The 144,179-nt window shown below is 40.9% G+C and overlaps 1 protein-coding gene across 1 annotated transcript; it reads left to right on the forward strand.

Annotated features, from left to right (window-relative positions):
* Positions 1-6,590: 6,590 nt before the first annotated feature.
* On the forward strand, positions 6,591-101,546 carry LOC124712213 (rhomboid-related protein 2-like). Its single transcript, XM_047242508.1, has 7 exons — positions 6,591-6,656; positions 6,746-6,934; positions 41,540-41,719; positions 53,399-53,535; positions 89,821-90,034; positions 90,159-90,272; positions 101,346-101,546. Exons 1-7 carry the CDS (start codon positions 6,591-6,593, stop codon positions 101,544-101,546), a joined length of 1,101 nt encoding a protein of 366 aa, XP_047098464.1.
* The last annotated feature ends 42,633 nt before the right edge of the window (positions 101,547-144,179 follow it).

Here is a 144,179-nt window from a genome sequence, read left to right on the forward strand (position 1 = left end):
GAGACTCGACTGCTCTCAGTCTCTGTCTCCCTTCCCTTAGCTGGCTGTGTTAGTGGCCTTCTCGGCTCCCCTCCACATCCCCTCTTCCACGAAGGCCGGAGCGCTGCAGTCTCTGCCCGCTGCCGCTTCTATGCTGGCTTTAAACAAGGAAGTGAGCAGTCGCGCGGTTTGTGTTCATAGTCATTTTTGTATGACTTTAGTGCATATTTTCGTTGTGTCGCCAACATGAGTGAGCCAGCAACTGAACACCTTACAGAATTTTTATTAAAAACGCCTTTTTCTACATTAACGTACGTAAAAAGTGCGAATTGGAGGACAAACGACCTACTCCTATACTCAGTGTAGTTTTAAGTGAAGCCAAACAAAAACGCACTTTTCAGACTGCCTGGTACGAAAAGTATACTTGGCTGACTGCGAATGCAGTTAATAATAGATTATATTGTTATATATGCCTTTGGTTTGGTGGTGAAAATGAATGGTGCAATGAGGGCATTTGTACAATAAAGAACTTTGACAGGAAAGCACAAAAGCAACAGATATCAAAACGTCAGTTTCAGAACATTCATTTCAGTTATTGGGCAACAGTGCAATTGAGCACGCCCTTTCTGAAGAAGCTCGTCTGACAGCAATAAAATACAACGAACAAGTTGCATCCAACAGGCGAGTATTGTCTCGTTTTATTCAGGCAATTGTATTTCTTTGTAAACAAAAACGGCCTGCAGCAACAAAGGTAACTATCTGGAATTGTTGGATTTACTAGCTCTAGGAGAGCAGTTAATTCGAGACCATCTGTCATCATCTTCAACCATTAAAGGAACTTCTCCAGATATACAGAATGGTGTAACAGAAATGATAACTCTGGCAGTTAATGAGAAAATAAAATCTGAAATTCAGAACCGCAATTTCATTTCGATTCAGGCTGATGAAACATTAGACGTGTCATGCAAGAGTGAAATGACTATAATATTCAGGTACTGTATTACAGACAAAATTAAGGAAAGATTCGTTGGATTTTACGATGTTTCTGGAGATAAAACTGCTGAAGGTTTGTCAAACATTATTCATGCAGTATTGAAAGAATGGAATGTGGAAAGAAAAGTAGTTAGTCAAACATATGGTGGCACTTCAGTAATGTCGGGCAGAGAAAGAGGACTACAACAATTGGGAAATAGTTCTGTCCCTATGCGCTGTTTATTTATTGTTACGCACACCAACTGAATTTGGTACTGTTACATGCCTCCAAAATCATACGACAAGTACGCATGTTTGTAAGTGATCTTACTGTATTTCATTCGTTTTTCAGCAAGTCATCAAAACGAACTGTGTTGTTAACTGAGAAAGGATTTAAACTGCCACATGGAAGCAACACTCGCTGGAACTTTCGTTCCAGAGCAGTTTCAACAATACCTAGTCTTTTCTCAGTGTTTTTAATTATATAATTCGACTTTCAGTGGGACCCAGAATCTTAGCGCTGTAGTGTGGAAATGAAACGACAAATGGATGATCCTACGTTTGTCTACTTGCTTTGCTTCTACCGAGGATGCTTTGTTTATGTTGATCATCTCTTTAATGTTCTTCAGTCAAAATCTGTCAGTATAGCTGCTTGCCACGACGAAATAACAACTGTTTTGAGAAACTTACGACAATTAAGAACGGAAACATTCGTCGATGAATGCATTAAATGCAGCTTGTGTTTGAATGGCAACTTATCGTTCTGTGACAGTCAAAAGACATCTCTCAGGGCACTGACTTACGAGATACTGGATTTGCAAATTGTTAAGATGGAAAGAAAATTTCAAGACTTTCCCCAAATTCAGTTTGTTGAACTTTTGAACGAAAAGTGTTTCCTGAACTATCAAAAAGAATACCCAAAGTTGAAACTGCTTCAGTTATTAGAACAGTATCCTTTTTTCAAACAAGAAAACTTGAAAATGAACTGTGTAACATATACGCTGATGACAAAAAACACTTATCTCCAAGAATCTCTTAAAGTACATTGTCAACAATGATTTAGACTCTGTTTACGAAGAAACAACGAAGTTCCTGCGTTTGGCTTTGACCCTGCCCGCAACTACAGCAGGCAGTGAACAAAGCGTGAGTACTCTTAAACAAGTGAAGAATTATTTAAGGAATTCAATGTCCAACACCCGGCTGTCGTGTTTGAGCACGTTAGCAATAGAAAAGACATTACTTGGAGAGCTATCCAGTGATCAGATCTTTGTAGACCGAGTTATAGACATATTCGTGGAAAGAAAAGACAGGCGCATTGCACTTGTGTACAAGAAAATATAAGTACTTCTTCTCTTGCTGTTGGAGGCCTACAAATTTGCCATCGTTTCTTGAACAAGTTAATTATTATTATTATTATTATTGGCGGTGGTAGGGCTAATGGTGGTGCTAGTAGTCGCAGTAGTAGTAGTTATTGTTTTATTTGATGCATTTTGTTTCATTTGTTTAAATTATTGTTTATTGTACTATTTTGTCTCCCTATAATAACTGTAGAGTCTCCCCAAACTTTACAACCACGCTACGTCACTGCTGATGTTATCCCTACCTCCGACTGACACTCGATTTCGAGGACCACGTGCTGGATTCTATTACTTAAGAAGTCTTCGAGCCAGTCACATATCTGGGATCCCATTCCGTGTGTTCGTACCTTCGTTAAGAGTCTGCAGTGGGGTACCGTGTCGAATGATTTCGGAAATCTAGAAATATGGAATCTGTCTGTTGCCCTTTATCCATAGTGCTCAGTATATCATATGAGAAAGGAGCAAGATGGGTTTCGCACGAACGATACGTTCTAAAACCGTGCTGATTCATAGACATGATCTTTCCGGTCTCTAGGAAGTTTATTCGAAGAACAGTGGTCTGTAATCAGTATATCATATGAGAAAGGAGCAAGATGGGTTTTGCACGAACGATACGTTCTAAAACCGTGCTGATTCATAGACATGATCTTTCCGGTCTCTAGGAAGTTTATTCGAAGAACAGTGGTCTGTAATTTTGCGGGTCCGTTCTTTTACCCTTCTTATACACTGGTGTCACCTGCGCTTTTTCCCTATCGCTTGACACTTTGCACAGGTGGAGAGATTCGCGATAAATGCAGACTAAGTAAGGGAATAATGAACTTGGCAAAAAAACGAATTGGAAATTGGAATTCCATCCGGACCTGGCGACTTACTTATTTTCAACTCTTTCAGTTGTTTCTCTACGCCAGGGATGCTTATTACTATGTCATCCATACTTCCGTATGTGCGATAGTCAAATGACGGTACGGTAGTACGATTCCCCTGCGTGAACGATGTTTTCAACGTGGAATTTAAACCTTCGGTCTTCCTTTTGCTATCTGCTACTGCCGAACCAGACTGATCAACGAGTGACTGGATGGAATTCTTAGACCCAGATTTTTTTCGGGTTCTCCGACAGGTCTTTAGCCATGGTATGACAATGGTAGTTGTTGTATGCTCCGCGCATAGAAAAAAGAATCTTCTTAAAAGATTTCTGTCTGGTATTTCCACTTCTTCGATATTGTCTCTTTCTAGATCTTTCCTTATTTCTGTAATCCGCTGCTACTGTCGATTCCTTCTTCCAGAAACAAGGAATATTTTTTTCATGAGCTTGCTCTCATTCATTCAGTAGAGGTGTCCAAAAAAGATTGGTCTGCTTTTAACCATTACTTTTGAATTTTCTCTGTATTTTTGTAGTCCTCCCCGTTACTTCTCATTTTCCAGTCATCTGTAGTTTGTATTGCTTCCGTTATTTTTCTATCAGTGTTTCAAGAACCTCTCTTCTGACTAGCTTATAGTTCATTTTTAGGCATTCACATCCATATAAACATTCTGATCGTACCACTGTGGTATAGTGTTTTAGTTTTTTTCTTGATATGCATTTCTTGTTGCAAATATTTTTTGTCAAACCATACGCTCTCTCCATTTTGATTACTCTTTCATCTACTGCAAATTTTTCTAGTCCATTATGTTGTAGGGTTTCGCCTAGATATTTGAATTTATTTAGTAGCTCTGTTTCACCTATTTCTATTTCTATGGGTATTGGTGCATTTTTTTTATGTTTGTCATGAATTTATTTTCGGTTGAAATTTTGAGAACAGTTCTATTTGCTATTTCTTTCAGAAGATTTGTTTAAATAACTGCATAATATTTTCTTAAAGTCTTGCAAAATTGCCTGCAAAAGCCAGTCCGTTTATCTTAATTCCATTTGTTTTCGTTTCTATAATTATTCGTTCAATTTTGTGATTCTTTAGCTTCAAATTCCAGATCCTTACAACTTTTTCTAGAACGCAGTTAAACAGTAAAGGCGATAAACCGTCTCCTTGTCTAACTGACCCGGGTTCGATTCCCGGCGGGGTCAGGGATTTTCTCTGCCTCGTGATGACTGGGTGTTGTGTGATGCCCTTAGGTTAGTTAGGTTTAAGTAGTTCTAAGTTCTAGGGGACTGATGACCATAGATGTTAAGTCCCATAGTGCTCAGAGCCATTTGAACCATTTTGTCTAACTGATAAACCATCCCCTTGCCGAGTACCAGTTTTTATTACAAATAGCTGAGATACTTCTCCCACAAACTTAACTTCAGACGTCGTGTTTGTAAAAGTTTCTCGAATTAGGTTTGCTTATTTTGCTTTAACAACAAATTCTGTAATGTTTTATCTATTGTTTCTCTGACTATCGAATTGCTTATTTGAAGTTGATAAATGATACTGTTATAGGTTTGCTAGTTAACGTTCTGCGGCGAATCATTGATTTTAAGTTGAAAATCTGTTCTATGCAGGATCTTCCCTGATATTCTCCCAATTGTTTGTCTACAGTTTCTACAACTCTGTCCAGGAAAACTTTTGATAATATTTTTAATGCCACTGGGAGAAGTGACAGTCCTCGGAAACTGTTGACTTTTGACGTAACGGGTGGATTAATGCTAGTTTCCACCCTTCTGGAAACTTTTCAGTTTTCAAGATGTAGCTTATATTTTTAAAAAAATTGTACCAATGGGATAATATTACAAACTGCAGTCGTTGGCGGTACTCATTCGCAATTATCTCGCAAACGGTTCGTTTGCAGATTCATGTTTTTATGGAACGCTTTCGCTTGTGTTATCACGTAATTTCTCTTGTGTCCTTTTATCGTTACCCGCTGTGATACACTTGTAGCTGATATAACTAAAAGCATATGATTTAGATGTAACGACAACTATTTTGTAGGAGATCGTTGATACGCCGCACGGTGACGATGATGCCTCTATCTACCAGCTGGAGGGTGATGTTTCCAGGCTAGTCGGCAAACACCAAGTAGCTAGGTTTGTGGAACAGAATCAAAAGTAAGGAAAGTGAGATACAGAGATGGGAATTTGTAATGTTTAATTCCAAAGGTTGAGGTAGAGAGGAGGATTTGTTACACCAAGCGCAATCAGGTAAGGGTGTCTAGACGGGAGAAAGTGAAATGAGCGTAGTTCCGTATGTTTCCCAGACGTTAGAAACCGTATTTAAATCATTAAAAAAAATTAGCGATGATGTCAGAACAAAGATTACACATTTAACAGGTCCAAAAGTGTTGGATATTTGTGTTAGATGAACGACTTTCTGGCAGACCAAGAAAATTTCTATGGTTTAGAACACGATGCGCGCGCTTCGGTCAGAGGCAGTATACTCTTGTAATAAATTAACTGCGACAGCGCTGCCTGTGAGCGCGCGACAAGTTGCTTTATTCATTTGTCAACGGCGTGGAAAGTTTGAATGGTCAGACGAAAGTGACTCACCCCGGCGTACCGATATACGCTTCACAAATCTGATAACACTTACTTCTGGTGTAAAAATATGGTTATCTCACAGGTCTGAAACGTTACTAAGAGTGCCGCTGTTCGTCGCAAAGGTGAGGCATGTTCTTCGTAGAAACCCTAAACGTACAGATAAGATAAGTTAGTGTGTGAAGACACACAGGCGCAGCTAAGTTACTAAAGACTCCCATCGTGCGAGTACGTTTTAGTGTCAGCGTGAGTAACGTCTTTCCCACGTGTTCTAGGAGCTTTATTGAAACAAAGTGATCTGTTCAACAGTGCTTACCAGTTTTACTGATTTGCATTGTAAGAGACTTCTTACACTGGTTTTAAGTAAGTTAATACATCGTGAACGGAATTTAACTTTGTCAGCTTAAAGTTATGTTATTCGTTTCTCGCCCCACTGCCAGAGGAAGATTGTGTAACAAAACGGCAATATCGTCCAGTCTGCTCGATAATTTACCGTAGTGTAAACACAAATTACGCCAAAAGTCCCTTCTGTGGTGCTATTAAATCTGGCTGTTAAACGTTAGAATAGAATTTAAATGAATGTAAGACTGTTGTCTATCTTTCTATTTCTTAGATTGAAGGTTGGGGAACAGATGCCAGTGTATGTATAATTTAGCTCATTTCACACCCCTTAAGGATCTCCTTCATTATAGGTTTCATGGGGTGTGGTATGTATGTTCGAATAAAAGAATGAATGTACGAATCTCACTATCCCATAAATCAAAGTAGGATAATATAAAGTATACAGCTCGACCTTCTGGGTCAAACAGAATCGTTTTATTTTTCAGGAAACGAATATGTCGGCTGGTGAAGGCATTGAACTGAGGCAGCATCCAGAGGAGACCGAAGTTCCACTTCATCCAGTAATACTTTTTCTATATCTGTTGCTCTACTTTCACCTTACCATTGCACAATTATATAGACATTTTTATGCAAATCATTTCACTTGCAGCACTGGCGGAGAATCTTCAACAAGTATGATTTGAATAATGATGGGCGAATATCGCTCGTAGAGCTGAAGAATATCATCAGAAGTGCATCATATGAAAGAGATATTCCTGATGTTGCTGTTAGAGAAATTCTGAGAAAAGCCGATCAGGACCAGAATGGCTACTTGGAGTGGGATGAGTTTGTGCAATTGGTATGTTTTATACTGATTAGTTTATCTAATGTGTTTAAATAACAATTCACTGCAGCCTAATCTAGAGCAGTCTGCTTAAAAAATAGAGTCATTTGACTAACTAAATACATACTGAACAAATGTACAAGTCAAAAACATATTTATCTGTTTTAAAAGAAACAAAATACATGCTTTATAGCAGAAAAATCTTAAGATAAATACACTGAACACTAGGGGCAAAGGAAGTGCATTATTAAAATTATGCACCTCAGAGGAATATAAACTTTGACACTAAGAAAAGCTGTGAGAATTAACTAACCACTAATACAGAGTAGAATGTGATACATGTGGACTCTCCCCCACCTCTCCCTCTAACCCTAACACACTCCCCCCTACTGCTCTCTTGAAATCTTGATTTTGGTGACAGACTAATCTTTACCATAACAGGTCTATGTTATGCAGGAACTTGCCAATTTGGTTGGGAACTGACAAAGCCAAAATTGTGAACAGATTGAGCTGCTAGTGAAGCACAACATCTACATTCTTTTCACAGTTCATACACTTTTTGATGTAAAAACTGAAACTATAAAGTAAATTCAGAACAATTGTGTTACACAGTTTATATAGACCTCCTGTATTATTTTGGTGCAGCCTATATTATGTATAAATATCATACGTAAAGTATGAAAAAAATGCAACATGAGGGGGAGGCACTTTGTAACTCTCATCCTACTATGTACAGGTGGTGTTGTGTTGTGCAGTATTCTACATCTACATGTATATCGTGCAAACCATTGTGAGGTTCATGGCAGTGTGTACATCCCATTGTACCAGTTGTTAGGATTTCTTTTCGTTCCATTCACATATGGAGTGCAGGAAGAATGATTGTTTGAATGCCTCTGTGTGTGCAGTTATTATTGTAGTGTTATCCTCATAATCCCTACGTGAGTATTGTATAGGGGGTCATAGTAAATTATTAGACTTGTCATTTGAACCAGGTTCTTGAAACTTTGTTAGTAAACTTTCTTGGGATAGTTATTTTGGTGCAGCCTATATTATGTATAAACATCGTACTTAAAGTATGAAAAAATGCAACATGAGGGGGAGGCACTTTGTAACTCTCATCCTACTATGTACAGGTGGTGTTGTGTTGTGCAGTATTCTACATCTACATGTATATTGTGCAAACCATTGTGAGGTTCATGGCAGTGTGTACATCCCATTGTGCCAGTTGTTAGGGTTTCTTTTCGTTCCATTCACATATGGAGTGCAGGAAGAATGATTGTTTGAATGCCTCTGTGTGCAGTTATTATTGTAGTGTTATCCTCATAATCCCTACGTGAGTATTGTGTAGGGGATCATAGTAAATTACTAGACTTGTCATTTAAACCTGGTTCTTGAAACTTTGTTAGTAAACTTTCTTGGGATAGTTTACATCTGTCTTTAAGAATCTTTCAGTTCAGTTCCTTCACTACCTCTGGGCCACTCTCACACAAATCAAACAAACCCATGACCATTCCTGCTGCCCTATACATTCAATATTCCTTTTAGTCCTATTTGGTATGGTTCTCACACACTTGAGCAATATTCTACAACAAGTTGCACGAGTGATTTGTAAGCAGTCTTCTTTGTACATAGATTGCACTTCCCCAGTATTCTACCAATAAACTGAAGTCTACCACCTGCTTTACTCATGACTGAGCCTCTGTGATCATTTCATTTCATATCCCTACAAAGTGTTACATCCAGTTATTTATACATGTTCTCCTATTCCAAACAATGACTTACTGATATTATAATCATAGGATATTAGGTTTTTTTGATTTTGTGAAGTGCGTAATTTTACATTTCTGAACATTTAAAACAAGTTGCCAAGCTTTGCACCACTTTGAAATCTTATCAAGACCTGACTAAATAATCACGCAGCTTCTTTCAGACAACACTTTATTGTAGATAACTGCATCATCTGCAAAAAGTCTGATATTACCATTAATATTGTCCACAAAGTCATTAATATACAAAATGAACAGCAAGGGTTCCAACACACTTCCCTCGGGCATATCTGAAGTTACCTCTACATCTGACAATGACTCTCCATCCAAGATAACATGCTGTGTCCTTCCCGCCAACAAGTCCTCAAACCAGTCATAAATTTCACTTGAAAACCCATGTGAATGTACTTTCAACAATAAGCGTAGGTGTGGTACTGACTCAAGAAACACTGCATCTACCTGACTGCCTTGATCCAAAGCTTTCACTATGCCATGTGGGAAAAGTAAGAATTGGGTTTCACATGATCGATGTGTTCAGAATCCACACTGGTTGGCACTGAGGACATCATTCTGTTCAAGACACGTCACAGATCAATGTCAAAGATATTTGTAGTTTTGTGGATCACTTCTACTACTCTTCTTGTAGACAAGTGTGACTTGTGCTTTTTTCCAATATTATAGTTTATAAATTATAGATAAAGGAGGGGCTAACTCAGCCACAAATTCAGTATATAATCTGATAGGCATTTCATTGGACCCTGGATTTTTGTTCAGTTTTAATGATTTCAGCTGTTTCTCAACAACACTAATACTAATACTTATTTCATTCATCTTTTCAGTGGTATGAAGATTAAGTTGCGGCAATTCTCAAGGGTTTTCCTTTATAAAGGAACATTTGAAAGTGGAGTTGAGCATTTCAGCTTTTGCTTTGTTACCCTCAATTTCTGTTCCTGTCTTACTCATGAGCGACTGGTCACTAACTTTGGTGCCACTAACACACTTTATGCGTGACCAAAATTTCTTTGGGTTCTGTGAAATGTCATTTGACAGTATTCTGCTGTGGTAACCTACCCACCAGGGTAGCCGAGAGCGCTAACACGCTGTTTCCTGGACTCGGGTAGGCACGCCAGCCCTGGATCATATCCGCTTGGCAGATTACCGACGAGGGCCGGTGTGCCGGCCAGCCTGGATGTGGTTTTTAGGCAGTTTTCCACATCCCACTAGGTGAATACCAGGCTGGTCCCCACGTCCCGCTTCTGTTACATGACTTGCAGACATTTGAAACACATTCACACTCTTTCATGATTTACACTAGATGGAGACAGCTGGGGTACACTAATTCCATCCTGGGGAGTATGGGGTGGTGGTAGGAAGGGCATCCGGCTACTCCTTAAAATTAACGATGCCAGGTCCATACTTAGCCCTGCCGACCCTATGAATGATGTGGGGCTAAGGCAGTAGCAAAAGAAGAAGAATTCTGCTATGGTAGTCACTGAAGGCTTCATGCATTGCTCTATTGACAGCCAGACACATTTCATTCAGTATCTCTCTATTTATATCCCTTTGCTTTGTTTTACACCTATTAGCAGTAATCTCTGTTTCTTTAGACGTTTCCTTACATGCTCCCATTATGACTGTTCTACTAGGTACATATTTACACAGTGTATAGTCAACTATTCTTTTAAACTTGAGTCATTGTTCTTCTACAAGCTCATGCACTGTGCTGAAAGTTTCAAGTTTCTCATTAAGATATCACATAACTGATTTTCTATCTGTTTTATTGACCATATATATCTGCTTGTTTTAGTTGTTCTTTGTACTTTGGTAATCATTGTTGCCACAACTATGTCATGGTCACTGATACCAATTTCGACATTGACAGCTTCAAAGAGGTCAGCCTATTTGTTACCGTTAGATCCAATGTATTTCCATCATGTGTGGGGTCTGTAACTATCTGTTGTAGGTAGTTTTCAGAGACTATATTTAGTAATTTTTCACAGGATGTCTTATCATACCCAGCACTAACAGAATTGTAATTAAAGTCTTCACTCATGATTACAGTATGATTGTGGAACTTATATACAAGTGAACTGAGGTTTTTCAAAAGTTTTCAGTTACATCAAGAGATGAGTCTGGAGGGTGATAGAAGGATCCAGTTATCATTTTATACTCACTCCTGATACTGAGTCTTGCCCACACAGTCTCACATGCAGCTTCAATTTCTATCTCAGAAAATTTGAGTTTCTTGTCTACTGCAACAAATACACCACCTCCATTTCCCATTTGTTTATTTTTTCGATATACACTCAGATTTTCCCCCAAAATCTCACTCCTGTCAACTTCAGGTTTTAACCAGCTTTCTGTACCTAGTTTATGTGAGCTTCACTGTTTTTCATGAGCACTTCAAACTATGGCACTTTTTTTGCTAATGCTGCAGCAGTTTACCATTATGATTTTAACACTCTCACATGTGGGAGGTATTTCTTTGAATCTTACACTGATACTTCTGGGTTTCCTATAGCTATAATTATCTGGATTGGATAGAGAGTTGCCTAATCCAAAAACCCCTTGTGTGCACACCATACAGAGTCAGCTACCTGAGTAGCAGCCTCTGATGTGTAGTGCATGCCTGACCTGTTTAGTGTACGTCATCTTATTTTTATGTCAGAACATGCATAACATGTTCACATTTAATTGATCACTACTAGTTACTTAATCCCAAGTGCATAGTTGTCTAATGAACACAGAAAGTTTGTAAAATTGTCTCTTTCCATGTCATGTGGTCTGTTTACATTATGGATCTGTGGAACAAGAAATAAATAAATCTGTCAGTAAGAAAGAGGCTATAGAGTAGGAGACGATCAAGGGTTACACAATAAGTAAAAAGGCACATTAATAGGGAAAAGAGCTGTTATAAACCTCATATGTGATTTTCCAGGGATTTCTGGTATCACATTCTGTCTGTACCTGCCTCTGTAGTTGTTGTTGTTACAGTGCACTTGTGCAATTCGAATCTTGGTGATGGACAATTTTTTCTGTTAGTATTTGGCTGGCAAGGGGAGGGGAGGTGCTTGTGCAAAGTTCCTGATTATCAGTCTTTGTGCCAGTGTCCTGGATTAAATCAGATACCATCATTGCCTGATGTATTGTTGTTTTTGAGGTTTTTAATTGCTTCTGCTACTTCTGCCCTGGTGGGTGCATTGTCTAGATTATCCTGACTTTTCTCCCTGGTGCATTAGTGTGTCCACTTTATTGTTGGTGCTTCTGCATTCAGCAAATCCCTAAAATTCCTAGCCATTTCCTTACACAACTCTTTCTTGCCAATTTTTATTGTGCCATCTTGTTCTGTTATGAATGGTTCTTTTGCCTCAAAGCTTTTAATTCTGCTCTTCATTTCTCTGAAAAAGACTCGCGATTTATGTTTATTTTATTAACTTTAATAACCTCATAAATGTTTCCCTCCCAGTTTTCACATCTCAGCTGATATCCTGTCTTCACCTGTTGCTCTGTTATTATTTTTCAGCGCCCATCATGTTCAATTTGATGCAGCGACTGTGGTTCTGAAGGTGGTTTATCCTTTTGAGATTTTCTGAAAATTAGTTGTCATGTTGGTTACTCATGGTTTAAAAGATTCTTGAAGTACTTTGCTAGTGACTGGCAGTTCTCTTCATCCTTGGTAATCAGTTAGCCTGTAGAATCTTTGAAGACAAGGCTCACCTGTGTGTACCCAATTATTTCTTCTTTGGAAACTTTGTAGAATTCCCTAACTTTGTTCTGTCTGAAGTTTATATCTGTTTCCTATTTTTATGTCTGTTGTATGATCTCAGTCAATGTGTTCCAGCCTCTCTCCTTTTTGCAGGAGTCCCATTTTTTCCAAGCTGTTAGTCTGCACACTATCACTTCTTCCCATGTCTTGTTCCACTTTCAATATTTCCTTTTTCTTGATGTTTGTTCTAACTCTTTGAGAAATCTTAGTCAGATTAATTTTCACCAAACAATCTCTTATGAAATAAGGAAAATTATGAAATCTTTGAAAAATAAATGTTCTGGTGGAGTGGATGACATCTCTAACAAGAGACTGAAACAACGTGGAGCAGTTACAGCTGACGTTCTGAGTCACATATGTAATGTGTCACTAATTCAAGGTATTTTCACAGACAGGTTAAAATATGCCATTGTTAAGCCACTCTACAAAAAAGGGGACACCACAGGTGTCACTAATTACTGGCCAGTATCCTTGCTTACAGCATTTTCAAAAATCGTTGAGAAAGTAATGTACTCGAGAGTGGTTAACCATCTCAGCATAATGAGATACTTAACAAGTTACAATTCGGATTTCAAAAATACAGTTCTGCTAAGACAGCAATATACAATTTCACTGCTCACATAATAGAGTCTTTAAATAATAAAATGTTACAAATAGGATTTTTTTGCGACATATCCAAAGCATGACATTATGTTACAGAAATTACAATTCTGCAGTATAAATGGAATAGCACATGAGTGGTTTAAGTTAAATCTACAGAACAGGAAGCAAAAAGTTTCTTTATATGGTTTAAGTGATTTAAAGAAGTTTACCACTTCATCTAACTGATGTGAAATCACATTAGATATTCCACAGAGTCAGATCATGGGTCCCCTTCTGTTCTTGATATGTGTGAATGACCTCCCTTCTTATCTGGAACAAGAAGCTAAACTGACACTTTTTTCTGATGATACAAGCATTATTATTAAACCAGTAAAAGAAACTCCAATAGAAAATGATACAAATAATGTCTTTGGAAAAGTTATTAATTGATTTTCTGCAAATAGGCTTGCTCTGAACTTTGAAAAAAACACAGTACATCCAATTTTCTGCTGGAAGGAGTACAGTTCCTTCAATAAATATAACACATCAACAGAAGTTAGTAGCCAGAGTAGAACATACTACATTTTTGGGTGTACATATAAATGAGAATCTTAATTGGAAAATTCTTATTTTGCATCTCCTACAGTGACCAGGTTCAGCAACTTTTGCAATCTGAATAATTGCCAATTTTGAGGATATAGAAATTAGCAAGCTAACATACTTCTCATACTTTTACTTTCTGATGTCATACAGAATAATATTTTGGAGTAACTCGACACTAAGGCAAAAAGTATTCACTGCTCAAAAGAAAGTGATTAGAATAATGTGTGGGGCTCATGGTCACACATATTGTAAGCCTCTGTCTAAAAGGTTGGAAATTCTTACAACAGCCTCACAGTACATTTACTCAGTAATGAACTTTATTTTTAACAACATGGACCAGTTTAAAAACACCAGTGATATTCATGATTATAGTACCAGAAGAAAGACTTACACTATCCTCTACTTAACCTATCCTTGGTACAGAAAAGGGTAAAATATGCTGCTCTAAAACGTTTTGATAAATTACCAGATGAAATAAAATGTCTGACAGACTGCAGTAATAGTTTCAAAAATAAACTGAAATCATATCTCCTTGACAACTCCTTCTATATTGCAGATGAATTCTTCAATAGGAATAAATAAATCTATAGGTCTAATATATGCATTTTGTGCCATTTAAGGAACTGGGGTAGGTAATAAAAATTTTAAGCTTAAAAAAAAGAAAAAAAACTTGATTCGTATGTGCATTTCTTATGCACTTGACACGTTCCACATCATAATGGTTGCCATGAGATTGATCAACAGAACACATAACTAATTAACTAACTTTTACCACTTCTGTACTTGCTCCTTTGATCTCATCCCAGTTTCCCCATCTTCTTTGTGTGAAGCTTTTTAAATAATTTGTTCCTGTTGTCAGGCAAATTTTGTGTCAATTGTATGGACATTTTTATTTTGGGGTTTGGACTTTTAGGTTGAAATTTGGCTCTGGCATCTGTTAAACTTTGGTCCAAGTCTATGTCTGGTCCTCTTCTGACTAAATATTCATGATTTATCTACGCTTTTGTTTGGGTGTTGCCACAAGATCCAACTGAAGCCTACCTGAATGTTTATGAGGAGAAGACCAGGTCTTCTTTCTCCTTGTTATTTTTTTGAAAAAGGTTGAAATTATTTTTAAGTCAAATTGTCTGCAGAAGTTGATGACCCTTCCTCCTCTTTTATTTGTGCATTTGTGGGCAGCAAAACTTCCTGCTGTTTCAATTGATTGAATTTTTTGAGTTTTTTTCTGTTATCATTGTTGGTAGGTGCAGTGCACTTTTATGATGGTACAGCCATTGTTTGCTGATCTAAAAGGGAGAAGTGATATTCATTGAGATGGAGATGTAAAATATGTCATTAATGTTGAATGTGTGTTTGACCATGAAAGTTGTTCCAAGTATATTTATTCTTTATGACTGATTTCCATTTACAAGTTTGGTAGCTATCTGACACGAATATATTCTTATCTCCATTCTGGTTTCGTGAAGTGCTAGTATTAGTATGTTGTATCTGTTTAACATGTCTGTCAGTTGTTTAAGTTTCCTAATCTTTAGTAGGGTGTTGATGTTCATATGCCTACCAGATGTTTTTTCTTGGGCCTTATGTGAGAAATTGTAGGAATCTCAGATTCTTCTTACCTCCTAGAGTCTTTTCCGTTCATTGTTTATCTTCATGTCTTACTTGAAAGTAGATTAGAAGGGATCTCAGTTGCTTCTTGGGATGTTACATCTGTGATTTCATTGCCAGATGGGTTTTAACTGGCAGCCCTTTATGGGAACAGACACTTTTTGTAGCCACTCTCTTTGGTAACATATACTACTGACTTCTGCAGCCACCATACTGATCATATAGCCAGTTGTTGCAGGTCAGACACAATGTGGATATTTGGGTTGCTTCTTCTACTAGATCTGCCATACTGAGGTGCAGCCTCTCCATCTTTACAATGAGGAGAAATTGACTCATCCCCTTTCTTTGCCATTGACATGGATACCTTCATCTGCCACAGAAGCTTTTGATCTTCTTCACTTCCTCTCCCATGTTGCTGACTAATTAACGTCCTGTCACCCATTACCAAGCAACAGGTTATTAGGAATAGACTGTCCCACATCTGACATCTGGATCGTTGATGAGTACTGAGCCACCTGCCACATCGAGGCTTAGTTCACGTAGGGCGGAGGGGGGGGGGGGGGGAGGGGGGGGGATGCAGAAATAACTTGCAAAACATAATTTTTATGGTGAAATTGTGTATTTCATTCTACTTTAGGCATTGTTCACTTGCACACATCATATGTGAACATATTTCAGTCATCATTATTTTACATCCATTGCACATATTAATTCCTTTTCCCTGAATTGCTATTTGAAGCCGACCGCGGTGGCCACGCGGTTCTAGGCGCTGCAGTCCGGAACCGCGGGACCGCTACGGTCGCAGGTTCGAATCCTGCCTCGGGCATGGATGTGTGTGATGTCCTTAGGTTAGTTAGGTTTAAGTAGTTCTAAGTTCTAGGGGACTGATGACCTCAGATGTTAAGTCCCATAGTGCTCAGAGCCATTTGAACCATTTTTTTGCTATTTGAAAATTGTTTGTGTAAATATGTGCATGTTTTCTGCCCTGAAGGCAGCTTTTGCCAAAGCTCAAATGTGTTAATGTGTCAGTGTGACATTATTTATATTTATATAGATGTATGACAGATAAATAAACTTAATAAAAATAAATCTAAAGTAAAATAAAAAGCTTTCTAGAGAATGAAGCAAGTAAATGTGAAATAATATATATAATAGAGGGAAACATTCCACGTGGGAAAAATATATCTAAAAAGAAAGATGATGAAACTTACCAAACAAAAGCACTGGCAGGTCGATAGACACACAAACAAACACAAACATACACACAAAATTCTAGCTTTCGCAACCAATGGTTGCCTCGTCAGGAAAGAGGGAAGGAGAAGGAAAGACAAAAGGATATGGGTTTTAAGGGAGAGGGTAAGGAGTCATTCCAATCCCGGGAGCGGAAAGACTTACCTTAGGGGGAAAAAAGGACAGGTATACACTCGCACACACACACATATCCATCCACACATACACAGACACAAGCAGACATTTGTAAAGGCAAAGAGTTTGGGCAGAGATGTCAGTCGGGGCAGATGTACAGAGGCAAAGATGAAGTTGAAAGACAGGTGAGGTATGAGCGGCGGCAAATTGAAATTAGAAATTAGCGGAGATTGAGGCCTGGCGGATAGCGAGAAGAAAGGATATGCTGAAGGGCAAGTTCCCATCTCCGGAGTTCTGACAGGTTGGTGTTAGTGGGAAGTATCCAGATAACCCGGACGGTGTAACACTGTGCCAAGATGTGCTGGCCGTGCACCAAGGCATGTTTAGCCACAGGGTGATCCTCATTACCAACAAACACTGTCTGCCTGTGTCCATTCATGCGAATGGACAGTTTGTTGCTGGTCATTCCCACATAGAACGCTTCACAGTGTAGGCAGGTCAGTTGGTAAATCACGTGGGTGCTTTCACACGTGGCTCTGCCTTTGATCGTGTACACCTTCCGGGTTACAGGACTGGAATAGGTGGTGGTGGGAGGGTGCATGGGACAGGTTTTACACCGGGGGCGGTTACAGGGGTAGGAGCCAGAGGGTAGGGAAGGTGGTTTGGGGATTTCATAGGGATGAACTAAGAGGTTGCGAAGGTTAGGTGGACGGCGGAAAGACACTCTTGGTGGAGTGGGGAGGATTTCATGAAGGATGGATCTCATTTCAGGGCAGGATTTGAGGAAGTCGTATCCCTGCTGGAGAGCCACATTCAGAATCTGATCCAGTCCCGGAAAGTATCCCGTCACAAGTGGGGCACTTTTGGGGTTCTTCTGTGGAAGGTTCCGGGTTTGAGGAGATGAGGATGTGGCTCTGGTTATTTGCTTCTGTACCAGGTCGGGAGGGTAGTTACGGGATGCAAAAGCTGTTTTCAGGTTGTTGGTGTAATGGTTCAAGGATTCCGGACTGGAGCAGATTCGTTTGCCACGAAGACCAAGGCTGTAGGGAAGGGACCGTTTGATGTGGAATGGGTGGCAGCTGTCATAATGGAGGTACTGTTGCTTGTTGGTGGGTTTAATGTGGACGGACGTGTGAAGCTGGCCATTGGACAGGTGGAGGTCAACGTCAAGGAAAGTGGCATGGGATTTGGAGTAGGACCAGGTGAATCTGATGGAACCAAAGGAGTTAAGGTTGGAGAGGAAATTCTGGAGTTCTTCTTCACTGTGAGTCCAGATCACGAAAATGTCATCAATAAATCTGTACCAAACTTCGGGTTGGCAGGCCTGGGTAACCAGGAAGGCTTCCTCTAAGCGACCCATGAATAGGTTGGCATACGAGGGGGCCATCCTGGTACCCATGGCTGTTCCCTTTAATTGTTGGTATGTCTGGCCTTCAAAAGTGAAGAAGTTGTGGGTCAGGATGAAGCTGGCTAAGGTAATGAGGAAAGAGGTTTTAGGTAGGGCGGCAGGTGATCGGCGTGAAAGGAAGTGCTCCATCGCAGCGAGGCCCTGGACATGCGGAATATTTGTGTATAAGGAAGTGGCATCAATGGTTACAAGGATGGTTTCCGGGGGTAACAGACTGGGTAGGGATTCCAGGCGTTTGAGAAAGTGGTTGGTGTCTTTGATGAAGGATGGGAGACTGCATGTAATGGGTTGAAGGTGTTGATCTACGTAGGCAGAGATGCGTTCGGTGGGGGCTTGGTAACCAGCTACAATGGGACGGCCGGGATGATTGGGTTTGTGAATTTTGGGAAGAAGGTAGAAGGTAGGGGTGCGGGGTGTTGGTGGGGTCAGGAGGTTGATGGAATCGGGTGAAAGGTTTTGTAGGGGGCCTAAGGTTCTGAGGATTCCTTGAAGCTCCGCCTGGACATCAGGAATGGGATTGCCTTGGCAAACTTTGTAAGTAGTGTTGTCTGAAAGCTGACGCAGTCCCTCAGCCACATACTCCCGACGATCAAGTACCACAGTTGTGGAACCCTTGTCCGCCGGAAGAATGACGATGGATCGGTCAGCCTTCAGATCACGGATAGCCTGGGCTTCAGCAGTGGTGATGTTGGGAGTAGGATTAAGGTTTTTTAAGAAGGATTGAGAGGCAAGGCTGGAAGTCAGAAATTCCTGGAAGGTTAGGAGAGGGTGATTTTGAGGAAGAGGAGGTGGGTCCCGCTGTGATGGAGGACGGAACTGTTCCAGGCATGGTTCAATTTGGATAGTGTCTTGGGGAATTGGATCATTAGGAGTAGGATTAGGATCATTTTTCTTCGTGGCAAAGTGATATTTCCAGCAGAGAGTACGGGTGTAGGACAGTAAATCTTTGACGAGGGCTGTTTGGTTAAATCTGGGAGTGGGGCTGAAGGTGAGGCCTTTGGATAGGACAGAGGTTTCGGATTGGGAGAGAGGTTTGGAGGAAAGGTTAACTACTGAATTGGGGTGTTGTGGTTCCAGATTGCGTTGATTGGAATTTTGAGGTTTTGGAGGGAGTGGAGCTGGAAGTGGGAGATTGAGTAGATGGGAGAGACTGGGTTTGTGTGCAATGAGAGGAGGTTGAGGTTTGCTGGAAAGGTTGTGAAGGGTGAGTGAGTTGCCTTTCCGGAGGTGGGAAACCAGGAGATTGGATAGTTTTTTAAGGTGGAGGGTGGCATGCTGTTCTAATTTGCGGTTGGCCTGTAGGAGGATGCTCTGAACAACAGGTGTGGATGTGGGAGAGGAAAGATTGAGGATTTTTATAAAGGATAGGAGTTGATGGGCGTGTTGATTGGCTGAGTGGATGTGTAGGTGAAGGATTAGGTGGGTGAGGGCAATGGATTGTTTGGTTTGGAACTGGTGTAGGGACTGATGGAAAGAAGGGTTGCAGCCAGAGATGGGAACTTTAAGTGTGGGGCCTTTGGGGGTGATGCCAAATGTCAGACAAGCCTGAGAAAATAAAATATGGGAGTGTAATCTGGCTAGGGCGAAGGCATGTTTGCGGAGGGAATGTAAATAAAACTTGATGGGGTCGTTGTGAAGGTGTTGTGAGGGTGACATGGTACTAGAAGGTGGAAAGTGGAACACGAGGCTGAAATGAAAATGAAAATAAATATGAAAAAATATATGGGGAGAGATAAAGGTAAAATTAGAAAGCAAATGGAGATCTGGTGTGAAAAAAGGCGAAAAAGGGTTGGTTAGGGCTGGGCTATGTTGATCCTGTGGTGAACTTGTGTAGGTAGATAATGATGTGCATAAAGGTTAGGTGGTTGTGTTGCCGCCAAAACACGTTAAAGGGTGGAGAAATTCGGGAAAATTTCGAAAAAACTACGTGAGGATGTATTAAAAGGAGTGGTTTGGTGGTGGCAGATTATGGAAATGAAGCTAACAATTGTTTGATGAAGAAATAATGACGTTAAAACCTGTGGGAAGCGGCTAAAAATGATCGGTGATGTGAGAAAAACGGAAATGGAAATAAAGCAAAAGTTATTAAAACTGCCGAAAGGGTTGCTAAAAGGAACTGTTTGTGGACTGGAAACGGTGGATTTTATAGCAGCAAAGCGGGAAAAATTTTTTTTTTTTTTTTTTTTTTTTTTTTTTTTGTTATGGTTTCGAAGTGATTTACGTATTATTACGTATTATTGAGTGTATATCGACGGGATAAAATTGTATACTGGATTACGGTAAAAAAGGGAGAAGGTGAATAGAAAGTGAAACTGCTGGCAAAAACAGAAGGAGGAAATAAGACGACAGAAAAGACTTCGAAATGTAACAGTGACAATAACAATAACGATAACAATAACAAACGTGATTGTTGGCTTCAAATTAATGATATGAATATAATAGAGGGAAACATTCCACGTGGGAAAAATATATCTAAAAAGAAAGATGATGAAACTTACCAAACAAAAGCGCTGGCAGGTCGATAGACACACAAACAAACACAAACATACACACAAAATTCTAGCTTTCGCAACCAATGGTTGCCTCGTCAGGAAAGAGGGAAGGAGAAGGAAAGACAAAAGGATATGGGTTTTAAGGGAGAGGGTAAGGAGTCATTCCAATCCCGGGAGCGGAAAGACTTACCTTAGGGGGAAAAAAGGACAGGTATACACTCGCACACACACACATATCTACCCCCACATACACAGACACAAGCAGACATTTGTAAAGGCAAAGAGTTTGGGCAGAGATGTCAGTCGGGGCAGATGTACAGAGGCAAAGATGAAGTTGAAAGACAGGTGAGGTATGAGCGGCGGCAAATTGAAATTAGAAATTAGCGGAGATTGAGGCCTGGCGGATAGCGAGAAGAAAGGATATGCTGAAGGGCAAGTTCCCATCTCCGGAGTTCTGACAGGTTGGTGTTAGTGGGAAGTATCCAGATAACCCGGACGGTGTAACACTGTGCCAAGATGTGCTGGCCGTGCACCAAGGCATGTTTAGCCACAGGGTGATCCTCATTACCAACAAACACTGTCTGCCTGTGTCCATTCATGCGAATGGACAGTTTGTTGCTGGTCATTCCCACATAGAACGCTTCACAGTGTAGGCAGGTCAGTTGGTAAATCACGTGGGTGCTTTCACACGTGGCTCTGCCTTTGATCGTGTACACCTTCCGGGTTACAGGACTGGAATAGGTGGTGGTGGGAGGGTGCATGGGACAGGTTTTACACCGGGGGCGGTTACAGGGGTAGGAGCCAGAGGGTAGGGAAGGTGGTTTGGGGATTTCATAGGGATGAACTAAGAGGTTGCGAAGGTTAGGTGGACGGCGGAAAGACACTCTTGGTGGAGTGGGGAGGATTTCATGAAGGATGGATCTCATTTCAGGGCAGGATTTGAGGAAGTCGTATCCCTGCTGGAGAGCCACATTCAGAATCTGATCCAGTCCCGGAAAGTATCCCGTCACAAGTGGGGCACTTTTGGGGTTCTTCTGTGGAAGGTTCCGGGTTTGAGGAGATGAGGATGTGGCTCTGGTTATTTGCTTCTGTACCAGGTCGGGAGGGTAGTCACGGGATGCAAAAGCTGTTTTCAGGTTGTTGGTGTAATGGTTCAAGGATTCCGGACTGGAGCAGATTCGTTTGCCACGAAGACCAAGGCTGTAGGGAAGGGACCGTTTGATGTGGAATGGGTGGCAGCTGTCATAATGGAGGTACTGTTGCTTGTTGGTGGGTTTAATGTGGACGGACGTGTGAAGCTGGCCATTGGACAGGTGGAGGTCAACGTCAAGGAAAGTGGCATGGGATTTGGAGTAGGACCAGGTGAATCTGATGGAACCAAAGGAGTTAAGGTTGGAGAGGAAATTCTGGAGTTCTTCTTCACTGTGAGTCCAGATCACGAAAATGTCATCAATAAATCTGTACCAAACTTCGGGTTGGCAGGCCTGGGTAACCAGGAAGGCTTCCTCTAAGCGACCCATGAATAGGTTGGCATACGAGGGGGCCATCCTGGTACCCATGGCTGTTCCCTTTAATTGTTGGTATGTCTGGCCTTCAAAAGTGAAGAAGTTGTGGGTCAGGATGAAGCTGGCTAAGGTAATGAGGAAAGAGGTTTTAGGTAGGGCGGCAGGTGATCGGCGTGAAAGGAAGTGCTCCATCGCAGCGAGGCCCTGGACATGCGGAATATTTGTGTATAAGGAAGTGGCATCAATGGTTACAAGGATGGTTTCCGGGGGTAACAGACTGGGTAGGGATTCCAGGCGTTTGAGAAAGTGGTTGGTGTCTTTGATGAAGGATGGGAGACTGCATGTAATGGGTTGAAGGTGTTGATCTACGTAGGCAGAGATGCGTTCGGTGGGGGCTTGGTAACCAGCTACAATGGGACGGCCGGGATGATTGGGTTTGTGAATTTTGGGAAGAAGGTAGAAGGTAGGGGTGCGGGGTGTTGGTGGGGTCAGGAGGTTGATGGAATCGGGTGAAAGGTTTTGTAGGGGGCCTAAGGTTCTGAGGATTCCTTGAAGCTCCGCCTGGACATCAGGAATGGGATTGCCTTGGCAAACTTTGTAAGTAGTGTTGTCTGAAAGCTGACGCAGTCCCTCAGCCACATACTCCCGACGATCAAGTACCACAGTTGTGGAACCCTTGTCCGCCGGAAGAATGACGATGGATCGGTCAGCCTTCAGATCACGGATAGCCTGGGCTTCAGCAGTGGTGATGTTGGGAGTAGGATTAAGGTTTTTTAAGAAGGATTGAGAGGCAAGGCTGGAAGTCAGAAATTCCTGGAAGGTTAGGAGAGGGTGATTTTGAGGAAGAGGAGGTGGGTCCCGCTGTGATGGAGGACGGAACTGTTCCAGGCATGGTTCAATTTGGATAGTGTCTTGGGGAATTGGATCATTAGGAGTAGGATTAGGATCATTTTTCTTCGTGGCAAAGTGATATTTCCAGCAGAGAGTACGGGTGTAGGACAGTAAATCTTTGACGAGGGCTGTTTGGTTAAATCTGGGAGTGGGGCTGAAGGTGAGGCCTTTGGATAGGACAGAGGTTTCGGATTGGGAGAGAGGTTTGGAGGAAAGGTTAACTACTGAATTGGGGTGTTGTGGTTCCAGATTGCGTTGATTGGAATTTTGAGGTTTTGGAGGGAGTGGAGCTGGAAGTGGGAGATTGAGTAGATGGGAGAGACTGGGTTTGTGTGCAATGAGAGGAGGTTGAGGTTTGCTGGAAAGGTTGTGAAGGGTGAGTGAGTTGCCTTTCCGGAGGTGGGAAACCAGGAGATTGGATAGTTTTTTAAGGTGGAGGGTGGCATGCTGTTCTAATTTGCGGTTGGCCTGTAGGAGGATGCTCTGAACAACAGGTGTGGATGTGGGAGAGGAAAGATTGAGGATTTTTATAAAGGATAGGAGTTGATGGGCGTGTTGATTGGCTGAGTGGATGTGTAGGTGAAGGATTAGGTGGGTGAGGGCAATGGATTGTTTGGTTTGGAACTGGTGTAGGGACTGATGGAAAGAAGGGTTGCAGCCAGAGATGGGAACTTTAAGTGTGAGGCCTTTGGGGGTGATGCCAAATGTCAGACAAGCCTGAGAAAATAAAATATGGGAGTGTAATCTGGCTAGGGCGAAGGCATGTTTGCGGAGGGAATGTAAATAAAACTTGATGGGGTCGTTGTGAAGGTGTTGTGAGGGTGACATGGTACTAGAAGGTGGAAAGTGGAACACGAGGCTGAAATGAAAATGAAAATAAATATGAAAAAATATATGGGGAGAGATAAAGGTAAAATTAGAAAGCAAATGGAGATCTGGTGTGAAAAAAGGCGAAAAAGGGTTGGTTAGGGCTGGGCTATGTTGATCCTGTGGTGAACTTGTGTAGGTAGATAATGATGTGCATAAAGGTTAGGTGGTTGTGTTGCCGCCAAAACACGTTAAAGGGTGGAGAAATTCGGGAAAATTTCGAAAAAACTACGTGAGGATGTATTAAAAGGAGTGGTTTGGTGGTGGCAGATTATGGAAATGAAGCTAACAATTGTTTGATGAAGAAATAATGACGTTAAAACCTGTGGGAAGCGGCTAAAAATGATCGGTGATGTGAGAAAAACGGAAATGGAAATAAAGCAAAAGTTATTAAAACTGCCGAAAGGGTTGCTAAAAGGAACTGTTTGTGGACTGGAAACGGTGGATTTTATAGCAGCAAAGCGGGAAAAATTTTTTTTTTTTTTTTTTTTTTTTTTTTTTTTTTTTTTTTTTGTTATGGTTTCGAAGTGATTTACGTATTATTACGTATTATTGAGTGTATATCGACGGGATAAAATTGTATACTGGATTACGGTAAAAAAGGGAGAAGGTGAATAGAAAGTGAAACTGCTGGCAAAAACAGAAGGAGGAAATAAGACGACAGAAAAGACTTCGAAATGTAACAGTGACAATAACAATAACGATAACAATAACAAACGTGATTGTTGGCTTCAAATTAATGATATGAATATAATAGAGGGAAACATTCCACGTGGGAAAAATATATCTAAAAAGAAAGATGATGAAACTTACCAAACAAAAGCGCTGGCAGGTCGATAGACACACAAACAAACACAAACATACACACAAAATTCTAGCTTTCGCAACCAATGGTTGCCTCGTCAGGAAAGAGGGAAGGAGAAGGAAAGACAAAAGGATATGGGTTTTAAGGGAGAGGGTAAGGAGTCATTCCAATCCCGGGAGCGGAAAGACTTACCTTAGGGGGAAAAAAGGACAGGTATACACTCGCACACACACACATATCTACCCACACATACACAGACACAAGCAGACATTTGTAAAGGCAAAGAGTTTGGGCAGAGATGTCAGTCGGGGCAGATGTACAGAGGCAAAGATGAAGTTGAAAGACAGGTGAGGTATGAGCGGCGGCAAATTGAAATTAGAAATTAGCGGAGATTGAGGCCTGGCGGATAGCGAGAAGAAAGGATATGCTGAAGGGCAAGTTCCCATCTCCGGAGTTCTGACAGGTTGGTGTTAGTGGGAAGTATCCAGATAACCCGGACGGTGTAACACTGTGCCAAGATGTGCTGGCCGTGCACCAAGGCATGTTTAGCCACAGGGTGATCCTCATTACCAACAAACACTGTCTGCCTGTGTCCATTCATGCGAATGGACAGTTTGTTGCTGGTCATTCCCACATAGAACGCTTCACAGTGTAGGCAGGTCAGTTGGTAAATCACGTGGGTGCTTTCACACGTGGCTCTGCCTTTGATCGTGTACACCTTCCGGGTTACAGGACTGGAATAGGTGGTGGTGGGAGGGTGCATGGGACAGGTTTTACACCGGGGGTGGTTACAGGGGTAGGAGCCAGAGGGTAGGGAAGGTGGTTTGGGGATTTCATAGGGATGAACTAAGAGGTTGCGAAGGTTAGGTGGACGGCGGAAAGACACTCTTGGTGGAGTGGGGAGGATTTCATGAAGGATGGATCTCATTTCAGGGCAGGATTTGAGGAAGTCGTATCCCTGCTGGAGAGCCACATTCAGAATCTGATCCAGTCCCGGAAAGTATCCCGTCACAAGTGGGGCACTTTTGGGGTTCTTCTGTGGAAGGTTCCGGGTTTGAGGAGATGAGGATGTGGCTCTGGTTATTTGCTTCTGTACCAGGTCGGGAGGGTAGTCACGGGATGCAAAAGCTGTTTTCAGGTTGTTGGTGTAATGGTTCAAGGATTCCGGACTGGAGCAGATTCGTTTGCCACGAAGACCAAGGCTGTAGGGAAGGGACCGTTTGATGTGGAATGGGTGGCAGCTGTCATAATGGAGGTACTGTTGCTTGTTGGTGGGTTTAATGTGGACGGACGTGTGAAGCTGGCCATTGGACAGGTGGAGGTCAACGTCAAGGAAAGTGGCATGGGATTTGGAGTAGGACCAGGTGAATCTGATGGAACCAAAGGAGTTAAGGTTGGAGAGGAAATTCTGGAGTTCTTCTTCACTGTGAGTCCAGATCACGAAAATGTCATCAATAAATCTGTACCAAACTTCGGGTTGGCAGGCCTGGGTAACCAGGAAGGCTTCCTCTAAGCGACCCATGAATAGGTTGGCATACGAGGGGGCCATCCTGGTACCCATGGCTGTTCCCTTTAATTGTTGGTATGTCTGGCCTTCAAAAGTGAAGAAGTTGTGGGTCAGGATGAAGCTGGCTAAGGTAATGAGGAAAGAGGTTTTAGGTAGGGCGGCAGGTGATCGGCGTGAAAGGAAGTGCTCCATCGCAGCGAGGCCCTGGACATGCGGAATATTTGTGTATAAGGAAGTGGCATCAATGGTTACAAGGATGGTTTCCGGGGGTAACAGACTGGGTAGGGATTCCAGGCGTTTGAGAAAGTGGTTGGTGTCTTTGATGAAGGATGGGAGACTGCATGTAATGGGTTGAAGGTGTTGATCTACGTAGGCAGAGATGCGTTCGGTGGGGGCTTGGTAACCAGCTACAATGGGACGGCCGGGATGATTGGGTTTGTGAATTTTGGGAAGAAGGTAGAAGGTAGGGGTGCGGGGTGTTGGTGGGGTCAGGAGGTTGATGGAATCGGGTGAAAGGTTTTGTAGGGGGCCTAAGGTTCTGAGGATTCCTTGAAGCTCCGCCTGGACATCAGGAATGGGATTGCCTTGGCAAACTTTGTAAGTAGTGTTGTCTGAAAGCTGACGCAGTCCCTCAGCCACATACTCCCGACGATCAAGTACCACAGTTGTGGAACCCTTGTCCGCCGGAAGAATGACGATGGATCGGTCAGCCTTCAGATCACGGATAGCCTGGGCTTCAGCAGTGGTGATGTTGGGAGTAGGATTAAGGTTTTTTAAGAAGGATTGAGAGGCAAGGCTGGAAGTCAGAAATTCCTGGAAGGTTAGGAGAGGGTGATTTTGAGGAAGAGGAGGTGGGTCCCGCTGTGATGGAGGACGGAACTGTTCCAGGCATGGTTCAATTTGGATAGTGTCTTGGGGAATTGGATCATTAGGAGTAGGATTAGGATCATTTTTCTTCGTGGCAAAGTGATATTTCCAGCAGAGAGTACGGGTGTAGGACAGTAAATCTTTGACGAGGGCTGTTTGGTTAAATCTGGGAGTGGGGCTGAAGGTGAGGCCTTTGGATAGGACAGAGGTTTCGGATTGGGAGAGAGGTTTGGAGGAAAGGTTAACTACTGAATTGGGGTGTTGTGGTTCCAGATTGCGTTGATTGGAATTTTGAGGTTTTGGAGGGAGTGGAGCTGGAAGTGGGAGATTGAGTAGATGGGAGAGACTGGGTTTGTGTGCAATGAGAGGAGGTTGAGGTTTGCTGGAAAGGTTGTGAAGGGTGAGTGAGTTGCCTTTCCGGAGGTGGGAAACCAGGAGATTGGATAGTTTTTTAAGGTGGAGGGTGGCATGCTGTTCTAATTTGCGGTTGGCCTGTAGGAGGATGCTCTGAACAACAGGTGTGGATGTGGGAGAGGAAAGATTGAGGATTTTTATAAAGGATAGGAGTTGATGGGCGTGTTGATTGGCTGAGTGGATGTGTAGGTGAAGGATTAGGTGGGTGAGGGCAATGGATTGTTTGGTTTGGAACTGGTGTAGGGACTGATGGAAAGAAGGGTTGCAGCCAGAGATGGGAACTTTAAGTGTGAGGCCTTTGGGGGTGATGCCAAATGTCAGACAAGCCTGAGAAAATAAAATATGGGAGTGTAATCTGGCTAGGGCGAAGGCATGTTTGCGGAGGGAATGTAAATAAAACTTGATGGGGTCGTTGTGAAGGTGTTGTGAGGGTGACATGGTACTAGAAGGTGGAAAGTGGAACACGAGGCTGAAATGAAAATGAAAATAAATATGAAAAAATATATGGGGAGAGATAAAGGTAAAATTAGAAAGCAAATGGAGATCTGGTGTGAAAAAAGGCGAAAAAGGGTTGGTTAGGGCTGGGCTATGTTGATCCTGTGGTGAACTTGTGTAGGTAGATAATGATGTGCATAAAGGTTAGGTGGTTGTGTTGCCGCCAAAACACGTTAAAGGGTGGAGAAATTCGGGAAAATTTCGAAAAAACTACGTGAGGATGTATTAAAAGGAGTGGTTTGGTGGTGGCAGATTATGGAAATGAAGCTAACAATTGTTTGATGAAGAAATAATGACGTTAAAACCTGTGGGAAGCGGCTAAAAATGATCGGTGATGTGAGAAAAACGGAAATGGAAATAAAGCAAAAGTTATTAAAACTGCCGAAAGGGTTGCTAAAAGGAACTGTTTGTGGACTGGAAACGGTGGATTTTATAGCAGCAAAGCGGGAAAAAAATTTTTTTTTTTTTTTTTTTTTTTTTTTTTTTTTGTTATGGTTTCGAAGTGATTTACGTATTATTACGTATTATTGAGTGTATATCGACGGGATAAAATTGTATACTGGATTACGGTAAAAAAGGGAGAAGGTGAATAGAAAGTGAAACTGCTGGCAAAAACAGAAGGAGGAAATAAGACGACAGAAAAGACTTCGAAATGTAACAGTGACAATAACAATAACGATAACAATAACAAACGTGATTGTTGGCTTCAAATTAATGATATGAATATAATAGAGGGAAACATTCCACGTGGGAAAAATATATCTAAAAAGAAAGATGATGAAACTTACCAAACAAAAGCGCTGGCAGGTCGATAGACACACAAACAAACACAAACATACACACAAAATTCTAGCTTTCGCAACCAATGGTTGCCTCGTCAGGAAAGAGGGAAGGAGAAGGAAAGACAAAAGGATATGGGTTTTAAGGGAGAGGGTAAGGAGTCATTCCAATCCCGGGAGCGGAAAGACTTACCTTAGGGGGAAAAAAGGACAGGTATACACTCGCACACACACACATATCTACCCACACATACACAGACACAAGCAGACATTTGTAAAGGCAAAGAGTTTGGGCAGAGATGTCAGTCGGGGCAGATGTACAGAGGCAAAGATGAAGTTGAAAGACAGGTGAGGTATGAGCGGCGGCAAATTGAAATTAGAAATTAGCGGAGATTGAGGCCTGGCGGATAGCGAGAAGAAAGGATATGCTGAAGGGCAAGTTCCCATCTCCGGAGTTCTGACAGGTTGGTGTTAGTGGGAAGTATCCAGATAACCCGGACGGTGTAACACTGTGCCAAGATGTGCTGGCCGTGCACCAAGGCATGTTTAGCCACAGGGTGATCCTCATTACCAACAAACACTGTCTGCCTGTGTCCATTCATGCGAATGGACAGTTTGTTGCTGGTCATTCCCACATAGAACGCTTCACAGTGTAGGCAGGTCAGTTGGTAAATCACGTGGGTGCTTTCACACGTGGCTCTGCCTTTGATCGTGTACACCTTCCGGGTTACAGGACTGGAATAGGTGGTGGTGGGAGGGTGCATGGGACAGGTTTTACACCGGGGGCGGTTACAGGGGTAGGAGCCAGAGGGTAGGGAAGGTGGTTTGGGGATTTCATAGGGATGAACTAAGAGGTTGCGAAGGTTAGGTGGACGGCGGAAAGACACTCTTGGTGGAGTGGGGAGGATTTCATGAAGGATGGATCTCATTTCAGGGCAGGATTTGAGGAAGTCGTATCCCTGCTGGAGAGCCACATTCAGAATCTGATCCAGTCCCGGAAAGTATCCCGTCACAAGTGGGGCACTTTTGGGGTTCTTCTGTGGAAGGTTCCGGGTTTGAGGAGATGAGGATGTGGCTCTGGTTATTTGCTTCTGTACCAGGTCGGGAGGGTAGTCACGGGATGCAAAAGCTGTTTTCAGGTTGTTGGTGTAATGGTTCAAGGATTCCGGACTGGAGCAGATTCGTTTGCCACGAAGACCAAGGCTGTAGGGAAGGGACCGTTTGATGTGGAATGGGTGGCAGCTGTCATAATGGAGGTACTGTTGCTTGTTGGTGGGTTTAATGTGGACGGACGTGTGAAGCTGGCCATTGGACAGGTGGAGGTCAACGTCAAGGAAAGTGGCATGGGATTTGGAGTAGGACCAGGTGAATCTGATGGAACCAAAGGAGTTAAGGTTGGAGAGGAAATTCTGGAGTTCTTCTTCACTGTGAGTCCAGATCACGAAAATGTCATCAATAAATCTGTACCAAACTTCGGGTTGGCAGGCCTGGGTAACCAGGAAGGCTTCCTCTAAGCGACCCATGAATAGGTTGGCATACGAGGGGGCCATCCTGGTACCCATGGCTGTTCCCTTTAATTGTTGGTATGTCTGGCCTTCAAAAGTGAAGAAGTTGTGGGTCAGGATGAAGCTGGCTAAGGTAATGAGGAAAGAGGTTTTAGGTAGGGCGGCAGGTGATCGGCGTGAAAGGAAGTGCTCCATCGCAGCGAGGCCCTGGACATGCGGAATATTTGTGTATAAGGAAGTGGCATCAATGGTTACAAGGATGGTTTCCGGGGGTAACAGACTGGGTAGGGATTCCAGGCGTTTGAGAAAGTGGTTGGTGTCTTTGATGAAGGATGGGAGACTGCATGTAATGGGTTGAAGGTGTTGATCTACGTAGGCAGAGATGCGTTCGGTGGGGGCTTGGTAACCAGCTACAATGGGACGGCCGGGATGATTGGGTTTGTGAATTTTGGGAAGAAGGTAGAAGGTAGGGGTGCGGGGTGTTGGTGGGGTCAGGAGGTTGATGGAATCGGGTGAAAGGTTTTGTAGGGGGCCTAAGGTTCTGAGGATTCCTTGAAGCTCCGCCTGGACATCAGGAATGGGATTGCCTTGGCAAACTTTGTAAGTAGTGTTGTCTGAAAGCTGACGCAGTCCCTCAGCCACATACTCCCGACGATCAAGTACCACAGTTGTGGAACCCTTGTCCGCCGGAAGAATGACGATGGATCGGTCAGCCTTCAGATCACGGATAGCCTGGGCTTCAGCAGTGGTGATGTTGGGAGTAGGATTAAGGTTTTTTAAGAAGGATTGAGAGGCAAGGCTGGAAGTCAGAAATTCCTGGAAGGTTAGGAGAGGGTGATTTTGAGGAAGAGGAGGTGGGTCCCGTTGTGATGGAGGACGGAACTGTTCCAGGCATGGTTCAATTTGGATAGTGTCTTGGGGAATTGGATCATTAGGAGTAGGATTAGGATCATTTTTCTTCGTGGCAAAGTGATATTTCCAGCAGAGAGTACGGGTGTAGGACAGTAAATCTTTGACGAGGGCTGTTTGGTTAAATCTGGGAGTGGGGCTGAAGGTGAGGCCTTTGGATAGGACAGAGGTTTCGGATTGGGAGAGAGGTTTGGAGGAAAGGTTAACTACTGAATTGGGGTGTTGTGGTTCCAGATTGCGTTGATTGGAATTTTGAGGTTTTGGAGGGAGTGGAGCTGGAAGTGGGAGATTGAGTAGATGGGAGAGACTGGGTTTGTGTGCAATGAGAGGAGGTTGAGGTTTGCTGGAAAGGTTGTGAAGGGTGAGTGAGTTGCCTTTCCGGAGGTGGGAAACCAGGAGATTGGATAGTTTTTTAAGGTGGAGGGTGGCATGCTGTTCTAATTTGCGGTTGGCCTGTAGGAGGATGCTCTGAACAACAGGTGTGGATGTGGGAGAGGAAAGATTGAGGATTTTTATAAAGGATAGGAGTTGATGGGCGTGTTGATTGGCTGAGTGGATGTGTAGGTGAAGGATTAGGTGGGTGAGGGCAATGGATTGTTTGGTTTGGAACTGGTGTAGGGACTGATGGAAAGAAGGGTTGCAGCCAGAGATGGGAACTTTAAGTGTGAGGCCTTTGGGGGTGATGCCAAATGTCAGACAAGCCTGAGAAAATAAAATATGGGAGTGTAATCTGGCTAGGGCGAAGGCATGTTTGCGGAGGGAATGTAAATAAAACTTGATGGGGTCGTTGTGAAGGTGTTGTGAGGGTGACATGGTACTAGAAGGTGGAAAGTGGAACACGAGGCTGAAATGAAAATGAAAATAAATATGAAAAAATATATGGGGAGAGATAAAGGTAAAATTAGAAAGCAAATGGAGATCTGGTGTGAAAAAAGGCGAAAAAGGGTTGGTTAGGGCTGGGCTATGTTGATCCTGTGGTGAACTTGTGTAGGTAGATAATGATGTGCATAAAGGTTAGGTGGTTGTGTTGCCGCCAAAACACGTTAAAGGGTGGAGAAATTCGGGAAAATTTCGAAAAAACTACGTGAGGATGTATTAAAAGGAGTGGTTTGGTGGTGGCAGATTATGGAAATGAAGCTAACAATTGTTTGATGAAGAAATAATGACGTTAAAACCTGTGGGAAGCGGCTAAAAATGATCGGTGATGTGAGAAAAACGGAAATGGAAATAAAGCAAAAGTTATTAAAACTGCCGAAAGGGTTGCTAAAAGGAACTGTTTGTGGACTGGAAACGGTGGATTTTATAGCAGCAAAGCGGGAAAATTTTTTTTTTTTTTTTTTTTTTTTTTTTTTTTTTTTTTTGTTATGGTTTCGAAGTGATTTACGTATTATTACGTATTATTGAGTGTATATCGACGGGATAAAATTGTATACTGGATTACGGTAAAAAAGGGAGAAGGTGAATAGAAAGTGAAACTGCTGGCAAAAACAGAAGGAGGAAATAAGACGACAGAAAAGACTTCGAAATGTAACAGTGACAATAACAATAACGATAACAATAACAAACGTGATTGTTGGCTTCAAATTAATGATATGAATATAATAGAGGGAAACATTCCACGTGGGAAAAATATATCTAAAAAGAAAGATGATGAAACTTACCAAACAAAAGCGCTGGCAGGTCGATAGACACACAAACAAACACAAACATACACACAAAATTCTAGCTTTCGCAACCAATGGTTGCCTCGTCAGGAAAGAGGGAAGGAGAAGGAAAGACAAAAGGATATGGGTTTTAAGGGAGAGGGTAAGGAGTCATTCCAATCCCGGGAGCGGAAAGACTTACCTTAGGGGGAAAAAAGGACAGGTATACACTCGCACACACACACATATCTACCCACACATACACAGACACAAGCAGACATTTGTAAAGGCAAAGAGTTTGGGCAGAGATGTCAGTCGGGGCAGATGTACAGAGGCAAAGATGAAGTTGAAAGACAGGTGAGGTATGAGCGGCGGCAAATTGAAATTAGAAATTAGCGGAGATTGAGGCCTGGCGGATAGCGAGAAGAAAGGATATGCTGAAGGGCAAGTTCCCATCTCCGGAGTTCTGACAGGTTGGTGTTAGTGGGAAGTATCCAGATAACCCGGACGGTGTAACACTGTGCCAAGATGTGCTGGCCGTGCACCAAGGCATGTTTAGCCACAGGGTGATCCTCATTACCAACAAACACTGTCTGCCTGTGTCCATTCATGCGAATGGACAGTTTGTTGCTGGTCATTCCCACATAGAACGCTTCACAGTGTAGGCAGGTCAGTTGGTAAATCACGTGGGTGCTTTCACACGTGGCTCTGCCTTTGATCGTGTACACCTTCCGGGTTACAGGACTGGAATAGGTGGTGGTGGGAGGGTGCATGGGACAGGTTTTACACCGGGGGCGGTTACAGGGGTAGGAGCCAGAGGGTAGGGAAGGTGGTTTGGGGATTTCATAGGGATGAACTAAGAGGTTGCGAAGGTTAGGTGGACGGCGGAAAGACACTCTTGGTGGAGTGGGGAGGATTTCATGAAGGATGGATCTCATTTCAGGGCAGGATTTGAGGAAGTCGTATCCCTGCTGGAGAGCCACATTCAGAATCTGATCCAGTCCCGGAAAGTATCCCGTCACAAGTGGGGCACTTTTGGGGTTCTTCTGTGGAAGGTTCCGGGTTTGAGGAGATGAGGATGTGGCTCTGGTTATTTGCTTCTGTACCAGGTCGGGAGGGTAGTCACGGGATGCAAAAGCTGTTTTCAGGTTGTTGGTGTAATGGTTCAAGGATTCCGGACTGGAGCAGATTCGTTTGCCACGAAGACCAAGGCTGTAGGGAAGGGACCGTTTGATGTGGAATGGGTGGCAGCTGTCATAATGGAGGTACTGTTGCTTGTTGGTGGGTTTAATGTGGACGGACGTGTGAAGCTGGCCATTGGACAGGTGGAGGTCAACGTCAAGGAAAGTGGCATGGGATTTGGAGTAGGACCAGGTGAATCTGATGGAACCAAAGGAGTTAAGGTTGGAGAGGAAATTCTGGAGTTCTTCTTCACTGTGAGTCCAGATCACGAAAATGTCATCAATAAATCTGTACCAAACTTCGGGTTGGCAGGCCTGGGTAACCAGGAAGGCTTCCTCTAAGCGACCCATGAATAGGTTGGCATACGAGGGGGCCATCCTGGTACCCATGGCTGTTCCCTTTAATTGTTGGTATGTCTGGCCTTCAAAAGTGAAGAAGTTGTGGGTCAGGATGAAGCTGGCTAAGGTAATGAGGAAAGAGGTTTTAGGTAGGGCGGCAGGTGATCGGCGTGAAAGGAAGTGCTCCATCGCAGCGAGGCCCTGGACATGCGGAATATTTGTGTATAAGGAAGTGGCATCAATGGTTACAAGGATGGTTTCCGGGGGTAACAGACTGGGTAGGGATTCCAGGCGTTTGAGAAAGTGGTTGGTGTCTTTGATGAAGGATGGGAGACTGCATGTAATGGGTTGAAGGTGTTGATCTACGTAGGCAGAGATGCGTTCGGTGGGGGCTTGGTAACCAGCTACAATGGGACGGCCGGGATGATTGGGTTTGTGAATTTTGGGAAGAAGGTAGAAGGTAGGGGTGCGGGGTGTTGGTGGGGTCAGGAGGTTGATGGAATCGGGTGAAAGGTTTTGTAGGGGGCCTAAGGTTCTGAGGATTCCTTGAAGCTCCGCCTGGACATCAGGAATGGGATTGCCTTGGCAAACTTTGTAAGTAGTGTTGTCTGAAAGCTGACGCAGTCCCTCAGCCACATACTCCCGACGATCAAGTACCACAGTTGTGGAACCCTTGTCCGCCGGAAGAATGACGATGGATCGGTCAGCCTTCAGATCACGGATAGCCTGGGCTTCAGCAGTGGTGATGTTGGGAGTAGGATTAAGGTTTTTTAAGAAGGATTGAGAGGCAAGGCTGGAAGTCAGAAATTCCTGGAAGGTTAGGAGAGGGTGATTTTGAGGAAGAGGAGGTGGGTCCCGTTGTGATGGAGGACGGAACTGTTCCAGGCATGGTTCAATTTGGATAGTGTCTTGGGGAATTGGATCATTAGGAGTAGGATTAGGATCATTTTTCTTCGTGGCAAAGTGATATTTCCAGCAGAGAGTACGGGTGTAGGACAGTAAATCTTTGACGAGGGCTGTTTGGTTAAATCTGGGAGTGGGGCTGAAGGTGAGGCCTTTGGATAGGACAGAGGTTTCGGATTGGGAGAGAGGTTTGGAGGAAAGGTTAACTACTGAATTGGGGTGTTGTGGTTCCAGATTGCGTTGATTGGAATTTTGAGGTTTTGGAGGGAGTGGAGCTGGAAGTGGGAGATTGAGTAGATGGGAGAGACTGGGTTTGTGTGCAATGAGAGGAGGTTGAGGTTTGCTGGAAAGGTTGTGAAGGGTGAGTGAGTTGCCTTTCCGGAGGTGGGAAACCAGGAGATTGGATAGTTTTTTAAGGTGGAGGGTGGCATGCTGTTCTAATTTGCGGTTGGCCTGTAGGAGGATGCTCTGAACAACAGGTGTGGATGTGGGAGAGGAAAGATTGAGGATTTTTATAAAGGATAGGAGTTGATGGGCGTGTTGATTGGCTGAGTGGATGTGTAGGTGAAGGATTAGGTGGGTGAGGGCAATGGATTGTTTGGTTTGGAACTGGTGTAGGGACTGATGGAAAGAAGGGTTGCAGCCAGAGATGGGAACTTTAAGTGTGAGGCCTTTGGGGGTGATGCCAAATGTCAGACAAGCCTGAGAAAATAAAATATGGGAGTGTAATCTGGCTAGGGCGAAGGCATGTTTGCGGAGGGAATGTAAATAAAACTTGATGGGGTCGTTGTGAAGGTGTTGTGAGGGTGACATGGTACTAGAAGGTGGAAAGTGGAACACGAGGCTGAAATGAAAATGAAAATAAATATGAAAAAATATATGGGGAGAGATAAAGGTAAAATTAGAAAGCAAATGGAGATCTGGTGTGAAAAAAGGCGAAAAAGGGTTGGTTAGGGCTGGGCTATGTTGATCCTGTGGTGAACTTGTGTAGGTAGATAATGATGTGCATAAAGGTTAGGTGGTTGTGTTGCCGCCAAAACACGTTAAAGGGTGGAGAAATTCGGGAAAATTTCGAAAAAACTACGTGAGGATGTATTAAAAGGAGTGGTTTGGTGGTGGCAGATTATGGAAATGAAGCTAACAATTGTTTGATGAAGAAATAATGACGTTAAAACCTGTGGGAAGCGGCTAAAAATGATCGGTGATGTGAGAAAAACGGAAATGGAAATAAAGCAAAAGTTATTAAAACTGCCGAAAGGGTTGCTAAAAGGAACTGTTTGTGGACTGGAAACGGTGGATTTTATAGCAGCAAAGCGGGAAAATTTTTTTTTTTTTTTTTTTTTTTTTTTTTTTTTTTTTTTTTTTTTGTTATGGTTTCGAAGTGATTTACGTATTATTACGTATTATTGAGTGTATATCGACGGGATAAAATTGTATACTGGATTACGGTAAAAAAGGGAGAAGGTGAATAGAAAGTGAAACTGCTGGCAAAAACAGAAGGAGGAAATAAGACGACAGAAAAGACTTCGAAATGTAACAGTGACAATAACAATAACGATAACAATAACAAACGTGATTGTTGGCTTCAAATTAATGATATGAATATAATAGAGGGAAACATTCCACGTGGGAAAAATATATCTAAAAAGAAAGATGATGAAACTTACCAAACAAAAGCGCTGGCAGGTCGATAGACACACAAACAAACACAAACATACACACAAAATTCTAGCTTTCGCAACCAATGGTTGCCTCGTCAGGAAAGAGGGAAGGAGAAGGAAAGACAAAAGGATATGGGTTTTAAGGGAGAGGGTAAGGAGTCATTCCAATCCCGGGAGCGGAAAGACTTACCTTAGGGGGAAAAAAGGACAGGTATACACTCGCACACACACACATATCTACCCACACATACACAGACACAAGCAGACATTTGTAAAGGCAAAGAGTTTGGGCAGAGATGTCAGTCGGGGCAGATGTACAGAGGCAAAGATGAAGTTGAAAGACAGGTGAGGTATGAGCGGCGGCAAATTGAAATTAGAAATTAGCGGAGATTGAGGCCTGGCGGATAGCGAGAAGAAAGGATATGCTGAAGGGCAAGTTCCCATCTCCGGAGTTCTGACAGGTTGGTGTTAGTGGGAAGTATCCAGATAACCCGGACGGTGTAACACTGTGCCAAGATGTGCTGGCCGTGCACCAAGGCATGTTTAGCCACAGGGTGATCCTCATTACCAACAAACACTGTCTGCCTGTGTCCATTCATGCGAATGGACAGTTTGTTGCTGGTCATTCCCACATAGAACGCTTCACAGTGTAGGCAGGTCAGTTGGTAAATCACGTGGGTGCTTTCACACGTGGCTCTGCCTTTGATCGTGTACACCTTCCGGGTTACAGGACTGGAATAGGTGGTGGTGGGAGGGTGCATGGGACAGGTTTTACACCGGGGGCGGTTACAGGGGTAGGAGCCAGAGGGTAGGGAAGGTGGTTTGGGGATTTCATAGGGATGAACTAAGAGGTTGCGAAGGTTAGGTGGACGGCGGAAAGACACTCTTGGTGGAGTGGGGAGGATTTCATGAAGGATGGATCTCATTTCAGGGCAGGATTTGAGGAAGTCGTATCCCTGCTGGAGAGCCACATTCAGAATCTGATCCAGTCCCGGAAAGTATCCCGTCACAAGTGGGGCACTTTTGGGGTTCTTCTGTGGAAGGTTCCGGGTTTGAGGAGATGAGGATGTGGCTCTGGTTATTTGCTTCTGTACCAGGTCGGGAGGGTAGTCACGGGATGCAAAAGCTGTTTTCAGGTTGTTGGTGTAATGGTTCAAGGATTCCGGACTGGAGCAGATTCGTTTGCCACGAAGACCAAGGCTGTAGGGAAGGGACCGTTTGATGTGGAATGGGTGGCAGCTGTCATAATGGAGGTACTGTTGCTTGTTGGTGGGTTTAATGTGGACGGACGTGTGAAGCTGGCCATTGGACAGGTGGAGGTCAACGTCAAGGAAAGTGGCATGGGATTTGGAGTAGGACCAGGTGAATCTGATGGAACCAAAGGAGTTAAGGTTGGAGAGGAAATTCTGGAGTTCTTCTTCACTGTGAGTCCAGATCACGAAAATGTCATCAATAAATCTGTACCAAACTTCGGGTTGGCAGGCCTGGGTAACCAGGAAGGCTTCCTCTAAGCGACCCATGAATAGGTTGGCATACGAGGGGGCCATCCTGGTACCCATGGCTGTTCCCTTTAATTGTTGGTATGTCTGGCCTTCAAAAGTGAAGAAGTTGTGGGTCAGGATGAAGCTGGCTAAGGTAATGAGGAAAGAGGTTTTAGGTAGGGCGGCAGGTGATCGGCGTGAAAGGAAGTGCTCCATCGCAGCGAGGCCCTGGACATGCGGAATATTTGTGTATAAGGAAGTGGCATCAATGGTTACAAGGATGGTTTCCGGGGGTAACAGACTGGGTAGGGATTCCAGGCGTTTGAGAAAGTGGTTGGTGTCTTTGATGAAGGATGGGAGACTGCATGTAATGGGTTGAAGGTGTTGATCTACGTAGGCAGAGATGCGTTCGGTGGGGGCTTGGTAACCAGCTACAATGGGACGGCCGGGATGATTGGGTTTGTGAATTTTGGGAAGAAGGTAGAAGGTAGGGGTGCGGGGTGTTGGTGGGGTCAGGAGGTTGATGGAATCGGGTGAAAGGTTTTGTAGGGGGCCTAAGGTTCTGAGGATTCCTTGAAGCTCCGCCTGGACATCAGGAATGGGATTGCCTTGGCAAACTTTGTAAGTAGTGTTGTCTGAAAGCTGACGCAGTCCCTCAGCCACATACTCCCGACGATCAAGTACCACAGTTGTGGAACCCTTGTCCGCCGGAAGAATGACGATGGATCGGTCAGCCTTCAGATCACGGATAGCCTGGGCTTCAGCAGTGGTGATGTTGGGAGTAGGATTAAGGTTTTTTAAGAAGGATTGAGAGGCAAGGCTGGAAGTCAGAAATTCCTGGAAGGTTAGGAGAGGGTGATTTTGAGGAAGAGGAGGTGGGTCCCGCTGTGACGGAGGACGGAACTGTTCCAGGCATGGTTCAATTTGGATAGTGTCTTGGGGAATTGGATCATTAGGAGTAGGATTAGGATCATTTTTCTTCGTGGCAGAGTGATATTTCCAGCAGAGAGTACGGGTGTAGGACAGTAAATCTTTGACGAGGGCTGTTTGGTTAAATCTGGGAGTGGGGCTGAAGGTGAGGCCTTTGGATAGGACAGAGGTTTCGGATTGGGAGAGAGGTTTGGAGGAAAGGTTAACTACTGAATTGGGGTGTTGTGGTTCCAGATTGCGTTGGTCTTCGTGGCAAACGAATCTGCTCCAGTCCGGAATCCTTGAACCATTACACCAACAACCTGAAAACAGCTTTTGCATCCCGTAACTACCCTCCCGACCTGGTACAGAAGCAAATAACCAGAGCCACATCCTCATCTCCTCAAACCCGGAACCTTCCACAGAAGAACCCCAAAAGTGCCCCACTTGTGACGGGATACTTTCCGGGACTGGATCAGATTCTGAATGTGGCTCTCCAGCAGGGATACGACTTCCTCAAATCCTGCCCTGAAATGAGATCCATCCTTCATGAAATCCTCCCCACTCCACCAAGAGTGTCTTTCCGCCGTCCACCTAACCTTCGCAACCTCTTAGTTCATCCCTATGAAATCCCCAAACCACCTTCCCTACCCTCTGGCTCCTACCCCTGTAACCGCCCCCGGTGTAAAACCTGTCCCATGCACCCTCCCACCAGTCCTGTAACCCGGAAGGTGTACACGATCAAAGGCAGAGCCACGTGTGAAAGCACCCACGTGATTTACCAACTGACCTGCCTACACTGTGAAGCGTTCTATGTGGGAATGACCAGCAACAAACTGTCCATTCGCATGAATGGACACAGGCAGACAGTGTTTGTTGGTAATGAGGATCACCCTGTGGCTAAACATGCCTTGGTGCACGGCCAGCACATCTTGGCACAGTGTTACACCATCCGGGTTATCTGGATACTTCCCACTAACACCAACCTGTCAGAACTCCGGAGATGGGAACTTGCCCTTCAGCATATCCTTTCTTCTCGCTATCCGCCAGGCCTCAATCTCTGCTAATTTCTAATTTCAATTTGCCGCCGCTCATACCTCACCTGTCTTTCAACTTCATCTTTGCCTCTGTACATCTGCCCCGACTGACATCTCTGCCCAAACTCTTTGCCTTTACAAATGTCTGCTTGTGTCTGTGTATGTGTGGATGGATATGTGTGTGTGTGCGAGTGTTAGGGGGAAAAAAGGTTTTTCCCCCTAAGGTAAGTCTTTCCGCTCCCGGGATTGGAATGACTCCTTACCCTCTCCCTTAAAACCCATATCCTTTTGTCTTTCCTTCTCCTTCCCTCTTTCCTGACGAGGCAACCATTGGTTGCGAAAGCTAGAATTTTGTGTGTATGTTTGTGTTTGTTTGTGTGTCTATCGACCTGCCAGCGCTTTTGAAATAATATATATGTCTGCTTGTGTCTGTATGTGTGGATGGATATGTGTGTGTGTGCGAGTGTATACCTGTCCTTTTTCCCCCCTAAGGTAAGTCTTTCCGCTCCCGGGATTGGAATGACTCCTTACCCTCTCCCTTAAAACCCACTTCCTTTCGTCTTCCCCTCTCCTTCCCTCTTTCCTGATGAGGCAACAGTTTGTTGCGAAAGCTTGAATTTTGTGTGTGTGTTTGTGTTTGTTTGTGTGTCTATCGACCTGCCAGCGCTTTTGTTCGGTAAGTCACCTCATCTTTGTTTTTTTATATATAATTTTTCCCACGTGGAATGTTTCCTTCCATTATATATATATATATATATATATGCAGACTGAAGTGATGGATGAAAATCTGTACCAAAACCAGGATTTGAACCTGGACCTCCTGCTCACTACACCACCATGGTGCAATGGCTCTGCAAAACTACACGGACTACCCTAGTGAACATCCCTCCTCAATCCAAACACCCATACACACCTCAGCTCACTTGGTATTCCCCCTAAACTTGAACAACATTGCAGAGGCTCTCCAAGTGTACTGGAATAGCACCTCAGCATCAAATGAACCTGGGCTGCTATTCCAATATAAAATATCTGCCTGATAAGCAGGAGACCTGAATTCGATTCTCAGCCTTGGTACAAATTTTCATTCATCACTTCAGACCACATAAATACATCATAGATGTTTGAGAACAAAAAGGCCTCTGAAACCGTATAGTTTCATTTGATTAAATGAGAAATAGTTACAGGACAAAGACATTTCATCTGTAAATATTGCCATGACTCATCCTGTGTGGTTAAGTTTTACCTTTGTCTGATATTTACTGAATGCAAGACATATTACAAAGTTGCTTATCTATTATTATGGTTTTTCTTACTTTTTCTTATACCTTGGTACAGGTGCACATGAAAGAATACAGAAGCTTGTTTGCAGCTGTACTTGGCAAATATATCCGTGCAACTGTAGTTCCACGCCACAGATTATACGAAGTTGATGTAGTAGATGGTACTGGGGAATATGAGGAGCAGTACAGTTGTTGGCCACCAGCTGTTGCCATGATTTTTATCAGTATTGTAGAGGTATGTGAATTTATTATGAATGTATTTGTAGTAAAACTGCTTCTGTCATATTAACAATAACTTCAGCCGACTGCACTAAAATGAAAGAAGAATTTTAATAAAAGACTGTTTAAAAGTAAACTAGATGTCACTGCATAGCTTTTACTATCTTGATGATAGTGAGCAGAAGGGTAGGACAAGTGAGCTGACTGCATGCATTGTATCTTACAATAATTCACAACTGATTAATCAGAGTAAACAGATCACAGAAAATAACTAAAACAGTTATGCCAGCCAGCCCTTATTTCTGATAACTAGAAATTAAACTTTTAAACAAACAAAAAAATGTAAATCTAATTAATTATGTTTAAGAAGGAAAGTTGCTAATCACCATATAGCAGAGACGCTGAGTCGTACTAGGCACAACAAAAAGATTCACACAATTATAGCTTTCGGCCATTAAGGCCTTTGTCAGCAATAGAAACACATACACATAAGCATACACACACTCGTGCAAACGCAACTTGCAAGTTGTAAAATTGTTTACGTTGTGTACATAAAGACAGTTATTTTGTACATGCATACAAAGTACACTGTGCCTGCTCATATTATGACACAGCATGCATGCTTGAGGGGTACCAATAAGATCTAGGAGTAATAACTGGGAAATGATTGTACGTGGAGATTTCAATATAGATTTTGTTTCAGATTTATTTATTTATTTATTTTTTATTTTTTTTAATTGAAGGAAACTGCAGTTCCCAATGTCTAGCTTTGTTTTGACTTGCAGAGTAACATTCCAAGCAAGAATTCTGATTAAATAGATGTGAGCTTCATAATAAATGGTTTATCTGACCAAAATGGTCAAATGCCAGCAATAAAGTATCCCCATCAATCTGGTTTAACTAAAATAGGAGTTTAGAAAAAAATTCACAGAAATACTGACTCAGTTGCACTATTCAAGGAGAAATTACAGGATGAAAAATGGGATGAGTTTACCAGGGACACACAGGGAATGAAGAATTTAGTTACTTTCCTAAAATATTCTTACAACACTATGAGTCCAGTTTTTCTTTACATCAGAACAGGGAAAATGAAAATGGGAAAGCCAAGAAGAATGGTAACTACCTCTAGGTTGCAGACTGGGCTGTTTGCAGTGAAACAGTTGTAAGCCTCTTCCATTATTCTCCTCACTGCTTTTCAGCCTTGTAATATTATAGCTTTTCACTGGCGAACATCATGACTTTTTAAGAGTCTTCCAGGTCTTTGGTAAATCATTTCCATATGGTAACAACAGAAATGTCCCCGGTACCAAACCTTGTGAATCACACATTTAATGTACATTCACTTGCATAGAACTGTTTCCTATAGCTTTTGATGATATATTTTAGTGAACATTCCAGAGATGTGGAATATTTACAATATAATAGGTAATCTAACAATTTTGCAATAATTAGTAATCTGAATTAATAAAACAGTTACTATTGCCAAAAGTGAGTCACATGACTTCCTAAAAATGAAAATAAAACAGTAAAACTACTTGAACTGTTCAAATATCAAAAACTTTCTTGAGAAGAACATGCAAATTATCTGTGCAGCAGAATATATTGTGTACTTTTTTATTATATAAATGAAGGAACAGTGTGAGCAAACAGTTATTGTCCTGCTCATATTTTACTTTCTTCCATTCTCATTTGCATTATGGCATATTGTTCTGTGGCAATTCCTCAGGATCTAAATGTATTTTCAGATGGCAGAAGAAGGCAGGCAGATGTTTAGTTGGATTATCATCCAGAGAGTCCTGCAAAAACCCACTTTGAATTTCTCAGCATAATGACAGCATGGCAGAGAAAATTTTTCAATAAGCTACCATACTGAGCTCTTACAGTAACACGAAATAAATATAAGAGCATATTACAAACACAGCTAAAATGCAGTGAATTCTACTCAATTGAAGAATTCCTAGAAAGTAATAATCATAAGATATGTTTTTCCTAAGTGATAATTAAAATTGTTTACTTCTTAAATAAGCTAGTTATTTTATGTGTTATTTTTTATATGTAAATGATTATTGTATGAAACTTGACACCAATGTAAACTTTTATCAAGCCAATCGTATGAAAAATACTGAAAGGCAAATATTCTGTTCTAGTCGAATTACATTTTGTCAATCCTAATTTCTTTTTATTGTTGCAAGAATAAGGTTCAGTCAGTGCTTTCACAAGTAGTTGTGGCTAGTGATTATGGCCATTGTGGTTTCTTGATGGTGGAATTGGTTGCTGTCTGCAAACTACTGGAAGCTCCTTTGTCCACTTTCAATCACCTTCATATTGTTGTTGCAGATTTTTCTGATGATGAAGTGACAGGGTGGTCTTCAATTTATGCAAATGTGCTGTGTAAATTTATCTAATGTGATCCCCAGACTGGTATCAGGTGATCATCTAATGGAGTTGTCAGTTTGTTCACAGATCTGGAGCTGTTTTATGAGGAAAACAACTGAAAGACTAGCCACATATTTCTAACAGACAGGTGTGAGACACTGTCTTTTGATGATACTGAGATGGAGTCTGTAGGCCTTGCTCTCTTTCTTGCGTGGTGGTCAAGTTCTGCGTAGCTTTAGAGAGGACTACTATTAATATTAGGCAGTTTGAATATTAGGAACATAACAGGTGTTCTTACCAAAGTAGGTTAGGTTCAGGAAATATCATCTTTCAGATGGAAGTAGACATCCCAAGAGAAAGTGAGGCTACTTGTCTATGAGCTGCAATTTGTTACTGATGCTAGCACCAGTGACTTCTGTCACCTGGGATCTGAAATAATTGTTAGTCTTATGCGAAGGCTGGCTGAAGTGGTGAAATGTATACATTGGCAGTAGTGTCTCAGAATAGCTGTCAATTTGCAGCATCATTCTGAGTACTGACATGGTCCTCTAGTCTGAATTTGAATGGAGAATCTAAACCAGAGAAACTTCTGATTTTATGATGAGGTTTGCTGTAGATTCTTCAACCTGGTCTGTAGGATGGAGATTTGTCAGTCTGGATAAGTCAAGTGTCCACTATTCACCAGAAATGGCTGTTCAGGTGAAATATAGATTAATGTAGGTTAAATAAAACCCCTAATTTCCCCAAAGAAAACCAGTCATCAGATAAACCATTTAATGTAGCTGTCTGGATAGCACATGCAGACGATGATATTCATAAAATATTAGTTGTTAACTGCCAGTGCATTGGCAGTAGAACGCTTGATCTTACATTTCTCCAGAAAGCAGTTGTCTCTGCATTATATTACAAACTGAGGGTAGATTGAACACTAAAGGAGAAAGTAAAGAAATTCTTAAGACCCTATTCAGAAGGTTTGAGTTTTTGCACAAAAGTTTTCCTTATGGAAGTCATATATTCAAAAGATTTCCCAGTGCACTGAAAATATTGAGATAGATAAGATGCAGTGGATGTCAAGTGGGTTGTTATCTGAAAGAGTCAATCTGAAAATGTATGCTTTCCACTAGAAACTAAATACTTTTAATTATTGCTAATGAACTGTAAACAGCAGTGACACTTCATTGACACATTTCTTTTTTTGTAGCAAAGTGTCCACTTGTATATGACCCCCACCCCCCAAGTTGCTTTACAGTTGTGTACCTTTCTTCTGAATTATCTCCTCAAAGTAAAAGACACAATGTCTCCAATCACTTTGAATAACCTTTCATGTCATTTAAGCTAAGTACACTTTTTAACTTACTTGTCTGAAATTCTCATCATCTCTACCAGTGATCTTCAGCACCATTAAATGGCCTGTTTTAGCACTTGTAAGCCTAAAAGCTCATCTACCATCTTCTTGTCATCCATCTCCTCTACTAACTCATATTCATTCACAAAAATGGAGGAAAGATATTTGGATATTCGGAAATACTACTATCTTTCTAGCAATTTATTTTCATTGAAAAATTTACTTTTTACACATCAGTTGTTAATCCAACAGAGGTAGTAGAATAGGTACCATAATATTTCCAGCAGAAATGTTTTGACACTTGGTGCATTATGAAGAAGCAAAATAAGTTCATAATACACGACTCTATTGCCACATTACCATTAACTGCAAATTAAATTAATAACAAAAAAGTGATGAAACATTAACCAAAACTGTGAGTAAATTGCTCACAAAAAATTTAATACATCCCTATTTATTATTTAGATAAATTATTTTGGAAATTACAAAAATTTCTTATGGGGCAGACCACTTCAGTAATGCAGTTCTTACAATGATCACTGCACTGTCTGCAATGCTTCTGTTTCATGACCACTCCATAACCAGGAACAGGTTCAGCTTCATTATTCCAGAGACAATAGTGAGTGTAGCTTATGTGACTTGTGGTGCTCTTATGTTTAATTTATATTCTTTTGCCTGCATCCAACATGCCACATGATCTAAGTGAGAATTGTTCACATTGATAAAAATTTAGTAGTGACAGTGTGAATACTATGATCCACAGTAGAAGAAAGGCAGTGTAAGTGCTATATACTTTTTTACCCCAATAGACACAAAAACCAAGGAGACAGAAAACTGAGGAGAAAACCAAAGAAATAACTCAAACAAAGTTAAATGTAACTGAAGGTGTTGCCACATCATCCGTCACATAAGCACAAAGAAAGCCCACCCTTTCGATAACATGTTTGACTGCTTGAATGCCATGCAGTGCTCCTCTGGTAAGTGGAGATCCTGGAATGAAAGGAAATTTGTACTGAACTGTCCTGCCCACTCTCATGCATACCAGCACCGGAGTGGGTGAGTGAGAGTGCCCTTTGAGAGGAGAAGAGCATCATGACATGCAAGTGTCTGTGGCAGTTGACACCATTGGTGATGATACCAGGGTGGCTGGAGGGATATCAGGGTGAAGGCCTGGTCAGTGGGGTAGGGTCTGAAAGCAGGCATCAGCTGATGGAGAGGCTGCCCCATGTGCAGTGTCATCTGACAGGAGCAGATTGGCTAGTTTTATCTGTTTGATGGAAACCCTGTTTGATTGGTATTAATTAATAGTGCCATTGCATGAATGTCTCTTTCTAAGACTGGAAAGTAGTCAGCACAAGGTGGCTGCAAGGGTGCTTTTGTGACATCTGTCTGGAGCATTACATGCTTACATTGACTGAGGTCTTCATGAATGAAAATGGAAGGGTTTTTACAGCAAGATGCCTCTGGAGGTCAGAAATTAGGAATGCAGTTACTCATTTTGTAGCATCAATGAGCAAGGACCTTCACAAGGCAGCCCTCTTATTGTACGGAGAGAAGCTCCAATCGAAGCATATGTTATTCATCAAGTTTGTGAGGCATTCTCTCTTATGAGAACAAACTTGTATCTCATATTAAGGAAATCTTGAAAGAAGCACCTTCCAGAATAAAAATTTACCACCTTTCCTACTAATCACTAGATAGGGTTCTTGGCTGAAATCTGCTATGTTTATCTTTCATAAATTTTTGGCTGTGTGCAGATATTAAGATGCTTTGCTAGATGACTTATCTGTTGCTAGGAAGTCTATAGAAACATTGGGTAAACAAGAAATGCAAGATGAACTGTATGTCATAAGGGACACTCATTCCTGACAATTAGCATGGGGAAACTGAAGAAAGAGTGTTTCTAGAAAGTAGTCCTGTAGATCATTTTAACAGACATGAAGGATGTGCTTAAATATATAAGAAAACAGAACTTGAACAAAGCTTAACTGAAGACTCTGATGCAGAGTATGTGGCAATGAAATATATTAATTATTGTTTAAAAATGGAATATGTACCTCTTGCATCTGTTGATATCAGTGTTTCCTTTTCTATTTACTAACATTGGGTGAGTTATCACAGATGCAATCTCACTTAAAAAAAAAAAAAAATTGAAATTTTATTTCTTTTCAACATTTTTATTGGATGTTGATTCCAACCAATCCTACTGAGATTATATAGTTGATTTAACAATTAATGAAATCCACATACACTATATTGCAGGGAACACAGATTATAAAAAATATTTATTCTGCAGTTATTACTTAACAGAAAAAAATCGAATACAACAAAACACATAGTTGTTTCCAACACCCCCCACAAGTTCTTGAGAAATTAATTCATGAACACTGAAAGCCCCATGCTTAGCAGCACCACTGATGCTTAATCTTTGGCCATGTCATCATAAAAAAATCAGCTTGCTGTTTGTTTGGTACTGACTAGCTTGCTACTGAACTTTCCCTGCAATAATTAACTCATTATGAAGTGTTGCCTCATGTCAGTGTGGTTTGGTCAAGCGTGATGTGCACCATTGTGACTCAGTGCAGAAGCATCTGTATTTCCAAAGCATACACTGGCTTTTCGCTGTGTGTAATACAGAGTTCTCAGCGTAACCCCCGAAAGTATACTGCTTCTTGCACTGCTGTTGACAGGGCCTTTGTAGTTGACAGGGTAACCATTTGTTGCTATTTTGAATTCCATGAAACTGCTGCCTCAGCTAACTTTGAAAACACGACCAGTCGATGATCATCATTGATTGAGATCTGATGCATTATCGACATGATAGATGCCTTCAGTTTCAATTGTTCCTTTTTTTGGGAAGTTAGTCCTACATAGACTGTGCCTTTCATGTGTTTCATAATTCACTTTACTGCTTCCCACTGGATTTTTTGATAATCATAGTTGTATCTACCTACAACCCCAATATGCACTGTCCAGTCTTGTGCTTTGAACCAAATATAGGAGTGACCTAGTGAATTGCTAATAAGGAATGATATGTAATACAAGTTCTTTCTCAAATGAATGGCTTGCTGACAAGAAATGCAATGTAAGACAAGTTTTTCCTCAATTGCCAATTTTTTTTCACATTTTTTGCAGCTTCAAATGAGGTTTGAGTGGATGTGAAACCAGATTGCAACCTTCCATACCAAATTTCTTGAGTAAGTTTGCTGCATATTTTTTTTTTTTTTGATCAGTGCTAATCATTTCTTCTTTTTCGTTTTGTTTCATTCTCATGCCAAGACACCAACAGAGTGAGCTGCGATGTGTCATTTACACACATCAAAAAAAGTTTTGCATCACCCCAGTTCCCTGACCTCCTGAAGATAGACGTTAACTGTATCACAGACACAGTCCTTTTGACTGTTCAGAAATGTCACTAAACCCACACAAAGATGTAAGCAACCATGCATGAGCAGCACCTATTAGACGAAGGGGGTCCAAAGGCCAATCAGTTCAAGTCATTCCAGCAGGAAAGGAGGTACATGGCTTGTGTTGTCTGTAGTTCAACCATGCTTAGACAGCAATACCGTTGTTCAATTGCATTCACATTGTTACTTTGTGCCAGGAAGGGCTCTCAAGAGGGGGTGTCCAAGTGTCTCGGAGTGAACCACAGTGATGTTGTTCAGACATGGGAGAGATACAGAGAGACAGGAACTGTTGATGACATGCCTCACTCAGGCCACCCAAGGGCTACTACTGCAGTGGATGACCGCTACCTATGGATTGTGGCTCAGAGGAACACTGACAGCAATGCCACCTTGTTGAATAATGCTTTTCATGCAGCCACAGGACACGTGTTACGACTCAAACTGTGTGATGCGCAACTTCACTCCCGACTTCCTTGGCGAGGTCCATCTTCGCAACCATGACACCATGCAGAACAGTACAGATGGGCCCAACAACATGCCAAATGAACTGCTTAGGATTGGCACCATTTTCTCTTCACCAATGAGAGTCACATTTGCCTTCGACCAGACAATTGCCAGAGACGTGTTTGGAGGCAACTCGGTCAGGCTGAATGCCTTTGACAGACTGTCCAGTGAATGCAGCAAAGTGGAGGTTCCCTGTTGTTTTGGGGTGCCATTATGTGGGGCCAGCACATGCTGCTGGTGGTCATGGAAGGCGCCGTAACGGCTGTAAGATATGTGAATGCCATCCTCCAACCGATAGCGCAACCATATAGGCAGCATATTGGCAAGATATTCGTCTTCATGGATGACAGTTCACGCCCCCATCATATACATCTTGTGAATGTCTTCCTTCAGGATAATGATGTCGCTCGACTAGAGTAGCCAGCATGTTCTCCAGACATGAAAGCTATCGAAAATGTCTGGGATAGATTGGAAAGGGCTGTTTATGGATGACATGACCCACCAACCAATCTGAGGGATCTACACCAAATCGCCATTGAGGAGTGAGATAATCTGGACCAACAGAGCCTTGATGAACTTGTGGATAGTATGCCACGATGAATACAGGTATGCATCGATGCAGGAGGACGTGCTACTGGGTATTAGGGGTACTGGAGTGTACAGCAATCTGGACCACCACCTCGGAAGGTCTTGCTTTATGGTGGTACAACATGCAATGTGTTGTTTTCAAGAGCAATAAAAAGGGTGGAAATGATGTTTATATTGATCTTTATTCCAATTTTCTGTACAAGTTCCGCAACTCTCAGAACTGAGGTAATGCAAAACTTTTTTTGATGTGTGTGAATTGATTCATTAATTTTTTCTTCAGTTCTTTATTCCATCTATTATTTCCATTTGAAAAGGTCATCATGTTGCCTATATAAACAACCAGAATGAGTATAATGTTGCCTCTCAATTCTGTGGTAAATGCAGGGACCATATTCTGATTTTTTAAGTTCATTTTACATAATGTTACATCCAACTTCTGACATGGTACCAAACATTTGATGAATATTTTAGACACTAAATTGTCGTCATTAGTTGGTAAGCCTTTGTCTGCCAAGGAGCTGCTGCATGATCACCAAGAATTGGGGCATGAAGGTTGGAATTTGGTGGATGGTGTCACCTGGGCCCAAACAGACTGGACACACTCGAAATCCCTGGAAAAGCAGATCACTAAGTCTGGGAACCAATACTAAGCTCTATCAAGGAGCAACGGTGCAAGCAGACACAAGATCATTCTGTGATGGCCACCGAAGAGACACTGAAACCCCCCACCACTGAACATGCCATGTGCCATCAGCACATGGAATCAAACCTGGACCCTCAAGAGAAATACTAGTGGCAGAGAGCAGACAGATCATTGCATCAGCACCAACTGATGATGGTGGAATGATTATTCACTGAAATATCATGGGCATTCAACAGTATTATCTGGTTGGACACATGACAGCCCTCCAAAGGCATTCTAAAATAGCTTAAGCGTCTGGTTTATGTCTTCCTCTCAACTAGAAGCCTGAGGATCATGATCTGTTCTGGGTGAGATGCTGCAAATTGTGATTACTGCTTCTGTAGTGAAGGAAGGGCTAGCTGTCTGCACTAGCTCAGTTAGCTGTCTGAAGACAGGTGCCATTTATGCTGACACAATGCACGATTTGTGGCTAGTTGCATTAAGTGCATTCAATGGCTGCCAGCAGAGTCTACTCCCCATCTCAGATGAGACCTACAGCAAACATACTAAGTGTACACAGGTTTTCTTTTTTGATTTGCCAGTGATTTTCCTGATGGGCTCACATTACTTGCCTGGTGTTGGACTCCTGGTGATCAACATACGCACCCTCTGTGCATGTTCAGACTTCGCAATATCATCTACAGGGCCAACAGTCGAGATATCCCACCCTGGCTCTGATCTATCAGTAGTGGCAGTAATCCATGTCTGTTGCTAAGGCATAAAGAGACAGCTGTGTGACTGACATCCACATTCACTTTGTACTCAGTATTTGTGAATTCACCTCATCTGCCATTTACATTCACACTTGGGAGTTGATGAACTGTCCATGTTATATATATGAGAAGCATCATCCTAGTTTCGAGAGGACACCAGAGATTTCTCGTCTTAAGTACCCCAACAACACTGCAGGCCTCGGAAGCAGCCTGAATCATATCAACAGTGGTCAGCACAGCTCCTAGCTGCTTCCAGGTAGTGGTCAATTTCCATTGTACCTGCTGAGCTGGCATCTCCTTTTGTCTTCTCATTTCTACTACCAACAACATTACATTTCAGAAATTCCTGATAGCAAAGTGTCAAAGTGGCATTTATTGCAAAGGCTTGAAACAGTCTAACTGGCACTTGAAAGATGAAGAAAGAATATGAAAAAGAACTTCAGGGAATTTATTAAATGGAATAAAACAGAATGAGTGAAGCTAATTATCAAAATTTTTAACCAACACAAAGTCATAAATCTGTGTAGTAGGTCAAATTTTGTTTCTGGAAGTAACAGACACTGAATATCAATTACTTTCACAACAAAATGGAAAAGGAATAACTCAGTGCCAGAACTTTGACTCTTTCACTCACCTTAGAATGACTATTGTTGAGGCAGTAATCCACAACAGCACATTTTTCAGGCTGTAAAAGCAACATGTGTGATCAACATTACTGAATCTCTGACAAATTGTTCCCATGAACTGTCTGATGAGTAAAAGGCCGGATCCGTTGGGACTCTTGTAAATCCAAGCATCATGGATCATCAAATGACCATTTAAGAAATCTAGAAGTGCTGCAGTCTTCAGTAGAGAGCAATAGTTTACTGTAACTTAGTGCCTATTGATGATCCAGCCTACCCGTGAGAAAATACTTCCTTTGAAGAAACTTCTGATCTCAGTTGTGTTAGAAGCAGTGTACACTTGCCTAATGAAGGATTTAATTAAATGTGGTGTTGGTTACAGCCTTGAGAAATGAAAGAATATAATCTTTGCTTTGATTCCCTCTCAAAGATATAACTACAGTACTATGTCCATCATCAGACCAATAACTTCGGATATTTAGAGTGTTTGACCTTACATGCTATTCATTGACTGGTTACAAGAAGTTCATATAAACTTCTTTGCCACCCATCAAATAAATGTATCCAGGGCATGAACATTGATGACTGCATGTGTCACGGCACGGCCTTCATGCTTAATTGGCTGGATGTGCATGGTGCACCTTTGGTCTGTAGTTTCAATTAAAAGATGGGTGGAACATGTAGAGCTGAAACATTAATGAAGTAACTGGATTTTCTACAGCTGCATACCTGAAATATAATTAGAGTCTCATATATAAGTTTTTATGTAACTCATGCTCTCTCTCTCTCTCATCCTCTCCTCCCCCCCCCCCCCCCACACACACACACACAAAATACCAGAACACCAGAGAAACAGAAATACATCACTAATTACAGCAAACATTTTCTAAGTAATCAATACGAAAATCTATAGTTTGAAATATTTGTCTCTATTATGAAAAGGATAGAGTGCTACAGCAGAGATGTTGAGTTTTAGATAGGGACAACAAAAAGACTGCCAAACAAGTAAGCTTTCAGTCAAAAATGCCTTCATCGGAACGTACACACACACACACACACACACACACACACACACACACACACACACACACATATATGACCACACTTTCTGCCAGCCAGAGACTGTGGTCATACGTGTGTGAGGTGCGTTTGCATGTGTGTGTGTGTGTGTGTGTGTGTGTGTGTGTGTGTGTGTGTGTGTGTGCGTGTGTGTGTGTGTTTCCACCTGCATGTGTGTATGTGTGTGTACATTGTCTAATTCCAATGAAGGCCTTTTTGGCTGAAAGCTTCCTTGTTTGGCAGTCCCTTTGCTGTGCCTATCTGTGACCCAACATCTCCACTATATGGTGAGCAGCAGTCTATCCGTCTATCCTTTCCATAATATTGCCATTGTACCATCCTGAATTTTTCTAATATTTGTCTGTGGTGGATAAGATGCTCTGTTTTTCTTTGTGTAGGTTATAACATTTCTCTGGGATGTTATTGCTGTGGGAACTATGGCAGCAAATGGCCCTGCTGCTACTGCTCTTATGTATAATCCTCATAAGAGATATGAAGCATGGCGTTACCTTACATACATGTTTGTTCACGTTGGGTGAGTTTCTCCTCTAATAATATATACAGAAAAATTATTATGTGTGACTTCTTAAACTTTTTCATTAGTTACTATTTTGTACCAGTGCACCATTTTTTATTCTGTTTTCTCCAACAAATAGTACTGCTTAGATCCACTTGAACCTCTATAGACATACAATATTTATGTTTTTTACTGCACATGTATCTACATTTAATGTAGTCCTTAGAATAAGCCTGTTATTGATTCTGTGCACTGCACTGCAGCTTTAAATTACTTTGACAAACCATACATGGTCATGACTATGTGTCTGCAAATGAACAATCTTGAAATCTCAAGGCCTGTTGTATTTTCACATGCCATTATATTTCTCAGAATTTGACAAAATCACTGAAAATGCTACTTGGCAACAGAGCAATAGACACATGTCCGTCATTCAGGAACATGACTATCAGAACCTTTGTCTCTCTGCGAAGCAGAATATTGCATGGAACTGAGAGTGGAGTACGATTCTGTGGAAGTGTCAATAGTTCAGAGGATACTGTTCATTGCATTCCATTACAAGTGGGACTTCACAAAAGATGACCTAGCTATCCATTCTTGTTACCCTCGTGAAATCAGCAGTTTATATAAAAACTGCCACAGTTAAACCATCATTGGAGTACAGAACAAGAATTTAAATTGTTAGATCAGATGAGTCATGCTTCCAATTACATAATGTTAATTTCATTTTTGTACATTCTACCTTCCAGAAGAACACTTGTGCAGTAAGATGTACATAGACTGGCAGTTATAGTGTTATATTATGGTGACATTCATCTGGTCCACCTTGGGGCCTGTGGTTGTTCAGATGCTGCCATGAAAACTGGACTTTACAAATATTAGAGCTAACCATTTATATACTTTCTTGATGTATGTCTTCTCTATCACATGTGTAATTAAAAAAAATAAAAAAAAACAGTTATTAATCAACATTTCAAAGCCAAAATGATTCTATAGTGGTTTTGGAAGTATGGTAATGACTTCCATTTGACGTTATGGGCACTTAATTTACCAGGCAAAGCTCACTCATCTATGGTAAACTTTAAGCTCAGAGTTCAAAGCTAAGAAATGTGACTCATCATAACTTACAATAATTATATGATGGTGCTTAGGCACTTAATGCCTTCCTCATTTCACTATATACTGTTATGTTTTGGAATACTTACTATGACAAATTGCAACTGTCTTGCTTGAAAAAGATGAGGTAACACTGTATTAGATGGTAGACTTAGCTTGACAGGAACAAGAGCATTATAAAATAAGGGAAACACAACCACTCACCTATATTGCATCAATGTGTGGAGCACAGAAATGTACAACAGAAAGCAGCATTCACACCAGCTTTCAAGCACTATCTCTTTTTATAGGAAAAGGACACATCCACCCACCCTCCCACCCACCCACCCACCCACCCACACACACACACACACACACACACACACACACATGTGTGTACTTTTGCTAGAAAAAGAGCTAGTGCTCAAAAGCTAGTGTGAATGCTGTTTTTTTGCACTTTTGTGCTCTACACATCAATCTGCTTTAGGTGAGTGGTTGCTTTTCTGTTTATTTCAGGTGTTGCTCCATCCAGGAATTTCCATTATTGTTTAAGAGCTTTATAATGAGGATGAATTGCTTATTTAGCTTGTAGAGTATGTACTGTAGTTAACTTGAATGAACTGCAAGTATTCATGGTGTGATCTTTACATAACATAGCCAATACCAATGAGAGATTACAGTTCTACTTGAGCTGCCAACGTGTTATGCTGTTCAAACCTGGAACTCAAACCCAGATATCTGCCTGTTATGGGCAGTGTTCTATCATTTGAGCTAAAATGGTATTATCTGAAAGAAACAGGTACCTACATATGAGTCAAAATTCAACACACAGGCTTAGCTTGTCAAGTATGATCTACACAGTTTGTACACTGCAAGTTGTCAGTATCTCAGATACATGTTGCCACCCAGGAATTTTCATATGGACAAGCAACCAGTTTCATTAATTTTATTCTCCCTGTTGTGGACTGACTGCCTTGTTTATTTACTGCAACATGTTCTATCATACTGCAACAAGAACCAGTCAAACAGATTTTAGTTGATAAAGTACTGTTGAAGGCCAATCCTTATGGCTGTTCAACAAAGATGACATCCAGTTTCCCATTCTGTTCCAGCACACCTTCTGTGCCATTTGCTTCACACATAATAGATCTTTTATGTTACTTCTTTTCCATTTACTAACTTATGCCATGTGTTTAGCTGCAGCAACTAGTTCTAGCTGTAATCTACTAATTGTTTTATCAAAAGGTACACATATTTATGTTTTGTGCATTGTACATTTGTTTTATAATCCGTTCTCTGTCTACAGACTTACCAATGTCATGTTTTCTATTAAATAAAGAAAAAAGTAAAGGTAACCTCTCACCATATATTACTTGCTCACTTTATGAAGATTTACAGCTCAGTGGCTGATAGGACTAGCTTTTTCAGCTGAAGGTGTATGACTTCAGACCAATATTCAGTTGTTTCCACTCACTATCAACCTTAAGCACTCCGTCTTCAGGCCACAAGTGGCCCATCATGACCATCTGACCACCGTGTCATCCTCAATTGAGGATGCAGACAGGAGGGGCGTTTGGTCAGCACACCGCTCTCCCGGTCGTTATGATGGTTTTCTTTGACCGGAGCTGCTACTATTCACTTGAGTAGCTCCTCAGTTTGCATCATGAGGCTGAGTGCACCCCACTACCAACCTTTGCGTTCAATAATGTCTGCAACGTGTATCTTCATAGAACCCGTCAACAAATTTATTCAATTTCATATTCATTTACATATAATATTTCTTTGATCTCTAATTCAATGTATATGTCAGTGTTTGTTTATGACTATGCAGAGTAGCTGAACACATTATTGTCAGACAATTATGGGTTTTGTGTCACAAAGCTACACCCATGGTTTGAATCAGCTACTACCATGTCACCATGCCATAACTTTTCATAAGTGAACAAGTAATAGCTTTGGTTTTGAGGGGTTAACAGACATACAAACAAGACTGAAGTCATTTTTAAGCTTTCAGACAAAGCTCTGAGCTTACTAACAAAAAGTACATGTGTACAAACATTGTCTCCTCCTGCTGGGTTCAGAGGGTGGTTTGGAAGAGAAGAGCAAGGTAGAGGGGATCAGAAGGGAAGGGTTGATGCCCATCACTTCCATCAGCAGCTAGCTCTTGTAATTTATTTAACTTGTGAATATTACTTCTTGAACCACAATGGCTGCATGGTTACCAAAGTCATTAATTACTAATTGAGTGATTATGCAAATAACACAAATTCATTTACTGCATTCTTAAACACCGCCAACATAAATACAATGTAGCATTATGATCTGTGTGTTTCTATTAATCTGCTTTCCCTAAGTTAAGAAATTTCTGTGCCACAGAACAAACATCAGCCTACACTTGAGTGTAGTTGATGTAAGAGTTTTCATTCATTATGATAAGTTGGCCATTCTCTAAAAACTTCTACACTGAAGCATACACTGTTTTTAATTTCTTCTAACTTATTGATGATTATGTGAATTACTGAATGTACTTCTACAATAATGGAATAATAAATTTACCTTCTATTTTATGCTTAGATGAGGCTACACTAATCTTCACAATACCCTTACAGGGTGTAGAAAATGGAGGATGGGAGCTGACAGTTAGGGGAGTAGTGGAGGCTGCCCTGATGCAGGCAGGGAAAGTTGCATGTGACACATAATGAAACAGAGAAATGGGTTGTGATAGAGGCTGGGGAGGGGGAATAGGAAAAAGGAGATTGTGGAGACAAAGGCACATGTGCACATTAATAGAGTGACGTGCGGGGGCATGATAACAGGGGTGGATGTGGATATAGAACATGGACTAGCGGAGCTTGATGCCAGGATGATTGCGGGATTGAAGGATTTGTTATAAGAACAGTTCCCATCTATGCAATTTAGATGGCATTCATAATGCATCACCCATTGAAGTCATGTACATTGTTGTAAAAAGCTTCCAAAATAGAAGAATTCCTTGCCCAGATCCCAGTTGATAGATACCACAATTACTAATTCTGGCAAAGTTAAATTGCTATCTTCAGATATGTAAGTGTTACAAGGTCCATAATTACCATACATAATTTCTTACAAACCATTCGATACTTGAATCATAAAGCCACTATGTGTACATTGTCTTCTGACCATTGAAAACATGGAGGTAAACTGTGAAATTAAAAATATTATGTAAAAAAATGCAAATTTTTTTTATAATTACTGCAGAGTCATAGACTACGATAATGTTTACCTAACAGAAAAGACAATCCCCACACAACAGTAAGTACACTAAAATTAAAGCCATAACTGTGTCAGCAAGGTGTTGAGGTATCAGATACAACAAGTAGAGCACTTCACTACTGTCAGATGTGTGTATATTGGTAACCATCTCAGAACTGCTGAAAAGTTGTTAAATAAATTACATAATAATATAGAACCCCAACAGGTGGCAGAGTCTCAACAAAACATATAATGTAAGAACAACATTAAGCTATATACAAAGTATATCAATTGTTTGCATCAACACCAAGATTACAAAATTATTGCAACATTATAGCACACGCAGTATTTTTTGTGATCATACTGATTGAAAAATCTTTAGTGAAACTAATTCACATCTTCTTTACATTTGAAAAGATATGCCAGCATCAAGAAATAATACAATCTGAAGATAAAATACAGTAATAGCAATATATAAATATATACTTTTTTAAATACAATACAAAAATAAAGCTTGTTTAGGTACATGATGTCATGCAATTACAAAATCTTCTAGATGATAGCAGAACAGCATGAGTTGCATAACCATATAAATTACAATATTGACAATATGCACAGAAGCTGGAGCCATGATTATTGGTGGTCAAAATTTTATGTGAGATGCAGCAAGATAGTAATAGTGATGATGACAAGCCACATGAGACAGCATTAGACATTGTGAAAAGCTCGTTAACAAATTATTAAGGCTTTTAACATAATTATAACATAAGCAGTGGCAAATCAAAATATATCTCATAGAAGTCTTAACCAGGCTATGCTAATGTGTGAATTTACCTAAAATGCTAAGCATAAAGTGGTTGTTACACTTTATTATTGATTGAAAAGTAGTCATTGTTACTTATGTAATAAACAGAAAATTAACTGAAAAGTAAAAAAAAGATAGTCCAACTTTATACCAAAGCAATGATAAAACATTATGTGCAACATAAAAATGTAGAGAAAGCCAATCTACAAAATAGGTTTACATGCTAAAGCAATGCATGTAAGGCATGGGAACTTGACAAGTGTTCTGAGATTGATGGAAGTAAGTTTAACGTGTAAGCTACTAATGTGCATAGTAATATGAACATGACAAGCCTTGCAATGATTTTTATTAAAAAATAAATAAATAAATAAATATGGGCATGACATGAATATAAAAGTTACACAAATGAAAGATAAGTGCTACCTAATGTATTGTATACACAAGTACAATATGTAACCCGAGGTCTGGGTCATATAGACCTCAAGGTATGTGGGCTAGATCACCGTTGTAGGTATTATGTTATACAGCCTGTTATTGGGTTAACATAATAAGTCATAAAAATAAAAGGACAGGAAACAGGACTTAAACCATGTCATCTTAAGCACTACCACATTACTATATGGGAGCACACAATACGTAACCAGGGGTCTAGGCCATGGTAGTAACATATATCCATCCTAATGGCAAGGAACAATCTTCAAACCTACTTGAATACAACATCTTAACAATATATAATCTCATAGGTTCTCACGTTTATGGCATACAGAAAGTAGAACAGCACTAAGGTTACATTTAACATGAAACTGACTCAAATTATTGACTTAAGTATGCAAAAGGTTGATTCTTGAAGTCTGGGAAAGCTCAAGCATCAAATGTATTTGCATAACATGGAGTACAACTGAGCTGGTAGCAAAACAATAAATGGCGGTATAATATAATATCTACAACGAGGTTCTAGCCCACATATCATGAGGTCTGTATGACCCAGACATGGAGCTAAATATCATAGTCTTCTATATAGTACATTAGGTAGCACTTATTTTTCATTCTTATAACTTTTATATTCATTTAATCCTTGTATTATATATATTTTTAATATAAATCATATTACTATGATCGTTAATAGCTGACACTATAACCATACTTCCATTGGTCTAACACCTAGATCTCTAAATACTTGTCAAGTCCTTATGTCTTACATGTTGTTTTACTATGTAAACATATTTTGTAGATTAAGATTCTCTAAATTTTTATGTGGCACACAATGTTTTATTAATGCCTTGGATATGTACTGGGACCCCCTATTTTTACTTTTTAGTCAAATTTTGTGCTTATTATATAAGTAAAATTGACAAGTTTTAAATCAATTGTGTGTGTGTGTGTGTGGGGGGGGGGGGGGGGGGGGGGTCTTTAGTACAAAGACTGTTTTGATGCAACTCTCCATACTACTCTATCCTGTGCAAGACTCTTCTTCATCTCTGAGTAACTAATGCAACCTACATCCTTCTGAATTTACTCACTATATCCATCTCTTCATGTCCCTCTATGATTTTTACCCCCACATTTCCCAACAATACTAAATTGGTGATCCGTTGATGTCTCAGAATGTATGTCCTATCAACCGATCCCTTCCTATAGTCAGGTTATCCCACAAGTTTCTTTTCTCCACAATTCTGTTCAGTACCAGCTCATATGATCTACCCATCCAATGTTCAGCATTCTCCTGTAGCACCACATTTCAAAAGCTTCTATTCTCTTCTTGTCTAAAATGTTTATCGTCCATGTTTCACTTCCATACATGGCCTCCATCCAAATACTTTAAAAAAGATTTCCTAGCACTTAAATCTATACTGATATTAACAAATTTCTCTTTTTCAGAAATGCATTTCTTGCCATTTCCAGTCTATGTTTTATATCCTCTCTACTTCAACCATCATCAGTTATTATTCTGCCCAAATAGCAAAACTCATCTACTACTTTAAGTGTCTCATTTCCTAATCTAATTCCCTTAGCAGTACCTGATTTAATTCAACTAAATTCCATTATACTCATTTTGCTTTTGTTGATGTAAACCTTATATCCTCCTTTGAAGATGCTCTCCATTCTGTTCGACTGCTCTTCCTAGTCCGTTGTTGTGTCTGACAGAATTACAATGTCATCACCAAACCTCAACGTTTTTATTTCTTCTCCCTGAACTTTAATACCTACTCCAAATTTTTCTTTTGTTTACTGCTTGATCAGTATACGAATTGAATAACACCAGGGATAGGCTACAACATTGTCTGAATCCCTTCTCAAACACTGCTTCCCTTTCATGGCCATCAACTCCTACAACTGCCATCTGGTTTCTGTACAAATTGTAAATAGCCTTTTGCTCTCTCTATTTTACCTCTCCCAACTTTAGGAGTAGGAAGAGAGTATTTCAGTCAACATTTCCAAAAGATTTCTCTAAGTCTACAAATGCTATAAATGTAGGCTTGTATTCCTTAATCTATCTTCTATGAGAAGTCATAGGCTCAGTATTCCTCGCGTGTTCATACAGTTCTCCAGAATACAAACTAATCTTTCCTGAGGTCAGCTTCTATCAGTTTTTCTATTCTTCTGTATACAATTCATGTTCATATTTTGCAACCTTGATTTATTAAACTAATAGTTTGGTAATTTTCACATCTGTCCACACCTGCTTTCTTTGAAATTGGAATTATTATATTCTTCTTGAAATCTGAGGGTATTATGCCTGTCTCATACATCTTGCTCACCGGATGGAAGAGTTTTGCCATGGCTGGCTCTCCCAGTGCTATCAATAGTTCTAAGTCGTCTACTTCGGGGGCCTTGTTTAGATCTTTGAGCATTCTGTCAAATTTTCTTGCGGCATCATATCCGCTATCTCATCTTCATCTGTGTCCTCTGCCATTTCCATAATATTGCACTCAAGTACATCTCCCCTGTACAGACCCTCTGAGCACTTGATATTCATACATGTTGTCATCTTTTCTCCAAATGTCTCTTTAATTTTCCTGCAGGCAGTATCTACCTTTCTCTTAGTGATATATGGTTCTAAATCCTTGCATTTCTCCTCTAGTCATTCCTGTTTAGTCATTTTACACTTCCTGTCAATCTCATTTTTTTAGACATTTGTATTCCCTTTCTCCTGCTTCATTTATTGCATTTTTATATTCTCCCCTTTCATAAATTAAATTCAGTACCTCTTCACCTACTAATTTTCATTCTCTCCCTTTTCCTATTATCGAATTCCAGTCCCCAGTGACTATTAAATCTCCATCTCTCTTAACTATCCGAATAATTTCTTTTATCTCATCATACATTTCTTCAATCTCTTCATCATCTGCAGAACTAGTTGGCATATAAAGGTGTACTACTGTGATAGGTGTGGGTTTTGTTATCTATGAGGGTAATTCCAAAAGTAAGGTCTCCTTATTTCTACAATGGTTTACATCAGTTTACAGCTTGAAAATTGAGCTATTTTTTGACATAATCACCATTTCTGTCGATCCAATTTTGTAGACGCTGTGGCAGTTTTTGTACATCCATGTCATACCAGCTCGCCGCCATGCTACCTTCTGGTAGTTCAATGTTTCCGTTAAAATTCTGTGAGTGATGCTTGGGAAACCTCAGGAACCGACATGCAGAGATCATTCAGAGTGATCCACTGATCTGCACGCATGCTTTGCTCAACCTTCAACACCGTCTCCTCAGAAATTTATGGTCTCCCACTCCTTTGTTCATCGTGAATTTCACTCCGACCAGCTGCAAACTCGATACACCACTCACGAACATTTTTGACATCCATGCACGACTCACCATACACTTCCATCAATTGGCGATGGATTTCAATTGGCACAGTGTGCTTTGTGTTCAAAAGCGGAATAACTACATGCAATTCGCACTTGGCAGTAACATCCAATAGGAGCTCCATTCTCAACGGCTGCCAAGACAAGACTGAGCGCCTCAGCGTGGCATGCACATGTTTACCCACAGTGTGTAAAGCACTCTTCATAACAGTGTGACCAACTGCCACACAGTGTTCCGTACTTATAAAAAAATTGGAGACCTTACTTTTGGGATTACCCTCGTATCTTGGCTACAATGATACATTCACTACACTTATCCGCATTCCTACTTGTTTATTCACTATTAAACCTACTCCAGTATTACCCCTACTTGATTTTGTATGTATAACCCTGTATTCATTCAATCAGAAGTCCTGATCCTCCTGCCACCAAGCTTCGCTAACTTCCACTACATCTAACTTTGTTGTTGTTGTGGTCTTCAGTCCTGAGACTGGTTTGATGCAGCTCTCCATGCTACTCTATCCTATGCAAGCTGCTTCATCTCCCAGTATGTACTGCAACCTACATCCTTCTGAATTTGCTTAGTGTATTCATCTCTTGGTCTCCCTCTACGATTTTTACCCTCCACGCTGGCCTCCAGTACTAAATTTGTGATCCCTTGATGCCTCAGAACATGTCCTACCAACCGATCCCTTCTTCTAGTCAAGTTGTGCCACAAACTCCTCTTCTCTGCAATTCTATTCAATACCTCTTCATTAGTTATGTGATCTACCCACCTAATTTTCAGCATTCTCCTGTAGCACCACATTTCAAAAGCTTCTATTCTCTTCTTGTCCAAACTATTTATCATCCATGTTTCACTTCCATACATGGCTACACTCCATACAAATACTTTCAGAAACGACTTCCTGACACTTAAATCTATACTCGATGTTAACAAATTTCTCTTCTTCAGAAACACTTACCTTGCAATTACCAGTCTACATTTTATATCCTCTCTACTTCGACCATCATCAGTTATTTTGCTCCCCAAATAGCAAAATTCCTTTTACTTTAAGTGTCTCATTTCCTAATCTAATTCCCTCAGCATCACCCAGCTTAATTCGCCTACATTCCATTATCCTCATTTTGCTTTTGTTGATGTTCATCTTATATCCTCCTTTCAAGACACTATCCATTCCATTCAACTGCTCTTCTGAGTCCTTTGCTGTCTCTGACAGAATTACAATGTCATCGGCAAACCTCAAAGTTTTTATTTCTTCTCCATGGATTTTAATACCTAGTCTGAATTTTTCTTTTGTTTCCTTTACTGCTTGCTCAATATACAGATTGAATAACATCAGGGAGAGGCTACAACCCTGTCTCACTCCCTTCCCAACCACTGCTTCTCTTTCATGTCCCTCAACTCTTGTAACTGCCATCGGGTTTCTGTACAAATTGTAAATAGCCTTTCGCTCCCTGTATTTTACCCCTGCCACCTTTAGAATTTGAAAGAGAGTATTCCAGTCAACAATGTCAAAAGCTTTCTCTAAGTCTACAAATGCTAGAAATGTAGGTTTGCCTTTTCTTAATCTAGCCTCTAAGATAAGCCGTAGGGTCAGTATTGCCTCACGTGTTCCAACATTTCTACGAAATCCAAACTGATCTTCCCCGAGGTCGGCTTCTACCAGTTTTTCCATTCATCTGTAAAGAATTCGCGTCAGTATTTTGCAACCGTGACTTATTAAACTGATAGTTCTGTAATTTTTGCATCTGTCAACACCTGCTTTCTTTGGGATTGGAATTATTATATTCTTCTTGAAGTCTGAGGGTATTTCACCTGTCTCAAACATTTTGCTCACCAGATGGTAGAGTTTTGTCAGGACTGGCTCTCCCAAGGCTGTCAGTAGTTCTAATGGAATGTTGTCTACTCCCAGGGCCTTGTTTCGACTTAGGTCTTTCAGTGCTCTCTCAAACTCTTCACGCAGTATCATATCTCCCATTTCATCTTCATCTACCGTATTTACTCGAATCTAAGCCGCACTTTTTTTCTGGTTTTTGTAATCCAAAAAACCGCCTGCGGCTTAGAATCGAGTGCAAAGCAAGCGGGAGTTCTGAAAAATGTTGTGGCACCAAAATCTCTGCATCAGTAAATAAATTTAAAAAAAAAAAAGTGGAAGACGAGCCTTTTTCCTCCACCCAGAGTTTCAACCACTGCGTTTTGGTACATTATCCAATGAAGTAAATACAAATTCTGTATTGTTGATCTTCGAATGTAGCAGCATTTCAATGTACTACGAAAATCCGACTGGCAAGACTGTTTGGGATGTTTGCCAATATGGCCAACTCTACGTTCTGAATTTTTTCCTACCTGTGAGAAGAGATGGTTGCTAACAGGAGCTTTTATGAATTGTGAAACTAGAGTGAGACAACAGCAAACGCGGAAGAATATACATATCATGTCATGTTTATATTCGTATTATTCTTATGCCTGATAGTGATACAGTCAGAAATGAAGCACAGCAACTGACTAGATTTTTAAATCTAAGATGACTCTAATTTCTGTGCAGAATGTAATGAACTAAAGAGGCGCCGGCAAAGATTTTCAAATGGAGAAAAATTTTCGCTAAAATTTTGTTCAGAACATCATCTATCATACGCAGTCTATTATTTGGTTCTTGTTGATCATTATCAAAGAAAGAAGTAGTGTAAGTAACAACAAATGTTTCGCTAATGAGACGACTCCTCTCTATTTTTTATTTGTAAGCGGCAGTAGCGTGCACAAAAGCAAGCCACGCCGCGAGCAGCGACAGGCCGTAAACACGCACTATCAGAATGCGACAAACAATGCATGACACAGTACAGTAATGCATTTTCAGCTTAGAGTGACGTAAACACCTATAACAAAGAGAACGGCACTTATCAGATCAAAGAAAAATAAGCAATCAGGAAGGATATCCGTATAAATATGGACGGAGCGCGTGACGCGTAGCCATGGCTACCTGGTAAACCGTAACTGCTAAGCTTACGACTCGAACCAAACTACTGCAGCTGTACCATCATTCATTCGACCTAAATTGTGTCTCATATTACAACTAGGCGAACTTTGTTTCGATTTGGAGGTGCGACCTAAAACTTTTCTCTCTCCTTGAATTTCGAGTCTCATATTTCAGGTGCGGCTTAGATTTGGGAGAAATTATTTTCCTTGATTTCGAGTCTCATTTTTCAGGTGCGGCTTAGATTCGAGTGCGGCTTAGATTAGAGTAAATACGGTACATCCTCTTCCATTTCCATAATATTGCCCTCAAGTACATCGCCCTTGTATAGAACCTCTATATACTCTTTCCCCCTTTCTGCTTTCCCTTCTTTGCTTAGAACTGGGTTTCCATCTGAGCTCTTGATATTCATATAAGTGGTTCTCTTTTCTCCAAAGGTCTCTTGAATTTTTCTGTAGGCAGTATCTATCTTACCCCTAGGGATATAAGCCTCTACATCCTTACATTTGTCCTCTAGCCATCCCTGCTTAGCCATTTTGCACTTCCTGTCGATCTCATTTTTGAGATGTTTGTATTCCCTTTTGCCTGCTTCATTTACTGGATTTTTTAATTTTCTCCTTTCATCAATTAAATTCAATATTTCTTTTGTTACCCAAGGATTTCTACTAGCCTTTGTCTTTTTATCTACTTGATCCTCTGCTGCCTTCACTACTTCATCTCTCAAAGCTACCCATTCTTCCTCTACTGTATTTCTTTCCCCCATTCTTCTCAATGGTTCCCTTATGCTCGCCCTGAAACACTGTACAACCTCTGGTTTAGTCAGTTTATCCAGGTCCCATATCCTTAAATTGCCACCTTTTTGCAGTTTCTTCAATTTTAATCTACAGTTCATAACCAATAGATTATGGTCAGAGTCCACATCCGCCCCTGGAAATGTTTTACAATTTAAAACCTGATTCCTAAATCTCTGTCTTACCATTATATAATCTATCTGAAACCTGTCAATCTCCAGGTTTCTTCCGAGTATACAACCTTCTTTTATGATTCTTGAACTAAGTGTTAGCTATGATTAAGTTACGCTCTGTGCAAAATTCAACCAGGCAGCTTCCTCTTTCATTTCTTACCCGCAATCCACATTCACCTACTATGTTTCCTTCTCTTCCTTTTCCTACTATCGAATTCCAGTCACCCATCACTATTAAATTTTCGTCTCCCTTCACTATCTGAATAATTTCTTTTATCTCATCATACATTTCTTCAATTTCTTCATCATCTGCAGAGGTAGTTGGCATATAAACTTGTACTACTGTAGTAGGCATGGGCTTTGTGTCTATCTTGACCACAATAATGCGTTCACTATGCTGTTTGTAGTAGCTTACCCGCACTCCTATTTTTTTATTCATTATTAAACCTACTCCTGCATTATCCCTATTTGATTTTGTATTTATAACCCTGTATTCACCTGACCAGAAGTATTGTTCCTCCTGCCACTGAATTTTGCTAATTCCCACTATATCTAACTTTAACCTATCCATTTCCCTTTATAAATTTTCTAACCTACCTGCCCGATTAAGGGATCTGAGATTCCACGCTCCGATCCGTAGAACGCCAGTTTTCTTTCTCCTGATAACAACATCCTCTTGAGTAGTCCCCACTCGGAGATCCGAATGGGGAACTATTTTACCTCCGGAATATTTTACCCAAGAGGACGCAATCATCATTTAACCATACAGTAAAGCTGCATACCCTCGGGAAAAATTACAGCCGTAGTTTCCCCTTGCTTTCAGCCATTCACAGTACCAGCACAGCAAGGCCATTTTGGTTAGTGTTACAAGGCCAGATCAGTCAATCACCCAGACTGTTGCCCCTGCAACTACTGCAAAGGCTGCTGCCCTCTTCAGGAACCACATGCTTGTCTGGCCTCTCAACAAATACCCCTCCACTGTGGTTGCACCTATGGTATGGCTGTCTGTATCGCTGAGGCACGCAAGCCTCCCCACCAACGGCAAGGTGTATGGTTCATGGAAGGGGGGGGGGGGCATTTAACTTTAATCTACCCATTTTTCTTTTTAAATTTTCTAACCCACCTGCCCAATCAGAGGATCTGACAATCTACACTCCAGTCCGTAGATCGCAAGTTTTGTTTCTCCTGATAGCAACGCCCTCCTGAGTAGTACCCACCTGTGGATCTGAATGAGTGACTATATTGCCTCTAGAATATTTTACCCAAGAGGATGCCATCATCATTTAACCATAGGGTAGGAAAAATTACAGCTGTTGTTTCCCCTTGCTTTCAGCCATTCACAGTATCAGCACAGCAAGGCCGTTTTGGTTGACGTAACAAGGCCAGATCAGTCAATTTTCCAGACTGTTGCCCCTGCAAGTACTAAAAATGCTGCTGCCCCTCTTCAAGAACCATACGTTTGTCTGGCCTCTCAACTGTTACCTCTCCATATGGTCGCACTATGGTACAGCTATCTGCATTACTGAGGCAAGCAAGCCTCCCCACCAACAACAAGGTCGATGGTTCATGGACAGGGAGATGGGAAGCTGGGGGGGGGGGGGGGGGGGAAGGGCGGGGATTTTATATATTGAGTTTTATAAAGTTCACTAAAAAAATTATGAGAAGGAAAGTTGCCACTCAACATACAGTGGAGATGCTGAGTCACAGATAGGCACAACAAAAAGATTTTCACACTTAAAGCTTTTGGCCAAAGGCCTTTGTCAACAATAGACACACATATGCACACACACTCTCACACAAACGCAACTCACACACACAACTGCATACTCAGGCAACTGAAACCACACTGCGAGCAGCAGCACCAGTGCATGATGAGAGTGGCGACTGGGTGGGGGAAAGGATGAGGCTGGGGCAGGGAGGGGAGGGATAGTATGGTGGGGATGACAGACAGTTTAGTGCTGCAGATTGGGCGATGGGCAGGAGAGGAGTGGCAGGGGGAGTAGCAGAAAAGGAGACATGTAGAGAGAAATAGAGAGAAATAAATTTAAAATTTATTTATTTATAATATTTATTTATGCCTTGCTGATAAAGTTATGGCTTTTATTTTAGGGTACTTAGCATTGCATGGAAGTGTCTTTTCTGTGAGGTACACATTATTTTAGTCAGTGACATTGGAGACCCCATAAAAATGTTGTAGCGCTTTCTCTTATGTAATATTTCTAATTTCACAGTTTACCTCCAAGTGGCCAGATGTTAACATGCCACATATAGTGGCTTTATACTTCATGTATCTGGCAGTATGTAAAACTGAATTAAAGTTTTGTTTTAAATATGTATGTATATAAACCTTGTAACATATTTGTAACCCTTACTGATCTGAAAATGGCAATATAACTTTGGCAAAACTAGTAATTGATATATGTATCAACTGTGATCTGGACAATAAAAGTTCTAGCCTGGAAGTTTTTTTACATTAATATAAAGATCTCTCTTCTTCTGACAATGTCAGGTAATTCAGGTGCATTATGTTCAGCAGAATGTTCTGCCAATGCATGGTCGACATTGCTCATGATCACAGTTTGACAGTGGATTTTCACTCAGATAAACACCCAGCTGGTGATCATGTCCACATAGAAGACTGAGCAGAAGTCACAATATAGTTGATATATGATATGACTGCTCCAACAGGTGGCCCTGTCTCTGATATGGTAAGATATGTGTGTTATTGGTAGGTTTATAGAACAGTCTTGCTATAGGATCTCCCACAGGGATATGGCCCATGGGCTTTGTTGGGGGTAAGTGTGGCATAAGAATGAAATAGGAAATTTTGAAGATAAAGTGGGTGGTAGAATACCACTTTAGGGAGGTGTGAAGAATTTTGAGACATACGTTCCTCATTTCAGGTCATAATGAAATGTAGTTGAAGCCCTGGCAACAGATGTGGTTAAGTTATTCCAGAAAAGGTGTGGATGGGTAATGAAGGGGTACATAAGTGCCTCACAGTGGTAGTGGGAGAATTCCAGGTATACAATGGATGTGGCACAGGAGATCTGTATGTGGACTAGGTTGGAAGTATAGTGCCTCTCTGTGAAGGCCTTAGTAAGACCTTTAGTATACACTGAGGTGACAAAAGTCAAGGGATAGAGATAAGCACATATACAGAGGGCACTAGTATCATGTACATAATGCATAAAATGGCAGTGCATTGGTGGAGCTGTCACTTGTACTCAGGTGATTCATGTAAACAGGTGATGTGATTACTGCCACATGATGGGCATTAGCAGGCTTTGAACATGGAATGATAACTGGAGCTAAACACATGGGACATACCATTTCAGAATTTTGGAAATCATTAGGGAATTCAGTCTTCTGTGATCCACAGTGTCAAGAGTGTGCTGAGAATACCAAATTTCATGCATTACTTCTCACCACAGAAAACGCACTGACTGACAGTCATCACTTAATGACTGAGAGTAGTGGTGTTTGCATTGTCAGTGGCAACAGACAAGTAACATTGTGTGAAATAGCTACAGACATCAATGTGGGACATACAACAAATGTTTCAGAGACCAGTGTGGCCTGAGCTCCCAGTTGGTGCACATCGACAGTGCAGAAAGATACGTATATAGCTTCTTTTCTGTGTTTACTTCATAGATTCTTACTTACATTGTGTGTGAGTTTCGTATAGGAGGTGTAATTTCGAGTTTTAGTTACTGTAATTGTAAATTCAGGCAGATTGTAGTGCAGTCGTTAGGCATTTGTACAGGACAGTTCATACATTCTTTGCGTGTTTCCCTTGCTTTATCTAGGCATGGACTCGTGTTTCAGTAACTGTTGTTCAACATCAATTAGAATGGATAGGGACTGTGATTGCTGTGTTTGAATGAGGGCTGAGTTGGCATCCCTTCGTTCACAGCTGCAGGCTGCGCTGACTTCGGTCACACAGCTTGAGGCTGTTGCCAATGGGCACCACTGTGGGGAGCTGGACTTGGGTATCACGGGGATGTCAACCTCGTCCCGTCTGTCCCCAGATCAGTCTGCCGCTGTGGTTGCCCTGGTCGCTGCCCGCAGTGGGGCTGAGCCCTCGCCTGTGGTTGATTGGGAGGTCGTTCCAAGGCGTGGCAGGCAGCGAAAGACGTCCCCGGAGGCTGATCAGAAAGCCTGTCCGGTGCGTCTGACAAACGTTCAGGTATTGTCTCTGGCTGAGCCAGATGCAGCTGCCTGCCATGTTTCAGAGGATGATTCTTAGCCTTCAAGGTCCAGGCAATTGCCGAGGGTGGGCTTATCGGTAGTTGGGAGCTCCAATGTTAGGCGTGTAATGGGGCCCCTTAGGGATATGGCGGCTAAGGAGGGGAAGAAATCCAGTGTGCACTCCGTGTGCATTCCAGATGGAGTCATTCTTGATGTGGAAAGGGTCCTTCCAAATGCCATGAAGAGCACAGGGTGCAGCCAGCTGCAGGTGGCGGCACATGTCGGCACTAATGACTGATTTGGTGAAGGCCACTGGTCTTGCTTACGAGATGAAGGCAGAGCTCACCATCTGCAGCATCGTTGACAGAACCGACTGCGGACCTTTGGTGCAGAGCCGGGTGGAGGGTCTGAATCAGAGGCTCAGATGGTTTTGTGACCGTGTTGGCTGCAGATTCCTTGACATGCACCATAGAGTGGTGGGGTTTCGGGTTCCGCTGAATAGGTCAGGAGTTCACTACACTCATCTGGTGGCTACACGGGTAGCGGAGGCTGTGTGGCATGGACTGGGCAGTTTTTTTAGGTTAGAAGGCCTCGGGAAAGTACGGGGTGGGCTGCAATCTCAAAGGGTGCATGGCAAACACAGGACGTGCTTGGATCAAGGAACAGTTGGAATTGTAGTTGTAAATTGTTGTAGTTGTGCTGGGAAAGTCCCTGAGCTTCAAGCGCTAATAGAAAGCGCAGAAGCTGAAATCGTTATAGGTACAGAAAGCTGGCTAAAGCCTGAAATAAGTTCTGCAGAAATTTTTACGAAGTCTCAGATGGTGTTCAGGAAAGATAGATTAGACAGAATTGGTGGTGGAGTGTTTGTGTCTGTCAATAGTGATTTATCTTGTAGTGAAGTCGAAGTAGATACTCCATGCGAATTGGTATGGGTGGAGGTTATACTTAACAGCCAAACTAAGTTAATAATTGGCTCCTTCTATCGACCCCCAGACTCCGATGATATAGTTGCTGAACAGTTCAGAGAAAATTTGAGTCTCATAACAAATAAATACCCCACTCATACGGTTATAGTTGGTGGGGACTTCAACCTTCCCTTGATATGTTCGCAAAAATACTTGTTCAAAACAGGTGGTAGGCAGAAAACATCTTCCGAGATTGTCCTAAATGCTTTATCCAAAAATTATTTCAAGCAGTTAGTCCATGAACCCACACGAATCGTAAATGGTTGCGAAAACACACTTGACCTCTTAGCCACAAACAATCCAGAGCTAATAGAGAGCATCATGACTGATACAGGGATTAGTGATCACAAGGTTGTTGTAGCTAGGCTCAATACCATTTCTTCCAAATCCACCAGAAACAAACGCAAAATAATTTTATTTAAAAAAGCAGATAAAGTGTCACTAGAAGCCTTCCTAAGAGACAATCTCCATTCCTTCTGAACTGACTATGCAAATGTAGACAAGATGTGGCTCAAATTCAAAGATACAGTAGCAACAGAAATTTACAGATTTATACCTCATAAATTGGTAAGAGATGGAACTGATCCCCCATGGTACACAAAACAGGTCCGAATGCTGTTGCAGAGGCAACGGAAAATGCATGTGAAGTTCAGAAGAACGCAAAATCCCGAAGATTGGCTAAAATTTACAGACGCACAAAATTTGGCACAGACTTCAATGCGAGATGCCTTTAATAGGTTCCACAATGAAACATTGTCTTGAAATTTGGTAGAAAATCTGAAGAAATTCTGGTCGTATGTAAAGTACACAAGCGGCAAGACGCAGTCAATACCTTCGCTGTGCAGTACCGATGGTACTGTTACCGACAACTGTGCCGCTAAAGCGGAGTTATTGAACACAGTTTTCCAAAATTCCTTCACCAGGGAAGATGAATGGAATATTCCAGAATTTGAAACATGAACAGCTGCTAGCATGAGTTTCTTAGAAGTAGATACCTTAGGGGTTGCGAAGCAACTCAAATCGCTTGATACGGGCACGTCTTCAGGTCCAGATTGTATACCGATTAGGTTCCTTTCAAATTATGCTGATACAATAGCTCCCTACTTAGCAATCATATACAACCACTCGCTCACCGATAGATCTGTACCTACAGATTGAAAAATTGCGCAGGTCGCACCAGTGTTTAAGAAGGGTAGTAGGAGTAATCCATCAAACTACAGACCTATATCATTGACGTCGGTTTGCAGTAGGGTTTTGGAGCATATACTGTATTCAAACATTATGAATCACCTTGAAGGGAATGATCTATTGATGCGTAATCAGCATGGTTTCAGAAAACATCGTTCTTGTGCAACGCAGCTAGCTCTTTATTCACACGAAGTAATGGCCGCTATTGACAGGGGATCTCAAGTTGATTCCGTATTTCTAGATTTCCGGAAAGCTTTTGACACCGTTCCTCACAAGTGACTTTTAATCAAGCTGCGGACCTATGGCGTATCGTCTCAGTTGTGCAAATGGATTCGTGATTTCCTATCAGGAAGGTCGCAGTTCATAGTAATAGACGGCAAATCATCGAGTAAAACTGAAGTGATATCAGGTGTTCCCCAGGGAAGTGTCCTGGGACCTCTGCTGTTCCTGATCTATATAAATGACCTGGGTGACAATCTGAGCAGTTCTCCTAGGTTGTTCGCAGATGATGCTGTAATTTACCGTCTAGTAAGGTCATCCGATGACCAGTATCAGTTGCGAAGCGATTTTGAAAAGATTGCTGTATGGTGTGGCAGATGGCAGTTGATGCTAAATAACGAAAAGTGTGAGGTGATCCACATGAGTTCCAAAAGAAATCCGTTGGAGTTCGATTACTCGATAAATAGTACAATTCTCAAGGCTGGCAATTCAACTAAGTACCTGGGTGTTAAAATTACGAACAACTTCAGTTGGAAAGACCACGTAGATAATATTGTGGGGAAGGCAAGCCAAAGGTTGTGTTTCATTGGCAGGACACTTAGAAGATGCAACAAGTCCACTAAAGAGACAGCTTACACTACACTCGTTCATCATCTGTTAGAATATTGCTGCACGGTGTGGGATCCTTACCAGGTGGGATTGACGGAGGACATCGAAAGGGTGCAAAAAAGGGCAGCTCATTTTGTATTATCACATAATAGGGGAGAGAGTGTGGCAGATATGATACGCGAGTTGGGATGGAAGTCATTAAAGCAAAGACGTTTTTCGTCGCGGTGAGATCTATTTACGAAATTTCAGTCACCAACTTTCTCTTCTGAATGCGAAAATATTTTGTTGAGCCCAACCTACACAGGTAGAAATGATCATCAAAATAAAGTAAGAGAAATCAGAGCTCAAACAGAAAGGTTTAGGTGTTCATTTTTCCTGCACGCTGTTCGGGAGTGGAATGGTAGAGAGATAGTATGATTGTGGTTCGATGAACCCTCTGCCAAGCACTTAAATGTGAATTGCAGAGTAATCATGTAGATGTAGATGTAGATGTATACATTAGGTCAGTGCAGTAAAATTTGGTGTTAATGAGCTATGACAGTAGACGACCGACCTGAGTGCCTTTGCTTATAGCATGGCATCACCTGCGGTGCCTCTCCTGGGCTCATGACCATATCAGTTGGACTCTAGATGATTGGAAACCATAGCCTGGTCAGATGAATCCCATTTTCAGTTTGTAAAAGCTGATGGTAGGGTTCAAGTGTGGCACAGACCCCACGAAGCTGTGGACCCAAGTTGTCAACAAGGCACTGTGCAAGATGGTTGTGGCTCCATAATGGTGTGGGCTATGTTTACATGAAATGGTCTGGGTCCTCTGGTCAAACTGAAACAGTCAGTTACTGGAAATGGTTATGTTTGTCTACTTGGAGGCTGTCTGTAGCCATTCGTGGACTTTGTGTTCCCAAACAAGTCGCTGGGACGCTGTTGTTTCCTATTGTTTTGGAGAACATCCAAACAATTTGAATGAATGATTCGGCACATCCAGATCACTGAGATGAATCCCATTGAACAATTATGGGACATAACTGAGTAGTCAGTTCTTGGACAAAATCTTGCATTGGCAACACTTTCACAACTACGGATGGTTATAGATTCAGCATGGCTCAGTATTTGTACAGGGGGCTTTCAATAACTTCTTGAGTCCATACTATGTCAAGTTGCTGCAAACACAAGGCAAAAGGAAGCATGGCACAATATTAGAAGGAATCCTAGTACTTCTGTCACATCAGTGTATGAGTATAGGGCAATGGACTGCTTCCCTACAGATGATTATATAGGAGATGCTATATGGGTGGCGATTTTTAAGAAGCACTTAGGCTGATGGAGGTCAATGACCATTAAGGCGGCATGCTGAGCAGAAGAGGATCAGATGAAATGGAAGGAGAGAGTTGTTGGGACTCTGGGGAAAAGAGGTTAGAATTCTTTGACACTGAGTACAAAATATGGAGATATTTTCAGTGAATCTGAACCAAACAAGGAATTTTTAGATCTTGGGTAACTAGAAATATTGTCTCTAAATGCCACAAAAACAGACCAGTATTGGATCTGGAGTTAGTGGGATATTGGGGGAGGTAGTATTTGATGATGGTGAGGTCAGTGCGAAATGAGGGGTGGCACATGAAGAAGACAGTTTTTTGTGGTTATGGGGATGCTATGGAGTACAAACCATGTAAACAAACTTCTCCATCCAATACAAGTATCATTATCTGTGTCTGACATAAGGTGTGTCAAACTACCACTTTGGTATGCGTATCATTATATGGTTCTTACACAGATATAGTTGAGGTAACATCATGATTATATCCCTCTCACAATACGTGACAGCTGTGAAGCCTGGATTGAGCACAGTGTTTAAAATGAAGCATGTACACTTGTCTGCAAAACTTAAGGATGAAAGTAACTTTCAAGTGATGTGTCACTGCCAAGTAACATAGCTTAATGAAACTTGGACCATGCATACAATGAACTGCTATAGTATAGTACAGTACAGCATAGCACAGAAGGTAACTGAAAAAGATATGCAGTGAGACAAGCAGGAACGACAATTTTATTCAGAGACAATAATTACACTGAAGTCAGCATGATTTATGATGTCACCAGGACATTGAAAAATGCTGGACATGGTTTCTAGTAGGGTGTGTGATTACTATAGACAGCAGTGTGTGCTCTGTAGTGTGCTCCCATGCTGGCCACAAGGCTAGAAAATCGTTCTTGTGATAGGGTCTTCCAGTCCTCTGCTAACACAGTTGACAATTGCTGGATATTGTTGATGCATGTGAACACAGTGCAATACATCTAAATGCCTCTCACACAAGTTCACTGGGATTTAAGTCAGGAGAATATGCAGCTCAGCCCATTTTCTGTACACTCTCTTGTTCCAAAAGCTGCTCCATCTGTTCTGCTAGATGCAGTCATGCATTATCATCCCTAAAACTGAAGTCAGAGCAAAAGGCAACCCTGAAAATATGTACATAGGGAAGGACTACAGTGTCACAATAACACTGACTTGTGAGTGTACCATGTTCAAAGATCTGGGGGTAAGTGTGCACATTTTACATCATGCCTCTCGATACAGTAACACCTGGATCACCAAAACAATCATGTCTAACAACATTCATTGGTGCATTAACTGTTCCCAATTCTCACCATATGAGGGTACATCCAAAATCATTATTCAAACTTGGAAGTTAGCAGGATTGGTGGAACAGTTTATTAGTCTGAGATTTATTCCACCTGACTACCATTATGACTGAACCGAATCCTAGAATGTGATATAACATGAGTTGTATATTGTTATTAATGTAGCTGTGCAAATGGTTAGTCACTTGAGAGCCTTGGTGCCACATAGATAGTATTAAATTGGGCGCACAGCAGGCTAACGTCCACAAACATTTACAAACAATCCTGTTGGCAGAACATTCATAACTGAGCATTATAGCAGAGGTTGAAAATACCGCTTCAGTTGTAAATTACTTTATTTTCACATGGCCGGTTTCAGACTGTTATAAGCCCATCCTCAGGTGTCATACTGGAAATAGCAAAACACGGGAGATAATTTTCATATGCCGCAGCACACATAAAAAACAAAGAACAAATTGTTCCAAATAGTTTTAAAAACTTTTAAAAAACATTTCAAAACTGCTGGTCAGGCTAGGTGCTATGAAACCTATGTCAATGCGCAAGTGCCACCAGACAGTACTACGAACAACTGACTGGGTAGGTAATATATGCAAATGATATCATGACGCTTGCACTGTGCTGTGGTCCCCGAGTGCCACATGTACCATGCGCAGTGTGCTGCCTATGAGCGCAGAACAGGGAGTAGCGGATGTGAACGGGAAGGCAAATTGGTAAGCCAGAGTGGCAAAAGTGCTGCCATCTATTGATGGAGAGAAGAATGTGGGGCCACTAGCCCGGCTGTTCACAATTTGAATTTAGTGGTTTGCATTTAAAATGAAGAAAAAACAAAAAAATACAGACAAAAAACACACGATATAAGTTAAGTGTGCATAATGCGTAGTAAAGGAGTGTATTGAACAGGTTGGTCCAGAACTGTGGTAAAACTGAGTAGAAGGTGAGATATAAAATTATTATATAAACTGTAAACTGCAATGAAACTTTCCTTTTACATGAGTGGCAAACAAGTTTCAAATTTTGTGGGGATACGTAAGTGGCAACGTGGAACAACGCGCCACAGTCATCAGTCAATAAAACATGCACATGTGCCACTCCTATTTACAAGCATATGCGAATATTACATCTCTCACTGATTGTCTGAAGGGTAATATTACTAGTTCTCATGCCAGGAAGCTGGAAAGATCAGGTTGTTATATCCTGGGTTATTAGTCTGTGGCTTCATACAATGTCTGACATGATTTTAAATGTTTCAAAAATAAACAGAAACTTAATAGGATATTTGTTTGTTATTATTAGTATCTGCCTCAAAATAAAAACACACATGTGCCCCATATTAACATAGCTACATCAGTGTTGCCAACATACTATTACTCAGAGCTAGAGCTGCCAAAACTAAACAAAAATTGTCTCCATTGAACTGAAACAGATTCTACGAGGGCCGTTCAGAAAGTAACCTCCGGTTGATTTAAAAAAATACACCAAGATAAATAAAAATATTTTAATATATACATCTTACAACTACATCTTTGCACTATTTTTCTACATAGTCTCCATAGCGATTGAGGCACTTATCGTATCTCTTCACAAGCTTTGAAATTCCTTCTGCATAAAAATCACCCGCTTGTGCCTGGAGCCAGCCTGTGACCGCATCTTTGAGCTCTTCGTCGTCATCAAACCGCTGTGACCCGAGCCATTTCTTCAAATGCATGAAGAGGTGATAATTACTTGGCGCCAGGTCTGGGCTGTAAGGTGGATGGTTGATAACGTCCCACTTGAAGGACTCAAGAAGGGCCGTTGTTCTGCGAGCAGAGTGAGGACGGGCGTTATCGTGCAAAAAAACCATACCGGAAGTCAGCATACCACGGCGTTTGTTCTGTATAGCCCGTCGTAACTTTTTTATTGTTTCACAGTACACGTCTTGATTAATGGTCGTACCACGTTCCATGAATTCAACCAACAACACCCCTTTGGCATCCCAAAACACCGTTGCCATCAGTTTTCTGGCAGAAAAATCTTGCGAGGCTTTTCTTGGTTTGGTAGGCGAATTTGAATGTGCCCACATCTTTGATTGTTCTTTTGTCTCAGGGTTCACGTACTTAATCCAGGTTTCGTCACCGGTCACGATTCTGTTTAACAATGGTTCTCCTTCGTCCTCATAACGTGACAGAAAGTCTAATGCAGAGGCCATTCTTTGAGTTTTGTGCTGGTCGGTAAGAATTTTGGGCACCTATCGTGCACAGAACTTACGGTAACCCAATCTTGCTATCTCGTACAAGAGAGTCTTAGAAATCTGTGGAAAACCAGTAGACAACTCCGACATTGAGAAACGTCGATTTTCACGAACTTTTGCATCAACTGCCTGAACAAGTTCGTCAGTCACCAATGATGGTCTACCACTCCTCTCTTCATCATGAACGTTTTCTCGTCCACTATTAAATAAACGTACCCATTCACGGACAACTCCTTCACACATTTCAAACTGCCACAAAAACTAAACTAGCGCAGGTACGACGTTCACTCGACCACGGCTTGATGCCGACTGACCTGTTGAGTGCGTGAACGCACAGATGGCGTCGCTACTCCCCCCACAACCCGCACTGTGACCAATCGGAGGTTACTTTCTGAACCGCCCTCGTATTATTATAGTGGATTGTGACATTATTCTTATGGCATCAACCAAGCCCTTTGCAGACTTATGAAGCATCTTTTGAATCTATTATTTATGCAGATTTCCATGACACAGAAGCTTAATTTTGAGCATTATTCAGTGGATGGAAATATAATATGGGGTTCATCAGACATAGCCAGTTTGGTGACATGGGAATGAAAGAGAAAAAGACATACAAAATCAAAAATCATTACAAAATAAAAAATTAAACAGAATGTGATTGAGATAGATAACTAAATATTACTTTCGAATAGTGAAATACAAATCTGGAATCTGATTTTTCAAAGGCAAAGAATTTTGGAGTTTATTTATGTACATTTATTAATCTTTTAACTAACATTAATTAAAACATTTCCTTTTACATTAAATAAACTGCCAGTATCAAGTTATTTTTATCTCATACTTTGACTGTTATACCTCAGTTGCTTCAGAATGGTTTTTAACGAAAGTGTCAAAAGTAACCTGAGCAGTGGTCTCATATCAGGCTCCATGGGAATAGTTTATTTATTTACTTGTTTTCAGATTATTTTATATGGTATCAGACATGACAGTTTATCAAGCAAGAAACAGCAAGATGTTGGTTACAAGTCTGATCAGAGGTATACAGATACACTCACATACTTAGAAATTTTTATTATACTTACAAAAACAAGAAGTACTTGTGGAAGATATACGCCACAAAACATATTATGTCACTGCATATAAGAGATGGTTCTGACTTCTGTTACATGTTAGTTATGTTGAGCATAATTTCTAAAGAGGAAACCAAACCCAAAAAGTTGAGTCACATGATGAAAGTTGATAAAATAAATATAAGTTAAAAGGATTTATATGAATGCCCCTTATCTTATTTGACTCAATGGCAGAGAACATGAAGAACACTAATAAATATATGAAATCGAATCAGTATGATGAAAAATCTATTTGTTGCAGTGATCACCTAATGGACTCAGTTTGCCAGTATCTGTATGCCAGTATCTCTTTGGAATCAGTCATGTAGAGGAGTTCTTACAACATAGGTTATCTAGTGGCTACAAGCAGAGACTGCAAAAAAGCAACTAAGTCTTGCTTAGAGCTAGTGTTCTGTGTTAAATAAAATTCTCTCTTCCTGGCATAGGATACTTTTACCTGATATGTTAGCTATCATTTCATTTAACTTCCATGTAATTGTAAGTGAAAACATCAAGATACAGTTCAAGACAGATTCATTATCATTAAATTTTAATAATTCAGTATTTCTCATAGAACTCCACAAATCATGTGAATGATCTGCTCAAACAACGAAATAGAAGACATAAGTAGCACTCATTTTTGGGGACAAAGATATATCATAATCATAATTCAAAAACAAACTCTTAATTTAGTGAAGCACCTCATTTCTAATAGATCTGCAGTGTACATGATACATCTATAGATCATTTAAAAATTAATAAATTATTCTATCCTGAATATCTCCATTCAATAATGAGTCACATAATCATGCTTTGGCAAAACTCATTATTTTTAGAACACAGAAGTGTGTGACTATTATGTGTCTTAGGGTGATAATAACACACTTTAGATGTTGAATATACATTTATTTAGCACAGAGGCAAGCGAATACAATATGACAGTACAAATGTAGCATTCCCTGTGAACATAGACAAAGATAAATCAAAGTTGATCGAGTCCAAGGATATGTCATAGGGTGATATAACACACTTTAGATGCTGAATATACATTTGTTTAGCACAGAAGTAGGCGAATACAATATGGCAGCACAAATGTAGCATGCCCTGTAAACATAGACAAAGATAAATCAAAGATGATGGAGTCCAAGGATATGGCACTTTACACCAGAGGCGTGCGAAGAAGTTTGGAAGCGCTGGGACGCCTAGCTTTATAATGTACATGTGGGTCATCCATGGTGCGGATTCTATGACAAGGGAGGCAGGTGGGGGGGGAGGGTGTCAGGGGGGCTGGTTAGATGAAAGCTCACTGACCTTGCCAGGCGGGAATGGCATTGGAGGGGGGGGGGGGGGGGGGCATCAGCAGCAGATGATGATGGAGGGCATGGCGTGGCAGCCACATGATACAAAGAATCCCACGAAGCAAGAACCTGAGCGATCTGTAGATTCACCTGTGATGACATGGTCACAGCAGCAGGCAGAGGGAAACTTGTCACAGGAGTGATGTACAAAGGCGCAGTATATGTGAGTAATGGTTCTGCACATTTCGACTCTGTAGACAGGCTGTGAATCGCACTCCGTGCATGTGGTAATTCGGCAGAGGCGCCAACAATGCAAGTGCGTAACATCTCATTATGTGTGCGGAGCTTGTCGATTTGTGTAGGCAAGTCCTATAAATCAGAGTCATGTAGTAATACGCTTGAGGAGAGATGCACATGTGGAAAGCATAGCCAGGGAGGTCAAGAGCGGGGTCATGTTCAACTTGTTCGAGCGTGGAACGTGGTGGAGCGTGGCGGCCTGCAGATCTGGCAAAAGTTCGTAATGGTGTAGGAAGTCCAACCCAATTACAGGTTCATTGACGTCAGTGGTGAGTAAAGTCCAAGGGAAGGTGGTGACTGGTCATAGGCAAAGTGACATCTTGATGAAGCCAAGAACCGTAATAGGAGAGTGGTTTGCAGCAATCAAAGTGAGGTTAGCAGGTGCAAACATGTTGCCCGTGTGCTTGGCTGGGATAACACTGACATTGGCGCCGGTGTCGATGAGAAAGCAAATGCCCAATGACATGTCCATGACATAGAGGTATCGTGCCGCTGGAGCAAGTGGTGTGGTGTCAAACGATACACACTGTGAACGATCGTGGTGGGACGTGGCACCTAAACATGCCCACTATAATCATTTGGGTACGTCCAACGCAGTTGTGGGTGTCATCCCTGTAAGTGGCATGGTACCAGCATAGCGGGCAAGCTTGGAGGCAAAGCAGTGTGTAGAGGGAGGGGTACACAGTGGACTGCATCGTTGCTTGAGACCACTGAGGCTACTGCTCGGACAGGGTCGGCTGCTGTTGTGAGGCCACAGGCAGTACCTTCTGTAGGCTGCTAGGTGGCAGCTCCTGACAGGCCACTGAGGTACTGAGGCGAGTGCACTGGCCTCTGCCGGCAGAGCACGGAATCGAAGGTGCAGGCATGCCAACTAATGGCGTCGCGGTAAACAGCACACGATGTGGAGTGAGCAGATGTAACTGATAGCATGATGTGCCCAATTGCAGGTCCGATGGCGGATATGGCACGGACATAAAGGCCGGTGACGTTGCAACAGCGGGCGGAAGGCAGTCACGATGCAGCCACAGGGGGTCTGATCTGAATACCGGCGTGGGTGGAACAGCTGGTGCCATTATGAAAGTGGGCACAAGGTGAATGTGGTGTGACAACAGAGCAATCGTTGCGGAAACCAGCGCGGTCAAGGCAACCTTCATCGCCGAGACGGTGTGCAGGAGTGTTCTCAAACTTTGGCGGCACACCAAACTGAACTGAAGGAGAAGGAGACTGCATAGCTGAGGGGTGAGCCACAATGTCCTTCATTGGATTATCATTCAAAATGTCACTAAGCGGTGTGCACTGTCCATGTAGCAGCTGTTGCTATGTAGTTGCACTTGATGGTGGCCATGTTGAGCTGGTTAAGATTAAGTGGCTGCCAGCATGTCTGGGTGTAGGTAATTGTTCACTTTTAACCAACATATTAGGTACACTTTTAAATACGCAAGCACAGTTAATAGGGTGCCAGGCACTAGCACAGAAAGATGCTGGTAGATCCATTGTTCCGAAGACATTGTGGGCCAGCACACAAAGTTCGCTAATGATGAAAAGGAACACAAAATAATTCACGAACATACAACAACAATGTCAGTGTCACCACTTGGCTATTACGTGGCATAGGGTGGTAAGACACAATTTAGAAGTCGAACATACATTTATTTAGCACAGAAGTAAGCGAATACAACATATTCATTTCTCTTAATGTTTAAAAGCGTAGTGATAACCTCACCATTCATCACCTATGCACCCCAAAAACAACAGCAAATTGTTCTTATTTGTGAACAGCAATGAACATACAAAAGCCCTATAAAACTGTGGTAGACATAGCCTGTCTGCTCCGCAAGATCTGTGGCTAAGGCACTTCATGATATGCATTGCCTTCTGTGTTTTGGCTTTCAGGTCTCTTTGGTTTGGTAGCCAAGGCAGTTTGGAGTAAAAAATGAGGCCCAGAAATCTCACTGAGTCTTTAAAATATAGAATGGTGTCCCTCATATGCAAGTGAGATAAATTACAAATATGACAACAACAATTAAAATGAAAACACACACACACACACACACACACACACACACACACACTCACACACTCACACACACTCACACACACACACACACACACACACACACACACACACACACACACACGCTTATGTGCAGAAAATTGAACACCTGTCTATTCAGCCCAGTCATTTAACCTCCACACTGTAAGCTGCAACTGAGGGGTCACTGTTGCAACGTAGTAGGATGAACAGAAAACAGCAAAATCATGCACAAATAAGGAGCACTGTACAGGACTCTACTGTAGACATGATATAGTTTATGGCTATAGCCGGCCGCGGTGGTCTCGCGGTTCTAGGCGCGCAGTCCGGAACCGTGAGACCGCTACGGTCGCAGGTTCGAATCCTGCCTCGGGCATGGATGTGTGTGATGTCCTTAGGTTAGTTAGGTTTAAGTAGTTCTAAGTTCTAGGGGACTGATAACCACAGCAGTTGAGTCCCATAGTGCTCAGAGCCATTTGAACCATTTTTTTATGGCTATAGAAAAGAGGGTAGCACTTAAAACACTGCTCTGACAAGCACCATTCTCCAGCTCAAAATGATTTCATTTATTTTTATTTTACATGTCTAGTTCCATAGGACAAAACTGAGGAGCAAATCTCCTTAGTCATGGAACGTGTCAGCAAATGAACTTACAACAAAAAGTAATAACAGATAAAATAAAATGGTTATGAATCCTAAAAAGACACCAGGCTATAAGTTTATGTAAACACAGTCAAAATATAACACAGAAATCAGCTTAATTTTTCAAGAAATTACACGATAGAATAGAAGGAGTGAACCATGAGGAAACTCTTCAGTTTCTATTTGAAAACACGGGGATTACTGCTAAAATTTTTGAATTCTTGTGGTAGGTTATTGAAAATGGGTGCCGCAGAATATTGCACGCTTTTCTGCACAAGAGTCAAGGAAGTTTGGTCCAAATGCAGATTGGATTTCTGTCTAGTATTAACTCAGTGAAAGCTTCTAACTTCTAAATCTTGAGAGTAAGCTGGTATTGTTAACAAGTAGGGAAACATTCCACATGGGAAACTATAAAAATATATATAAAAAACAAAGGTGCTGTTAACTTACCAAACAAGAAAGCAATGGTACGTTGATAGACACAATGAAAAACGCACAAACACACACACAAATTTCAAGCTTTGGTAACCCAAGGTTGCTTCATCAGGAAAGATGGAAGGAGAGGGAAAGACGAAAAGATGTGGGTTTTAAGGGAGAGGGTAAGGAGTCATTCCAACCCCCGGAAGTGGAAAGACTTACCTTAGGGGGAAAAAAGGACAGGTATACACTTGCACACACACACATATCCATCTGCACATATACAGACACAGGCAGACATATGTAAATGCAAAGAGGTTGGGCAGAGATGTCAGTTGAGGCAGAAGTACAGAGGCAAAGATGTTGTTGAATGACAGGTGAGGTACGAGGGGTGACAACTTGAAATTAGCAGAGGTTGAGGCCTGGGGGTTAACAGGAAGAGAGAATATATTGAAGGGCAAGTTCCCATCTCCGGAGTTCTGATAGTTTGGTGTCAGTGGGAAGTATCCAGATAACCCAGACGGTGTAACACTGTGCCAAGATGTACTGGCCATGCACCAAGGCATGTTTAGCCACAGGGTGATCCTCATTACCAACAAACACTGTCTGCCTGTGTCTGTTCATGCGAATGGACAGTTTGTTGCTGGACATTCCCACATAGAAACCTTTACATTGTAGGTATGTCAGTTGGTAAATCATGTGGGTGTTCTCACACGTGGCTCTGCCTTTGATCATGAACACCTCCTGGGTTACAGGATTGGAGTAGGTGGTGGTGAGAGGGTGCATGGGACAGATTTTACACTGGGGGTGGTTACAAGGGTAGGAGCCAGAGGGTAGGGAAGGTGGTTTGGGGATTTCATAAGGATGAACCAGGATGTTACGAAGGTTAGGTGGATGGCGGAAAGACACTCTTGATAGAGTGGGGAGGATTTCATGAAGGATGGATCTCATTTCAGGGCAGCATTTGAGGAAGTCGTATCCCTGCTGGAGAGCCACATTCTGAGTCTGATCCAGTCCCGGAAAGTATCCACAGAAGAACCCCAAAAGTGCCCCACTTGTGACAGGGTACTTTCCGGGACTGACCACATAGTTTTAATTTTATCCTGTGAATTAGGTATTCTGTTTGTGTTCCAAATACTCTGACAGCTTGTCACTAACTCAATACCTAAAAAAGTGCTTAGACAGGAATGGCGATATGAAGATGGGAAGGTGGCCACAAAAGCCCCAATGATGGAGTTTCATGAGAATACTGGGTCTCCAAACTAGTGTCACACACCTTACTGATATCAAAAAACTACTGAGGGCCGCGTGGAGTAGCTGCATGCTCTAGGGCATCTTGTCATGGTCTGCGTGGCTGCCCCTGTTGAAGGTTTGAGTCCTCCTTTGGGCATGGGTGTGTGTGTTGTCCATAGTATAAGTTAGATTAAGTAGTGTGTAAGCTTAGGGACTGAGGACCTAAGCAGTTTGGTCCCATAAAATCTTACCACAAATTTACAAATTTTTTATATATCGAGGAAGTTAAGTGTTTGTAGGGAAGCCTGCTGAATAGCAGTCTCTAATAGTGGCAGGTTATCAACAGGGGACCAAAATCTCCAGAATCCACACTGAGAGCAACTAAGGAGTTGTCTGTTCTCTAGCACCCAGTTAATCATTCATGCCAGGGTCTTTCCTACATAGCTTGTTACGTAGATGCTCCAGTAACTACTGGAACTAGTGCAGTCCTTTCCTGGTTTGAGGAGAGGTATCAGAACTGCCTCTCTCTATGAGCTGGAAGAGCTGCCTGTCTGCCTTCCTCCAACAATCAAGAAGGATTTTCTTTGATGCTGCTGGCAAACATCGAAGCATGCAGTACTAGATTTGGTCGTGACCGTGTGCAGTATTACGTGTCTCACACAGTGCTGATTCCAGCACCCACATGGAGAAAGGGCAGTTGTAAGATTCAGAATTGTGGGATCTGAAGTCCAACGTGCCCCTCTCTGTAGAGGAATGGTAGCAGCGAAATGCTGAATCCTGGCTGGTGTCGGCAGTAGTTGCTATAAAATGCACTGCCATCATCTGAGTGATGTCTCAGGCATTGTTTGGAGACACCCCTGTTTCATCACTGTTGCTATTGGTAAATGACTGTGTTTACTGGGAATCCTCCAGATGGCTTCCCATATGTTTGTAGAAGTGAAATGGTTGCTCGAATTCAGGAACGCTTGCCATCACATTTTCTTGCCCTCATTAATTATGCACTGAGCTTTGGTTCTTGTGACACAAAAGACTGTGATGTTATCTGCTGTTGGGCAGTACTTAGACTGTTGAAGAGCACACTCTCTGGTCTACCAAGGAACAGGTTGTCTCCTAAGATGACCTGAGGAATCTGGGATCAATGTCAGTGGCATAACGAATCACTCATATGATGTGGTCCACCCATTCCTGGATGCTGTCGCAGTGTTCCGACACAGCCAGCTGACTGAACAGCATCCAGTTAGCCCTGCTAACCATCCATTTCAGTAGCTTCAGTGTAAGTAATCCTCCTTCCAGTAGGTGGATCCACAGTGAGAAGTGGTCACTGGAATGAAGGTCATCAGTCACTTCCCACTGTGTTGAGTCAGCTAGGGCTGTAGAGCAGAAAGAGAGGTCATTGGCTGAGGATTACCCAGTAGCAACTGAGAAATGACTGTGTTGAGGATGCACAGCTTCTGAGACATCGTGAGATATCCAAGACTTGACCCCTGGTGCAGTGTAGTTTGAGCCCCATAATAAATTATGGGCATTGAAATCACTCAGTAGGAGAAATGGGTGGAGGAGTTGTTCAATAAGGCCTGCAAGAGGCTCAGAGTCTATCTCATCCTGCAGAAGTAAGTACAAGGAGCAACTAATGGTCTTATGACCCACATAAACAGCAACAGCTACTGCTTGTAGGTCAGTGACCATAGAGAGAGCAAAGGAGTTGTGTGTGCTATTGACAAACAGCAACATCTCCCTTGGGCCTTTCCCCAGTGAGGACATCCTTTTGGTGGAGGGTTTAGCCTCATAGAACAGGGACATAAGTGGCTTTGAAGTGTTTTCCTGTAAACACAAGTGCAAGTGTTCCTCCATATGAGACATGAACCAATTCATGTTACACTGTAGTGTGGGAGCTGTTTATCACTTGGTTTGCACTTTCACCCTGTCTTTCCAATGGGGTGGGGAACTTGGAGGGTCAACCTTGGAGCAAGATGGTTGCCCTGAGCAGGCCTTGAATTTCATTGGTTCTGAAGCAGAAGCAGCAGAATTGTCATGTCGAATGACATCAGCATGGTCTGATGGTCTACCACCTGTTTTTGCCTATGATGGAAACTTCCCATTTGCTTTCTTGGCCTGGGAGTGTTTCATGGGAACCACTGCATTGGTGATAGAGCCAGTGCTGGATATTTTACCAGACACTGCCTTTGAAGGTAATGGTAGCTCTGCAGTGGTGGCAACCATGGCTTTATCTGATGTTCCTGAGGGGCTATGGGCTCTGAAACAATTGCTGCTTGACAAATGCAATGACAAACGCAGGTACTGGTGCTGAGAAACAGGCTTTGTAAGGGCCAAAGCAAAAGATGTAGTGAATATGAGAGGCTGCATGGCCCTATACATCTTTCTGGCCTCGCCATATGGGATGTGTTTCAGTGTTTTAATCTCCTGTGTCTTCCTTTCTGCAAGTAAGAAACTGCCAACCAAATCCATCATTGGTGGCCTTGCCATATTTACCACAAGTCGCTCCAACCTTACACCCTAAGGTGGTGTACCCAAAATGTGTTTAAAGCAGCACATTGGATTGGAGACACAGGGCCATACATTTAGGTGAAGGAAATCTGTCTTGATATGCTCTGGGGGTTTCATGCTATTGAACATAAGGATGAAGGAGTCAGATTATACTAGATCCCCATACACCCTTTTCAATATATTTTGCACATTAATGATCACTTCTTGAACCCACTCATCATTCAATTCCTTCTTGGGCATTTCTACCAGATGTTGACATGACACAACACCATTGCTGTAGTGCAAGGTGTTGTGGAGCTCTGTTTCTATGGCATATTCCCCAAGGGATTTAGCTTTCTGAGGATTTGTAGGAATTGGCAGTTTCAACCAGAAGTGTTCCATTATGCAATCACTTGACAGATTTCAGTGTGCATGCAATGCTTCTAAACCTTTTTGTATGTGAAAAGGCGAAAGCTTCTCAGACTGCCCTCTTCCCATTTCACATTCAAAAACACATTCTACCAGCAGCATGTATTCTGTTATTATTCAATGATAAATTCTGTGTAGCCACTAAGTCTGGAGGGCTGGCTAAACAAGCCCTCTTTATAGGCTGGGTGTTCATACCTACCAGAAGCCCTTCCATTCCGCTGGAAAGCAGAAGAGAAAATTTCAAGGGTTCCATCATGATCCCACAAGTACCTATGGGAATTTAAAAAAAATCCACTTATACAAAGCCCTGCATCCATAGGTTAGCCTTATACAACTGAGGTATGGCAGGTTCACCAGAACTAGACCACTAAAGACTGTTCCACCTCAACAGCCGGCATCCCGCCAGCGTGCAGCACACTTTCAGTTTGAGTTTTTTTATTGAGGTTTTTACCATCTTCATGATCTGAGCAGTCAAGCCAAATCCTCATTCCCTGTTACACACAACATTCCACTGCTACACCGTACAGTGGTTGCTGAAGTGTGCTCAGAGCTTACAGTGACAGGGGACAGGTGGTGTTCACCAGTCCCCAGCTCACAAACCCTGGGATAAGTAAGCCCATACCCAGCAAATGAATGCTGAGCCGCTGGGGACATGAAAAACTGTGGCTATAAATTACATGTGTTACATTATTTATGGACTACGATCATAATCCTTTTATCAAAAAGTGTAGCTCTTAATGGAACAGGAAGCAGCATGCACTTCATTTATTGTTTGCACTAACTGCCTGTGACCTATGCTTTTTAATCAAATTATGTTTTCTTGTACATCATATTTTTCTCTTTCATCTGGTCATATCTGTCTAATATGATCTTTGTGCTCCTTCTGCAATTGAGATAACTATTTTTTTATAAAATGTATCATTAAATAAGAACATCAGAGGGAAAGATCAAAAGCTGGGCAAAATAGAAGGCTTACATCCTTTTTCCTGTTGTGATTTCTCAAAGAAGTAGTTCATTTGTCTGCAGATAAGACTTCAATTTCTAAAGAGCTATAGATTTTGTGCCTTTAATTTTTTCTTATAGGTGCCTTGATTGTGTTATTGCCCCACAAATCAATGAAGACTATCCTCTTTGTTTGTTTTCCTTGAATTAGCATATAGAGATGAGCAATTTCTTGATTGCTTTGACTTACTGGACAGTATATACAATGATGACCCTCCAGATTTCAGAACTATTTCTAAACATATTAGACATTTTTAAATTTGACAAGGAAAACAGTGAAGAAAGGTTCCTGCCATTTTTCCTCATGAATAACTTTTATCCTCCCCTTGTGTGGGAGTTAATTCAGTTTTTTCTATGACCGTTCATGTAACATTTCTACCTTCAAACTGTCACATCATTTGGTAATTGTAATTTTTATAGACATATAACTTGTTTGCAGTGCATTTCACTTGGTAGTAAACTTGCTGGTCCAAATACTTCTTGGAATACCATTAGAAATGGTGCACCGAGGCTGGAGAGTTCTAATAGTGTACTTCGCAGGAGTAGTTGCTGGTTCCTTGGGAACCTCAATATCTGATCCCTACGTATACTTAGCTGGTGCTTCAGGTGGTGTATATGCTATCATCACAGCCCATGTGGCCACAATTATAATGGTTAGTTTCACGGCTGTTACATGAATTTATACTGAACATTTAAAAATTATGCTTCAAATTTGGAGTGTAATCACAATTTACATGCAAATTTAGTGAGACAACTTTTATTTATTCACTGTTTCAGAACTGGAGTGAGATGAAACTTGCAATTCTGCAAGCTCTGGTATTTTTTATACTTGCTGCAAGTGATATTGGATCTGCCATATACAATCGATATGTCCTTAAGGAAGCAACACAGGTAAGATATAGGTAGTTGCTGGCCATGTATATGATTAGTTTTACATACAATTAGTCCTATGTTAGTGGAATTTATCATTACTAGAGCATCTTAGCTTGCAGAAAAAATTGTAGTGTGTAAAGAAAAATCTGGTATTATGTTTACTACAGTTTCCAAATGCATTTTTACTGTGCAGCAGAATGTGCACTGATGTGAAACTTCCAAGCAGAATTAAATGGTGTGCCAAACTGGGGATAAAAAATGGGGCTCCTTCCTTTCAGGGTGTGACTCTAGTTTTAATCTGTTAGAAGGTTTCAAATTATACTACAATTATTAATTGTTTGCCTCATATTGAGAAAAAATTTCTGAACTTCTGATGATGTGAACTCACATTCCGTGATGCAAACATTGAGAAATTCAGCCTGTAGTTAAATATGTTGTGTGATATATCTTAAACTCTCTTTATTTCAATGGACAATTCTGTTTGTCATAAAAAGAGAGGGGGTGGTTGGCTGTTGCCGTAGAAACTGACTTACAAGGGTATTCTTGTCTTCCAGTTAGAGGACTAGTAGTAATTGTTCTTCTGCTTCACTTACAAATCACTCTTACACCCCATCCTAGGATACTGATATTGATTGTATACAGAGAAGGAGAGTACGAGTGGTCATAAGTTTGTCTGGTCCATGGGAGAGTGTCACAGAATACTGGAGGAACTGAACTGAAAGTCTCTTGGAGATGATGATATGATTCACTGAGAACATTGCTATCCTCAGTGAAAGTGAAGAAGAATCACAAGAATTACAGGATGTGTTGAATGGAATGAACAGTCCTTTGAGTACAGAATATGGGCTGAGAGCAAATTGAAGAAAGATGAAAGTAATGAGAAGTAGCAAAAATGAGAACAACAAGAAACTTAACATCAAAATTGGGGATCATGAAGTAGATGAAGTTAACTAATTTTGCTACCTAGGCAGCAAAATAACTCATGATGGATGGAGTAAGGGGGATATAAGAAGCACACAAAGCACAGGCATAAATGGCATTCCTGGCCAAGAGAAGTCTACTAGTATCAAACATAGACCTTAATTTGAGGAATAAATTTCTGAAAATATATGTTTGGAACACAACATTGTGTGGAACATGGACTGTGGAAAAACAGGAATAGAAGAGAACTGAAGGATTTGAAAGGTGGTGCTACAGAAGAATGTTGAAAATTAGGTGGTGTGATAAGGTAAGGAATGAGGAGGTTCTCCACAGAATAAGTAAGGAAAGGAATATATGGAAAACACTGGCAAGAAGAAGGGATGGGATTATAGGACATATGTTAAGACATCAGGGTCTAACTTCCACGGTTTTATAGGGAGCTGTAGCAAGTAAAAACTGCAGAGCTCCGTCTGAAGACGCCGTGAAGGCCCAAGGGTACTGACCGGCTGCCGTGTCATCCTCAGCTCACAGGCATTACTGGATGCAGATATTGAGGGGCATGTGGTCAGCACACCGCTCTCCCAGCCGTATGTCAGTTTCCAAGACTGGAGCTGCTACTTCTCAATCAAGTAGCTCCTCAATTTGCCTCACAAGAGCTGAGTGCACCCTGCTGGCCAACAGCACTCTGCAGACCAGATGGTCACCCATCCAAGTGCTAACCCATCCAGACAGTGCTTAACTTCAGTGATCTGATGGGAACTGGTGTTATCACTGCAGCAAGGCCTTTAGTTCACACAAAAAAAAGTTTTTCATCACCTGGCTTCCCTGAACTCCTGAAGATATATGTTGACTATGGATATTGTATCACAGACACAGTCCGTTTGACTGTTCAGATATGTCACTAAACCCACTGAAAGATGTAAACAACAATGCATGAAGTATGCCTTTTAGATAGAGGGGGTCCGCCAGCTGATCAGTTAAAGTCATACCACCAGGAAGGAGGTACATGGCTCATGTTGTCTGTATTTCAACATTTCAACCACACCTAGATGGTCAATACTGCAGTTCGATCCCATCCACATCGTACTTTGTGCCAGGAAGTGCTCACAACAACTGTGCAGGTGTCTCAGATAGAACCAAAGTAATGTTGTTCGGACATGGAGGAGATACAGAGAGACAGGAACTGTCGATGACATGGCTCACTCAGGCCACCCAAGGGCTACTACTGTAGTGGATGACCGCTGCCTACGGATTATGGCTCGGGGGAACACTGACAGCAATGCCACCATGTTGAATAATGCTTTCTGTGCAGCCACAGGATGTCATGTTATGACTCAAATTGTGCGCAATACTCTGCATAATGCACAACTTCACTCCCGACGTCCATGGCGAGGTCCATTTTTGCAACCATGACACCATGCAGTGTGGTACAGATGGGCCCAACAACATGCCGAATCGACCGCTCAGGATTGGCATCACATTCTCTTCACTGATGAGTGATGCATATGCCTTCAACCAGGCAATTGTCAGAGACATGTTTGGAGGCAACCCGGTCAGGCTGAATGCCTTAGACACACTATCCCACAAGTGCAGCAAGGTGGAGGTTCCCTGCTGTTTTGGGTTAGCATTATGTGGGGCCGAATTACGCCACTGGTGGTCATGGTAGGTACCGTAACAGCTGTACGATACATGAATGCCATCCTCCAGCTGATAGTGCAATCATATAGACAGCATATTGGCAAGGCATTCATCTTCATGGATGACAATTAGCTCCCCCATCATGCACATCTAGTGAATATCTTCCTTCAGGATAATGACATTGCTCGACTAGAGTGGCCAGCATGTTCTCCTGACATGAACCCTATTGAACATGCCTGGGATAGATTGAAAAGGGCTGTTTATGGACAACATGACCCACCAACCACTCTGAGGGATCTACACCAAATCGTTGTTGAGGAATGGAACAATCTGGACCAACAGTGCCTTGATGAACTTGTGGGTAGTATACCATGCCGAATACATCCATGCATCAATGCAAGAGGATGTGCTACTGGGTATTAGAGGTACCGATGTGTACAGCAATCTGAACCACCACCTCTGAAGGTCTCGTTGTATGGTGGTACAACATGCAATGTTTGGTTTTCATGAGCAATAAAAAGGGCAATAATGATATTTATGTTGATCTCTATTCCAATTTTCTGTACAGGTTCTAGAGCTGACGTGATGCAAAACTTTTTTGATGTGTGTGTTCACATATATATAAACTGCAAGTATGGATTCCTGATTGGTGGAAATGGAGGGGAAAAAGGCCTATGAACATGTGTCCAGAAATGCATTGCTGCCATAGTATATGGCACTGACAAACAAAAGTTCCTCTGACCATGTGTTATCTGTGTTTTGCAGGCTGTGTGATTGATGCAGTATATTGTAAGCAGCAGAATGTTCCAGTATTCATGTCAGGAACAAGCTGAGATAGTGTTTGTGTGTGGCCAAGCAGATGGAAATGGTTGAGAGACAGTGCAGCATACCAAGATATATGCCCGCACAGACACCAGCCCATCACACATTTCGAGTCATTTTTGGGAGTTTGTGTGATCATGGATCCTTTCAGACAGACAAAAGTACGGGGAGGTGGCAGACTATGCGTACACCAGATTTGGAGAAGTGGGTTCTATGGGATATTGAGACGAACTCTAGTACAAGCTACGGGCCAGTGGCCTACCAGCATGGTTTTAGCCAAAGTGCAATTATGTGTATCTTGCATGGCAACCACTACTATCTGCATCACCTGCAGTGAGTGCAATGTGGAGGAGGAACCTTCATTTGTCAGCACTACATACCATGTCAGTGGTGAATTTCCAGGTATATTTTCATAGGACCTTCTTTCCTTCATTTCCAGTCAGGAATCCATCCTTACAGTTTGTCAGTTTTATTAATGTTCACCCTGTATATGAACTACAAAATATTTCTGTAATGTGTCTTGAAGAGACGTTAATAAAATCTGTCTCCCTACAAAATTTCTCACTGGGTCACTGTTATTGTAGATCAGGTAATCACTATGAATATAGAAATTACTAATATAACTAATATTACTCACCAAAGTTGTGAAAAAGATTATGATGACAGCAATATGAGTTACAAAATTAAATTGAATAATAATCACTGTGTCCTGTCACCATCAGGAAAGTCTGAAGTATTGTAGAAAAAAATGGAATGGTTCCAAAATAAAGTAAAAGTAACAGTATTTGATGCTATTAACAATGAGTTTGTCACTAAATGTAAACAGGGAGCTGCTTTAGACAATCTCATCAAATCACATAATCTTACTGTCACAGTAAACCCTGCAACAAGATTAACACCAGCCAGTCAGACTGCCTTGAATCCAATCATGACTGATTAAGAGAAACTTAATTGGTCTGTAACAGTATGCAATATGAGATTCAGTGGCCATATATTTTTAGTAATGACCATCATCATTCAAGGATGGCAGGCAAACAACCACATACTTAAGATTAAACGTAGGCTCTTCTATCAGGAAAACATAAACCACTTTAATACATTACTGCACAATGAAGACCGATGTGCTGTCTATGTAACACAAAGTCTGGATAAAAAATTCAACATATTTTTAGAAACAGCCTTCCCTCTAAAATGGTAAAGATCAGAAAGAATGCAAGAGGAAATGGGCAGATTACTAAAGGAATTAGAGCTTCTTGCCAGAAAAAAGAAAACTGCATCAAATATGCAAGGAAAATAATGTCACAGCAGATATGCCTACTCACTACAAAACATACACAAAAATTTTGCAAAAGGTCATAAAGCAGGCAAAAAGGATGCACAAATATATGTGTATAAAAATTCTATGAGTAAAGTGCAAGCTATGTTGGACATTATAAACAAAATAAAAGAGAAAAAAGAAAACAAAACCAGAGAGAATATTGTCTTGTTACATGACAGTAAAAAGAAACAGCAAAGATATGCAATGGCTATTTCACTGGAATAGCTGAAAACTAATTTTGTTGGAAATCAGCAGCCAGCAAAAACAAAATCAAGAGCTTTTAATTAAAGTTTATGGATCATTTAAACAGAAAGGAAACTGTCAAAGCTGTTGCTGATTATTGACCCCCCTCACTCATACCTGTAACTGCTAATTAGAGATGTCTATCTTTCCAGATCAGCTAAAAACATTTAAAGTTATTCCAATATTCAAAGCTGGTGACAGAGATGAAGTGATAAACTATTACCCCATTACAGTAAAACCCTGTTTTTCAAAAGTTTTTGGAAAACTTAATGTACAATAAGTTAATAAAGATTATAAACAATAATCTACAAGGGTTGAATGAAAAGTAATTCCCTCCATGTTTGTTAAATGGGTTTGGATGGGAGTATTTTAATAAATTAAATGTAGAAATAATCCTTAGAATATGATATTTAATTACCAATATTCACTTTTCCACATAATCACCACCCAATTGGATACATTTCTGCCAACAATGAACAAGTTTTCTGAAGCCATCACGGAAGAAGTCGACACCCTGTTTCTGGAACCACAGTCTCACAGTTCTCTCAACATCTTCATCAGAAGCATAATGATGTCCCCGCAGATAGTCTTTCATTATCGGGAACAGATAGAAGTCAGACGGTGCTAAATCTGGACTGTATGGAGGATGCCATATGATGGTGATATTCAGTCTCTGATGTTCTGCTGTGGTGGCATGTAAAGTGTGTGGTTTGGCATTGTCATGCTGCACGAAAACATTTCCCTTTTCCTTTCAGACCCTTGTTAGCCGGTTGTTTCAGAGTTTGCAGCATTGTGATGTAATGCTATGAGTTTATTTTTGTTTCATGATGAAGGAAATCAACATGGATAACACCATCTGCATCCCAGAACACTGTGGCCATGACTTTACTAGCTGATGGCTGTCTTGAATTTCTTTTTCTGGGGTGAGTCTTTGTGTTGATATTCCATAGACTGACGTTTTGTCTCCAGGTCGTAATGGTATACCCATTCTTGTAATGTGAGAGGAGTTCCTGGCAAATTTCAAGTCTGTGCACTTTTATTTCGGGAGTCAGCATCTGGGGCACCTCTCATATACAGATCTTATGATAGCCAAGCAAAGCAATAATGTGACCCACACGTTCTTGTGAAATGCCGATTGTGCTTGCGGTTTCTCTCTGAGTGATGCGATGATTGTCCTGAATCAATCATTCAACATTTTGCTTGTGAAACTTAGTGGTTGCTGTCACAAGATATCCAACTCTTTGTTTATCACACAGGTCAGATGCTCTCACCTCAACATCTGTAAACTTACTTGCCCAATGACGCATAGTACTCACATCTACACAATCACCATAAACTGCTTTCATTCTCTGATGAATCTCCTTTGTGGTGACACTTTCTGCTGTCAAGAATTTAATGACTGCACGTTGCTTAAATCGCATTGACCAACCATCTGTGCAGGCTTCCATATTTTACACTGTAACAACACAATTGTTGAATGCTAAGGCTTCCCACCAACTGGAGCTGTAGAGAAGAGGCTATGAAACATACCAGTACCTGCCACATACCAATGCTACCAACTGTTGAAGAGTTATGAAGTTGGAGGCATTACTTTTCAGTCAACCTTCGTAGTATTAGGCAATTTTCGACATGGTTTCCAAAGTCAGAAATCAGGGTAGATGGTGTGTGACTCGCCGATCATTCAAATTGCCACTCCGCAGCTACGCGCGTTGTCTACATGCGGCGCTGTCTGCCAGCCATGCAGCAGCCGCGCCACCTAAGCGGCCAGCCAGCCAGCGGCTGCTAGACTTGGACTCAGTGCTCATTTGAATGTCACCGTGTTCACATGTCGTGCTTTGTCAACTTGCTCAGTGATGTACATGTATTGTGTCGTTTTGAAATATATGTGTTTGACTTGACGTCATAACAGATGGCCCACAGGTTTAAAAGCCACTGATGAAAATTAGTAAACAGCAGGTACATTTAAAGCTTTCAACATGGTAAACCACTGAACTGTTCTCAGCACTACTTGAATACTATGGCAGGAGGGGGTTAACAAATGAATGGATTTGTTCACTTCTCAGTGGCCGCAAACAGAAAGTGGCATTAGACACATGGGTGAAAGGGTAATGTGTCAATGGTCTGGATGTGCATGTTGAATGCCATAGAGTAATTCTATTTGCTGATGACACAACCATATTCATAAAACCTGCAAAAATGATGATATGCAATGTGAAGTAAACACTATTACAAATCAACTAAATAAATGATTAGCTATGAATCAGCATGTAATAAACAACAGAAAAACAGTAGCATGAAATTTTCATAACTGTCGAACCAACACCTTGCATTATCCAGGTATCACCATCAACCAACAACACATTGTGAATAAAGAAGTAACATAATATTTTGCCATTTGGATTCAAAGTCATCTAAAATGAGTAAAACATATTGAATACATTAATGCTAAGCAGAGTACAAGCTGCTATCTTTTAAGGCCTCTAAAGGGATGTATAAATGAACAGGCTCTAATGTCTGCCTATTATGCATATTTTAATGCATGTTTAAAATATGGACTCATTTTCTGGAGAGAGTCACAGCAGCTCTAGGGACTTCCAGAATCCAAAATAGAGAAATTAGGATTATTACAGGTAGCAGAGCTAGACAATCATCTAAACCAACATTTAAAACTCTGAAAGTGCTACCACTACCAAGCATGTATATTCTTGACACACTAAAGTATATTTTAAAAAAAAAAGTAACTGGAATGGTAACAGTATTAGAAAAACATGTGACTTACATAATCATAACACTTAATTAAAAGGTAACTTGCGTTTACTCCCAGCCAATAAAAGTCTGTATGAGAAAGGTATATTCTATATGGGACAAAAACTATTCAGTAAGTTGACAAATGATGTAAAATGCATGCTAAATACTAATGCTTTCGAAAGATGTGTTAGAAAATGTCTGCAATACCACTGCTCCTATTCAGTAAGTAAATACTTTAACTACAATAAATATACAGATCTGTATATAGCATGTAGAACTATATAAATCTTGGAAACTGTTCTCTGCAATGACTAGAGTTAAGTCCAATATAATTTTGTACATTGTGCTACATGCGATCAAAGAACTAAATAAATAAATAAATAAAAATAATCAATTTTTGAAACTGTGATGAAAATGGTTAAATAAAAAAATCTACTAATCAAGCAGTGGAAGGAGAATACACATATAAAGGTATTTAAATTTGCAAGTTTTCTGAGTTAGTTGCTCTTTCTTGTAGCAGAAGGGTGAAGGAAAAGGAAGAGGGGAAAAGAAAATCGACCAGAGAAGCCTAACCACATGGGATGAGAAGGAAAGACTGATTACTGGGGTCCACACTGGACAAGAGTTGAAAATCTGAGAGTTTAAAGGTGGAAAATAGGGTTATATGCAAGACTAAGATTACTGCCAAAACATTATGCATGAGTTAATGACAGCAGAAAGTTAAGTACATTGTTCGTGATAGAGTTGGGAGGTAGAGGGGAAAATGAAAGATATGGAAAACTAAAAGGAAGTGAAAAAATAAGTGCTGAGACCGAAAAAATTAAGGCTAGGTGGATAGCAAGAATCAATTGTTGTAACACCAGTTTCTGCCTCTGGAATTCTGAGAAACTGATGTCTGGGGGAAAACTCCAGATGGCATCTGTGGTGAAACGGGCACTGGGGTCACAACTGTCATGTTGTAGAGCATGCTCTGCAGCAGGGTATTGTGTGTTACCAGTGTACACCCTCTGTCTATATGCATTCATCCTAACTGATAACTTGGTGGTACTCACGCAAATGTAAAAGGCAGAACAGTGTATGCATAACAATTGGCGTATGACCTGTGTCATACACAGATGGCTCTCCCTTTTGTAGTATAGTTGGAGGGTGCATAGGACAAATCTTAAAACAGCGATGGTTACAAGAGTTGGAGCCATAGTGTAGGGAAATGGGTGAAGAAGGAGCATTGGGTCTGACAAGGATATTGTGGAGATTGGGAGGGTGACAAAATGCAATTCTAAGTGTGGCAGGTAAGAGGTCAGACAAAATGGACCTCATTTCATAGCATGATTTTAGGAAGTCACAGCCTTATCAAAGTAGCTGATTAACATATTCAATACCAGGATAATACTAACTGACAAGAGATGCACTCCTAGAAAACAACATTTCTATCATTTTGATCATTGTTATCCTTCCCATGTCAGGGTCCCAACACATCTCATCAGGGCAAGCCTGAAGTTACTTTTACTTCTGCCAATGACTTGTGAAACACTTCCTTTTCTGTTGCATTACCCTCTTTACATTTAAAGAGAAACATTCTAAGCAATTCACCACTGAAATTAAATGTTACATGAATTTCCATAGTTCATGGCACCCTTCTAACAAGGTCAATACTAATATCATGCAAATTATTTCCATGGGGCAGATGAGTGCTCAAAGAATAACATGAAAATAAATTTCATGGCCATCTTTATTTGATGTTCTCTGCAGAAAAGGCATTATTGTTCATGAGTACCAGGTTCTATAATAAAGCGAATGAAAACTTTTGTTGTTCTAGAATTCAGATTTATTTTTCTTCATTCCTTGGTCACTTTCGTCTTAAATCAACACAAAACTGATTTCCGTTAAAAAGTCATATGTTGCAAAATAACTGGCGATCACATTATTTGAAACTTCATAACTAGTGAAGGATCATTTCATAGCATGAAAAATTTTTGTAATCAACTTGAAACAATTTAGCCAGACACAAGATCTGTCTACAAATAAGTAAGGAACTGAACTGCACTGTCATAACTGAACTGCAGACAGAGAGCTAAGGAATTGTGTTCTGGTGTGATTTTAACAACTCTATATTATTTACAATTACACGCTAGAACATCTGAGTAACCCCTAATGTTATTTAAATTATTTTAATTGCATCTCTTTTTTAATAAAACTATAAATTTAAATAAAATGATATGTTTTCTTGTGCAGAAAAATCAAAGAACTGAAACAGTGACCATAGTTATTTTTAATTACCGGTATTGCAATTGTATGTTGGAATGATCAGACTATTTAAATTTTAAAAGTTGATTATTTCTGTACAAATTGATTTTTTAACAAAATAAAATTTTTACTGACAGGAGGATGATGAGGATCTTTTAAACTGATATGTGACAAACTATTTTTATAATTTTTAGCTTTCAACCAAATGTTCGTAATACACTTTGTTTCACAATAATGTTATGGAGTTTTTCATTAAGTAAAAATATTTTTTTGTTAAGTCAATTTCATTTCCATAATCAAAAGGTAAATATTTAAGTAATGAATAATAAATTGTGGCCATGAACAACTTAAAATTTCATGGTTTCACAAGTTTACGTGATATTTGCTATGGCTTCAGCAAATTAAATAATGGAAAGCTATAGTGTTTTTGACATATATTTATCTTTGAAATTATGTCCACATTAATTTTCCTCTATTTTCAACTGAAATTACTAGGATCACTAGCTGTGAGACATATTATATCTACTTATTGTTACCGACAGGAATGTTCATATTAATTATAAAAGGTAAATAAAATTATTGTTCTTGTATAAGCTCAAATCTATTATATGCATCAACAGACAACATGTATCATGTATTATAAAACTACACTACAAAACCAAAAGTGGCATCGATTTTTCATTTTGGGGAACTGACCTAAACTCGGGGTACTTTACCGTTCCCATCCAAGATAACATGCTGCATCATCGCTATCAAGAAATCCTCAGTCCAGTCACAAATTTTGTTTGATTTGCCATAAAACTGTACTTTAATTAATAATCATTGGTGTCATAACAAGTCAACTACTGTTCAGAACTCAGGAAATAATGATCCATAGCATTCAGGACTCATTTCAGAAAAGGGCACATTAGATTTCACATGATATGTTTTTGGAATCCATTCTGGTTGACTTGGAGGAGGTCATTAACTTTGAGGTTACTCACTATGTTTGTATTCAGAATATGGTCTAAGATTTTATTAGGTTGGTGCGCAAGTTGGTAGTGTTTTGCCTGTGGGTATTCCTTTTGATGTTGGTATATTTATTGATTGTCATTTTTTATTTGTAGTTCCTTATTGCTGTTTGAACATATGAAAAAATCTTTTATATCTTTCTTCAGATTGGATATGCAGCCCATATTGCTGGTGCTCTTGCTGGATTACTTGTTGGTGTCAACGTTTTGCGCAATCTTCAGGTGAAGCCTTGGGAGAAAGTTCTTCGGTGGACATGTTTTGTCCTTTATTTTATTCTGATGATTGGTGCTATTATCTGGAATGCAGCATTTCCTGACTACTTCCCTGTGTCTTACTACAGAAATTAGTGCCCTACTATTAAAATTTTTTATGAAAATGAAGGGTTTTTAGATACATAATGTTATAGCAAAACTTGTATTAAGAGACACTGTTTTTTCCACTAAAGTTTTTCTACCACAGTCTCAGTATTAAAATTCATAACTGGCATTTTTATGAGTGTATGCAGTCTGTATCAAGACTATCATGTGCATATCTCAATGTCCTAGGTTACTGTCTACTTTCGTACATAATACTGAATTGGCTTCACATTTTATTGTTGGTACAAATTAAATGATGCAGCCATAAATAACTGTTAATGCTTGATGACTTCTCTTCAACAGGCATGGTTTTACAAATGGTCTGTTGTAATAATTTTATTCAACTATTAAACAGCGAACAGTATTTACATGTGTAACATGTTTCCCAATGTTGTTAAATTAAGTTCCATGACAGGTCTGTGATTACATCTATTTTTCTATTAGAGTTCATTTATTTGTCAGAATATAGAAACAGTAATAAGAAAATCCTTGAGCCACTATGACACTGATTGATAGCAAATTTTCATTACGAGAATATGTTTTTGTCATCAAACTTTTTTTAACCATTTTTTCAAAAGTATTGAACTGTCCATAGCATAAGTGGGCTGCTAGAGTGTGCAAATGACTTGTGAAACTAAAATGTATGAATTTTGGATTCCTCACATAACCTGGAAGAGTGAAATGATTGATTACAGTGCATTCATTTTTGTATACTTTACATGCATGTACGGCATTGTCTAGCTATTGGTGTACATGTCCCTTAGATGTGCTGACATTAAGTACTGTATTCAAACTGTGCATGCATCTACAAATGGGCAGTCATAATTGACATTTGAATAGTGTGAATCAAGATTATAATTTTTAGTTGCATTTGAAGTACGAAAGTTTGTTATACGTACCTTACACTGGAAATCATCTCTGATGTACCTCGTGCCATCCTTCTTGTACCTGTTTTATTGGGTATTCATTTTGTGAAATATATTCATAATGTGTGTTGTGGATTCAGTGTTTTACCAATAATTTATGCTTGCCTTTTGAGAACTTTTAATTTTATGAATAGAAATAAACACATACAAAAAGAAAGGAGAGATAAATTGTAAATCTAGATTTATATGAAAGCACATTTTGAATCAACAGACCAGAGTTGGATCCTGAAGAAAGTATGTACATTCTATTGTATTGTTTGATTAAAATATTTTCTACTTTCCAACAGCTTCACCAAGTTAATTTACTTTCTATTCTGTGTCACCATAATCTGATTTTCTGCCTCCCATTTATCTCATTCTCCCTCATTTCTTCTACAAAATTTTCCTTATTTTCACAGATTACAGTTTTCCATCTTCACTGCAGTGTGCTTCACATCCTCTTGTGTAAAATGCATTAACATCTTTAAGCCAGACTTCCAACCTAAAATGCACTGTTTCCAATGTTTATATATCTGTATTAGTTTGGTGTACTTACATATTTTTTATTTATTTATTTGCCATCCTTAAAATCTTGAACTTCATTATACGTCAACATATATTGACACATTTTGAGCAATTCTTCATATTTTATTGCTGTTATTTAACTAAAGATCAAAGATTAATACCCTGGAATAAGAAAGTTTCATTGGCCAGAAAACGTAAAAGTATGTCGATTTCGTTTCCCAAGATGACCAATGGAAGAGGGAGCAGAGCTCAACTAAACTAAGAAGAAAACCAGAAGAGCAAGAAATAAAAGCAGTCTTGTGGAATACAGAAGGAGTAAAAAGTGCTCTTAACCTAACACCAACAGACATTCTGCAAAACTCGGATCTTGCAATTCTAACAGAAACCTTCCTGATAGACAGCTGGCAACATAAAGATTTCAATAATTATCACCTAATGACAAAGAAGGGAGAAAAAGGACGACCCATGGGAGGAATATCTATTCTACTGAAACCATGGATGAAGCCCACCAAAAAAATCATAAAACAAGAAAATAGTATGCTAGTAGAAGCGGCAAACATAAATATAGTTGCAGCCTATTTAAAACCGCACACAAATGCTGTAGAAATAATTGACGAAATAGTCACACTCATCAAACAATGTGACAGCAAACCCACCATTATTGCAGACGATCTCAAATGCAGAATAGACACAGAAAACTATAAAACAAAACTAGTCGTTGAAACCCTAGAAGAAGATGGTTTCACCCTACTTAATGATAGACAGATACCTACATACATATGCCACAATGGGAAAAGCACCATTGATATCGCATTAACAAGAGGAGACATAGAAGGAAGTGTTCAACCAATATGGCATGACTCCATTACTCCTATACGAAAGCACATTCCAATGAAGATAAAAATAAATATCGTCATGTCACCGCCAGCAAGAAAGGCCCACCAAATCACACAAAGAAAAATTGATATAGAAAAATTAACAAACCAGCAAGAACAATTAACACAAATAGAAACTTTCATAGAGGAAGGAGACGTTGACAAAGCAACAGACCAAATAGAAGAACTCCTAAAAAATTCAGTGATACAAACAATCCCCAAAACAAGGACGGCCAAAAGATGGTTCGATGCTGAATGCTACAGCAAAAGGAACACTGTTCTAAGAACCCTCCACAGACTAAGAAACCAGCGTGATGAGGAAACATACAAACTATACGCAGAAGAGAGGAGAATCTACAAAAAACTAATAGATGAGAAGAAAAAAGAATACATAGAAAGAGAGGCAAAAAAAAGAAGCACATGAAGCAGAGAAAGACCCATACATAGCAGCAAGACCAAGAAAAATGGTTCATACACCAAATATAGACCTGAAGGAATGGGAAGACTACTTCAGTAAGATACTGAACAAACGAGGACTCAGAACACCCCCAAAGAAAGAGAAACAACAAACTAAGGAAAAAGACAATACATGGGAGCCCCTAATGGTTCAAATGGCTCTGAGCACTATGGGACTCAACTGCTGAGGTCATAAGTCCCCTAGAACTTAGAACTACTTAAACCTGACTAACCTAAGGACAACACACACATCCATGCCCGAGGCAGGATTCAAACCTGCGACTGTAGCGGTCGCGCGGTTCCAGACTGTAGCGCCAGAACCGCTCGGCCACCAACGGCCGCCTGGGAGCCCCTAAATGAAGAAGACGTGAAAGAAGTAATAAAAGCACTGAAGAACAAAAAAAGCAGCAGGACCTGATAAAATATATAATGAACATATAAAAGATGCAAAAGGGGCCCTCCAACACATATGGACCAAACTGTTTAACAAATGCCTGGAACTTGGAAGAATTCCGACACAATGGAGACACTCGACAATAAAAGTTCTCTACAAAGGTAGAGGAGACCCAATGGACCCAAATAAGTACAGAGGCATAGCCATGGAAAATACTCAATTCAAGATGTTTTCAAAGATAATAACACAAAACATCCAAGCCTCTGTGGACAGTCATCTCCCAGAACGACAAATGGGTTTCAGATCTGGAAGATCAACACTTATGGCAGTCAGGCTTCTTCTGAACAACATCGACGAAATGCTACAAAAGAAAGAAATGTTCTACACAGTGTTCATAGACTTTACCAAAGCCTTTGACCTATTGGAAAGAGAGCTCATAATCCGAAAACTGGAAAACACAATGGGAGAAGATAGCATATGGGCAAGAATAGTCAAGTCAATCCTCAAATACAACTTAATTACAATATCAGACAACCTCTCTTTTTCAAACCCCGTTCTGCAATCGAACGGAGTCTTACAGGGTGACCCAATGAGCCCTTTGCTGTACATTCTTGCCACTGAAGAAGTACTCCGAATTGGAGAAAATGAAGAAGATGTGTATGTATATGCATACGCTGACAACATAGCCGTAGGTTCAACAGATATACAGAAGCTGCAGAGAATCATTGAGAAAATAGACAGATGGTGCAATGAACACAAATTACACATAAACATAACAAAGACAGAAATGGTAATTTTCAGAAAAGGAGGCAATACACCCAAGAATGTGGAAATCAACATCAAAGGACAAAAAATAAAAATTTCATCAGACTTTAAATACCTAGGAGTGACATTGCAACCAACAGCCAAATGCTTCACAAAACATACAACAGAACATAATAGCAATACAGGACATCAAAAACATCCGCCTACTTAGTCTAGAAACAGCCATGAAATTATTCAACACAAAAATCTTGCCAATCCTGGCCTATGGGATGGAGGTTATATGGGACCACCTGACAGAAAAAACTAGAAAAGGTAAAATCGACCTATCTAAAAAGAGCACTAGGTCTCTCAAAGACAACAAGATCTAGACTAGTGTACCTGCTAGTGAGAGAGACAGTCCTAATTGAAGTCATCTGACTTCGATATGTGATGCCACACACCAGAGCTTCCAGAAAGCAACTGAAGATCATGGAGGACAAATGAGAAAAAATATGGTCGGAGTTCTATGGCACCGAAGCAATGACGAACCGCTCATGGACAGCACCAAACTTCGAACAGCGACATGTCGTAACTAGACTTTCTATTCACGGCTTTCATCATCTAATCTGCAAAAACAACATGTGTATGTGAACTGTGTAATGAAGCCTGTGAACGATATCACATAGAACTGCGCAGTAAAAGAGTGAAATCGATAAATGAATATGCAAAAATGTAAATGTAAAATGTTTGACTGCAATTTTATTAATAATTTTCCTGATAAAATTTTCAGCTGATAATAATCACTGGTGGTGAACCCCTGCATCTTTTCCTCCTTAATTTATCTTTGTCCATAGTATAAGACACTTTTATTTTAGTTACATCATTTTGTGCCTCACAATTGTCTTCATGTTGTATTTTTTAAACATCCAAACTTAAAATTTGGATTATAATCATTTCACATCAGTGTTACGTAAAAGCCCCAAGCCATATACAAAAGTACAAAAACAATTGACCTGTACACCCGTTATGTACAAATATCGACTCACATACTTTTCAGAGAAATTTTATACTTGTAAAATATTTACTCTTTGTCATTAGTAATTGATTTATCTGAAAGTGGACAGATACTAACTGTTTAATTAAAAATTTTGGAACAGTTTATCTCCCAGAAAACATTAAATAAACAAATGCTCTGCATTGTCTGCATCCATTACACATAAAAAGTTATCACAGACTGGCCTGTGAGTCACAGCTTATAAAAAAGTCAATTATGAAAATTTGGCAGTGCAAATTATTTCCTACCGCTTTTATGTGACACTATCAGTAACATAATCTGTATGGACAAGAGGTAGAACAATCATCTCATTACAACACCTTTGAAGACTCTTACCTGAAATCACTTTTCTCTCATTCATTGCAGTTAGTCACATTTTCACACAGACTGTGGGAAGTTTCAGTACTGTAGCATAATTTCCTCTTTAACTGAGTGACACATTCTTTCATTCAGTCATTAATTTACTAATTGTATTCTGTTGATACTATCTTGAATGAGAAACTTACATGATGCTGAAAAAGTAATGTTTTATATTAACAAAGAGAAACGGCTGTTACCAACTAAGAATGAATTTTCAGTCCACAGTGGAGTGAATGCTGATTTGAAACTTACTGGCAGATTAAAACTTTGTGCCAGACTAGGCCTCAAACCTGGGACCTTCCCTTTCGCAGGCAAGTGCTCTACCAACTGTCCCATCCAAGCATTGCTCACTATCTCTCCTTACAGCTTTACTTCAGCCAGTACCTTTCTCCTGCATTCCAAACTTCACAGAAGTCCACATACATGCCTTGTGAGACTTGAATTCCAGGAAGAAAAGAGACTGCAGGGAAGTGGCTTAGCCACAACTTAGGAGATTTTTTCGAACAAATTTTCACTTTCCAGCAGAAGGGACAATGACCTGAAACTTCCAGTCAGAACTGTGTGCTGGACCAGGACTTGCAGACCACACCATTATCTCCCTCCTGCTATCCAAAATACAAAGAACAGGGTATATATGACCTGGGACAACTGGGAGATCTGGGAAAAACCCACGAATTTTTTCATCTGGGAGAAAACTGGGAAAAACCTAGGAATTTTTTAGAATTCCAGGAATTTTTCATTGTTTCAGTTTTCAGTTAAATTTTTGTAATTTTGACTAGTAAGAACCAATACTCTAACAAGGGATATTACTGTATGCCCTCTACTGCAGAATAATACTGCAGCAATAAAACATGAATGAGAGAAAAAAACGAAAATAAGACTTAAGTTGCAAAGGAAATGTGAAATATACAACAACAAAACACAGTACTCACATATGCCTTTACAAATGTCTGCTTGTGTCTGTATATGTGCGGATGGATATGTGTGTGTGTGTGTGTGTGTGTGTGTGTGTGTGTGTGTGTGTGTGTGTGTGTGTGTGTGCGCGAGTGTATACCTGTCCTTTTTTCCCCCTAAGGTAAGTCTTTCCGCTCCCGGGATTGGAATGACTCCTTACCCTCTCCCTTAAAACCCACATCCTTTTGTCTTTCCCTCTCCTTCCCTCTTTCCTGATGAAGCAACCATTGGTTGTGAAAGCTTGAATTTTGTGTGTGTGTTTGTGTTTGTTTGTGTGTCTATCAACTTGCCAGCGCTTTCATTTGGTTTATTATTATTTTGTTTCCCAGAGATGATAAATTCGACTGCAAACAAGATGTGCAGTTAATATGGCCCCATGGTATTTGTAATACGGACCTTCAGTATATTTTAATGATTTTTTGCTCCAAGAAAAACGAGGAATTGCTTTTTAATTAAAATACATGTTTATTATGAAATACAAAACCATAAAAGTACAAAGTAGCACAGTACTAGTGACAGAAGTCACAAACATAGTCCTCTTTCTCTACCACGCACATTCGTTGCGAATAAAGAGCACATTAGGCATTGCACCCATAATTCACCACAAACATCATTCGGAAACTTCCCGTCACAGAATAGGCAAAGAGCACCGTCTTTATCTGGCTGTAGTTCACCAACCGGAAGGTCACATGAGGAATCACCAGAACCAGTTGAGAATCCCATGACATCATCATCAACAGAATCTGAGTCATCACTGTCCATTTCTTCTTGCTTAATCAAAGTTTTCTTTAACTGTTGACTATTCTTACTAACGCCTCTTCCACTACCAGATGCACCACACCCTCTACTACGAGTTTGGGTTTGGGTTCCAGAACAAGGTGGCTGTGATATATCATAAGTCAAGTTCCTTTTGATAACTGTTAATTTCCCTCATCTGTGTCCATGGCCGCAAAGATTAGCTGCAGCTTTTTTCTCTTCTACGTAAGCTTCTAATTCATTTTTATATGGAGATCCTATCACAAGACTAGCAACACCCGGTTTTCGCCCACGAGACGATGTTTTCATCTTCTCAGGTATGGGATCGATATCCCTTGGAGACACACTAAATGCAATTTTAATAGGCTCATCGGCATCAATTTTAATAGCATCAAGGTCCTCTTCAGTCTGAACTCTTTTTTTGGGTTCCTGTTGTTTCGGTTGGTCGGCAGGCGCAGGAATCGGGTCTTCTTCCCCAGCGTGAATTCATCATCTTGAAATATATTTCTTTCTAAGGGATAAATTCCTGTTACTCTAAACCCATTTACTGCATTAATGCTGGTTGTACAGCAGAGGTAGGCCTTGCCAAAGAGAGATGCTATATCATAGGGTCCAATAGGTTTGCTTTCATGGAGCATCCACTGACGAATATTCGCGCTTTAGTGAGTCTTAAGTGCACCCATAAAAGTACAATCCAGGGGTTGCAGTTTGTGTGTTGTGTGTGAAGGCAGTGACAAAATGATGATGAAGTTTTTTCTTGCCACATCAATTACATCAATATTTCTTACATGGGAGAAGTGACCATCAAGGATGAGTAGAATAAGCAAAGTCTCTGTTGGCTTTGTTTTTTTCAGCAAAATGTTTCAACCAGCCCATGAATAGGTTTGCTTGAGCCAAACCAGATGGGTGGGCTCTCCCAATTGACCCAAGAGGAGCACCTTTCATAAAAATGTCTGCCATATTCGTTCTCAGGAATATGAGCATCGGAGAAACATAAGAACCTCCTGCACTCATCGAACAAGATGAAGGTTGCTAGAGACCCACGCTCTGTAGCAATCAGAGAACAAATTTGGCGTTTACCTTTTCTTGCAATTACTTGCAGTATCTTAGTCTGAACTACACTAAGGTCTGTTTCGTCAGTGTTCCATACACGATCTTCTGGATATTTATATTTCTGGTATTCAGCTTGAAGTAAGTTGTAGAATGAGTTAACTCTCTCACGGGTAAAGCTTGAACATACTTAATTCTGGTTAGCTTTCTAGTTGAAAGCTCATCTTGATGATATCGAAGAAAATGATCAAGCCAAGCCCTTCCAGCAATTTCATTTTTGAAGTTTGTTGCAATTCCATTCATAACTGCAAGTTGGCAGGCCATTTTTCGAACATCCATATGAGTAAAACCATAGAATTTGGCCTCCATATGCTGTAAGCAACCCACTAGTTCACTTTCTAGGGCTACTGGTAGAGCTGGTTTTCTTCTAAGCTTTTTAGTTTCAACATCTGCCATCTGTGAGGTATTAGTCTCACACACATACCAGCACATAGTTGTTTTTGGGACAGTAAAATGTTTCCGTGCTTTTTTAACTCCCATCGTTTTGCGTATGACAGCAGACACTGTCTCTCACATTTTATTTTTATCCCACAGCTGCCTTTTGGGGGTTGGTTTAGGTGCCAGATTAGTCCTAGGTATCTGAAAACAAAAATAAAACATTTTACGGACTGCTTATAATGTGGACCCCAGGGTCCACATTACAAACACCAATGGGGGCCATATTACAGTCACCTACACCTTGTAAACTCCTGTAAACAACTTAAAAACAAAATAATACCACACCTTTTAATCTATTTGAAACTGTTGCCAATACTTTCTAGGTTGTATGCATGGTGCTTACATCTAAGCATTGACCAATAATGGTACATTAATAAAGTGAAATTCACATACCTCTCAAAGTTTTGAACAGGGGCTTGAAAAATATAACCTCACTGTCACTCAATCACTGTATTGACCTGCTTCCAGTACTTCTACAGGCCAGTGCGGATACTAGCAGACTAGTTCCAGCTATGACCACTAGAGTTCAGCTAAATTTTATTAAGATATTAAGGGGGGCCATATTTGTTGCAGGGGCCATATTACCACCACTTCCTCTACTGGTACCGTACTCCAAGACAATTTACATCTGCATTTGGACACATGAACATGCACTTTGAGCCAAATTATGTATTTTAATGTGGTTCACAAAATTATGATGCTCTTGGAGTATTCTCTAATGACTTGTTTCTTTTATGACGTAATGTAAAAGCTTTTAATGTTTTACATGAATGTACACACAGGCTTTCTGTGTCATCGTAGCTGCACAAGCACGGTGATGCCTGTTATCTGGCGCTCTCTGGCAACTGCTGAAACAAACCTGTTTCTAACAGGTTGTGGAAAAACATTGCGAATGGTGGTTTGAAAAGCGTTACTTTCAAAATAAAGTTCCTTTTACTCATGATGAACTGTGTTTGAGAATGTATGATGCATTTCTTAAATCACAGAGTGTTTGACTCTTATCTAAAAATCAACTCTTTGAGGATGCCCATGTAGAAGAATTTCAAGCCCAGAAAATCAGACATTTATGTCATTATTAAAATTTTTACTGGCACATTTGTGTGATGTACCTTTAAGTTATTGATTGGCGACTCCATGTTGTCTTGTGCACTACGACCAGATAACAGGTATACTTGAAAAAAGAGACAGCATTGGTCGTATATTTTTTACTACTGCAAAATCGATTTTCTGTCACTGAGTGACCATCTTCAGTGCTAGAAGTTAAAATTTTTTTCACATTACGATCAGAGAGTACAACATAGAAAATCACAATTACATCTGCATATGAACATAACACTTGTTAGAAACAAACCTATATTGTATAACTTAAATTGGGATGCACTGTTGTCACTAAGCTTATGGCAATCACGTAGACTAAGGTCGCTGTTTACCTGCACTTGTTCAGCAGACCTCGGTGTGACAGGGCTTGACATGCCCTCTATGTGACATGTGTCACGTGAAGACATAGTATTATTGGTTTTGCAAATTATTAACACTAAATAACTCTTGTACTTTTGTGAATGGTGTAGTAATTCAAATTTAAAATGTACGTACAACACATGTCTATCTTGATCTATCTTTACAAACTTATGTGTGCCACATGTAATGCAGGTTACATAGGGCAAACAGGACGAAAATTGCATTCTCCATGGCGAGTGGTAATACCTGAAACTTAGTTTTCTGGGCACACTTTTGACACTCTTTATCTCCACGTATTGAAATGGTTCAAAAATGGTTCAAATGACTCTAAGCACTATGGGACTTAACATCTGAGGTCATCAGTCCCCTAGACTTAGAACTACTTAAATCTAACTAACTTAAGGACATCACACACATCCATGCCCGAGGCAGGATTTGAACCTGTGACTGTAGCAGCAGTGCAGTTCCGGACTGAAGCGCCTAAAACTGTTCAGCCAAAGCAGCCGGCTCTGGATATTCAATTCCCAAAGAATTTCTGAAGTGGAATGTCCCATGCATCTATCTCCAACTATTATTCCATGTTCAAAGTCTGTTAATTCCTGTTGTGCAGTCATAATCATGTCAGAAACCTTTTACATGAATCACCTGTGCACAAATGACAGCTTTGCCAATACACTGTCCTTTTTTACCTTGTGACACAATACTACTGCCATCTACATGTGTATATCGCTATTCAATGACTTTTTGCGCCTCAGTGTACAGTATGTTTAATAAGCAAAATGTCTTGTATTCTTACAAAAAACAGTACAGATCAGAAGTAGAAAAAAAGCCCAATAAACATATGTTTGGAAGCAAATAATTGTTGACACCTGAGACATAATACCTGAGTCTGCATTCAGTGGTGTGGGCTGTCCTCTGGCTGACATTTATTGCTCATTTCTGTTGTTTTGTTTGTCTCTGTACTTAGCCCTCTGACTGCAGTTCTGTGTCAGACATTGCATTTACAATTGCTTCTTACATCAGCCATTCTGTACATATTGTTTTGAGATTGTGCTGGCATCAGAACAGGATCAGTGATTCCATAAGGAGTTAACAATGTAAACAGGGAAATTAAGCTCTAGTATTCCACGTGGAAAGTGACAGACAAAGTACTCTGCTATGGTTTAGTGAACAGGCTTGTGTCACAGAGGTTGAACAACATCATCAACACCACATTCCATCTGAAAAATATTCAGCGTGTTGTTACAATGACTAGAAGACAGGGAATTATTCACAATAAACGCAGGGGATCAAGATAGACATCATAGAGGTCGCACACCAGATATGGGAAGTGAGGGCTGCCACTTGTAGGACATTGTCCTACAAGTGTTAGAAGAACTGAAGCTGTGAGAGGCATAATCTATGAACATACATGATCAATTCTGTACCATCAATTACTTTATGATATTGTTTACAATGAGTGCAAGCTCTCATGCCAAAAGATTGGGATGCCAGTGTACAGTTGGCCAATGGATTCTAAGTTGTAGCACTGAAGACTCATACTTCCGTGCTTGAATTTTATTTGTGGACTACTGAGACACCCCTGGTTTCATGCATGAAGCACTGACTATCTAGAGCTGAATGACTTGGCTGTCTTATTAGCAATTTTGTTTACAGACCACTACATAGAGTTCAGCATGAAATTCAGAGAAAAACATTAGGTAACTGAATATCACCGCTTTCATATAACTTAAATGTTTTACGCAATGCATGTCAACAAAGTTAAGATGTTTGGTGCAATATTTTGTGACAATTATAGGAGCACATTATGATGTAACTAATGTTTAGTACCAAGGTAAATGTTCTATATGGATCATGTGTGTAAGTGTGGTTGTGACTGGATACCAGTACATATTTTAATTTGTGGCATATCATGTACGTAACAGATGCGTGTTAAATGGATCATAATCTGAAGGCTACAAAGAAAAAAAAATGGAAAAGTAAAAAAATCTTGTTTGATGTGATGGCATTCCTGTTGTAAAAATTAGTACGCACTCTTTCATTGTTGAGACTCATTGCCACTGTGGTAAATGCAATGGTCAACGACCAAGAAGCCAAACATTATATTGTGTGTTATATTTTTTGTTTGATTATCTTTTGTATCTTCTTTGTGTTACTGTCTAGCTGTGAAAACACGCCTGTGTTGTGCTCTATTGTTTGGGAAGCAAATTGTGGTAAATAAAGAAGGATTCATTAAAGTCCATACTGTGTACATTTATCATCTATAGTGGTGACCAAGACGTGATATGTTGTGAAATTTTGTGTTTATCTGAAACATAATTACACTCTGACATTATGACGATGCCACGCGCCATCATCAAGAAAGAAGAACAATGATTGCCAGCAACTGACTCTTCCTTACAGTCTCCTACTGTTGCTGACTTACATACTGCTTGTTTTGGCGACACCTCGAGACAGGATAATGTAAAGCTACCATCTTTTTAGCGTATGAGGCCACAAGTATCGTTGGTGCAAGTGGACGCCATTTTTCAACTGCAAATCATTACTTCAGATTTAGATCAATTAGCTATTGTTGTTTCGCAATGGACATTAACATTATTGAGCAAGTAGAGGATATTCTGCTTCATTGTTCTCTTGTGGTGTTCAGAGAAACTGTTTTGCAGCGTTTTCTTGTGTCTTCAGAATCTCGTTTGCAAAAGATTGTGGATAGCAATTTTGGTACCGGTGAACCCCTCCCCAGCTACTGCACTCACTTCATACTTTGATGGGTCTGGAGCTCCTTCCAGAACAGTCAATGAAATTATTTTGATTACGTTGTCTTCCATGGGCTGTTCACAGTGTTTTGTCCACATTTCCTGACCTAGTTGTGGATGAATTGGCATTAAAGGCAGACGTTGCGGCAGTTGCATGTGATGAAGCAGTTAATTCAAGCACATCAGCTGATGAGGTTATGGACCCCGGCCCTGAACCACACACATGTGGCACACCAAGTTATGTTCATGTGCTGGTCACTCGGGCAAGCAACTGCCAGACTCACGTATGGAGCAAATCCTTGCTAAACTGGCAAGATTCAATGCTAAGCCGGCAGATGGCACCCCAAGGAGCATACGGTTCCCTTACAAGTGGCCACAAAGAAAATTCGAATGGGTTTCGTTCCATAGATGCTTCAGGTGCAATGCTAGACAATGTTCCAACCATGTGGGTTCCCAAATGACAACGACAGCTGCGTATAGGTGTGCATGCCACTCTGCAACCAGTAAGCACCTACCTGAAATGCACATTGCCATAGTTTCTGCTAAAAGTGAATTTTCACATTTATTTGTCTTGGATAAGACATCTGGTATGGAATTTTTGGTCGACAGGACACGAGGGACAAGCCTCAGTTTTCTGGTGTGCCTGTAATAATGGCTGCAAATCAATCTTCAATTCAGACATATGGTTGGCCGCATATGATACTGAATCCGCAGGATAGTTTCTCAACTCCGTGGCATTTCTTAGTAGCTGATTTGCCTTGTCCCTTATTGGCTGCCAATTTTCTTACATCTTTTTCGTTATCTGTGGACTTCCATAACCATCTTCTTGTCCAATCTCCGGCTGTCGCCACGCTCCCTTCCATGGTGGACACCAGATGCCATACTGCCAGATTGGAAGGCATGAAAATTCCCGTGTTCTCCCACATTGCGACAACTTCTGCCCATTCTGTGCATGCCTTGATGCATAGTGCACATCTGCACACCTTTCAAGAAGACTGTGTCACGACTTCCAGATGGCTATACAGAGCGGGCTCGCAAAAGAAATGCACTCAACTACGACAGAAAATTACTCTTATCAATGAACTTTCCCTCAAAGAAAAATAATCTGTAAGAGGCCTAATTGACAGCAATGTATGCTAAAGCAGGGGATCACTGACATGTAGAAGGCTCTGTGCGAGACTCAGACAGAATTACGAGGCTTAACAATGGTGCCCATCGACACTGCCCAAATAACCAATGGCGGCACAGCAATTGCTTCAAAAATTCCCTGTGATCACGGATCTGGTATTGGCTCTGAGCCAGCAGCAACATTCCACTGTCCACCACATCCACACAGCATCGGGACAGTTTGTTGCTTTCCACCCTTGCGGACTACCTCTGGATCTCTGATGACCTAGCTGTTTAGTGCCCTCCACCATAAATCACCATCATCACTTCTGGATAAATTAAGGGCTGGTAAAGCTGCTTTCAAAGCAATGCTAACAGACAGAACAGTGTCTTGCTAAATGGTGCTGGGCTGCCCTCTTAAAAATGGTTCTCAAAAAGGATAAGTCACATGCAAAGATTTATGCCAGTTTGTAGGTATGGCCAGTCATTACTGGCGACACCTGCCGAAGTTTGCAGAAATTACAGAACTTAATAATGACCTACTAAAGATCAAACACGTTTCTGGTGTCATAAAAGTCCCCTGGTCGCGTCTGGCAGAGGCACCTTTCAAGTCCGTGAAAGTGTCTCCAGCGAAAGCTGTCTTATTCATCTAGCCCAATTCCAGTACACACATGGCTCTTTTTCTTGATGCCAACCAATCGACTATGGGGGCAGCACTCCCACAATTAGTATCAGGAGTGTGGGAGCCACTGGCTTTCTTTTTAAAAGGTCTATCTACACAGAAAAAAATGAAGTGCATTTGACAGAGAGCTCCTTACTTTATGTCTTTCTATAAAACATTTTAGACATTACCTGGAATGTGTGGAATTCAAATTTTACATGGACTACGAACACTTAACGTCACTTTTGCAGCAGGCATCTGAAGTGAATTCCCAGCATTAATTCCATTATGTGGAATTTATTGCCCAGTACTCTACTGATGTCAACCACGTCGCTGGGTCTGAAAAAACTGTCGTGGATTACTTATCGCACAATGGTACATCTTTGACGTGTATTGATTGAACAGCTATCGGCAAAAGGACAAGATTTTGATGCACTTTTACACCAGTGTCACCTTGAGCCTGCATCAACTACTCCCAAACTTGAAAGTGTGCCACTACAGAATTACCAATCCCACCTAACATGCGACAGTTTCAGAATGTTTTGTGCCCATTTATTCCATTACGTTAGGTTAAAAGGCAGAGAACACAACTTTACCTCTAGACCACCACACTCAGTATGGAAATTAGCGAAGCTTCTCTGTTCTATGAAATCGCTGCTGCTTTCTCGAGTAGTAGTGACTCTATTGCTACGTGGCAATGGCACTGTTTTCACAGCGGCAGAGAACTTTCAGTCATCATAATTCCAACAACTTCCGCTAATTATTTATAAATTATATACAACAAACTTCCTCGTGAACAAGTGCATCTATTACCGATAGTCAAGATCAGATCAAAACCTGTACTGAAGATCCTGAGATTATCCTGAGGATGGAAGTGACCAGGCGACTTCACTTATGGGAAACATATTACCATAGTAACCAACTGTGAAAACATGCAAATCCTTCAGTGATCATAGTAGCAAGGCTTCAGGCCCGCTTTAGTGTTAATGAGTGGGTAGGAACTGTGGGTGACAGGCTCATTACAGGAGAACTTATAGAAATGTATTGCTAGCTGCAAAAAAAACTTACAAATGGCAAAACATTACTGGAGGCAGATAACAAAAGTAAAGCAATTTGGAAGATAATTAAACAGGAGACAGCAAATTATGGACAAAAAAGTCTGGAAACACAGATTAAAAGCAAAGATGTTGAAACCAGCAACCCAAAGGAACTAGTAAACTTTGTGAATGAATACTTTGGTGGAATTGCTAAGAAATTGCAAGAGAAATTCCCAAACACATATGTTCTATGCCAACAGGACCAGCCACCACACTCAATGGTGCTCTTTCCAACAACAGAGCAAGAGGTGTCAAAGGTGATAGGCCTACACCATCTAAAGAATAAAAAATCCACAGGGTTAGATGAGATCCCAGTCAGAGTGCTAAAGAAACGTATACACAACATAAAAAACCCATTAACAACAATAATTAATGAATCTTTCAGATCTGGCTGCTTTCCTGTATACCTGAACAAGCAAAAGTAATACCAGTACTAAAAATGGCGAAGCAAAAAATGTAGAAAACCACAGACCAATTTCCTTGTTATCTTGTATTTCCAAAATAATAGAAACCATAATGAAAAATAGACTAATGAACTACCTAGAAAAATGTAACCTTCTCTGCAATGAACAATTTGGTTTCAGGCCCAAAAAAAACTCAGACAGCTATGGCACAGTTTACCAAAGTCATACTAGAAGCATTAGACAAGGGCGAGAATGCAACAGGCATTTTGTTGGAATTATAAAAGGCTTTTGACACAGCTGACCACAGAATTTTAATACACAAATTAAAACTATTGGGAATAAGGGTACAGCAAAGCAATGGTTTAAATCATACTTGGAAAACAGAGTGCAGAGACTTGAAATCTCACATATTTGCAAAAGATTGGTAGTAAAACACTTATCTGATCCAATATATATTAATATAGGTGTCCCCCAGGGAAGTGTACTGGACCCAATCCTATTCTTTATATACATAAATGATTTCCCTCAGAGTGTCAGATTTCCCACAGAGTGTCAGGCATGAGGAAAAAATACTGTTTGCTGATGACAGCACTGCAGTGATTACAAACAAAAGCTCAACACTGTTGATAGAAAAATCCAATGAAGCTCTCAGAGGCATCCACAACTGGTCAGTAAAGAATAAAGTAACTCTAAATGTCAAAAAGACAAACTATAAACTTCCGGTTAAATAAAAAACCCATTGACATTACACTCAAAGTAAACAATGATGTACTTGATTGTGTAACAGACAGCAAATTCTTGGGGATGAATGTAGACTGTCAGCTAAAATGAACAGGGCATGCGAGAATTTTAGCGAAGAGGCTATCTTAAGAATGTTACGCCCTGCAAATCCTTGCACCAATGTGCAATATTTCACCCCTCAAAGTAGCCTACTTTGGGTATATGCATTCAGTCCTCAATTATGGGATAATGTTTTGGGGGGTAAGTGCTGGAAACATACAAACTATTTTCAAGATACAGAAAAGAGCTGTTTGAATAGTAACAAATAGTAACAAATAGCAGTAACAGGGCACACTGTAAAGAGTTGTTCAAAAAGTTAGAAATTCTGACAGTTCTGTGTGAATATATTTATTAAAACATAATATATATAGAAAAAATTAATCTGTATACCACAAACAGCACAATTCACGACCATAGAACTAAATCCAGACACTGCTTGCATCTAAACAGAAGAAATAAGTCAAAAACTCAAAATAGTGGATTATATTATGGTATTAAATTGTACAACATATTACCACTAGAAATAAAAGATGTAAATGATCCCCACACCTTTAGTCAAAGGCTAAAAAAATATTTACTAGATAATAGCTATTGCACTGCAGATGAATATTTAAAATAACTATAGACTAATGGACTAATGTTCATGAACATTGTACTGTGTAACAAATTTAACTTGACATGATCAGGAAAGTAGAACTAAGTATAGGAGCTGTATATACTGTAAAGAGACATGTTTATTTTATAAGAAATACTGCAATGTATATTGTTCTACAGATGAATCAATCAATCAATCAGGCAAAAGCAGGGATTTATTTTCTTCTGGCTTGTCAAACATTTGTAACTTGGAGAAGTGTTGAGCACGAATTTTGAGTAAAAGCTACATTTCTCTTACTGCCATGTTAAAATTTGCTTCTTTTGACAAAGCACAGCATAGTCTACACATCGCCCCACTAATATGTTGTGCAGAGGCAATTGCAAGAGAATTCTGGAACAGAAATGTGAAAAATTTTGTGGATGCTTAAGTCCTGATTTATCGCTAGCATGCGCGATCACAAACGTGTGTGCTCCATCAGATCAGTTTTCTCGAGGTTGGTGAGAGATATGGAGCCCCACCCAAATCTAAAGAAAAATCCAGTGTGTTAACTCAGTTTCATACGCAGCAGCGTGTTATGTAATGTGCATCAAGTACAAAATCACAGCGATTCCCTGTGTTGCGGCCACATGTAGTAAGCGTTACTTCACGCAGTGGAGAATGGCAAAACAGAGGCACACTGGCGACCGAGGCATTGCGAAGTAGGCAGAACAGATAGCCTTGTTGACAGCAGCAGTCTACCAACAGACTGATGCAAGGATGCACACAGACCAAGTGCTGAGCGAAGCCTGGAACTGCTGAGTAAAGGGAAGTGAGGCCAGCACGCTAAGTTATGCTGCAATATACTGCTGGAGTAATAACAAAAAGCTACTACCACCAAGGGTAAAAAACGTCATCCTGCCGGATATAAATAGTGGAGCGCAGGCAGCAACAGACAGAAGCCATTAGGAAGCAGTTTGGATCAGAGGACGGACGTGGTCCATGTCCGAATGTTCAATCTTCGTAAGTGATGATTCCGAAAGTCTGTTCCAGGTCACAGGAGTCATCCGTTCGCCGCCAGATGTCAACTTCAGCTCTGAAGGTCGGCCCGAGTTCGGTCAGCACCATGGCTGAAAAACTACAGCGAGAACCTCCAGCAGGACTGGCCGCAGCACGGTCTTTGTCACGCCGCTGGGGACTGACGCCCGGACTTCATGGCAACCTGGCCCATGGCGCATGGTCCGCCCATGACGGGACCTTGCGGACATCACGACTGATGGCTTCCCAGCCGCCGGTGCAGCAGGCATCGGCAGCTGACCAGCGGCGATGAGTTCATCTTAACCACAGGGCATCCTGGCTTCAGTGGAGCACTGGTGGCCTGAGGCTCCTGAGTGCGATCAGCAGCTCGCGTTGTGCGCATTGTCGGAGAATCTACACAGCAGAAGCCAGGTGGAGGGATCCGCAGGGCTGGGCAGCGACGATGTGGGAGAAATTCTAAAGAAAGTTCAGTAAATAAATGTAAAACTCCCCGCCATTCCAGTCTTTGGCCCAGCCATTGTGTCTGCTGCTAACAAGTGATGTCAGGTGCACCCACGCCACGACTTTGACTAGCACCGTGCGGAGCAACCGAGAAACACCGAATAGGGTGAGTCCAGTAACTGCCTTCTCTCTATGTTTTCTGTGTAGCTAGACATGTCGAGGGCAACGTTAAGGGATGTGAGAGTGCCCTTTGAAAGGCGTAGCAGCCCTGTAGACATATGACAGTTTCGTGGGAATGACAGTCACGTTAACTTAGTACCCTCTAAATGTGTATTGTGTGGATTAACAGGTCACATCGCTCCTTACGATAAATTTGTACCAAGCACTTGTGATGTGTGTGGCTTCTATGGTCATGTAACGGGGCAATGTGGTAAGTCTAGATGGCTTGCCATTAGACATGCTAGGAATTAACTTGCTTCTGGGTAATACAATTTTATTTTTGTGAGGTGAGGTATACCGCACGGAAAATGCCAGAGACACATGCAACCGGAACAAGTGACACAGTAGTCGCATTGACAGAGCAAGTTAAGAAACTGACTGAAGAAAATAAGTTGCAAAAGCAGCACATGCAGAGGATGGAGCAACAATTGTAGCAAAATACTCAATCAGGCTCAGGAAGCGATAGTGTAGAGTGCAAGGGTACTGTCTTTTCCGGTGTGGCAGATTGTTCAGCGGCTAATTTGATACCTTCCTTCTCGGGTAAAACATCACAGGATGTGAATGTTTTCATTGGTGACGTACGTAGTACGGCTAGACTGTGTGGTTGGTCAGATGAAATGTGTTTGCAAATGGCAAGGTTACGGTTAGTAGGTGACGCAAAGATTTATGTGGCATACCACGAAGGATGCTACCACATTCACAGAGTTGGCTGAGGGATTATTGCAAAGGTTTAGGAAACAAAACAGTGCCAGATTTTTTAGAGAAAAATTGGGGAGGATGATGCAAAAAACGGGTGAAACGGTAGAAGAAATTTCAGACAGAATTAGGAGAACGAATGCTCACACGTATGAGTTAACGCAAGATGCGAGTGCAAATGAAGTTCTATTGAAAGAAGCAGAGAGTAGAGCCTTAGACACATTTTTGCGAGGGGTCTCGCAGGATTTTTCACGCCGGATACGGATGGAAAATCCAAGTGACTTAGCAGCAGTATTGCGCGTAGCTACACATTTGCAGGAAGTGGATAGCGCCACTAGAAGTTGCAATGACAAGAAAATTTTTTCGTCTTCCAAAGAGTGTTACCATTGTGGGAAGCATTTCAATGGACAACGTCGGGAACCGCAGTGTTTCAATTGTCAGAAAATAGGGCATAAGGCACGTCAGTGTCAAGCCAAAAAACGGGTTAATGATACAGCAGGTAAAAAACTGTTAAACAAAAAAGGGAGTGTTCCTGCCGTCGGGAGACGTTCCCAGTGAAAAGAGGTACTCAGAGAGTGCACGAAGAGGCGCATTGTAGTTTGATGGTTTGGATAAAAGATAAGTGGCGAAGAGTTTTAGTGGATACTGGAGCGCATGTATCAGTTGTCAGTGTGGACCTCGTGGGCAAGAAATGATTGGAAGCTACGAGATACAGATTGCGCGCAGTAGGTGATAAAAAATCAGATGCACTAGGGACAGCACAGCTCAAGTTTAAGATAGGGAACGTGTGGTTCCGGGAGCAAATGGAGGTGTTGTCAACTATGGGACAGGGATTTTCAGCGATACTTGGGTTGGACTTTCTGATTAAACATCACGCCAAAATTGACCTTTCACAACATATGCTGGAACTCGATGGGAACTTGTTCTCAGTGGGTACAGCCATTGCAAATGTTTCAGAGTCGCAAGGTGCACTGATAGCTAAGGTGATACCAACTAAACTGTGTACAAGTGCATTAAAGGTGATTTCGTGTGACAAAGTACGAACAGGTACAGGGAAGTTGATCTGGGTACCGGTGGATCGATGTTCCACAGCAGGGGCTATTCTTGGTAGAGCCACTACCGAGTAATGTGTTTTAGACAAAAAGCATTGCGTTATTCGTAGGAGTGTATCACGGGTAATGGACATAAATGAGCAGTTTATGGTTCCGGTGAGTTTAGATAACTTCGGGCAGGATGATGTCGATCTGCTGAAGGGATTAGTAATAACCACAGTAGAGTTAATGAATGAAGAAGACATCGCTAGTTCGAGGCTAGAATATGATGTAAAGCAAACTGTCAGCATGTCTGCACTTCGTGACAAGGTAAATCATTTGAGAGGAAATGATCGTTCGGGTATGGAAGCATTATTACTAAAGTATAAAGCATTGTTTGAAGCACAGGGTACGTTACTTGCTACACCGATAACACAGCATCGTATTCCGACAGGGAATCACGCTCCGGTGTATCGTAAGCCATACAGACTACCGAAATAATTACAACCAGTAGTAGAGCAATTAATAGAGCAACAACTGGAAGATGGGGTAATCCAGCACAGTAATAGTCCTTGGTCTAGTAACGTGGTCCTAGTTCCGAAGAAGACACCAGACGGGTCGAAAAAATTTCGCTTTTGTTGCGATAACAGACATTTGAATGAACGGACAGTGGCAGACATATATCCGATTCCGAATATCCAGACATGTTAGGCAACCTAGGGCAGTGTAAATTTTTTTCCACTAAGGATTTGCGAAGCGGTTATCACCAGATTGAAGTATATCCGGAGGACAGGCCAAAAACAGCATTTACGGCGCATTGTGGTCACTTCGAGTATAAAAGAATGCCGTTTGGACTAAAAAATGCTCCTGCAACATTTCAGAGGTTGTTGGATGGAGTCCTTTGCGGGTTGAAACCGAAAAAATGCATGGTGTATCTGGATGATATTATAGTTTTTTCAAGAGATATAGAGCAGTATGTGGAACGGTTAGAGGAGGTGTTTAAAAGATTAGAGGCAGCATGGTTCAAATGGCTCTGAGCACTGTGGGACTCAACTGCTGTGGTCATTAGTCCCCTAGAACAGAACTACTTAAACCTAACTAACCTAAGGACATCACACACACCCATGCCCGAGGCAGGATTCGAACAAGTTTGGACAAATGCCATTTTGCGCAGGCACAAGTAAATTATCTCGAGCATGTTATCAGTCAGGACGGGGTACGGACAGATCCTCGTTTCACTTCTGCAGTACGAGATTTTCTGGTTACGCAAACGGTTAAACAACTGCAATCCTATATTGATCTTGCAAGCTATTATCGAAAATTCGTACAGGGGGTCGCTGAAATAGCGAGGTCACTTACTAAGTTGCAAAGAAAAGGTGTTACCTTCCAGTGAACGTCGGAGTGCGAGAAAGCATTTCAAGAGTTGAAGCGGATACTGACATCAGATCCAGTTTTGAAGTTTCCAGACTTTTCGAAAGAGTTTATACTACAATGTGACGCGTCTAATCATTCTCTTGGGGTTGTACTTGGCCAAGAAATTGACGGCAAAGAACATCCAATTGCGTTCGCATCTCGTCAACTTAACAAGGCGGAACAATATTACTCCACGACGGAGAAGGAATTGTTAGCGGTAATATACGGGATTTCGTACTTTCGATGTTATCTGTACAGTAGAAGGTTTAAGATTGTGACGGATAATTCAGCTCTGAAATGGTTACTGGGTCTGAAAGACCCAGCGAGTAGGCTAGTGAGATGGGCGCTGAGGCTCAGTGAGTTCAATTATGAGGTAATACACAAGACAGGTGTGAAACATGCCAATGCTGACGCATTGAGCAGGAAAGTGGCAGTATTACAAGGGCGACTGAAGATGAGTGGAAAAGGGAACAAGCCGTGGATAGTGATTGCCAATTGTTCAGAAAGCAACCGAAGTTCCTAGTACAGGACGGGTTACTTTGCAGGTCGACGAAATGCGGCCCGCGCGTCGTTGTACCAGCTGCGTTAAGATCTGAAGTTTTGCAACAGGCGCATGACCATTTTCTTTCAGGACATGGCAGGAGAAGAGCTACAGATAGGCGGATAGCGGTGAAGTTTTGGTGGAGGACACAAAGTCAAGACGTGGACGAGTACGTCAGGAATTGTGTGCCATGCACACAGCGTGCGGACTTGAGCCATCAAAAGATTCAGCTTCAAAGATTACCAGAGGCAGACAGACCTTGCCAAAAAATCGGAATTGATGTATTAGCCCATTTAATAGGAGTGCAGCAGGGAATAAGTATGTGTTAACAGTGATTGACCACTTTTCCAGGTATTTAGTCATGGTCGCATTACCAGATCAGAATGCAAGTACGGTGGCACAAGCTTTAGTTAATAATTGGTTGCTCAGGTACAGGATACCTCAGTCCTCAATCTCGGGTCAAGGTACTAATTTCACGTCTGATCTGATGAAGCAACTGTGTAAGTTACTGAAGCAAACAGATAAACGGAGAGAGTACATCGCACGATCGCTAAGGTGTAAATAGTCAACACACCGACTGGGATGTGTACTTGCGATTCATAAACAGTGCATATAATAGTACGGTACATACGTCGACAGGATTGTCGCCGAACGAAGTAGTGTATGGGCGGAAGATGCCATCACCTTTTGACATGCTTCATCCAAGGCTGGGAGCGGAGGGCGAGCATGTAAAGCAATTTGCGAAAACCATTAAGGAAGTATGGCAGAGAGTTAGACGAGCTAACACGAAAGCGTTGGAATGACAAGAACGGATGGGAGGTACAACGAGGAAGTTGCCACAGTACAGAGTAGACCAATGGGTGCTACTAGCTAATCCATAAGTTCCAAAAGGGAGAACCAAGAAGTTCACAAACAAGTTCCAGGGACCGTACCAGGTAGTGGAAATGACATCACCTGTCAATGTAAAATTACAATTGCCTACAAAGACAACGGTGGTTCACGTTAGTAGAGTTAAGCCGTTCCAGGAGGTAGTAGATCCGTGTATATGTACTTCTCCTTCTGGCAGAAAGCGAAAAGAAGCGCCAGAAGCAGACAGTAAACTGGGTATTAAGTATAATTTGCGTTCGAGAGATGTGTGTTGTTGTTGTTGTTGTGGTCTTCAGTCCTGAGACTGGTTTGATGCAGCTCTCCATGCTACTCTATCCTGTGCAAGCTTCTTCATCTCCCAGTACCTACTGCAACCTACATCATTCTGAATCTGCTTAGTGTATTCAGTGTAGTTAGCAGTAATAATCGTGTGTGTATTATTTTTGTGCACGGACTAGGGTTATTTTATTGGTATTAGGGGATAGTGATGGGAGTTTTTTCCTTCTCTCTCCATTGTGTAGGTGACGCAGGATGAGGTACAAGTAGATAGTATGGCATGTAGTCCTCTGGCAGCTGACACAAGCTGGCCAGGTACAGGATATGCCGTTACGAAGTGGAGTGTTGTTCGGGAAACAACCGGATGTGGTCCTCACAAGTCACGAGTAGACGCTTCGGCTGGCACTCAATATCCTGCAGGTAAGGAACAAGATGCAGCAGCTACAGCAGGTGGTATCGAGTGTGGAAACGGTTGCATCTAAGAACGGAATATTATGGGACGCACAAGAAGAATACGAGGATTTGGATAGGTCATGTAAGGAAATAAGGGAACAACTGCGCCAAGTCGAGAGCATGATTCCAGGGAGGTGAAAGAGAGTAAAGAGGGGTTAGTTGAATGCGGGTGAGAAGTTGCTGAAAATAATTTTTGGAACAGCGGATAGAGACGATATTGAGGGTTTGAACAATTCTTTAACAGTTATTCGCGACAGGGAGGAAAGCATGGGGAAGTTAGTGGACATACACACAACAGAGATACGGAGATTAGGTACAGAGTTGTTGAATGTGACACATGTGGTGCATGGGATGGCTACAGGGTTACGAGCCTGAACACCATTAAGGAAGTATGGCAGAGAGTTAGACGAGCTAACGCAGGAATTATTGAATACGGATTTGGAACAGGTACAAACGCGATTGGATATAGTGGAAAGGAAGATGGAAATGGCTAAATTGCTGCGGGAACTGGTTATCAGCATTGGTGATGCACGAGTGAGGATGGATGAATTGCAAGAGGCAGTACATCACGCATTGCACGGGCAGGTGAGTCTGACGTTGATGTCACCAGAAAAATTCAGACGGAGTCTGAAGCAGGCAGAGGGAGAGTTTCCAGAGGGGGTAGAGCACGTAGTGCCGATAATTGAAGCGAGTGTGTCACTTTTTTATCATATGTCTAGGATTAAGGTAACAACTGATCTAGTTGAGATTTATGTAGAGATTAGATTTCCAGTAAGTAGAGTGGGGAGACAGTATCATTGTTACACAGTGCATCCTTATCCGGTCAGATGGGAGCGCATGGGGAAGGGTGTACAGTTCAGGACACAGGAGGTTTTATTAATCTCTAAGGAGGAGGATACTCATGCTACTATGTTGAGTTTAGAGTTGAGTAGATGTCTAACGGAGTCAGTTTCCATTTGTCTAACACGGGTTATTTTCATGGGCAAGGGGTTGTGTGAGATCCAGTTATTTAGGGCAGAAGCAGAAGCTTCGGAGTGTCGGAGAATAATAGTGAAGCCTACGCCACATTTTCAGCAAGCTGGGAGGCATTGGTTGTATTCAGTATTCGCTACGGAGAGGATATCAGGCAAGTGTTATGACAATGGGAATTGGACAGCAACCACGGAGATGGAATTACGGGACAGTGCTTTGCTAATCAACGGGACAAATTCTGAAATGATAGGGGATCGTTTCAGCTTACCAGCGACATCACGGGAGTCACCGAAGTTACAGATACTCATCTGACGTACTGGACAGATGCGTCACCCAGCATCTCTCCAGGAGAAAATTTGACGTATATTAACAACGCCTTGGATGCTACACTATTGCAAACGATAGATAAACTAGTAGATTCGGAGAAAGGTCAAATTTCAATGCAGCAATTATTAAGGCACGTGGAGGAGTACGATACCAGGCAGAAACGTAGCATAGTGACCATTGGTATTTCAACCAGTACTATTACCGTGTTGATTGTATTTATCGGTATGGTATATGTCTCATTAAAACGTAGGATTCAGCATGTTAATGCAAGACTGCTCCATGAGATTCCTGTAGAATGGATTACCAGTAGGGCATGAGTCAGGGCTACCTGGATGTATGTAGGGAAGAAGTAGAATATAGGATAGAACTTGAACTTTTGAATTTTCGCAAATGTCCTACTCAGATACAAATATCACAATAACTATGACCCATAACGAAATTATTTGCACGTTATCATGAAGCTTACATATACAGCTACAAGTAACGCAATTAATTAACGCAAATAATTTTTTGACCGAATAGCTTCTATTAAATTGTTTGCGAAAGATTGGAAGATGTGCACCACAATATTTCCAAAGTGGTCAAACAATTTCGGCCTCCCCTTCTGAACAAACGAATGACCACGTCCAGTTCAGCGCTTCTGACGAAATATGGTCACTTCGCATTGGCCACTGTATACTGCGCGAACAGCTATTGCCTCAACCATAATGCCGTTTGTTGGTCGCTTACTTTCTTTCATTACCTAAGTCTACAATCATCAACCTGTAGCTAGTCCGTATAACAGGTAAGCTACTGGAAATTTATAGTTATAGATCTGCCATAAAATAATTTTTTAAAGCCATTAAAAATTTCGTTTTGTTGCGTTTCACTTGCACACTCAGAATATTTCCTTGTTTCTTTTCATGAATGGCGATCCACTGTTCTTCCAGCAACTCGAGTTTTCTCCCATTCTTTGCTTTGAGCAAGATTTCCATGTCTTCTTGTTCCCTTAAGGGGCTAGCCTGTTTCATATACATGACTCGCAACAACTAATTAGTCATAGTTACGTAATCTGACTGCATCTTTATGATAATTGTAACAGGTCGAAAATGTCTGTCCAATATACTTTGCATCACAGGACGCACATTGAATTTTATGAACTCCTGATCTATCGAATTTATTCGTCTTTTTATCGACATCATGCATCAAGGTATACCTCACTATATTGTTTGTCTGGAACGCCATTCTAACATCATATTGTTTAACAAAACTTTGCTGTCTTTTGCGAGACCTTCCCATAATACGGCGATGTGGCCCTTTTCTTTTTCATTAAGTTTCTTCTTAGTGTTCTTATTACTTCTTATTACCTTTTGCGCCGCAATTTATTAACAATATCTACTTTGTAACTGTTGTTGACCGCTATCTCGTTAATGATGTTTAGTTCTGTCTCTGTATATTTCCTACTCCTTGGCATACTGATTGCACTAAACTGCAGAAGGCATCCTATGGGTTGCAAGAATTATTAGAGGTCGCGGCACCAATTCTTGTGTCAGTTTCCTGTAAATATGTGCCTATTGCTCTGCCTTTTAATGTTCGAATCGAGGAGTTGCAAACTTTCAATTTCGAGCTCCACAGGAAAATGAATTTTTCTATCGGTGTGGCTGAACTTTTTTTACTATGAAGGAGGATCGGAAATTAACGCACAATATTTTTTCTCCCCTGGTATTGTAGCTAGAATGTTGAAATTTCAAATTGAAATTGAAAATTCATAGTTTGAAACATGCGCTATAGAGAGTATATTGTTTTCATGTGCAGCTCTAGTGAGAGAAGCCTGAACGACGAAACAAACTTGATGCGTATGTTACTGTCATCAACTTGTGAAAAGGAGCGAAGAGTAGTTCGATGTTTGTGTGCCAGAGGACATCTCCGCCCGATCAGACCTTGGAAGGCCCAACGGTACCGACCGGCCGCCGTGTCATCCTCAGCTCACAGGCGTCACTGGATGCGGATATGGAGGGACATGCAGTCAGCACACCTGTCTCCCGGCCGTATGTCAGTTTACGAGACCAGAGCCGCTACTTCTCAGTCGAGTAGCTCCTCAGTTTGCCTCATTAGAGCTGAGTGAGTGAACCCCGCTTGCCAACAGCGCTGGGCAGCCCATCCAAGTGCTAGCCCTGCCCGACAGCGCTTAACTTCGGTGATCTGAAGGGAACCGGTGTTACCACTGCGGCAAGGCCACTGGCTGCCAGAGGACATAAACCGAGTCAAATTCACAGGGACATGCGTGGCTTGTGTGGGGACAACTACGGTGTGTTCAAAAAGTCTCCGCAGTGCCGTATGATTGTTAGCCACGCGTGCCGTATGCCGCAGTGAATATACCGAAATGAAACTCAGTGAAATACTAGTTATTAATTTATTGAATATTCATTTTTACTTACAAATTTTCACATTAATGTTGAAAGTGTCCCCCCCTGTTGTTGAATACACAATTCAAACACAAGCTGTACTTGATGCATATTATTATGAAATATGAGCGAGAACTCTGGGCCCACGTATACTTGGTTCAGGTTACATATGTCCCGTGGGTTATAGTTTGAGGGGCTGGTTGCTGTGTTGTCCTAATCATCATCATTTCATTCTCATCGACGCGCAAGTCGCTGAAGTGGCGTCAAATCGAAAGACTTGCACCCGGCGAACAGTCTACCCGACGGGAGGCCCTGGTAACATGACATTTACATTACATCAGGCAATTGCCGTATCGCAGCTTTGGGGTTGGTAACAATGGCAGCAATCTGGAATAGAGAACAGTCGACTTGAAGTGTTCCGAATGGTGCCGACTCTTAACGTTCAGTACTTCTGTGCTGGCAGCCAACTTACTACAACCTTACTATAGCTGGTATATTAGGGCTCATAATACACTAATTTATGCAGGTTAACAATTCACAGTAACATCAGTACACACAGTACGTGGACTGAGCTGCCGCCCACAGCATCAGTGTTGGCTCTTGAGCAAAACGTTTGACGACCACTGGCCTAGAAGATAAAGTCTGTGAGTAAAAAATCTTCATTATAAATTACGTAGACGGCATTTCGTTGCTTGTTGACAGTTCTGAGGAAGGTTTAGAAGAAATACGAGATCGGAAAGTAATGCACAATAATTTTATTACTAAAATTTTAGTAGATAACAAAATTTAAAAAATCACAAATGAACTTACAGCGTTTACCTCCTTTTCTACGTAGTCACCAACGTTCTCAAAATGTTTCTCCCATCGCAGTTTGAGGACCACTGTTCCAGGCTACTGATAAAGAAGTTAGCCATAGTCCCTGAAATGCTGGACCCCACGCTTAAACCATTGTTTTGAATATGAAACTTATGATTAAAAGTGGAATTGTTAAAACTTGTAATCAGCTGTAAAAAATCAGTGAATTCGGTGGATTCCTGCCTCAAACTTTTACGGCATTAAAGGAAATTTCTTCTGATTAACTTGATCTTTTCTTTAACCATAATACTGGTGTACAGATTCTTAACATCTAGCGAAACTAAAACAATGAGAGTCAGTGATTGGTTTCTCTGTAATATCATTGATCAGATCAGCTATAGTATAAATTGCACACCGAGTAACAAGGTTTTATGAAAGCACTTTATACAACTTTGATATCCAGGTGTATTACTTATTTGCTACTAATTTATATCTCAGCTGACATACACGCAACATAACAAGAACTCACCATACTGCTATAATGCCAGAACTGTCAGATCTCTGAAGTTCCTAGCGGTTGCAAATGTAAGACAGTATACTGATTTTACCAACATGCACCCATTGCATCCATGAGAACTAGGACGCTGAAGCTCACATTCCTCTAGATAAGCAATTAACCTGCATGAGTCACCTCAAAGCCATTCTGTTAATTGGTAAATAACTAACTAATGATACATACAATAACAAATTAAGAAGTACAACATATTTTCCCTGTTGTCGATGATAAAAAAAGATCCCATCAGAAATGTACATGTAACAAACTCATAAATTGTCCATGTTTCTACATTTTATTGAGAAAAACAACACTGAGATGCCTATAACAGCAACAAAAGCAAAATCATTGGTTTTTGGAATTTTTATCTGCCTGAATGATTGTTTGCACAGGCACCACAAGAAAACTATTAAACCAGAACTGCGCAAGGAATTGCTCCAAGACTAACTCAACAAACAGTTTTTGCTTAATCAAGTTTTGATGCCTACAAGTTGATTGTGAGATCTAAAATGAGCAGTGCATGTGAAACATGTTCAACTGAAAGTGGTTTTCATATAAGAAAATATCGTGAATTAAATCACTTGCAAACACAATTTATTCTCACGCATACACACCACCAAAACCTTGGTAATTTTGAAGAAGGTGGTCAGAGCGATATACATCAGTTGGGGTATGGAGAATTATGTGTCAATGAGTTTCACTTAGGTTGGGAATTTTTTTGTTTTAAATAAAAGACTCTGATTGCCATACTATTATTCACATGTAACTCCCCATACACCAACTACACTTTAATGTGTGTGTGTATATATATATATATATATATATATATATATATATATATATATATATATATATATATGTATTTGCACTTGGTTGGTTGAGGGGTTGGAGAGAGATCCGACCAATGCTTTGTGGCTGTGATTAAAGTTCCACAAGACAGCTACATTAGCATGAAACAGAGGAAACATCTACCACTGCATGAAGTAGTTCCCACAATATCCAGAGCTGGTTTATTGCTCCCAAAGGTTTCTGAAAATTATTTGGAAGTAGACGCTAAGTTTGTACAATAATTACTAATTTTTGTAGAATTTCTATCTGCCTACTCTTTTTCCTTTACTTATACGTTTTTGATGGCCCAATTTCTTTTTCTTATCTTCAGCACACATTTTCAGTGATCAGTAACAAACAACAACTGAATTACACTTATTTAAGATTTAGTCATCCTGCAGTGACTGTTCTTACACAGAGAATACTTGGTGCAACTTCACCCTTTCCTGGGTTTTTACTGAATAATACAACCTGATTGTTGTGGCTTTCTATCAAAATTGTGCATATTGCGAACATGCAAAACAGGTGACCCATGGCTTCAGTGTCAGAACCATTCAGAAACCTTCATGACGACTGCTCTGAAACTCATGATTATGTCAGTTTTTGTTCTACTCATTGCATAGGACCTACATTATAACAGCTTTAATTTAATTTCAAAGAACCTCATTTGAGGATGACTTAATCAATTCATCTGTAATCCCTAGCACATGCTGCTTATTGGTTCTAATATGCATGATCACAAATCAATTTTACCACCATGTGAAATTTATAGCATAGCAGCTGATCAGAGCAAGATGCATACACCCATGATTTATCAGCATTGGACGACAAACAAGAAAGAATTCCCAGCAAATGGATGATCATCTTCTTCTGTCACTCACAGAAATAAATGGGGAATGAATTCTTGCCTCAATCCCAAACTCCACTGATGACACATAATCACTGTGGTATAGTAGTATTAAAAAAAAAAAAACAGATGTAAGAATATTGAGTTCCTTCATGTGTCAGTATATGTGATGCAAGAGAAGATATCAGATTATAGTGGGGAGCGCTGGGGTGAAGTGAGTAACTGGATGGGTGCTTGTGAAATGTAAATAAACAAATGTATGAGGAGACGCTGACGTAATCCAAGCTTGGTGCTGTCAACCCACATTAGAGCACTGCTTGACATCAAGTACATCTACCACCAATTGACTGCTGCATCATAGATTTCACATAGACGTAACATAAATTTGTGAACATGTAATATAGGGACGTTTCTATTCAGAGGCGATACTTATTGGTAGCAAGGAATGCAACACTACGCAACAGTATTACAATTCGCTTCGAATGGAAGTATGGTTCTATAAGTGGTAGGTCCCTGGCGTTGGTGGCAATGGCAAAAAAGATGACAGTCGATGTGAATGGTCTGTAAGAGACCGATACGCGATTAAATCGAACTATGGACTCATTGGCCAACTGTATGCGTGTTCTGAAATACTGGATTTTTCTTAACTACATATCATATAAATTTGAGCGATGGTTGATAATGCCCTTACATAAATTATGTCATCTCCAAATATTTCATGTGATTAAAAGGCATCTACAGTTTTACCTAGCCATATTCACGGGCGCCTCATGGCGCTCCTGTATTCTTGGTGTCTGTGGGCGCCGCATGTATCGCACACACTACCTGACTGACAAAACCCTCCCTTCGCGCCCCTGAGCTAAGCTGACTTCTCTCGGTACTAGACAATTTGTACAATATTTCACACCTTTCACTCCACAAAATATTGTATAAGATTTTACTGTCGCCATACTACCTGTAAAAAATAAAAAAAAAAACATACTAAATTGTGTGTGTTGAGCCATAATTTGAGGGCAAAGAACTTCATTAAGAGAGGTGCCCCAAAGGTATACCTTCACCAGGATTATCATATGTCTTTCACTGTGCATGATTAACAAAAAATAAACATGTAAACAGAAACACAGAATCCAGCAAGGCAAATTGAAAACATTTAATGACTAAGTTATAAAAACAACGATTTATAAAATTAAGTATTCATGATATAAGAGGTACTGTAATCCCTCTAACCATTTACTGTTGTATATGCCAGGTATATATTCGATAACAAAAGTAAAAAGTCAAAACTTTGAAACTACCTTTTTAACACATTGCTGATATGTATCCACTAAATGTTAGTATCAGAGTTGTTGCTTGAGGCATCTGTCATCACGGCAACAAGGTCAGACAAACCTGTCCGAACTCCCGAGTATTGAAACTGCCGCACACACCTGTGGAATTGAAGAAACGACTCACCATATGCAAAAGTGCAAACGAACTTCTCCTTCTCCATAACAACGCAAGGTCTCACCTAAGTTTGCACACCTGAGAGGCGCCCACAAAATTTCATTGGACTGTTCTTCTTGATCCACCCTACCGCCCAGATCTTGAACCTTCTGTCTTTCATCTAGACGCACTCTTTGGGAAGCAGTATGTGGACGATGGGGAGGTCGTTGATGCAGCAAGACATTGGTTCTGAAGTCGTCCAGTAATGTGGTACCGAGGTGGCATACTAGCCCTTCCGGTAATGTGATGTAATACTGTCACATTGAGCAGAGATTATGTTGAATAACAATTTTTGTAGCTAAAAGAGCGTGGAATAATATTGTTTATTGGAATCCTAAACGAAATCAACCCGCATTCAGCAAAGAATGGGTAGTCTTACTTATTGAACTTCCCTTGTATAACGGGCAGGTATTTACAATGCGGAAAGAAGGCGCCTAGGCTCAGGGGCAAGCAAGGAGAGACAGACAATCACTAGGCGTCCATTGGTGGCCACAGCTGGCAACCCACTGATGCACACATCACATACCAATCTGTAGTTATCGTACAAACACTTTTGGAAAGAACAAGGATTCATGTAAGTGGATTCTTAAGATGGTCAACTTCAGATGCAGTACATTACTTCACCATTGTCATTCTTCAGATACCAGCATTGTGCGACATGATTTATTCTCTTCCTAGCCCTCATCACGAGTGACACTTCGTCTCCTTTGTCTGTAACTTCTAACTTCTCTAGGTGTTGTAGTGGAAGACATTGATGGGCTAGCAATTATTCCTCAGTCATTATTCATTCTATATATTGTCAGTGACACATAAAAAGATTAGCAGCACGTAGCACTGTGGTATCACGTATCAATACCACCCTACAAGCGTTAAGCTGGCAGCAGAATAGCAAGTTTCCAGCTTACACCGACAGCAATTATTCTGTTAGTTACTTTCATATTCAATAAATCATTTTGCACGATAAATCGTCAAGTGTGGAATGACTCATTTTACATTCATACCGCAAATTAATTTGTACATCTATTTGTGCTCTAAACATCACAGTATAATAATTTTTCCCCAAAATTAAAACAAGATATAAATATTGAGTTAGCAATTCCTAATCACCAGCTTATACACATTACAAACATAGAAATTCTTCTATCGAATAGAAGGAGTTGTCAAGGAGAAACTTTTTCAATTTATTTTCAAATTTTACCTTGCTGTCTGCTAAACATTTTGTATCACTGGGTAAGTGGTCAAAAAAAAATTTTTACAGAGTTGTGGACCTCTTTCTGTGCTAAAGACAACCTTAATGTTGAGTAATGGATGTCATTTTTCCCTCTAGTATTGTAATTATGTACCTCATTGTTCCTTTTGAACTGTAGTGGATTACCTACACCAAACGTCATGAAGGAATAAATATAATGTGAAGCAGTAGTCAGAATGTCCAACTCCTTAAAAAAATGTCTACAAGATGATCACGGGTTAGCACCACATATCATTCTTACAGCACGTTTTTGGGCAATGGAGACCTTCCTAGTTATGCGGAATCTGGTGGACCCAATAGAGTGCGCCTGCTGAGCCGCAGGAACAACACAGCCCTCTCCTGCTCAGAGCCACATTGCTACAGGAAGCTACGCAGACGCTGCCTAGACACAGATCTGTCACCATCGTTGCTGCTGTTGTAATAGCAGGACTCTGTTTCTTGCTGCACTCTTTGTACTGAGTCTGTGTTCGTGTAGAGAAATACAAGTTAAGTAAATCTTCTGTTCGTTGTGTTACTAGTTCACTAATCATTTCTGTTCCTGTCCAGGCTTCCTATGATGACAGTCACTGCACCATTCTGTAGCCTACCTTTTGTTGCCAGTGCGTACGAAGTTGTATGCAACACGCACAGCTACAAATATGCCACTACTGTTAGATCGCTGAAGCTGGCAGCAACTGTAAACAAAGGGCGGTCGACACCAGAAGTTTTGGGTTTACCCGAAGAATACTGTGGGTGTAAGAATCCTCCTTCTTTTCATAATCGTGCTGTAGACTAAGTTTTTTAAAAACGAATGTTGTAGGTTAATATTGCCAGAGTTTGCTAACCATTAATTTATCGCCTTATGATGTATAAAATCTTTACTCGTGGTCTCGGCGTTTAATGATCCTATCTGCTTGTAATGGTCCTATCTGAATATTTTGCACAAGCTAAAGCAAACTGCATAAACCTTGAAGGCGCAAGACACCTCGGAAAGTGAGGCCATGATCAGTGGCCACACCTTACTCAGCTTCTGGCTTCAGGAGATTTTATTTCATAATATTTGGGTGAAAGTATTATGAAACATACTTTTCCAAGGCTACACTAACCTTTATTTCAGTTTTGGACTGAAAAATTTGAATTTAGCCGTGAAAAAACATTTATGTGATAGTTTCGAAATAGCAATACAGAGATTATCCTTGTGAACAAAACAAAGCTTAAACGCCATGGAAGTAAAAAGAAGGGAAGATGGCGCTACAGACTTACCCTGTACATTGTTTCAAGCCGGCGCCGCCATGTTAGATGCCTCAAAACATTAAATAACGTAACGTTAGCGGCAGCCCCGGATGGTTCACAAGTCCCACCCATTCACCCCCTTCCTCACCAATCCATAGCCTAAGCTCCGCCCATGGTCTGCCGCATGTTCCAACATCAAAGTTGTTCATATCACAGATACGCCAGTCATAACAAGGGAGAAAATCAGTAGTTAGTACGAAATACAGTTTTTACGGTACCATTTTGAAAAGAATTAGAAATATGTACATTGAATATGCGAGTTGAAAAATCATCAATAAGAAAGAAAAATAAAAATGGTATCCACACTGTCTTTTTTTATTTCATGAGCTTTCATCTGCAGTATATAAAAAAATCTGATGTTTGTTAACTGTAGTGAGCGCAAATTTCTGTCACCTCGCATAGTGTAAGAAATTCTGTTGGGAAATATTAATTGGTAGTATCGCCAGGGATGCTGTCCATTATCTCGATTGTCTAAAATCAATGTTGTGCATAAACAAGGCAAAGCTGATGTCTTGGTTTGTTTATGATACCTCATAAAAGTGACAGAATATAAGAGTGAGATAAGGTAGAAATGCGTAATGCAAGCAGTCAAGTATTTATACATGTGACATTCTTCATTAATATTTGCCTGTGTAATGGATAAATTTTTACTTGTGAACTCTTATGACTGCTTGCTTATAGCAGACATGAGAGCTCCTCCGATAATTGTATTCATTTCCACAAATTTCACACTTAAAACTACTCATTTTAAATACTTTTAATTACACACACTGCTAAGAATTACTAACAGCGCAACACTGCTAGTATGAACAACCGCGGTAAAACAAAAAACCACGAACAAAAACAAGTGCACTGCAAAAAGCGGGGAACAAGGAAATTCCAAATTCCCGCGCTCTTGGTTGGTGTGGCGGGGGGTAGGTGTGGAGGGCGGTAAATGGGCGGGGTTGTGCAAATGTCCGGGGCAGTAGCTAACGTTTCCTCATTGAATAAGAGATATTCTTTACACTGAGGTCATTTACGAGTGAGTACTTTTTGTTCGTAATTTCTGTCATGTGCACGCGATAGCTGTTTTAAATAGTAAATATTACGGTGCTTATGCTAATAACACACTGACAGGAAGGTATTTTCAAACGGTTTTTGTGGCCTTAAATGATCCAGTAATACAAACACATTTGCCGTTGTAAATATAACTTTATTTTTGTTTACATATTTCAAATAACCAAGAAGACAAGGATCTGATGTGAAAAGGATGCATCCGTAACCCAGTTAAATCCGCAGTTCTTGTATTTGCTTCGATAGGTGATAAAGCGAGAACTCTGAAAACTACACTGTCTTGCGTGTTGGCACTAAATCTTACTCATTACATATTCAGCTTTCATCTAACATGCGCAACGTATTTAATGTTCACGTTTGCAAAAAAGTTACCTACGGTTTCTCTCTTAGCTCTTACATGTGTCCAATGAGGAAAAAAGTAAGAGTGGTCATTCTTTAAAGGTCGAAAGAACAGGCTGCATGGAGGTATACATCTATGCCGAAACGAGTTCTTGTTTTATTATCCTGTCAGTGCGTCAATGTCATCGTAGTTTACGCAACGTCTCACTTTGAAATGTGAACAATATCGATCAATTTTCGTGACGAACTACAACATAAGTTTTTAGTACCCCAGTACCGAGATGTGTCCAGTGCGAGACAAAACAGAAAAAAATGGTAAATTCAGTTTGCAAAACGTGTTCCAGCATTTCAATAAATGTCACCAAAGGCAATTCTGATGGTATTATACAATCATCAATCACACAGAAGATCAAATTTGCTACAATGTACTACTTTGCAGATACAATCACGAACACAAGCGTGCATAATGACAAAAGTTATGTACAATTATGAAGAGTGCACGAGAGTAATGATCAGATTCCATCAAAATACAAAATTTAGTTCATATGCCATCTTATAGAGGAATGGAAGTACAATAAGGCGGCAAGGTTTTTCTTTTGTAAAAACGATCGAAGTACTCGAAAAGTTGTGCTTAAGTTTTGAGGTACATGAGAAAGCGATCAAAGTACACTTGGTACTGAGAAAGAACAATCAAGGTCCATTTTCACCTTACATCTTTTTGTTATCCCTTTATGTCTCATCTAAAAGTGAGAGAAGACAAATTGTTCATTTTAACAAAAACAAATCAGACACTCGGTGTGTAATACAAGGTGTCCCACATGGTTCTGTGCTTGGGGCCTAGCTTTTCATAATTTATATAAATGATTTGTCGAATATGATGCTATGTTAAGTCCATACTATATGCAGACGACACCACCTTTGCTGCAGATGATAGTGCCTTAGATATGCTCAAGCAGAAAAATGCAGAACAACTCAGAATATCCAACATCAAAAATGAATTAGAAATTAACTGCTTTAAAATTATAAATATTCTTTTCAGCCTATGTAACAACAACCGCAGTGCTCCAGTTAAGATTTGTAGCATTCATCTTGATTCAATATTAATTTGGTAAACATGCACTAACTATGTATGCAAAAAGTTAGCTGAAGTCACATATCTGCTAAATAAACTTAGGACTTGTGTGATGGATAAGCTACTGCTGAACTCCTGTTACACCTTTTTTCACAGTCACTTCACACATGCAGTAGTGTTATGGAGCAAAAATTATTTTTATTTGGCGGGAAAATATCATTAGGTGCATTGCTGGAGTAAGAAACCATGTATCATGGACAGAATACTTCAAAGAGCTCAAAATACTGACAGTTGCATCACTTTTTATTCTCAGTTGTTTGATGCATATCAAGAAGAACCAAGAGAGCCATAAACTATTAGAGTCTACACATAACCATGGCACACATCAAAGGCAGATGATGGAGATCCCAGTTACTAGACTTAAAAACCCCCAAAATAGTTACATGTGCATAGAGATACCATTATTTAATTTGTTTCCACCTGCAGCACCAAGTTTATCACTGAATGTCTTCAGAAACACTACAAACAGGTGGCTTGAACAAAAAGCCTTCTATATGATTGAAGAATTTAAAATATGAAATAAAAATGATCTACTCTACTAAAGCTGCTCTATGATATAATCACTACATTACTTGAGATATTCTGAAAATGTTATTGTATCATACTGTTGTGTTTTATTTTCATAATTCATTTATACTTAATGATTACCGTGCATCAAGCATATCTCATTCATATTTTTTAAAATATTTTACTCAGCATATGTTTTGTGTTACACATACTGTTTCTCCTTTCGTCATTCTGCATGACATACTTATATTTAATGATAACAGAATGTGTCCAGTATGAACCATATATATATTCATTCAAAATGTTAGAAACTTACCGCTTATTATTTAGCTATACAATATAAGTAAAATGATGACATCAATTGGGTGGAAAATGCTTAAAATTGAATTAATAAATCAAATCAAATGGAAATCACTAATCAAAGCCTACCCATCACGTCTTTCACATTTGTTCAAAAATTCACACAGGAACATCTTTCTGTCTCTACACCGTTTTACTTTCATTACCAACAGCGTGCAGGCCATACAAAATAAACCAAGTTGTACACTTGTATCATCCCTAGCGCTGCACGCAATGCAACTAAGTTTAGTGACAAAAAACAAAGGGCATTGTATGCTTTCTCTTCCGTTTGCCCCAGTCTAAATGCTTATTCATAGTTAGAAGTCAAAGATTATGCACATAAGCGGACACCCTCTGCATGGAATATGAATGTGCATTCGAGTGTGTTCGTTCGGTATAATGGGGCCTTTAAACTTCCACCAACTTTTACTGTAACAGGAGCTTCTGTGGCGCCAAAGCCATGTACTTCGACCGTGACATGGGTCCCTTCTGCGTCAAAGTTGTAGTGTTGTACAATGTGTACCATTCATTGTAGATTCCCTGACAGGGAATTTCTGGTTCAGTTTTCCATCCGGTGGCCATCGCGCTGCCCTCCCTCCGGCAATCTTGTCTCAATTAAAAAACGATTTATTCCACCATTCAGCCGCGATAACTGCTGCATCCCGCTTCGCCAGATGCTAATTATATTGTGATTAACTGTTCCTGGCCACGCTGTGGCTCACAAGGAGAGGTCCCCAGCAGTAGGATTGAATTTTTGAAAACATATGGTTATGCAGGAACCATTCATCCTGGTGAGTCCTCATATGAGAGAAATGGATGAAAGAAATTTCGGAATTTTGTGTGACATTTAGTAGCGGTAAAAAAGGAGTATTATGTTACTTAGATGCATGGTGTAATGGATCAGGTAAGGACAGTAGTACGGCAAGGAGAGAATCATCACACATTGCTGATTGCCTACATCAGGGGCATGTATACGTTCAGGGGCAAACCTATTGTTCTCTTTTGATTGACAGGTCCTGAACCTATTGTTCTGCTAAGAGGATTATAGCCCCTCCCCAAGGGGACAATGCATCCTTTTGACTACAGGTACTTAACCTATTGTTTGGTTAAGTGGTTGTCCATGTCACCCCTACCCCTACCCATCCCAGCATCACTTCTGATATCAAATTAATTGACTAACTAATTAAATTGATGGAAAGAAATTGGCAGGAAATAGCTCAATTGTACCACTTTTGGTATTCATGATCAATTTGATAGGCTAATTAATTAAATCGATCTCTCTCACTTTTCCTTGGCTCATTCTCCCTTCTGTAAATATTGATTTATCGACTGCAGCATATGACATATTGCTCAAACAATTTAGACAATATGTTGAACGTTGTTTATTTAAATAATTTATGGCCAGTCGGGGTGGCCGAGCGGTTCTAGGCGCTACAGTCTGGAACCGCGCGACCGCTACGGTCGCAGGTTCGAATCCTGCCTCGGGCATGGATGTGTGTGATGTCCTTAGGTTAGGTGGGTTTAAGTAGCTCTAAGTTCTAGGGCACTGATAACCTCAGAAGTTAAGTCCCATAGTGCTCAAAGCCATTTTTTGAAATAATTTATGAGATAAGATGCTGTGTATAGAATACAGTTTATTTCATCTACATCTGCATTTATACTCCGCAAGCCACCCAACGGTGTGTGGCGGAGGGCACTTTACGTGCCACTGCCATTACCTCCCTTTTCTGTTCCAGTCGTGTATGGTTCGCGGGAAGAACGACTGCCGGAAAGCATCCATGCGAACTCGAATCTCTCTAATTTTACATTCGTGATCTCCTCGGGAGGTATAAGTAGGGGGAAGCAATATATAATCGATACCTCATCCAGAAACGCAACCTCTCGAAACCTGGACAGCAAGCTACACCGCAATGCAGAGCGCCTGTCTTGCAGAGTTTGCTACTTGAGTTTTTTAAACATCTCCGTAACGCTATCACGCTTACCAAATAACCCTGTGACGAAACGCGCCGCTCTTCTTTGGATCTTCACTATCTCCTCCGTCAACCCGATCTGGTACGGATCCCACACTGATGAGCAATACTCAAGTATAGGTCGAACGAGTGTTTTGTAAGCCACCTCCTTTGTTGCTGGACTACAATTTCTTAGGACTCTCCCAATGAATCTCAGCCTGGTACCCCCCCCCCCCCCCCCCCAACAATTAATTTTATATGATCATTCCACTTCAAATCGTTCCGCACGCATACTCCCAGATACTTTACAGAAGTAACTACTACCAGTGTTTGTTCTGCTATCATATAATCATACAATAAAGGATCCTTCTTTCTATGTATTCGCAATACATTACATTTGTCTACGTTAAGGGTCAGTTGCCACTCCCTGCACCAAGTGCTTATCCGCAGCAGATCTTCCTGGATTTCGCTACAATTTTCTAATGCTGCAACTTCTCTGTATACTACAGCATCATCTGCGAAAAGCCGCATGGAACTTCCGACACTATCTACTAGGTCATTTACATATATTGTGAAAAGCAGAGGTCCCATAACACTCCCCTGTGGCACGCCAGAGGTTACTTTAACGTCTGTAGACGTCTCTCCATTCAGAACAACATGCTGCGTTCTGTTTGCTAAAAACTCTTCAGTCCAGCCACACAGCTGGTCTGATATTCCGTAGGCTCTTACTTTGTTTATCGGGCGACAGTGCGGAACTGTATCGAATGCCTTCTGGAAGTCGAGGAAAATCGCATCTACCTGGGAGCCTGTATCTAATATTTTCTGGGTCTCGTTAACAAATAAAACGAGTTGGGTTTCACACGATCGCTGTTTCCGGAATCCACGTTGATTCCTACAGAGTAGATTATGGGTTTCCAGAAACGACAAGATACCCGAGCAAAAAACATGTTCTAAGATTCTACAACAGATCGACATCAGAGATATAGGTCTATAATTTTGCGCATCTGCTCGACGACCCTTCTTGAAGACTGGGACTACCTGTGCTCTTTTCCAATCATTTGGAACCTTCCGTCCCTCTAGAGACTTGCGGTACACGGCTGTTAGAAGGGGGGCAAGTTCTTTCGCGTACTCTGTGTAGAATCGAATTGGTATCCCGTCAGGTCCAGTGGACTTTCCTCTGTTGAGTGATTCCAGTTGCTTTTCTATTCCTTGGACACTTATTTCGATGTCAGCCATTTTTTCGTTTGTGCGAGGATTTAGAGAAGGAACTGCAGTGCGGTCTTCCTCTGTGAAACAGCTTTGGAAATAGGTGTTTAGTATTTCAGCTTTACGCGTGTCATTCTCTGTTTCAATGCCATCATCATCCCGGAGTGTCTGGATGTGCTGTTTCGAGCCACTTACTGATTTAACGTAAGACCAGAACTTCCTAGGATTTGCTGTCAAGTCGGCACATAGAATTGCACTTTAGAATTCACTGAACGCTTCACGCATAGCCCTCCTTATGCTAACTTTGACATCGTTTAGCTTCTGTTTGTCTGAGAGGTTTTGGCTGCGTTTAAACTTGCAGTGAAGTTCTCTTTGCTTTCGCAGTAGTTTCCTAACTTTGTTGTTGAACCACGGTGGGTTTTTCCCATCCCTCACAGTTTTCCTCGGCACGTACCTGTCTAAAACGCATTTTACGATTGCCTTGAACTTTTTCAATAAACACTCAACATTGTCAGTGTCGGAACAGAAATTTTCATTTTGATCTGTTAGGTAGTCTGAAATCTGCCTTCTATTACTCTTGCCAATAGATAAACCTTCCTCCCTTTGTTTATATTCCTATTTACTTCCATATTCAGGGATGCTGCAACGGCCTTATGATCACTGATTCCCTGTTCTGCACTTACAGAGTCGAAAAGTTCGGGTCTGTTTGTTATTAGTAGGCCCAAGATGTTATCTCTACGAGTCGGTTCTCTGTTTAATTGTTCGAGGTAATTTTCGGATAGTGCACTCAGTATAACGTCACTCGATGCTCTGTCCCTACCAACCGGCCTAAACATCTGAGTGTTCCAGTCTATATCTGGTAAATTTAAATCTCCACCTAAGACTATAACATGCTGAGAAAATGTATGTGAAATGTATTCCAGATTTTCTCTCAGTTGTTCTGCCACTAATGCTGCTGAGTCGGGAGGTCCGTAAAAGGAGCCAATTATTAACCTAGCTCGGTTGTTGAGTGT

The sequence above is a fragment of the Schistocerca piceifrons genome, chromosome 8, assembly GCF_021461385.2.
Source record: "Schistocerca piceifrons isolate TAMUIC-IGC-003096 chromosome 8, iqSchPice1.1, whole genome shotgun sequence".
NCBI lineage: Eukaryota > Metazoa > Arthropoda > Insecta > Orthoptera > Acrididae > Schistocerca > Schistocerca piceifrons.

Bases quoted from the DNA above. Each gene is read 5' to 3' on its own strand.
- LOC124712213 (XM_047242508.1), top strand. From the start codon at position 6,591: ATGTCGGCTGGTGAAGGCATTGAACTGAGGCAGCATCCAGAGGAGACC. The intron at 6,935-41,539 runs GTATGTTTTATA...ACCTTGGTACAG, and splicing joins GGGATGAGTTTGTGCAATTG to GTGCACATGAAAGAATACAG. The intron at 90,035-90,158 runs GTTAGTTTCACG...TCACTGTTTCAG, and splicing joins ATGTGGCCACAATTATAATG to AACTGGAGTGAGATGAAACT.